Below are 144,179 nucleotides of genomic sequence, written 5' to 3'. Positions count from 1 at the left end.
TCTTTGTCACTTCACTCTGGATCATCGCTTTAAAAATTGCGCTGTGTACTGTCTGTGACAAAATGCCGCACGATGATGCTGGGAAGTATTTCTGTGACATGGCGTCATCCACACAGGCGGGGGACACTTGAACAGCAGCAGCTTATGTGCATGTGATGAAGACCTTACCTTTTAAAGAGCCGTCTTTGCTTCTGGTGAAGACAACAGCTGTCCTATGAAGGAAAGTTGCAAGGAAAGAAAAAACTAACAGGAAGAAAATCAGTTCAGTAGGAAGTCGTGCGAGGTGGTGATGTATTGCTTTAAAAAAAAGCGAGGCACTCAGTAATGTTATTAATATTGTGAGATGTTAAATGTTTTTTACGACATTTCAAAATAGTGTAACCAAATAATAGTAACATTTGACATTTTAAAATAATATTTACATTTAAGGCCCAAACCTTCGTTCAGCATGTGTTAACTGGGCCTCCACTGGCACGGACATGTAAATAACCTCTGGCTCAGGTTCGGGCGAGCTGGCAACCATACATTAGCGAGCTGACTCAAAATGGATATGTCTGTGTACCCAGTTGCTGTCACCTTATCTGCTGACAACAGATCACATTATACACACACTCATACTGTACACACGGACACACACAAACCAGGACGCTTAGCTGCTCCTGCTTGTCTCTGCACCCCAGCAACAGGCTGGCAGCTCCCAGTCCTGAGTTCTGTCCTCGTGTGCGTGTGTTTGACTCTGAGATGAATATTGCAGCCTTGACCCAGTTTGCCCATGCAAGGGATGTCCTGTGTTCAGCAGAGGAGACGTGCTGTCATATATTCCTGGTGGTTAACTGACTCACTTTGTGCACTGTGACATTTCAACCCATTTCCATTTAATTCATAGGCAATCAGGATAACACTGCTAGTCAAATAAAACTGTGCAGGCTTGTCCACAACTAAATCTGCATTATGAGCAAAATGACTTCAATTACACTCATTTAACACACTGATTGTATGATTGAATTGTGGAAAAAAAAACACACCTTCTGCCTCTCCTTGAGTTCTAGGGGGAATTTGTGTGCACACATTCTTTAACTTGTGTGCACACACACACACTCACGAGCAAACAATCAAGGTACAATGAGACGCCTTAAGGTGTATCCTGTTTGTGCAGAGTCTTCCTGGAAAGAAAAAGGTAGCAGTAGCTGGCAGGCTCGCTGCTCAAGATCGATACAGGTCTGCTTTTACTGCTGTTTGTGAACGCCTCCTCTCCACTGTGTTATTTTATCCTTCACTGAGCTCTGTTCATTTGTTGTTCATTTGCTCTGCAGTGTTGGTTCAATAAATCTTATATCATCTTTGTTCACCCCCCCCCCCAACACATACCCGGCTCTCCTCTGCCAGTTTCCTCCACAGTACGTCGGCTCTTGTCCTCTGCTGTTATTGTCTTTCCAGCGCTATCCGGCAGGCCCATCTGTGAGCCGGGGGAGCTGATTTGATGGAGGCATGTAATCTACAAAGAAAATCTAATTAACATACACACTTTAAAGCATGCTTTGAAATGATACAAGTCTGCAGATACATGAATAAACACATCAAAAAAAAAACCTTCCCCCAAACCTGCACACAAACTCACACATGCTATAGCTGACCTGCCATAAGCTCCATTTAGGTCACAGTCTGCTCAGCCACAGGTGGTCTTCCTGTCATGATCGTTGGACCATGAATGTGAAGGATTAGTTGGGAAAGGTACGGAACCACAAAACACAATTTATATTAGACAGGAGGAGACAGAGAGGCTTTAGTTTCAATGAAAACAAGAGAGAACTGTGTAATGATTTGTTGTAAATTGAAAATGGAGGAGAGGAGTCTGGGTTTCTCAGTCCACCAGACTCCTGTAACAGAGGGTGCTGGGCATGCCAGGGAAGCTGTCACTGCTCTCACGGCTGACAAGTGCCACCCGCTTTTATTTGTTTTTTATTCCCCTGCTTCCTCGTCATGGCAACCTGCTATGTTTCCTCTCCATCCTTCTGCTCTCTTAAGTCTCCTTCTCTCCACCTCATCGCCTCTTTTTTTCTCCAAAGTAAAACGATTCTCCAGGTGGAGGTTGGCCATTTTGGAGTTTTGAATGCTGGCACTTGATTGGAGCGCAGTTTCTCCCCTGAACCCCTACTCACCCCAGGGAGGGGAAGGGGGGTGCTCTTGAAGCTCAGAGTGGCCGATGTCCAGCGTCTCCTCATCGAGAGAGACCGCTCAGCCACTCTCAGTGCTTCCAGCTCCGCACAAAGGCTGCCATGTCCTGTAAATACTGTCAGAAGCAGTTAGGCGTTACACTGATGACTGATTAATTTGTGCAGGTCATTTCCCTCCATATTTGGGTCCAAACCAGATTTTGTCATGGAAAGAAAATAACAGGACCTTATTCGCCACTATTCAGCAAAATGTATGCCATTTGTGTGTGCTGTGTGTGAACAAGCAGCACATGACAGTTTGATTTACCACCTATACATCACTGTAATAGTGACACTTAAATCTATATTTATTATGTTGTGATATTCATAGAAATTAGTAAAATCTATGCATGTGTACCTGTGTGTACCTGTGGAGGTGTGCGTTGAACAAAAGATCACCTTGACTGTGGCCAGTCACAGAGAGCCGTGGGCACTGAAACTTAGAAGGCGGGGTTGAACTCGCTCCCAGAAGGCTGTTCTGTTCACCGCTGCCATCTACATCCTCCCTTACTCTCTCTCTCCATTTTACAAACACACACACACACACACACACACACACACACACACACACACACACACACACACACACACACACACACACACACACACACACACACACACACACAACCCTCCAGCTGGGAGGTCCCAGGAGGTAGTGAGGCTCACTGACTGATTAGGTCCCAGGTAAAGCACTGCCCGGGAGCCTGCTATAAAGCCAAAGTCAATGACGACAACTACTCTCGCGCACTCACACACACACACACACACACACACACACACTTACTGTACACTGCTCTCCACTCTTTTTAAAGCACACACACACAGAAGCACAGACTTATTCACGCCCACTGTCTCAATCAGACAGCTGCTCTTGCAGTCTGCTCACCACTGGGATTTCCTGTATTGTATATGATATAATGATATTATTCCTTCTATTTGCTGGGTAGTTAGGCACCATGCCAGGCAGCTCACTTATGAAATTGGGCTAAAAGCATGATGTTATTCCAGGATATGAAACAGCTATAGAGTGTAAGTGATAAAAAAAATGTATTTCTTGTTTCTGTTCCTAATTGCCTCCTCTTCAGCCCTCTTTTAATTTATCTACTTATCACTCTCTCTCTCCCCCCCCCCCCCTCTCTCTCTCTCTCTCTCTCTCTCTCTCTCTCTCTCTCTCTCTCTCTCTCTCTCTCTCTCTTCCTGGTGTTCCTGCCTCTATAAAATCCTTACAATTGTCTTGCCTGTAACAATAGCTTTCATAGCACTGTGCCCACATGTATAAACCATGCACACCAGGAAGCTACTGGACAATGGCGGCGGTGGCAGTCCCTTCAATCCACAGGCACTAAAACGTTCGCAGCCTCTGATTCTATTCTGTGCACTCTGCCATTTTACAGCCTGTCAGCCTGTTAGGAGCTCCGTAGTGCCAAGCTCAGACCGGAACCCTCCAATGCTATTTCAAGCCCTTTTCTGAAAACCCGCTATTGTGCAGGTATAATTACAGGCCTATATGCTGTGCTTAATTCCCAAACAATAGGGTATACTTTTATACAAGGACATGAAATTACTTCCCATTCAGAACAAACCTGACTAGACAACAGAGTTCCTCATGTTCAGAGGAGGTTTATGGAATGACGCTTGAACTATCCATTGATAAATAAATCCATTTGTATGTCCATTCTTCTGTCTCTTTGTCTGTCTGTCTATCCATAATGATTAGACTGTTCAAAAACAGTTTTTCTTTTTAATTAGATGCCATGGATGACTGTTACTTGTGTTCTTTCACTGTTACATTCAGCATTTTCCTCTGTTTCTCCTCTGTTTTTTCCTGCAGCACAGTCCTGTCGTTCCTCAGTGTCCCTGGTCCTGTGTCTGACAGTGATGCTGCTGTTCCTCTGTACTCTGCTGGCGTCCCTCTCCTCCAACAGTCACCCACCTCCTGACTCCTAATTGATGGAAATGCTAGCAGCATCTGGTTCTGCGGAGCGTCTTTCTTGACGATGGTGGTTATCCGGCTGTTTGACAGCTGGTTGCCATAACGTCATCACCTTGGCGACAGACTGGACTTTGGCGCTGTTCTCGAGTACCTGCCACTCAGCATTACCAGCCGGCTTCACAGATGAGACAGAGCATTTCAAGCATAGCTAGGAATGAGGGAGTTTCAGAGGCAAATTTGATAATAAGCTTATTTCAGTCCAAACCACGACACAACACACAGAAAACAGGCCTTCCAGCACGGCATGACTAACCCCAGCCAGTGGGAATGAACTAATATTCTAGTGGATGAATTATATGGTCTGTTAACTTTAAAAGATTCTGTCGACAGCGCATAGTGTCACAATGCCATTTCTTATAATGCCGTCTCTTTCCTCTGTGTTCACTGCAGGATTCCTGCCTTACTAAAGACAGAAAAAGCAGAGACATTGTTGGCTTTGAAGAGAGAACGAAGGAGAATTAAGTGTTTGGGAATTCTCTCTTTTTCCCTCATCTCTCTTTCAAACCCCTACACTGTAGTCCTCTCCTCTTGGCTCTGCACTCTTTTTTCTCCCTTGTGACCAAATTCACGGTATTCCAGGAATACTTCAACTGCATGCTCGTCTGGGCCGGCCTTTAGTTCAAGATACTGCTGCAACTCCTGCAACTTATAAAACCATCTTTAGCAGTCCTCTATGAGTGTATTTCATATTTTTTGAGCAAATTAATATTTCATTGTAGTGCACAGCAGGGCAAAATTCTTAATTGTGATTGGTTAATTTTATCATTTCAAGGTCAGCTATTTCTCTATAGTAAACCTTTGCTTGGTAGCAGAATCTTCAGGAGTAATTTAAACAGCAACAAAATGCAATGCAGGTTTAAAGATGCAAAAGTGCAAGAAAAGACATAAATCATCATTGCAGGCCTGTAGAGTAGTAATAAGTGAGTGCACCCTTTAGGATGAAGGTCCTCTATAGACAGGCAGCATTGGTTCAAATCTGACCTTTTGCTCCTTTACCACATCTTTCCCCACTCCCTACCTAATTTCTATCCAACTCTATCCACTGTCCTTTATCGACAAAAAATATGTCACAAGAATCCCAAGCAAACAGTCTAAAATATATTTTCAGAAAAATGCATCCCATAGCAATGATTTCAGATGTAGATTGCTTTTTAACTTGTTTGATGTGGTTAAAAGTTTACGTGTAAATTTGCACTAAATTCTTGAAAAAACACAAAGACCTTTAAGATTACACGTGTTACCACTTCACTCAAGTTATACATTCAGACAGTTTACATGCTTTTTCAGAAAAGTATAATTTAAAAATCAAGTTAAAGAGCAAAAATCTAACCTTTCATAAATAATTATCCTTAGATACACACCGTCACTCATATTCGCACCAGGATTGTCAGGAGTTGCACAAACAAACACACATAAGCAAAAGAAGCAAACGTCTTGGCTCCTGCAAGGTGGCACTCAGCTCTACACATCACATCATATTTGCTGCTATTTCATATCCATGCATGAGCAAACACAGAGGTGGCCATACAGCACAGGAGCAAATAGCACGAGGGCACCGTGTTCACTCTGTGGTGACCAGTGGCTCCTGCCTGTCCGTGGCCTCGCAGCATTGCCTCAGACCTTGATGGCTCAATGCAGGTATTCACATACTGGATTCCAGCGGCCACTAAAATATCTAACCCAAGCGGACACAGTGACTCTTCTGGGTAAATAGAAGCCCGTGCCAAAGTCTCATTTTCTGCTGCTCCCTGGCTTTGTTTCTCTCCACAGCTTTCAGCAGCCTAAAAATGAAAATGAGCACGTTGTTTTAACAGACCCCACAACTCACATCCTGGAATTAAAAGGCTCCCAGTCAGTAATAAATGTGAATGCTGTGTTGGCACTATTTTCTTCCAAGAAAAATAACTAATGATGATTTGGGGGAAGGTATACTTCAAATATTTGTTTCTAAAAAGATTAATTGAAAGACATTAGATTGTTTAAAAAAAGAATAAACGATAGGGAGTAATATCCCATCCTTTATTGATTAATTATGTAATTGTTGTTCTACATTTAGTGTCTCACATAAGCAGCCCTGGTAGCTGGGGCAGACTTGATGGTTTGGCGTACTCTTGGCACAATCAAACGGCGAACACGGTGTTACAGAAGAGGCAGACGGCTCCCGAGAGAACAAACAAGAGAGAAATAAACCCAAGTACCGATTTCTAAAAGGAGATCGGCCTTTTTATGGGAGTACAATTAGCAACAAAGTTGTTTCTTGTATGCCAACTGGTCTTTGTCTGAACACAAAGTTAGTTTTAATGGTGCCCGAGCAAGTTTTTAACCTCTGGTGCATTTTCAGCAACAGCATGTATTGGTAACTGATTCCTCTAACTTTTAATAATACATCAAATGAGTTATATTTGATTCATAATTTACATAAAACGTAACATAAGTCATAAAACATTCTAATGTCAAACTGTTTGTAATTCAACAAACAACAGTGTTTTATTGAACACCAGGTATTTACAGACAAAAAAAAGTTGCAATAGTGACATTAGTTAAGTGTTTGGCCCCAAGGACATTAGGAAGGTATTAAACACTGCCTATAGAGCAACACCAACCAAAAAAAGTAAACTAATTCTAAATATTGAGCTTGTACTATATGTTATTTGAACTTTTACAGTCTGCAGAACTGTGACCTTATGTAAACTTGAATACCTGCAGTATTTTGTGGGAATTCTCCATATCAAAACAACCATTTCTTATTAACCTCTGTGCATGATTAATTGGCTGTGACATAAGTAGGAACTGGTGCATTTTTGCAGAAACCCTCAGCATCGTCTGGCTATGGCAAGCAGTAGTCCACAGGCTTCCCACATTTATGGAGCATAATTGCCGCTTATAGTCTTAAATTATTTATTATTGTGAGATCTGACAGTGCTGCTCAGAAGCAAATTGGGATCATCTTCCATGACCACCAAGGATTTGCAGATTGGAGGCAGAACTAAGTTTATTTCCTCCGCTCTGCTTTTATCCCTGCAAACGAAGCGTTTAAAAGGATCACCCGCGACAGATAACCACGTTACTGTACAGACGAATAACGCTGCTGCTCTTAAGATCCTGATTTTGTCTGTGGATTTTTTTTCTCTCCCTCTCTTCCCTTCACCCCGGTCTAATTGTGCTGATGCTCTCCCTGTGGGTTTTAATGTTTGACACGGCGAAACGCTCTTAAATCCTCCACACTGCTCCCTCCCTTATGAGGCCTAGTATCTTAAAAGTAAAAAGGATGTATGTCTAATTCATAAATTTATCACTTCGCAAAATGATGCATTAAATGAGAGGGGACACGCTCTGATTTGAAATGCTGACTTTAGAAAAGAAGTTGTGATTTTCAAAATGAGTTTAGATGGGCTCCCCTCACCCCTCACCCATCCTCTTGCCTCCCACGTCCTCTTTGCTTTCTCAGTCGTATCTCTCTCCCTCCTTGAGATGGGAGGCCATGCAGCTCTGTCTTTGTCTGCTTCTCTCTTTTACTCTCACTTTCTGTTTCGCACACACAAACAAAAAAAAAAAAATGTTCATTTTATTTTAGAACTGGTGTTTGCACATGTGTGTAGTTTGTCTGTCTGTTTGTGTGGCTGCCTGCACATTCATGATTGTGAGATGTACAGCACTGTACTTATGTTTCTTTCTTTTTTAAGATTACTCTCACATGGTCTCTCCCAAGCAATTATCTTTGCTTTTGAGGACAAGGCGATGTAGATACTTTTGCAAACCATGACTGATTTTAATTTCTCTAGCTCGGTGAAACTAAGGAAAGTTAATCAGTTCAGTGTTATTGCAACGGTTTCTTCTTGCGGTCTCTGCTCATCAAATGTGCTTTATATCAGACCTATGCCATTTGTCTTGTTCATGAAAAGCATTTAGTTAATTTACCAAAGACACAATTAAATCAAAGATAGAAGAGAAAAGGACATCATCAATAAATAATCACATTCATAAAATCATGTACTCATATATATACTTTGACTCTTTCCTGTTACAATGCCACTTTTTTATTGACACATAAACTTTCCTATTGGAAATTATTAATTTTCCTATATAATATCCTATCCTATAAAATGTGCTCTCTGGAGTATTCACAGCTCCCCAGAGGCTGAAACCAGAGGTATTTATTTAAATAAACTTCTATCAGCCTTTGAACATAGCTCAACTGGCTGCTAGGCACTGTGGGCTTCCTCTCGACAGGTCAACCTGCCAGGAAACAAGTTTAAAGCAGATAAAAAAAATCTGTATAAAAAGAGTAAATGTCTGCCTAAGACGCAGTGATCCCTGGAGATGTGTTGAAACAAGGGCGAGGACTAAACTGATGACAACTCCATCAGCATAGCCTGCACGGTGGAGGGAAAAGCAAAGCAAGCATAGTTTTAAGAGCTGCTCTTTGACAGTGTTAATGACAGTGTTAGGCTACTGGTGAAATCATGAGGGGAAAGAGGCCAAATAACACGATGTGCTTTTAAAGTGGAAGTTGAGTTTAGGCAATAATAGAAAAGAAAATGAGAGACGTCTTTTATTGAACATATTTACATAACTAACCAAATGTCTTTGCGTCAAGAAGTTTTTCTGATTGAGTTTTTATTTTTGGTACCTTGCTTTAATCCTCAATGATGGCCATATTGTATCATTAGACTAACTAAAAATAAGACACATTTTTTCACAAGCACTGACTGAACCAGGAGGCTGAGAAAATGTTTGAGATACAAACACTCAGAGTTATGATACATGCTCATAAATGTCGTCATGTAAGATAAAGATGAACACCTACTGAAAAAGAAAGTTTTAAACCCCCCACCATCCATTGTTAATATAGTTTTGAGTTTCTTAAGGGCCTTTTCCTGTGTTGTGTCCTGCTTTTTTTTTTTGTTTTTTACCACTCTCCCTCCTACAACTTCTGTGATCTAATTAAAGACAAAAACGCTACAGAAAAATACAAGAAACACTAGGACGAAAAAATGCACAAACTTTCTCAAAGTTTTGCAAACTAACACTCACACATTTGACATAACAATGACAAGCTTTTTTTTTTTTTTTACTGCTGTCATCTAAGTCACACATTCACAGAGACTATAGTCTGAAATCTCAGTCCACATACAAGTGTTTGTTGCTCTTGCTTTTTTGTATGGTCTACTAGGTGAGTGGGTCATATAAACACTGTGAAATGTTAAGTTAACGCGTTGCCTGAGTAGTTTGGCTATTCACCGGACATCAAGCTATAAATCAGAGGATTAGCAGATTGCTGAAGTGGTGCTTGTGGTTTCAGGCTGGCTGCAGGTGTTTGTTCTCAAGCACAAGACAGACATATAGACAGACAGACAGAGAAATGAAGGAAAAGCCCGAGCAGAAGTGAGAGTGAATTTGGTCAATATGGTCACTTCCCTCAAATCTCCAGGTGCAGTATGGTATTATTGGTGGGGTGGGGGGGGGGGGGCATAACTATCAGCTCTTCTTGTTTTTTTTCCTTGATAAAAGAATATTTTTACGAGAGAGAAAATATGCATTCAAACATAATCCCAACAAGGACCTCTTCAAATCACGGCTGCTCTTTGGTTTGTGTTGTTTTTGATCAGGATGCAGTGTCTGCATGTGTGTTTTTCTGCATGCAGTATGTGAGTGAATGAGTCCCAGAGGGTACATCATGCTCCATGTTGCACACTGTTTCATCCCTCATTGTTTATGACTCAAACGCTGCTGTTCCCCTTCGTGTTTATGCACCCCTCCCTCTTGATCGAAACAAGCACAGCCTCATTAGACCTCAGCACACTCGCACAGAAACACATTCATACATACAGAGAAAGCCAGAACACAGTCACTTATAGTAAGTTGACCTTTTATCTGACTTTACAAGGTGAACAGCAAACCTTCATTTATAGCTGGAAACAAGGCCAAAGAGTTTGATAAATACTTAAAGGCACTACAAAGGATAGTAGCAATTCCAAGAGTTTCTTTTCCTGCACTGGAGAGTACTTCCAGGCATGTTGAATGATAATTTGAAGCACAAACTCCCACTGATTAAAACAGAAAGCCACACATCCTCGAGTGTTTCACCTGTGCAAGAGATTAACACATCTGCTGTATCTTATAGAATGTGCAAGTATACAGCCAGTTGGTGTTTTCTCAACTTTATCTGAGACAAGGAGAAGTGAAAAATAAATCTACACCACCGGTCTCCACTGGGTATACGGAACGGTTGAGGGAGGGTTTGAAGAGACTGTAAAGGTGAGCAGGTGAAAGAGAAAAGCAGACGAGTGTAGCTTTGCCTGCCACCTCTCTGCCCTTCGTTGCTCCCCCCCCCCATCCCTACATCACCTCGCCTCGGGGGGTTGAACAACTGCTCTTGATGGGGGGGCAAGTGTTCTCTCTGTTCTTTCTCAATGCCTCCGGGTGTACTACCGACTCTCACTACCCTGGCGATCTTCTGCCGCCTCAGACTTTCGGAAAAAACACAAAACACACGTACAAAACACACAAGCACTGTGCAGCATCTGAACCCTCTTCACTCTATGCTCTCTCTCATCTTCCTATGTGGGGCTCTTTGTAGTCGCTGCGCCTGAGCTTGGTGAGAAGAACAGGAAGAACAAAGTGTGGAAGGAAAGAAGGATGGAGAAAAAAGGACTGAGGTGGTGCTAGAGGAAGTGGTGAAGGGAGGTGATGAATGGAAGAGAGAGGAAAGGAGAAAGTGAGCAAATGTTCGTATCGTACCCGGAGAGTGTCGCCTGTTGTTGCTTGCCAACCTATGTTCTGTGAGCGTTTGTGTTCCGCAGCGTGATTTGGTGGTTCTTCCCAGCTGTGCGTGGAGACAGCAACAGTGCAGAGACGTGGCAGAGACTCTAATTAGACGGGCCTAAGTGTGCTGAACTGAGGGAGAACCCTGGAGCGCGAACAAAAGCTGCTCAGCCCCCCTACATACAGAGCGGGAGGAGACCCCCAGCAGTAATTACAACGTTTCACAAACCAAGCAAGACACCTACAGGAAGTTTTCAATCAGAAAAATCCTCTTCCACTCACCGGGGAGCTGGAGAGGAGTTGCATTTCATTAGCCCTCACCATAGGGTCCTTTTAAAGATGGGGGGATTAACTTTGACTGGGGGAGGTCATTCTGTTGCGTCTGCTGTAATGGTATGCCGTCAACTGTGATTCAGCATTAGACACAGCATCTCCAAATAGCATTGTAAGATCACTGTCAGTAAAAGTGTTTCTTCTCTAATAATTGAGATGCATATTAAACCCTGTGTAAACATATTAATACACAGGAATGGAAACAGTAAATATGAATGTACCGTAAATAAGAAAGTTAAGTATATTTATATTATATATTTAAGCACTTTTCACAGATAACGGTCTCAAAAGTGCAACAAAAACAACAACAAAGTATACAAATAAAAACAAGAACAAATGAGTAAAGTCATTGAGTCATTGTAGACATTATACATTAGTTGGCACAGTACAAACATAGATCAATAGTTACATAGGGTGGACCTGATTAAACATATGGCTTGTCTAAACATTAAAAGACTCAACAGAGTCAGAAAGACATAGTGAGATGGGCGGGGAATTCCAGAGGATTTGTGCTGTGGCCTCAAACGCACAATCACCACAAGTCTTCAAAATGTGTCTGCGGGACAGACAACAGGTGTAGGGTGTTTGACCTTAGTCCATGTGGGAATGTATTAATGGTGTAAGCTGCATTAAGTGTTAACCATAACCATGTGATTGCATTTGTGAATCAGTGTTTAAAGTCCACCATCCACCAAGCCTGCATTGTCAATGGGTTTTGCAGGAAATCAAGGTATTTCAAATTCAGTGACAGAGTGACAATAGAATCATGGACTATTTCAACAAACAAACTCTAAGATCCTTTAGATCATTTCCTGAATTTCTATTGCATCAGTTTTTGAATTTCAGTGTTACCCTATCATCATCTTGGCAAAAGCACATTGCTCAAGACGCATATTTAAGGATATGGGTACTTAGGGGAATCAAGTTCCTGTTTTTAGAATGCGCAATGTTAAAAAAAAATTGATTTAGATTTCTAATGCTCTTCTCTAGAAACTTCCCTAATAATGTTGCCAAGCAGCAAAACGCTTCCATTGTGTTTCTTTCCTTATTGGTCTCATGATGACCCCACGTTTTGATCACTTTTACCAAGAAAAACTTCAAGCATGCTAACAGGATATGACTTTTAAAATGACCAGGGTCAAGATACTGTCCAGTTAATAACTTCAAAAGAAGTAAGCACAGATGAGGGAGTAGATTGATTGTTTTTTTTAACTAACTACTATCCACTGAATAAACATCAAACAAAATATGGTTGTCATTTAAAATTACCGAATTTGAGAACTGTATGATGAAAACATTTCTCATTAGGTTTTCTTCTTGTTGTGTACGTGACATATATGTTAAAGTTTGCGTTAAGACCCAAGGTATAAGGAAATGTTTGATCAAACACTCTCTCATTTAAGATGTATAAGTCGTTATAATGATAGCCTTTTATTAACAATTTATAGATCAAATTTAAGATTACCGTAAATTCCGTACTATTGAGCGCACCTGGATATAAGCCGCACCGGCTAAAAATAAGTAAATAAATGTATTTGTACATATATAAGCCGCACTTGATTATAAGCCGCAGGTGTCCACGCTATAACAAGAGCTATTTACACAGACGTAGGCTACCGGTAACATCCGCAAATACTGTAGCGTCCGTACGGACGTTAAAGGACGACGAGAGCGTTCAAATAATAACTTTTAATAACCCGATCACTGTCGGCCGTGACCACGCCGTTTACAGCAGAGAGCAACACATAACTTGCCGTAACAATCCAACTCTCTCCCCCAGCGTTCTCTCATACAGCCACTCAACACGTTCTCGCTGGTGCATTCACTGACTCTCCACATAATCGGAATTATGAACACATTATCAACTACTGACTTTACAACATGAACCGTTACAATACGAAGCCTAGCCGACGGTGTCTGTAACACGGCTGATGAAAAAGATGACCGTAATATATTTCACAAGAAAAAGTCCATCCATTCACTGCCTCAGAATGACTTCATTACTCACTTCCTCAGTCTCTGTTGTCGCTGTCAGTGTCATCTTAACGTGCATCAGCTCTGTTAGCTTCTTTGACAGCCAGGTCGATCGCCTTTAACTTGAAAGCTACATCATCTGTATTTCTCCGTGTGTTTTCCATCATGAGGGTGCGTGCATGAAGCGCAAAATGACTGATATTAAGATCCGATGTGACGAAGTCAAATGTTTTTGCGGCAGAAGCTCATTGTCCCCCATAAAAAATCCATGCATTAGCCGCACCGGAGTAGAAGCCGCAGTGCTCGAAGTGTGAGAAAAAAGTAGCGGCTTATAGTCCGGAATTTACGGTAAATTAAAAAGTTTGTTATTTTATGCGATGCACTCTGTGTTCATAAACACATGGGGGATGGGTGTTGTCTTTTTACTCATTATATGACACTGTGCTCTGTATGGATGAGTGCTTAAGTGTGTCTTTGTGTGTGAGAAATACTTTCACAGCAAAGGTGCAAAGGCACTTTCACCTGTCTCAAGCCAGAAGTAAGCCAAATGCTCACACACATTCATACACACACACACTGCAATATAGAGACACTCATGCTGTGGCAAGTGTCACGGCAAACAGATGTGCAGTGAACAACACTGCATTAATTATCCTCCCGACTTCACTCAGCAAATGAGAAAGGGATAATCATGTCATACTTCGTTTTCTACCATATTTGTCTTTTTGCCTTTTTCATTTTTTTGGCATGGGAAGTGGCAGTTCTCATGGGCTGATTGTAACATCATATGCACAGGTACAAAATGTGTAATCTTTCTTGTCGGGATTAGCTAGGCATGTTGTGGTACGGCTGTTAAAAAGTATTAGAAGGGCAAAAAGAGGAACAGTGCTAATATGGGACACGTACAACTCTGCTGCCAGACCCAATTCAGGACATTTATTTTGAAAAAAAAAACAATAACAAAAAAACTATGACACAACTTCTGATACATGTTGGCATTTCATTGAATAACAGAAAAAACAAGCTCTATCTATGGATGCTGTATAAAATATTGCATAAATTGAAGTAATATTCTTTTGTGATAAATGCACCAGCTAACCTCTTTGCACATATATTTTCTGTATATTATTTGCTAACATCTTAGACGTAAATTTGTATTAGCTTTATCTGCTTTCCCTCACTAAACCCTGATGCTTTTACTTTACCGCAGAGTAATTACAATCACACTAAATACTGCAGGCTTTAAGCGTATCAAAAATTAATTAATATCAAATTTATTTGGGTTATCCATTGCTAAAACACATGGTTTTCGCATGCTAATGCCACATATTTTGAAGCATTCCTGCAATTCAATTACTGGGGAATATCATTAAAGGCAACAAATTTACAGTTTAATTTGTGTGGACAATTTAAGTCGCTCCAGAGCTACAGAATCCCCTTCCTCTGTAAGTGGATTAATTAATTTGAATCAATAAAGTCTCTTTGTCGGGTTGCACCACTCCCCCAAAAAATAACTAAGTCCACACAAAGCCTTATCAGCTGCAGCGGAGGTCCAAGCCCTCGCCTCTCAGCTCAAGAAGGAAGTTTTGCTCAGACAATTAATGGAAGATGTTTCCTCCTAGTCTTTTGCTCGTTCAGCTCTTTAAATTCCTGCAGAATGTTAGTTTGTGTGCTTCTTTTTGCAACATGTCTTGATTTGTGATATTGCTTTTGTCATAAGAAATATCAAATCTGTGCTGGCATAGCTCTTTGTATTAACTCTATGGTAAACATTTCTGCATATTTTGGTATCACTTTTAAAACACACTTTATAACGAGGGAGTCCTTACAGTTTGCTATTCAGAACTTTACTAAGAATTGCATCCCCATTATTACAAAAATATCCAATGTATCAAAAAAAGAAGAAAAACAAACTGAAGGATTTCAGAGGGCCATAGCTTGTGGAGGAGCAGTGTTGCTTTGCTTGAGATTTGATGGTGAATTTTTATTACACAGAGTGCAATACATGAAAATAGCATGCAATACTGTTTGAAAGTGAACTTTAATTAAACTTCCTGTTTTCTAATAAACCCATTATTTCAATGCACAGTATGCACAGACATTACTCATTATTACCTGGTTGAGCAGCCATCATATAGGGAAATTATGTCCACAAAAGCACACCTGGGCTCCTTTGGTGAGTTCTCATCTCTTTTATACGTAGATCAACAAATAGTGGGTACAAATTACGAACAGAATGTCACTCCTTCTTCCCTGTTATTAATTGTATTGGGCCTGTTGTAATGTAACTTTGTCATTCTGAAAAAAGAAAGCTTTCAGGTAGATCATACTATTAATTGAGATGCAAATCTTTCTCTCACAACACCTCTCCTGTCTACCCGTATAAAACTAGTTAAGAAGCTCAATAAAGGGACTTTTTGTGACAGATGGTTGGTTTTGGTTACATCTTTTACTTCAGAGATGACGATGTCCTTCACCAAAGCATTGTATTTGTTTGTGACGCTACTCTGCAAACATTTTTATTAAGCAGTCAACATTTTAAAAATTATTAAATATAGACTATGTTGTGTTCATTTTCAATAGAAGTAAACCGCATGAAAAAAGGTGAATAAATTCAAGGGATAGCTGTTGGTGAATGCTCTTTAAACTTCCCACTTCAGTATGACTGCTACATTTTAGCCACAAAAATAAATATTTCTGAATGCAGAAAAAAACTTGAAGAACCGAAGTTATGGCAGATGAGGCGTAGGGCATTTACTTCGTACTCCAATCACACTTTAGAATTTCCATATCAAGCGGCCTTATCAAGTTTCCAACAGGAAACCATGACTTATCAGGTGTATAAAGGCAAAGTGAACCACAAAAGTCCAAATACTTCATGACATGGGTAACCATTGTAAGAAAACTATATGTTTAAAACAAGTCAAACAGTCCAATGGTCTTTAAGCAACAAAACAGCAACCTCTGTACACAAGATAAACAAGCATGTTGTTTTCCTTTCAGCTTTATGGGCAGCCCCAGTAACCAAAATCTGGAAAGATGTAAACAAATTGTGAATTACTCAAGCTCACAGCTCAACTGCCTGCCACAAGCCAAAATCTATGTTTAACAATCTGGAAACACCTGAAACGTTTAACTTTTTGACTGGCTGGGATATAGGAAATCATTTCAAGTAGCGGTTGAGAGTGCATGAAAAACCTTGACAGGTTGTGTGTTGAGTAGCATGAGACCTAGTTGCTGGATGAGTCACTATGACTACCCTGAAATGTAAAATTCATGTAAAGAACAATATCCAGCCTCCACATGTCAGTGTGCAACATTAGTTTTGCTGTTTTAGTGTCATCTTACATTATTGGAAAAGCATAAAAGTGCCTCGCTATGCCTTAACACATAAAACAGCTCCATCGGATTACTTCACATTTCTGAGTGCTCATGTTCATGCTACCTTTGATTCCTACTTTCAATTAGGGATTTAGAACAGCTGTCTTCAAACATAAAGATTATATTTTGTGATCTGTGTTGACTTTCTCCCTGGTTTCTTGAAGGGAAAAAAAACATTATAGTGTTGATAATGACAGATGAGTGAGGCTTAAAATATGTTGATAGGTGACTCTAAGTTATGACCAGTCTGAGGATGTTTTCGACTGTGTGAGAACAAAATGTTCATCAGTGCAATAATTGCACGTTTTTATTTTTTAATAGACAGATATCATTATCTCATCTGACTTTATACACACCTAGTAGCTCTCTTTCTCTTTCTCTCTCTCTCTCTCTCTCTTTCTCTCTCTCCCTCCTTCAGCCATGGTGAGGAATCTGATGCAGAGGTGTTGCATTTCTGTTTGTGTAAGAAGTCCAGTTTGGAAAATCGGAACAGCAACACTGTCCTGCCCTCAAACAGAAAAGCTGTTCAACACAGAAGGCTTCTCACGAGAAACATTATTTATCAGGTAACCGGAGCAAGCTTGTTTCACTGATCTGGAAGAGGAAAAAATGGGTTTGTTAAAGATGGGGTCAATGAAGTCATTCGTTTTGTGGAAAATGACCCAAGGCAGAATTGGTCTGACTCTTTCTCTCTCTCTCTTATTTGGACAAAAGATGCATTTAATACAACCGCTGAAAACTTGTGTTGTCATGAAAATGCTATTCCTGCTACGTTCACTATGCTTATAATTTTTGCAGGATTTAAGTGTGATGATTTATGTACAACAGGATAATTATTTGTTGCAAAATATCCTCTTTGACTCAAGTGTGCTCATTAAATAACACCAGCACTTTCAGTTTATTATTATATATTATTATTGGATGGTTATGTTGTTTGTTGTCTACTTAATATGCTTCATCTAGTAAATATAATATTATTTATTTTGTTATATGATTATTTTTTATATGGAGTGTGGTATTATTGAAGATTTATTAGGGAAATGCCTCTATTGCTTATGTGTTTAGTAAATAAAGGATAACAAACAATGACCATTTCAATGAGACCATTCATATTTCTTTTTTTTTTTTCGAGCAAAAGAAAAAGATGCAGAGAAGATACAGTTGTTTACCTTACAACCAAGATGCAGACCCGGCATAATTATACCTGCCACTTAGCAATAACAAACGGTAGCGAGAACTAAAGAAAGAACATTGGTTCAAATGCCTCTAAAACAGATGGTTACACAACAATGCCTGTTTTTCTGATGAGAAGACCACGTGTTTGCCTTTCGAAATGATCACATCTGTGTTGCAAAGCTGCAGCCAAACCTGGTCCAGAGGGACAATATAAAAGAAATCATCGAACGTCCTCGACTTTGAAAAGGATAGAAGACCGGGGAAAAACAAAACATGCTTGCAGATACAATATATGTCACGTTTTATATCCTGTTAAGCATCCAATGTATGTATCCCTAATTATTAAGAAAAAATAAAGTAAAGTTGAAATTTCTACATTTCTTTAATTGTATATGTCAGTTTGAGACACCTTTTTTTTTTTTACCAAGGCACTAGTATGTTTTCATTTGTCTAGTTTTATGTCACTTTATTATCACTGTATGTTTGCCAGCTTTCCTTTCCTATTTTGGTGGTTTATGGAAAATAAGTAGATAAGAACCTATCAATAAAACAACAGTTGTATCCAGAAAATGGAATTGTTAATTTGGATACACATGTCTCTGTTTTTCATTTTGGACTTAGCCTATAAAGCGTTTGACCTTTGACCTCCTCTGATAAACTAAAACTAAATGTTATAAGACTGCTTGGGAACATGATATACTATTTGCACTGCATCTTAAAATTAAGTGAGAAAAAAAAATCTTACTTACATTTTCTCATCGCTTTCAAACACATCTTTAATACATATCTCATAGCACACACGTACTGTTCTATATGATGTATATAAAGATGTGGCCCAGATTTACTGTGGAAGCTGATGGATGAAATCAGATAGATGAATCAAAGCCAAGATCTCTGAGATCTTTTTGAGTCTAAAACCATGGGCTTAAACACATGTATCACATTTATTCACAACAAAGCTCTATTTAATATCAGTCTGTATAGTGTGAGTGTTTGATCAACTGATGAAATTCGATCAGTCAGTCTTTATTTGTAGAGTGCCAATTTATAACAAATGTTATCTCAATACACTTTACAAAATGGAAGGTCGAGACCTTACTCTTTGTTAAATGATTTATGAAGACACAACATTCATCCATCATGAGAACAACACTAAGCTACATTTAGCAAAGTTAAAGTGGTAAGGATATACTGCCTTCAGAGACCTCAAGCAGAACCAGACTCATGCTTAGCTCTAAGATTCTCTTCAACATTTCTTTCTATTAATGATAATACACTTATGGCTTATAGAAGTTATAGCTCTTACATTTACTTTAAAATGTATAATGATGATAGGGGGTGCTGGTGGTGCAGTGGCAGTGTGCATCGAGGCCATAGTCCTCACACCGGCGGCCCGGGTTCGCGTCAGGCCTGAGGCTCCTCTCCTGCATGTCTCTCCCAACTCTCTCTCCCTGATTTCGGCCTCTGTCCACTTTCCTCCCTCTATAATAAAGGCATAAAATGCCAAAAATAAATCAGCGATTGATTATTAATTTTAATAGTTGATTAAGAGCAATTACTTTTAAGACATAAATGTTTTTTCCTTTAGTTTCTGTGTCGAATCAATTCTGTCACAAGAAGTAAAAAAAGAGAAGAGAGATAGTTGGGGGTGGTCTGCACTACTAGCTGTCCTTTGGCTTTAGATGATTATTCTTGTCAGGAGAGTGGTGGGCAGTTGGGCACTTTAACCTAAAATACTGTAATGGCTTCACAACTCAGCGTTATACCAGCACTCCACCTCCATCTACTCAAAGCAGAACTGTGAGGATCTAAGTTCAACCAAGAGCTGCTCTTTTAAAATGCTTTTACCCCTGAGTGGCCCTAGCAAAAGTTAGTTTTAGACTTGGAAAATGACATGAAATCAATTCTTTGCAGATTCACGGGTACTGTAAGCACAAGTTGTCACTGTGGAGCGCTTAGGTATAGGAAAACTAGAACCTGTGTAATGCTAAGCTTCTCTTAAGCCTTTCCTTTTTCTATGCTCTGTGCAAATTTGATAAAATACTATTTTTCCTTCATGGCCTTGTTTCCAAGAAAGCATGTACTCACTATTTGATTTTATTGCATAAGGAAATACATGGTTGTCAACAGAAGGAGAACAACCATTAGCGTCTCCAACAATGAAAGCAAAAATCCAGCGGGATGTGATCATAATCCACCAGCAGTGCCAGGGCATATGGAAGATCCAGAGACAGGCCTCTCCTTCTTGGTGGATCCATCTGTCAGTCTCTGGCGCTGCTTTGCCGCTCTCTGGCACATTTGACAGCCCTACGCCTCGGCTCGATAAGAAAATTATACAAATGTAAGGGTGGAAAGGTGTAATTGAAGATGGCAAAAGGGCTGATTGGGAGACGTTTAAATGATTATTCTCCGGTGTTGAACATTGAGGGCGTGTGGCACAGGCCACCTAGACAAACACTTTGAAATGATTACTGCTCCTGACAAGAAAAGTCCTGCTCTCGCTTTCTTTCTGAGAACATATACGCATCCACCGTCGGTGTGTGATGTATGTGCATGCTCACTGTGTATGGCTCTGAATGACGCCTACGTGCGTATTTATCTGCATTCGTTTATCAGGATATTTGGGTGTGAGTGTGTTGTGGCTGCCAGGCATGTGTATAAGCTCTGCAGAGTTCCTTACCAGCAGCAACCACAAAGCACGGAGGATTTGCATCAGACAGATTACAGCACTGCAGCCATGACAGCATCTAATGGAAAAAACAAGACACCTTTTAATGAAGATGCTAATTTGAGAAATACCACACTGTGCTCTGAAATATAAATCAGAAATCTAAATATAAATCATAGGGAGATGCAACAGTGGCCTGACACAGGGAAGTCCCACCTAATTAAAGTTTATTCATGACCAGATTGTATATAATGACTATCTTCATTTTAATATATATATATATATATATATATATATATATATATATATATATATATATATATATATATATATATATATAAAATGAAGAAAAAATGAAGATAGTCATTACATACAATCTGGTCATGAATAAACTTTAATTATATATAGAAAATTTTCTTTTAAATGATGATTTCCTAACCAGTGAGAAGTTACAATTATTTTAAGTGTATCTCAAGCTAAATAAAAGGAAGGGAAGTATTCCAGTTATCAAAAACCATGTGTTAGTTCAATAAAGAATGTTTTTTATAATTCATGTTTCTTTGTGAATTATTGAAAAAGTCTTCAGGGTTTTTTTTTAAAAAGGTTATTTTCACATTGTCTTTTTAGCGGATGCTAAACTTTTAATCAAAACCCTATTCTAGTGAATCCTGGCATATACTGTATTAACATAATTGTAAGCATAACAAGCATTTTTTCCATTTAAAATAATGAATAACAAACAACACAAGATGATAATATTGAAGGAACTAATACTACCTTAAACATAAGACATGGATAGAGATCTACAATCTTTCTGCTGGGTTCTCATAACTTTCTACTCTTTCTTTAGATTTGTGCTGTGTACCTTAAACAAGTTGAATCTTTCATTTGGTTGCATGCGTGGCAGTCATAAAGACTTTGCCACAATGAAACAACTGACATATCACTTTTTCCCCTGACATAGTCAGACGTTGTCTATCTATGTGGTCTGAGTCAGAGTTGTGTTTTGTCATGTTAAATGTAGTTGACAGAGGAGCCAGGCAACACCCTAAACCTCTGGTCTGAAACTTTGTTTTCCCTGGGCTCCAGAGCACTGTACTCTCTTAGGCCCTCTTAGGTCTGTCAGGGCTGATGGCAGTTCACTGTACTTTCTCATGTCACCTATCAACATCAGCTACTGTAACACTTTTTTTGCAAGCATAATGTAAAGGGTGTAGCAGTCATTCAGTTTTATTCAGATATAAATGCACAGAGGTGGGCACAACTCATCAAAAATTGAAGGTCTACTGTACTCTTTTGTTTACCTCGGCTTGTTGTATGTGTCGTTGTTCCTTCCATGCAAGTCACGTCAAAATGCAGGATAAGCTAATTCATTGATTATTTCATTATTATGAATCAGCTGATTTTGGAAGTATTTCTTGTTGCAAAAAAAAGGCAAGTGGAGGATGCCAGTGGCTATGATGAACAGACTGGTAACTCCAGCACTGACATGGTAGAAAAGGGCTAGCATAAAAATTGGCGAACAGCTCAACTCTACTTTAACTGTATGTGTCCCCGAAGGATGATTGGTTGTGCGGCAAGAAAATAAAAATCAGAAGGATCAAGAAGAGGACTGTCTGAATAAGCTATGCTAATAGTGTAAGCTAGCATCATTAGATATGAGAAGGATGCGATAGTGATGTGAAGCTTGCTTCAGGCTAATGTTAGCTACAGCTGACGGTTAGCTGCTAGCTAGCACAAATGAATTGCTGTTAGGCCTACTGTGGTTTTTGTTCTGTGAGGATTTGGTAAATCCACTGATGCCGTTTTTTGGTGACTTTGATTGTCGTTCATTCTGTTGGTTTTCACTTTTTGTATACATTTGATTGTCGCTGAGGGACAATAGGTCATAGTTAAAAGCATAAAAAAAAATGCATCCTGCACAAGGTTGATCCATGTACATCAGCCATACACAAGACTTTCTCTGCTGATGAGAGATAAAGGGAATACAAATGAATAAAAACCATAAAGTATACACACAAACAGACGTAACAAAAATCTGACAGACAAAAGATTAAAAATATATATTTCAGGTAAATGCGAAAACATTTATAATCATGTAACTTCCTATTTTTTTAAATGCAAAAAGATAAAAATAAAAGAATAGATTAAAAAAAGAGAATGAGATCATCCCTGTATTTTAAAGATGTTCACTATATGGGCAAAAAGTAGTACTGGACAGACATAAGAGCAGTATATCTGTAATGGTGCACAGACTGTACAGTATGTACTTCCAGAGTCCATTAAGTAAATAGACTGCTGAGTGAGTTCACAAACAATGCTGATTTTTTTTCTTGCACTCCAATAACCAACAGAGAGATAGGTATTAAAATAAATGAATTGGTATCTTTTTTAAAGATGCTCTGCACTGACATGCAAATATATCTGGCTAGAATATGTAGGGCTTTGATTCAAAAAGCTAAGGATCAACTCTTGATGCATGATGCTAAATATAGCCCGACTAAAAAAATTACAGTAAGGGTGGTTTCTTGCTTGGCGTGCTTTCAAAGGAAGTCAGGATCATATACTGAGTTGATATGGCATCATTCAATATTGTACAGTATGCAAAGTTGAGTTCAGATGGCATCAAAAGTTCATTGGTTTCTCACTTTGTATTGACTTCTTAGACATGACGGTTTATTCAGGGGTGAAAATACTAAAAGAGCAATAAAAAGGAGAAAATGGGAGTTAAAGCATTGAGATTGAATTCAATGATGAAGCTAATGTCAGGGATTAAAACTTAAAGCGTGAATATTAATCAAGTTGTTGAGTTTTGATATTGTGACTTTGGTCCATTTCACTTCTTGAACTGGTTAATTAAGAAGTCATCCTATTTTATTTTAAGTATAATACTGTAGCGTTTCTTTAATATTTGCAGATAGGAGGCTGATGTTTCAATTGCAGCGCTCGTCACTTTAAAGATGGTGCCTGAGGCACAAAGTTTAAGTCATACTGTGGAGAAAGAAAAGGAGAGAAGAGCACTTGGTTTCACTCTTAATCTTTAACACTTAAAGTTTATAAAGAACCATATCATGTTTCTTTATTTTCTTTAATTCCAGAAAATGTGCTCTAAATTGCCTATATATGACTCGTGATAATTTCACAGTCAATCAATTAAAAACTATGGGTGCATGATTTATGTTCTGAAAGCTTGACAGTGGTCACATGACTCACCTTCTCCCAACTGTTCTTTGGGGGGGGGGGGGGGGGGGGGGAATGTAAGAGTGAACTTACAGAGGGAACAGTGTGGGATAAAGAGTTACCCATGGCACCAGTCATAATCCACCCTTCAAAAGAGCCAGATGGGGAGGGTAAGATTTCAGTGAAAATATTGTTTTTGGATTGAGGTGTATGCTCTCTCACTCACTCACTCTCTCTCTCTCTCTCTCTCTCTCTCTCTCTCTCTCTCTCTCTCTCTCTGTGTCCTTGTCTCTCTCGATCTTTCTCTCTTGTACTGTCCTTTCAAACCATCCTCCTGCTGTGTTTTATCAGATCCCGTCACAGGGGGCCTCTTATAAAACCAACAGAGCTCATCATGACAGAGCTCCAGAGGGCTGTTTTGGTCAATCCGTTTTTAATCTACTGCGTTCCACATAGGGTTAAGCGTAGGGTTAAGGCCTTGGCTGGTATTTATCAAACATATCAGATTCTGAGTGCTGATTTTTAAATCAGCGCTGCAAAACCTTTTCATCTGGAGTGATTTGTGATGAAAATGCTGGTTAAGGGGACTCGAGCAGTGGTCCTAAATCAGCAGTCTTACCCTGAGACGCTCGATAAACATACAGCCCCTGGGTTTGTGTCTGGGCCGGTGGGGCTGTGGGGCAGAAAGGTATGTGCTTAGTGGTGATTGTGCGCCGCGGCCTCCCCTCATTCTCCGAGGCTGAACACACACAGAGCGACCTTGTATTAAGCATGAGGGCTGGGCAGACACACTGAAGTCAGCTCACGCAATTCACTGCATTGAAGCCAAAAAAGTATATGTTCCTACTGGACACGTCAAAAATCACCAAAAATCATGACTTATTCTATGGTATTCTGCCTAACTCTTACCAAAATAGAAATCCAACTTCGGTTGAACAATTCTTTATGAGTTTCCCCTAATCATCGGCTCCAAGCCAGGCTGCAGGGTTACCCTGGACTTACTTTAGAGGTTTCAAAAGCCCTCATAAATCCACTCAGAGTTACATAAACCTGTCAGTGTGTTCATTACAATAATTACTTTAATTTTGTGTTGATGATTTCAGCATGAAGCAACAAAAAACTGAAGAAAAAATAAAATGGAGTAAAAGTCATTTTCACAGTAGACGCCATGCGACGTTTCACAATGAAAGTGCGTCACCTCTGAGCTGACAGAACATTTTCTGTTTCCCTACCGGCATGGCCCACAGTGTTGTGAGCCATGGCACGGACACACAACCAAACTCTTGGTAGTGACACACTCTAAAATGCAAAAAACACAGATGTACGCGAATGAGCGAGTTATTAACAATGCACTTCTGTGAACACAGATGAATACATGTACAAAACAAAAATCTCACACAAACTATGTGAACTAGCTCATTTAATTTCAATTTGGACAGGATGTACTCTTAAGTTTACTGACTGAGCCGTGGCCTTGTAGGTTCTTGTGGTCGACAGTGCGCTACAGAATATGTGTTATGCTTAGCTCTGTTTTTCTTCTCCTTGACCCTGCCACTTTCAAAAAAGCAAATCTTAGTTTGTCTCATAAAAGTGTTAGGCATAAACCACCTCTAACTTTATCAAATGCTAAGTGCCATATTGGGTTGCATTTGACAAAGATTCAGTACAGGTTTTCCTGTGGAACAGGGGCTTTACACAGCGTTTTCTAATTTGCTAAACTTAACCTTAACTCGCTGAAATTAGAACCTCAAGACCGACACTTTTGATATAAAAGAGTGATTACAGCAAAGAAAGTCAATTTCGACAATTTATGAAAATATTGTGATTTTCCAGAGACAGAACTGATCAATCTCTGGCAGTCGAATTAAGATAACTTTGCAGATGACACATGAAGTCATGCTGAGTTAAATAATATAGAATTCATTCAAATATAAAAGGAACCTGTTTCTAGTATTCATTTGTTTTTTAAAAGCTGACAGTTTTTTCTTTTTTGATCCTAAATACATCTTAACCACATGATCACAATACATTTCAACTTGTACAAGAGAATGAGGCATAGGCACAGACATGTCTAATGTTGCCACGAGAAATTACTATGCTGAAGACACTGCTTCTCTGCCTTATCTAGGGATGTTATAATCACATTAAGTCCCACAAACATCCATCAACCACTCAGCACCCACACCTAAAAGATCACTGACTTCCTGTCTATGATGTCATCCGCCATCATGGGCCAGACAATATATAGGGGTACAGGTAGTCATGGTGACAGATTCCCCAAAATAAACAGATTAGTTGATTATCTATGCCAAGAAACATGTAAACAATACACTGGGATCAATGCAAAATATATTAGACTTTCAAAACAGTCTAAACATCTATTATCAGGGGAACATCCTAGTTTTATCTGCTATCACGGTGTATTTCCTATTTTGGATGTTTTCTGGGAAAATACCAATCAATATTTTACTCATCTTTCCTTTTACTATCAATCCCAACATTAGCAAATTTGCTGATTTAAAAAGGAAATATGAAACGCTAATTTAGGATTATCATTCAGTATTGCTACCTACGTTAGACTTTGGCAAATAATATAAATAATTGTTAAAAAAAACAATAAAAAAAACATTTACCCTCCGCCAACCCCAAAAGACTCTAAATTAACAGATGGTATTATGATTTAAGCTTGTTGATACTAAAATTCTTTTAAAGGCATCATTTAGAAGGAAAAATGTTCAGGATGCCAGAAGCTTAGGAAAACTGAAAACCTTGATCCTGGAAGTACGTGTATGATTTTATCAGGTATTAATGGTTAAAATGTCATTTCCTGAGCATTATGGCTCCTTGTACAAACAAGACTGTGAGCGGATCTGAGTCATGAAAATATTTCTCCAAATGAGTTTATAATTACAAAATTGTAGGTGTATACCAATGAAGCTGGCATTTGACATCTGTCTAGATGCTATCACTGCTGGCTAATCTCTTTCATTGAATTATTTAGGTATGAATAAAATAGATTACATTAATGCTGGTTATGAAGGTGGTAACAGTACATTTTCACAGCAAAGACTATTTATAATTTTGTGCAGCTGTGAGTGATTGGATCATCAAATTAAAGATCTGGCCTGTTTAATTAAGAATGGTATAAGTATTACAGACAGGTAAAGGGAATAGATACAACGTCTGTACTTATGATATTGAGCTTTATCTGTAACAGCTCGATCTAAAAGGAGAAAAAAAAAGAATAAAAAGAATGCCGTCTCTCTGTTTTCATGTTGAAGTTCTGGATGTGTGAAGTGGGAAAGGGGAGGGGGAGTCTTTTTTAGCCTCAGTGAGGATGGTAGCATTCTTGAAGGGGCAATAATCCAGGGCATATATGCCAGTGCTGACAAAGGTCTGTGTGTGTGTGTGTGTGTGTGTGTGTGTGTGTGTGCGTGTGCGTGTGTTTGAGGGGGGTACTGATCCCATCAAGACTAAATTTACCCAGGAGTGATGGGAACAGGTGGATTCAGTTGGGACAGAGGGGGTGTGGGGGTGGCTGGAAAGAACCCGAGCTGGTTACAGTTCAGACGGCGATTGGGAGGCAAACACACAACCCAAATCAGGGGTTTCTATTCAAAGCCAGCTGGTCTGGCTTTATCACATGCTGGACATTTATTTTAGGCTCTTTATTTGTTTGTTTTTTTTAAAGTTCCCTTTTGTTAACTTTCCTTTATTTTGTTGAATTTTTGAACTTTTTGATAGAGTTGGGCCTTAGCTGGTGCTGAAGGGCGTAAACTTCCTGGGGAAGCAGAGAAACGGCACGGGTGAGTTTTAACAGAACTCCTTTTCCCCTTCTGGATCTCAATCTGTCAGTGGTTTAAAAAAAAAAGAAAAACTTTCTTCACCAGGATTGGGAACCGAGTCAGCACAGTGGGTCATGACATGTTTAACAGATTAAGCCATAATTCTGATATTTGAGCTTTGAGAATTTGATTCCACTCTGAAATTTATTTTGAAGTGCCATTGCCTAATTGTTTCATTAAAGCCTTTCTGGATCTATGAATGATGTCTTTGTCATGCAGTCCTATGCTTGAAAGAACTAGACTAGTGGATGGATGAAACACTTAATAGATATTTATTTCAAGTTTGCTGCTCTTCAAAGTAGAAAGACAGCAGAGAAAGTCTTACAGTCACATGCCAGCTGTTGCCAATCACCTCTGTAGAGCTCTGACAGAGGAGCACACTCAGGCTCCTGGTGTGTGTGTGTGTGTTTAACTTTTAACAGTCTGCATTTATCCTCCTCCGAGGCAAGACGAATGGTTAAGGTCCTAAAGTGGAGTTTTATTTTCTGCTGTTTCTCTGTTTCTAATTCTTCACAGTCAGTTTAGGTTACTGGTACTTTAAAGGGTAATTGCGCAGAACATCTCGTTGCACTATCTGGAATCATCAGTGGGAGAAAGGAGCGTGGCCTTAACAGGCTGTTTGCTCTGGAAATGACTCACTCCCTCGATGTAGCTACCTAAGTGGCAGACACACACTTCACCAGCAATAAGTGTCACACAGTTTGCTGTTTAAGTACGACATATTGGGCAAATTTTTTGAAAGAAAGGAGGAAGTTGTGTCATATTTATTAATCAGAAAGGATTTACTCCTAACCAAAGAAAAGGTTTTGCTTTGGGGCTCTTGTCCCAGAACAACCGTGTGGAATTTATATTAAAGTAAGGCTTTGTTTGATGTTAATGAGTGGTGAATGACTGCTGGAAACTTTCCTTACACTTTTTATCCTACTGTAGCTTTTGGATAAAATAAGAGAAGAATTAATATTATTCCTGAATTTGAAACCCTCACAGTGAGGGTTATTTTTGGTTCCATTTTGCATCCCTTTAACAACCCAAATAAAGGAAATCATACATATACAGACATAAGTCATAGCATAGACATGCAACCTCTGCCCTTTATTTTGAACCTGGGCATCTCTACTGTCCTGTTGGTATGCACCTATAGAGGCAGGACCTGGCAAACTTTGACCCAGTTTACAGGAACTGCACGGTCTTCACTCACTGTATTAGCTTTTCGGCCCCTGAATTCCACAGCTTTGATGGTCAGCGGAGTTGAGGAAACACGTTGTTTTCTTTCTCTGTAGGGCCACGGGCGCTCTTACGCAGTTGCTGCTCTACCTTTGAAACTCTCCCCATCCTGTCATTTTATCTTCATGCTCCTCTGTTTGGGCCATTGTTTCAAACCAAATGAATTGAAGCAGGAAGATTATCTGTCTCAATTATAAAGATGAAATTGAATATTATTTAAAGTTGGCATAGTGACATATTAAAGGTCATACATATTACAAAACTCACACTTTGCTGACATGATGACAGGAGATATAGAGTCGTGATTACTACTTGTTTGAGCTTGTTGTCTTCATAAGTGCAGATATGCTTTTTGAAGTTTTGTGCTGTTTTTGTGTAAATTAAATGTAAGATACAGCACTGAAATAATGGTGTTAGTTTACAGCTGCTGATTGAAAGCATGCCATTAGTTAATGTAGTAATTGTTCTCCATGGTTATTCGGTGACCAACACATGTACTAGAGTTACTGCAGTGCATTTCATTTTCAAAACAATTATCCCTAAACAATGAGACATACGGAAGCATTTTTCCATTGTGATGGTATTGAGAGTACAGATATCTTTGTTAATTTGTAATGGCTTACGGTTACAGTATTCTGCTCCTGTTTTTTTCCTTTTCATTCTCTCTGTCATCTTTATTATTTAATTCTGGAAGATTTCCAGCTTTAGTCTAGCCTCCTGTATAAAAAAAAAAAAACTTTCTTTCTATCTACCCCCCGGAGCAAAGTTGAGGCCAGAAAACAGTATGACGCTCTGCTGCCACTGTACAACGCCGGCGCGCCAGGCTGCCTAAACCTACAAACACGAGTGCTGGCGCGAGGCAGCTCCTTTGATCTGCAGCTAATCTCAGTTGCCTGCCTCCCCTCTGATCATGTCTGAATAAGAATGAGTCGGGGTGATCCTTGAGGCACAAAGAGCTTTCAGACTCTGCTGCTCGTCTGCCGAGCTTCAGCCCTGTGTAACGCAGACCTTGCGCAGACAGTCGCTAGGCCTTGCGTTAACACATCAGAGCTATGTGATCCCTCATTTAGACACACATTATATTCCACTCTGCTTGTTCTTCTTCACAGCAAGATGCTATCAGCTGCTTGTTGAGAGTGTGGGAGAAGTTGCACAGCCATGCTGAGTGATCTTTAATTGTAAGGGGAATCAGCTGAGGTCAACAGCTTGCAGGAGGGACTTCTGCTGTGTAATGATAACTATGGGGATTGGAAATGGTTTTGACTGTAGGCTTTTATACAAAAGCAGAATGTATTTTAGAAAACGGGTAAGGCACTGTCACAACCACATGTTATCAATGAAATAGCAATGAAAAGTACAAGAACAAAACTGCAAATGTAAAAAATTTAACATTGTTATTCAACCTACCTGTACATGCATGGCCCTGAAATTTAAACAAGAGTTCTTAAATGTTCACAAGTTTTAGTCTGTTATAGTCTTGTAAAATGTTTATTTATATGTCCGTACAATCTGTTTATACAATCTGTTTTCTGTTCTGTGATCCTTATAGTTTACTTGGTCAAGATTTAAATAAACCAGTGATCAGATTTAGATAGATAGATAGATAGATAGATAGATAGATAGATAGATAGATAGATAGATAGATAGATAGATAGATAGATAGATAGATAGATAGATAGATAGATAGATAGATAGATAGATAGATAGATAGATAGATAGATAGATAGATAGATAGATAGATAGATAGATAGATACTTTATTGATCCCGAGGGAAATTCAAGGCATCCAGTAGCAGTATACAGACAGGAAGGACACAAGACATTAGTTACAATTTATTTATGGGGAGTATCATGAGTATGGGGAAAGTGTAATATGCTAAACTTATGATGTATTTCCATGGCCAAAATAAGTCTTTGTCAAATCTAAATATTTTTTAGAATTTAAACCACCAATTAATCCTGTAATTTTTCTGGTGAAGATACATTTAAGTGAAACACATTAAAACAAATATTCGCCTTTTTGTGTGTGCCAATTGCTGTAACACCTCTTAATTTGTTTAATTTAAACTCTACTGATCATGGAAAAGACTCAGACTTGGGACCGACTCCTTTTCTAAACACTTACAATGTTTCAATCTCAGCTTTTTTCACCACATCAGGAAACACCGGTGGGCACGCTTTGAATAGAGACACAAAAATGTAACGTTGGCATCTCTCCTTTATAGGCTCAATTAGCGAAAGGTCAGTCAGAACAATGCAATAACTGTGCCCGGGTCGGAGCAGCTCATAGGGAATTACTTTCCAACCATTCAAAGGGGGAAAAATCATTAGCTGAGAGTGAGTTTCATTTTTTTCTTCTCACATGAAGCAATCTAGAGGAGACAAAGAGAACTTTGAGCCTCTGATATACAGGCAGAAAGTCTGGCAATTACACTCCATACAGCATAGAGGAGCTACAGGAGGGGGAGGGTGAAATGCACTGTCAGGGATTAGACGAAAACAGGATGTAAATTAAAGTAAGATCATTAAAATGTATGGATAATGCTTAATGGTTCCTGATATTTAATTTCTCTTAAAATCAAATGATTGAGCTTAAGTGTTTAGATGATTCCTCTAAATGAAAATACTCACATGCTCTCAATTTAGATATAGTTAGGTTAAAAATAAACGTTGAAGGGGCCCACATTTAACCTATGCAATAAACCAGTTTGTTCTGTGGTAAATAGATGCAGAGCTCCCCTACAGGCAACACATTTAATTACAGAGCAGCACCTGAATGCACCTCTGCAGGCAAAATGTGCTCTTTATATGAAGCAGCTGGTGCACTGATGCATCTGTCACGCGTGTAGGGGGATACATGACAATAAAGTACTTTGATTGTAAAACTGGTGAGCAGTGCTGACAGTTTCATAAAGTTAATTAATCTGCAGACATCAGGCCTGAATAATGGAATAATTGAGCTTCCAGGAGTCGAAGACGGGGGTTATTATGGACTTTAAATGAGATTGTACGCACATAGAACACAAAATAAGTTTTGGATGTTACACAGTATCATTTAGATTCCCGATAAACAACCTGATTAGACAAAATTGGATTAGGGGCAGTCACCTCTGGAAGTTTAAATGTGTTATGTCTGTGTCTACATCTGCACACGTAAATAAGTATATAACAAAGTGATAGAGCAACAGGTCCCAACAACGCCTCGCCCAGCGGCTCCGTGTCTCTTGCAGTCAGTGCCGTCACAGGACCGAGGGGCTTTTCCTGTGATGTAACTGGAGCATCAGGCAGAACAAAGGCAGAGCTTGTTGTTCAGCTTGTGCCTCATCCATAATGCATAGAAGGTGTACAGACAGAAAACTGTTGGTTAAACACGACACATGCAAATCACCAGCACTGCCTCTCGTTTGACATTGCTCGGTGAGGGGTTGTTATGTGGCCATTACAAATTCAGAGGCCTTGTGACTTTGTTTTTGTTGCATTTAGGTCTGCGCTGTATCCAACGGTTAGATGAACTGAAACTGAACTCCGAGAGACTTACATTCTGGCCAGACACGGTTAATGGATGAGCCAAGAAAAAAACTGTGTTATTGAAAATAAGGCTCTATATTGTTTCACTGATGAATGAGTCATACCATTATGGAGCTTATCATTAGAACTGCACTTATTTTTCTGTCTGCTTGGATTTTTTTTCCTTTTTGAAAAAAAAACCTAACAGAAAAAACCCATAAATCACAGCTTACCCAAACTTTAACAGATGTGTTTATAAGCCTATTAAAATTTTATGAAAATGTGGGGTCATTTAATATCCAAATGGAAAAGAAAATCTGTTTATTGTATTGTCATTTTGTTACAAGGAGGCAGACAAGGAAATAACTGAACTGTTGTTTACAAGCTGTCATTCAAGAGTTGGTAATTGAAGCAATTGCTATGGTAACAATTTATGTGTGCAACATTATTATTTAAATTAAATAATGTTATATTTACAAAAACTTTACCTTTTATAAAGGGAATTTCAACTTGGGATGTTGAAGATAGATTGCTTTACTGTTTGCTTTCAGTGGTAGAGTCAGCAGAGAAATATTACCTATGATCTTAATATAGTGAGAGGAATATCACCTGTACATTACAAAAGATCATTTGAGTGTACGAATACATACTTACCCAAATCATGGATCTCTCTATTTTTTTTATATTGTATTAAATCAGGACATATGATTACAGTTAATTAAAAATGATATCCTCACCTTTGCTCTCCTAATTACACTTGTTCAGTGGTACAATTCAATGTGACTGTAATTACTGATGATATAGTCCTCTGAGTTTCATTATATACCTTATTAATAAGGAGCACCAAATCATTTGTAATAAAACGCTTTGGATGACTAACACAAAGACCAGGCGCACATCAGCAGGGAAATGTCTCTCTTCTCTCTTAGACAACGTGTGCGAAGAGTTCGTAAGTGTTTTCTCTCTCTCTCTTTCTCTCTCTCTCTCTCTCAGACCTCTAGTCATGTGCAATGTGGATATGATCTGTTAAAATGAATTAAGCATGAATGTAAGACAGTGCAGTTTAAATATGCTCCATTTAAAACAAAACTTACTTGTTGTATAAATGTGCAAAAATCTGGAGTTTTGCATACATACTTATACAACATTACTTTAAAGATTAATCTTGGCCTTTATATTTCGCTTATATTTCTTTTTTATTTCTTTATGCTTTTTTTTAACTTTTCCTCAGTCTACTTTAACTAAATAAGTAGAATTTACAAATATTTTTTGGTTAAAACTACTTCTCCATCATGTCAACTATACAGTTTCAGACTAAATCTTAAATGATCAATTTTCAGTCATCCAATTGAATATCAGCATGATATATTGAAACATCAGTTTAAAAATAAGGGTACTAGGACTGCCCTTTAAACACCTATGTCAGCCTACCCCTAAGTCACCCACACACATGCACTTAAGTATTTGTAAGATTTATGGATCACCAGCTGAGCCCGTAAACTGAGTTGGCCTGCAGGTCTTTGTGTACCGCCTGTGCAGGGTTTGGTCGTCACATCATGTAGCATCAATCTGGTGTCAAAGCTTCAAATGTCTCTGAAATTCATCAGGGACAGAGCACAGGAGGAATGACTGAAAGCAGTAAATACCACACAAAGCTGGGAGCATCCTCAAAACATATCTGACACACAGCAAATGTGTCTCGCAGTAGCTGGCTAATTCTCAGGAGCAGAGAGGCAGAGAGCTTGACAACATCATCGACTGTGACAGGCAGATTGTGTTTTCACGTGAGCATGATCGACAACAGATTGCACCGAGCCCGGGCTGTTCCTGTTTGCCCTGGAAATGTGTTTGTGTTTATCTTCTTTTTTTTTTTTTTTCTTGAGCAAAAGAGAGAGGCATTCCTTTCTTTCTCCCTCGCATTACAAAAAAACACACACATTTTAAGCCGAGCTGTTCTACGTGTGTGTGACACATGCTGTGAAGTGGCTGCCAGGAGAGGCTTAAGAAACAATCCAAGCAAGATCAATATCACCAAACCGCACTTATGTGTTTGACTTAACATGAAGTCGCAGTTTCCCCTCCTCGCTTTTTAAAGGCACGCCTGATGCCAAACCTCACGAAAATTACATTTACCAAAAAGCCTAAAGGGTGTGTGTGTATACACACTGTGACATATTTGAAATTACATAATTGTTTTGGCCAACTGTTGATTTTTCTCCAGCAGGCTTTGATTAGGGTGTCAACCCACACTTACACAAACACACACGTTTCTAAACATGAGTTCAGGATTTTCTACAAGTGTGAGTGAGGAACAATGGCTAAGGATTTGGGTAGCAAAAGTTTCAGCTAGCACAAAACTAATCAATTAATTCCCTTTAATTAAAAGCTAAATACTTTGGCTCAAGATAGCCAACATCCCCACAATATTTAACCCACATCAGGCTCTGCTTTTTGACTACTTTTTTAGTACCTGACTGAACTTATCAGCCCTCACAGATAAACAGTAATATGACATACTCAGGACAACTTAACACAAGGCAACAATTTTATTTATTTTTGGGCTTTATTTTGCCTTTATTGGAGAGATAGGACAGTGAACAGAGATGGAAATCAAAGAGAGAGAGAGTGGGGATTGACATGCTGGAGGGGAGCCTCAGGCTGGATTCAAACCTGGGCCTCCATGCATGGGGACAAACCACTGCGCCACCAGCGCCCCCCTATAATGCCTTTTTAACCATATTCAAATTTATCTGTCGACACCTACTTGGCACCCTCAAGAGCAAAAAAATATGCATTGGCTCTTTCCTGCTTTGCATTAATTGTGCTATGCCTGTTAGTGCGCCTTCACTAAGTTTATCCCAGTGGACAAGTCAGACTGTCATAATGAATATGCATGAGCCTATGTTTGCCTCGTTTAATGATTTTTTCCACCATTCAAATGTATTCCATCCACCTCCCCCCATTTATTTCTTCGTATTTCAAATGTACATTAAACACACAATCACACACGGACACCCACACACACACACGAAGATGTTAACATAGAAAATGCTTACTAGGTGAAGCAAACAATTACCATTCCACTGTCTTTTCTCACTCTTCCTGTGTCACCTTTCCTCACAGGTGCCGAACCAAAGACAACCTCAAGCATTGTGAGCGCTGCAAGGACCTCTCCCATGAATCGCTGACAGACAGTAAAGAAAGCTAAGAGACTGAGTGATCAGAAGACGGCAGGCGAAGGAATATTGAACGTGGTATGTACACATGTGCACCTATGACAACCACTCAGAGGTTTAAAGGTGGAAAATTGTGTCTTTTAACAGAGCACCAATCTGTATCTTTCAAACGCTTGCTGTTGATATCTACCATGTTGCATTTATGAACCCTTTGTGTCTAGCAGACTACATCTTATTGATTATCGTGTAGGTCTTGGGTCGGAGGAAATGGTATTAAAGATTAAAGGGTCAGGTGATGTGAAGGTGGTATCCCGAGTCATCAGACACCAGCGACTTCAGTTACAGGCTGTAATGTCCGCCCGTCAAGAAGATTAACAGGCTTGATTTATTTATTAACTGATTTCATGTCCCGCCATTACCATCGCTGACTAACTTGAAGGGTGAGTGTTGCATGGCTTATGCTTCACAGGTGAACTTCAAAGGGAGGGAAAGATTAGGGTGCTGCTTGGTGTCCACTTACACTTCATGCAGTCTGCAGTGACAAGTGGAACAAAGCTGAGCTAGTTAGGAGAAAGGCGTTGCTGCCTTCCTAATTTCACCAACACAGGTTATCTACTCCAGTTTAAGTGAACATTTGTAAAAACAATAACTTTACTTTAACATTTTTCCTCTCTCCGCTATGTTATGGAGCTGAGGCGGCGCTCATGCATGAGTGTGGGGGGCGTGGCATTTAAATGAGTCCCAAGGTAAGAGGTGGTTTTAGACAGAGCTCTGGGCAGATTTTTCTTTTTAAATCTTGCTAGATTTCCAGAATTACCAACCCTGCCTTTAAACTCTGTTTTCGTTCCTAAAGGCACAAGTTAAGTGATAAACACATTTCTTTTCTTTTTTAGCATAATAAAGACTATTGACTGTATGTTAAACTCTGACCATCAAAAAGTATTCACTGAAGGACTTCAAATGTGTCGTCGATCATGTGACGTGACAATCGCACACATAGTGCTATCAGAGACTGCAGAGAGTGAAGGAAGTGGCATTCTTCCACAAGAAATACTTTTCTGATCACACAACTATGAAACATTGTGTGTATCTTAAGTCTAGGTATTTGCATCGGCATGTTGGAAGAAAAAATTAGGGATCAGAATATCCCTACTTCAAACACCCTTGTTCATCACAATCTAGGATCTTTCTTTTTTGGTTTGATTTATGGAAACTCAAGAGTGGGACCTGATGGTGTGTTGCAGTATAACAGGCGTCATTCAAATCCACTATTAACAATCTTTAAACTGATCCAGCAGCCATATAATGTGAGTATAATAGAAGCCAAGTATTACAAGGCCTATCTGGTAAACATCTCTGTACAGACAGCGTCTGCGTCTTATCTGAAGTGGCAAACTTGCTGTTCTAATTGTTATCTTCACACTAATAGAGTGGATGTTTTGAAATCATTGGCTGGGTGGATAAAGGCTCAGTAATTCCCCCATGCTTACTGTCTGTGTCAGGGCTTATCTGCAGGAGATAGCGGGTCCTGGAGGATGATTGGCGGCGTGTGCGGGGAGGTGGAAAGTTTGTTGTGACTCAGAAAAGAGGGAACACAGACATGAAAGATGGTTTTATTTGGGGCTTACTGAGCAAGATACATGAGTTTATCCTACCATTTATTGTTATTATTTTGCAAAAAAAAAAAAAATTCTGTAAGTCTAGCATTACATTTAATGTCAAACATTTTCTTGGATTCAGGATATTTTGTCTTCACAGGAAACTTTTTCAAAGTTCCTTTTTTATTATCATCTTTAACCATCCAATTGTCCTCAGCGTCTGTTTAATAACACATAAGCCTACATGCTGTTTTTCTTTTAGTTTGTCTTTGGTTATAGAGCACTTTCCAATTGATGTGTAATGTTCGAGACAATAGTGGAAACTAAATCTGCACCAACAAAACACGTGAACTTCTCTGCCTCGGATTCAGCAGTGTAAAGTGGGCTGCAGATGCTTAACGCGCTCTCCGTTGGTTCATTAGTTAAAGCACACATCCCCCATCATCTTCCTCTAGTGGTCCTCTCTGAGCACTTAATTGTGCGTCCACTCTACCGGGGCTGGCGCGATAATAAAGCATTACGAGCCGTGCCTCTTTCATTAAAGTAGAATTGGGAAATATGAGCCCGCCCCCTTTCAGGAGTCAAAAAAGGGAGAGAAAAAAGAATCGATTATTTCTCCTCGCTCAGGGAGAGGAAGGAGAGGGCTTGGGGAAAGACTCGGGCAGGATTGTGTGAAAGGAACAGAAACAGATTGTGAACATCACCGGTCAGGATCCAGACGTCCAGCAGATTACCTACCAGCACCTCCTCAACTATCACCACCACTCTACCGCGTCCCTCCTCTCCGCTACACCGGCACCTCGCAGCCAGAGAGCCCAAGCGAAGCGTCCGCCTCTCCTGCGCAGACACTGTCCGACCAGAAAGAGAGAGAGAGAGTCAGAGAGAGAGAGAGAGAGAGAGAGAGAGAGAGAGAGAGAGAGAGAGAGAGAGTCAGAGGGAGAGAGAGAGAGAGAGAGAGAGAGAGAGTAGTTGCTCTGACATTATAGAGACTCCTACCACGTACTGTAGGTTACTTTTTTTCCTCCCGGCGACGTCCTCTGCTAAATTGCGCTCCTGGATTTTAAGCGCGTCTTGGACGAAGTCCGTCCCCACCAAGCAGCGGCTTCAACCCTCCTGTCACCCAGCCGGACCAAAGCACCGGCGGACCGCTTGTTGTAGCTTTTTACTTACTTCACCCGGACCAGATTTCGTGCGCAATAAAGTAAGTACCGAGCACTTCACTTACAACTTAACATTCGCAACACATGATGCATCATATGATCTTTATTTTTAATCTTCAAAAGGGGAAACTTGAGGGTCTATTTTTATTCGCGCTGCCTCATCAACAAAGTACAGTAACTGCGTGTATTGATTTGTTGTGACCCTAATCGACTCATGCCGGTGACAACCCTTGTAATTACCAGCTGACATCAAGAAACTGTTTATGGTTTATTAAAAGAGTCAAGGTGTGCTGTCTCAAGCTTCAGGTAAAGGATACTATTTGTGTTGACCTTGTGTAGCTTTCTCATGTCCACATGCAGGCGCACAGTCCTGAAGACACAGATTCATAGGTTGCCCTCCAATGTGAACCAGTGTGCCCCACACCAATGCGTCTTTTGATGACATTAAAAGTTGCTTCTATCAGAGTTCTGGTTAAAACAATTTATGTATTGATTACCAGATATACAGTTTAACAAAATTGAGTAAAACTTTGAAAAAAACCTTTGGAGTAAATGCATCACATGTTTTTCAAGCGTCAGGATATCAGCTTCATTACAGCATCATACTTTAGTAAAACTCCCTACACATGGCGTTACTTCTAATTTATGTTTTTCCCCCCGTCTACTAGTGTAAACAAACTAAAAGAAAGTAATGATCAGAATGATCATTTTAAAATGCATTCAAACGGGACAGCATGTACAAAGACAACTTTCATAAATATGCCAATAAAACTCATGTAAACATAAATAATTAACAAAGTTAAATACAGCACAACAATTTGTCACAATTTGTCACAATTTGTCTTTCAACAAAAAGACAGTTTCTTTGTCCATGTCAATTCATCATTCAACTGGGATTACTGATTTGTACTTCAGTGTTTTTGAAAACAATTTGCGTGTTCAGGCTCAGTTATAAATAAATTCTCTTTCATTTTGTAACTGGAATTGTTTAGACCTTTGGAACAAATACATTTATATTGTGAGTTGAGTTTTAAGTTCAGTCTATTGTAGCAAAGGTGAACCTGTTGCAGCCAGAAGATTAATGATGACACCCATATTAACCTGTGGAAACTTTCAAAGCTGCATACTTACATATACAATAAAATAAAACGTTTATTTTTCAGTTAAAGAGAAAGGAGGTCCACTGCTTAAATGGAAAGATAAACTAAGGACAGTTTTTTTTTTTTTTTTTAAATGCAGCACAGATCATTTTAATTTAGACCGATTCTGGAACTGACTTGCTACATGCATTTAACTGATGTTCATCTATAGGCTATAAGGATCATGTAAATCTCTTTATCCTTATTCTTATGGTGTCATTATAACTACATTTTATTCACTCAATGCTGTACGTTTTTAAAGTAAAAAAAAACAAACAATAAATTGTACAGATAACTAAGATATGTTAATTAAAGTAATGTTATAGTCAGCGCACATTTTGAGAATCCTTGCATTTGATAAAAAATATGTTCTCTGGACAACTACAATTTTTAAGAGATAAAGTGTTTCTTTACACAACAGCATGCAATCTATATTTATGATTGTGAAAAGCGTCCTGCATGCACTCAGGCATTTCCTGTTTTTTTGCATTTTGCAGTTTCTTGTATTTGGGAAAAAGGAGATTCACACATCATAAAGTAGATTAAATATTTGATATACATCTTTTAATTTAAGAAATATGTAGTGTCCCATATATTGTCTTTTTTATTTGTTTTTTGTTATCATTTATGCTATTGATGTTGTTTACTGGTGATAAAATAAATTAAATGTCTAAGTCTGTGAAAAGATTTTTTACACATGGCCTTTCCTCTCCTGCCCATCTTCAATGAAGTTGTTCTGTGTGGCCTGTCTGGCCTGTTGCTCTCTTGGGATTTAGCGTTAGGTTAATCCGCTCAGAGAAAGGTGAGCACCCGCATGTGGACCATGCACGATTACACACTGAGGACTCTGTCAGCCAAACTCGGTAATCTCAGGGACTCCGCACACACACACACACACATGCACCTATGTAGTCGCGCACAATCCTCCACACACACACACAAGTGGCTATACAAAAGCATGGTGTCCCTTCTCTGTCTGTATGCCTTTAAGTTTTGCTCACACACACACACACACACAGCGGCACCTACTTTCTGGCCTGTGCTGCTTTTGTTTCTCTTATTCTCTTAAAACCTCTCCCTCTTCACAAATCATTTGGGATTTTGGGGGCTGATTCACAAAACCAACAGTGACAACATACTCTTACCCTTCTCACAGAGAGGGATTAGGAGGTCACGTGTCCCTGTGATTGGCCGGGGCATTGAGCCGATTGTCAGGGCACTTTGCTGTACACCAGGGGCTCAGTGAAGCTTTAGTTAAGTGAAGGGGAGGGACACATGGTGTGCCATGGTCAGGGTTTGAACATGTTTGAAAAGAGGATAGCATAGAACAAAATGTAACTTTTTTCTTTTATCACAAGTTTAAAATAATTGATGGATTAAATAACAAATACTTATCAGATAGATGTCAAATATGTGCTCCGTAGACTGTATTTTTTTGAAAACGTAGTAAAGTACACCACTGTGCTGCCGCAATACAGAAGCTCATTTTAAGATTTCCTCCACCCAAATCTATGAAAACATTATTCCTAATGGGAACATCAGACGCATGTATGTTTAAACAAATAATTTAATAGCTGCTTTTGCATTTGCTGTGCTTTAAGGTTATTTTCCCACTCTCATGGTGTCAAATATTTTGGGAAGGGTTTGCAGAGTTTGCACGGTAAAACAGCCATTTGCAGATTGCAGGTTGGCAAGATCTGCAGAAAGATATTGAAGTGCTGTAATTGGACTTTGTGCCCTTTGGCTCAAACGAGCAGGTTAATATAAGAGTCAATTGTAAGGAATCATATTTACCCCATAAATAAGGTTAATATAATATATTGAACCGAGAAGACATCTCTGTAAATCAGGCAAATGATGCAGTGTTTTTTTAGCTTTGTATTTTAAAATAAATGCAGCAGGAAACACTTCCAGAAAAATCCAGATGTGAAAGTATTAAGATAAGCTCTCTTTTAAGTGCATTTATCTGACACAAAAGTGTGCAAATGTTAAACTCTTTTCTTGCCTATTCATAAGCAGAAGAAACCACTTAACTTAAAACAACAACTCAAGGGCTTGTTGTGTTCTTGTGTATTGCACGAGGCAGGTGTTCCCTCCTTAACTACATGGGAGAACAAGTCTCTTTTCCCCCTTTTTTGTACATTTTTATGGCACCAATGAAAAGTGTAGGGCTCACCCTCACCATGGGTTTATTTACTCATTTGAACAGATCGCCCTTTGATTGTCCTCCTAACTGTTGGAAATGTTTACCCAAATGTTTCTGTGCCTTCAGAGCACTGTCTATAGATCTTAATAGGAGCCACAATTACTGCTAAAACTTAATAAAATAATCATCTTAAGTAAATATCAGTGTCCTTGAATGGTTTAGGCTGGGTTGAATGCATATTTTTGAATATGTCCTGGTTTGTGCATAATAATGCAAAGTCTTCTTCTGTCTCTATCTAGTAATTAGCGGTGACGCTCAGCAACTTTGTGTGTGTGTTCTGTAAGTGGATGGGGGTGTGTGGGGTTTGTTCACTGGGGTGTTAAAGATCACAGAGGAATATCTCTGCCTTTGATGTTTAATTGTATTGTAAAACACACTTTAGAATATTTCTGCATAAAGTAGAGTTCTGGCTGTGCTTTGCTTTGTGTTTGCTGTTTCTTTGTGTGTTTGTCTGTCAGCATGCTCTGTGTGTCTGGGAGGTTTTTGTGTGTGTGTGTGTGTGTGTGCGCGTGTGCGTGAGATCGAGTTTGCGTCTCGTCTTAGTCTGTTTGCGCGTCTGAATGTTTGTGCTTCTCTGTTTTTTTGTTTTTGTTTTGTTTTTTTTTGTCGGGGTTTTGTGAGGTTGTTGCTGGTGTATATTCAAATGAAAAGCCGTGATTTCTTTCTCGTCTTTTTTTCTGGCGCTGAGGAGGGTAGGATTTGATGTCTGGGATGATGGAGCAGTCGGGAAAACAGTGTCAGGGTGAGTGCTGAAAAGGCAAACTGAGAAGACAAGATGCGCAAAAAAAACAGAGCAAGACACTCACAAACAGAAGAACGAAATTTTCTTGAGCTACAACGACCGAAAATCTGGCCTCTGATCAGATATACTTCATGATGCTTTGTGATGTCATGCTTCACACACTCATGCAGAAGAACAGGATGTCCTGCCTTCTTCTTCCTGTTTCCTGCTTCCTGCCCTGCCTGTGGGTCATTATGGCAGCAGCTGCCTGCTGGGTGGTCTGTGCTCAGCACTCCTGACCACACAATCATATCGTCAGCTGCAGCCCACCTAAAGAGACAGCAGAAACACCTCACCATACTTGAGGCCTGCTCCCTGAAATATTTGGACAGGAGGAGAGTACTTGGAGGCACGGAGGCTGGAGGAGTACAAGGAGCAGAGACTGTGACTGATAAGACAAAGAGAAACATTTAGAGTAGAACAGAGGTTGGATTTCTTTGTTCAAACACTTAATAGTTCACATCAGGCTGCACACACTCAGCATTATGACTTAAATATGAAAATGAGGGTTAACATGGTGAGAAATGAGTTCATTAACTTCCTCATCAGACACTTGCATTAGCTGTAAGATTTTCACTTTTAATGTGATTCTGAGACAGTGTGACACACAGGATCTAGTCTGTATCTGTGATACTGGCTCTAAACATGCTGTGCAGTAAATCCTTCTCAGTTAGTTTGAGGGAAAAGTGTACATGTGCATAAATCTGCCGACAGAAGCCGTGTTCCATCATAAAACACAGTGCCTGACCTGTGAACGGTGCAAACTTCATACCCCCTAATATATTTGCAGAGACAGGACCCCCCCCCCCCCCCCCCCCCCGCCACTATCACCCTTTAGTGTGGCACACGTTTGGGTTACACCCAGTGCCAACAAAAAAGCAAAGCCATATAGGAGTAGGCCAGAGGGAGTGAGAAAAAAGTGTAGAAATATTTTCCAGTGGCTGTAATTTATCTTTGTCACAAGTGCAACATAGCCGAGTCATTCTGCAACAGAGTCCGGTGAGACGCACAGTGGTAGCTCTGTACCTCGGCCTCACACAGGCTCACATCCATCTGAAAGCCCGCTCTCTTGGCTGCCACAATCTGCACTGCCGCTCCCCATCCACACAACTGCTGCTATCGCTTATTTTTAGAAGATCTTAGATTCAGAGGAATAAGGTCGCAAATGTCAGGCTCCTGTGTGATGAAACAGCTCACACTAAATATACAATAAAAGGCGGAACGATTGATAAAACTGTCTCTTTTGTCTGCTCTAAGGGAAAGATAACGGTCTTAAACATGATGCTTATTTTCACGTCACAGTCTCAGATATCTGGGCAAAGTCTGAAATGTCAGGAGGTTTGCAAGTGCTATACTCCGAGGGGACCGTGCTGCTGAAAAATGCTGTTAACACCGTCTAAGTCGAGAAACATCTCAGTAAGAATCCTCACTCAGTGCTCTCTCTCCCTCGTCTTCTGCAGAGCACGCGGCTTAAGTAGGCGCTGTCCTGCCAAAGTCCACCAGAGTTCTTTTTCTCCTGTCATCTGTGCCATTCCCACACCAGAGGCCAGCCTGTGACCCAATGTGGACGGCAAAAGATTATTTTGAACACTTATGTTACTTCGATAAAAAAAAAAGAAAGAAAGGAGAAGGCAAAACAAAGAAATGCAGAACAAAAGGGAAAATTGATCAATAAAAAAAAAAATATACGGTATATACAACTTTTTCAGCTAAGGTTTTTCTGATATTAATCTTAGAATGATATACATTACTACAACATGCAGTACACTGAGGGTGGATAAGGTCAAAGTAAGGCACCCCACTTACACCCATTTTCTTTCACTCATCAATTTTTTTTTCTTACATTTTTTCATTCCGGCTCCTTCTGCCCTGTGATGTATGGCTTTTTCCTACAGTGGCTCTTCCAAAGTGCTGCTCGTGATGTCATTAATTTTATTCATACTTTATGGATGCTCTGTCTGGAAAAAAAAAAAAAAAAAAAAAAAACGGGAGAAAGGGGAGAAAGGGGGATAGGAATGGAAGAGAAAGAAGAGAGAGAGAAAGACGAGAGGAGAAGAGATGGTGTTGTAGAAGGAGATTTTCAGTGCAGTTGCATGTATAATGAATGAGGGGGCACTTTGTTTGAAACTCCAGCCTGCCGCTTCACTTCAAGCTTTGCTGGGCAGAGTGGGGGCCTTGTGATCTCACACCAGCCACTCTCTTTATCCTGCCAATAGATGCTTTCACCTGGCACTGTGGTTCGACCCAGTGGAAAAACAAATAACCTTGTGTGTGTGTGTGTGTGTAGAAGAGAAACACACATGGGCAGAGGGAGAGCGAGAGAAAGAGAAGGGGAGACAATGGAACAAGGGGCTGGTTGGAAAGGGTGAGAGAGGAAAGAGGTGAGTTTGTATAACAGCAGCAGCAGTGCAGTGACGCCCAGACGATACTGAGGAGAATACTGGCATCCAGCCCACACTTCCTAAATAGTGCTCTCTACAGAAATAGCTCAGCCTTGATATTGACTTTTGTCTGCTGTTTATGTGTGTGTGTGTGTGTGTGTGTGTGTGTGTGCGTGTGTGTGTGGATGTGTACATTCAAGCAAGCTCAGTTGGAGAGCAGAGATAGAGGAGTTTGAACTATCCCAGTATCCGTTATACATCTTGGGCTGGATATTTTTCCTCTTCTGCTGTGTGTGAACAATGAAGAGTGTGAGCCGCCTTTATAATTTGGTTTAAAATTGGCCTCCGTCTTATTTTTGGCCCTGTGCTGGACTCATGGTTTTATAAATAGCTAAGGGAAGTGCGGGGGATACCTGTCATGGCTCCAGCCTCCCTCCAGCAGAGTCCCAGGGCCTCCACGTCACATCCATCCACCGCCGACCGGCCCACTCCAGGCAGTGGCATAGCAGGCCCCTCGGGGGGAGACGAGCAAACAGGATGGGACTCGGTCTCTGGAGTAAAACACAAGAGGGCGTGCATTAGAGTGTGAGCATCAGCTGAAACTGTCAGATTTGTGAAGTACAGATCAGAGTTAAATTCCTTTACAAACACTGAGCGGAGTGTTAAGAGAAGTGTCAACAATAAAAAGGTCTTCAAAATGAGAAGTTGCTTTTGAGACACTTTGTGAGTGTAAGGTCACAGAGTGGGTTTCTCTCGTCTCCGCCATCTGCATGCCGAAGTGTCTTGTTAATTTCATGTCTGCGTCTCAGTCATATGCCACTAACAGCACGGAGAGTGTGATCTTTCTGTCTTTGCCTCGATGGTGCACACTGTTGTACTCACATTCTGCTCACACTTGCTTATTGAATGACAAACTTCACATGTTGGAGTGGTAGTAGTAGGTTTTGCAATGCTCTTAACAGAGGACTGACTTCATATTGCACATCTATACTTTACCTTCTAAAAGCTACGTTATATGTACTGTAGGGCTTATTCAGGGTAAGACTTGGGGAAACTTGTGATAAGATAGCAGCTTTCATCCCTCCATGAAACCAACTAATTTGTTGGTATTGAATCCACATTGTCACCCTGAGATTCTGTTTAATCTGGTCATCCGATAGAAGTGGTGGAAAAGCAGAAAAAAATATGATAAGCTTGTAAATCTATTAAACATAAATATTTTTTTTTCCAAGAATGAGTGGCACTCTACATCTTTATAATAGGGGTCCATAATCATTTTAGGAGTGGGTCAGAGACAAAGCAAGAAAGCGTTCTTGCCCTTGGTATACCGTCTCTTTCCACGACAAAAGACAAATCATTCCTCTTTTTTTCCAGAATGTGTTTTTTTTCTCCTTTTTTTCCCTTGAAGGGAATTGTGCTGCCTGTTATTAATGTGCTTTTGACAGCTTAATTTGATAAGCGGGCTACTTGTTAAAGAAGCCTTGGATTGTTCTCATGGAAGGAACATGCTTTTTTTTTTCTCTCCCCTCCCCTCCCATGTTCTTCAAAATGCTGCCGCACAGTCTGTCGATGACCCAGTTCTGAGAGATGGTCGAAAAACAAGGAAGAGCAGAGCGAAACTCCACAGGGAGAAGGAAAGGAGAGGAGGCAGGAGGGTTAGCGAGGAAGATCGAGTGAGGAGGAGATACTATAAGCAAGAAAGGCACTTGTGGGAAGTTAACTCAAATGCTTTTTTCTTTCTTCTCGCCTCCTCCTCCTCTTCTTCACTCTTCCTCCTCCTCCGTCTCTGAGCTGCCTACCTTCTCGGGCTCTTCTTCTTCTCCCCCTGTAGCCTAATCGGAAGAGAAACGCTGGGAACGATAACGGGGATTAGCTTCCACTGCTCACCAGCTCCCCTTGGTTAAGTACACGTGTAATGAGTTGTTTATTTGGGATAATGCACAGTAGGCTCAGCAGAAGCCCAGAGCTGCCCTCACCCCCTCCTCCCCCTCTGCTCACACACACACACACAGACACACACACCTACACACACACACTCTCTCACACACACACACACACACACACACACACACACACACACACACACAGCAATATAAAGGTATGTGCAAATACATACGTTCACACACTGGGCCACTCCTCCAAACACACCCACCCGCACAAATTCCCACACACAGCTGTGATGCAGGTCACTAGCTATGCAGAGGGAGTTAGGACATGGTTTGAAATGTGTATCAGTGTGTGAGAGGGAGAGTGTGTGCTTGTGTGTGTGTGTGCAGTGGGGGCTAACGTTCTCAGGCCTTCGCCGGGTCAGAAGGCAGGGGAAATTTTTTTTCTCAGGGTGAAGAGAAGGGGAAGAAATTGCATGATATGAGAAAAAAAAATAAAGGAAGGAACCAAGAGAAGGAAATGGGAGATGTTGTGCCCACCGTGCGTGTGTGTGAATGTGTGCGTTTGTGTGTGCGCGCCATGTTTGTGTGTACGTACATGAAGTGGAAAAAGCTGTTGCCTTGTGGAGGAGACGTGCTCCGCTATCATTAGCTGCGAGGGAGGGGTGGAGGGGGAGTAGGAGGGGGCAGGCGAGGTTATGTGAACGGTGCAGCTGTGCGCTCAGCAGAGGGATTTGGGGGCGTGGGGGGATGGGGGGGGGGGGGGGTCTCCAGGCAGCCAGGTCCTCACTGAAGCACCAGCTCAGAACATACAGCAGAAGCAGAAGAGAATACATACAGCAGAAGATTAAATTCAACCAAACACCACTGCCGCCCCCCATTCATCCCTTCACTTCCCAAATAGGAAAAATATATAAATGAAGATTGATGGGGAGGATAAGAGTGCAAAAGAGAGGAAGAGGAGGCAGTCAGTAATTTCACAATTTATATATCAAGTAGGGTGTGCGTTTTAAGCCATGTGTGGTTTCCGTCCACTTTCATCTCAAATTCCAGTCAAAATAAGTTGAATTTTATTTTAGAGATGTCCAAAACGTACTCCTGATAGATCCAAAAACTGTATAAGCAGTACTGAATTGTGGTTCAAGTTAAGCTCTCTTTGTTTTGGGGGATTTCCCCAACACTTGATGTACATTTTAAAAAAAATCAGTCAAATTTGTTTAAAGCTTTCCACCCCATGCACCTCTCTTTTTTTTCTTCCTCGCTGAAAGAGTCAGAACCCACGTATAGCGAAGGATGGTGCGGCAGACGAAGACCCAAAGTCGCTTGTCAGCCTGTGTGATCAGTCGCTGCAAAAAGACAAGGCAGAGGTGGCGGAGAGACGACAGAACACAGAACGGTGCCGGCGTGCACTGCTAATGCATTCAGCCTGCCACCGTATCCAACAACAAGGCAAAATATCACACAAGTCACTTCACAAGATGTTCCTACAACAACAACATCAACAATAACAGACATATAAATGCACACACACACACACACACACACACACACACGCTCAGGCAGACGCAGAGTCACACATGCATAAATAACCACACACAGCATGTTAAAAACCAACCATGAGGAACACGAATTTGAAAGCAAACAAACAAGTCAGAATGTAAGCAACTTGTCTGAGACTTTGTGACAGGAAAAATAAATGAAATTTGAAAAAAACACCTTTTGTTTCACATGAAAGAGTGCTAAATTGTGGTGTACCAGGAATTCAAATCTCAGAATGAAATTAAAGTAGTTCAAATTGGCAGCATTACTACGTTAGCACTACAGTTAGTGTTAGGCTAAAAATAAACTGGGTCAAACAGCAGTAGTCTTCTGGCATGAGGGGTCATCTCCATGTGATACAGAAGCCTCCACTCCAGCCACATATTGAGAGCAGAGGCACTCTGCCAAAGCTTGTAGCTTCACAGCAGTAATTTAATATTTGTTTGTCTCGATTATTTCATTCTCCCCCTCTCTCTCCCTGCTTCTCCCGCTTGTGGGGGTTAAGTAACAGTGAGCTTTATCAGATTACTGGCTCTGAGGTCTCTTTCAAACCTCTCTTTGCCATCTTGATTCTGTGCAGCTGTGCAGACTCTTTAATCATACGCTATCTTTTTTCACTCACCCCTCCCTCCAGTCTCCTCCTCCTCCCGTCTTCGCCTCGTCCCTCCTCCCCTAACATATGTTAATTGGCTGCTTTCTGTGACAAATTACGAGCGTTCGCTTTGATGAGGTCGGGTTGTGATGGTGCTGGGAGTGGAGTACAGTGCAACTGCCAGACCCTTGCCGGTTCCCCCCTTTAACCACTCCAAAAAGAAAGCGCGGCACCCAGCCGATGACTAATGAGAGGCTTGGACTGGGTCTGGCCCGGCCCTGGCCACCGTGGGGGCCACTCCCCTAAACAGAGGCTGATCTGTAGGTGCCATGTGCCGCAACACGCCCTCCACAATCCATACAACCTTTGCCTCATGCACCCCCCGCCACAAGCTCTCTCCTGGGAACTGTTAAGCACTGGAGTAGTTCGGAAAAGAGTTTTCCAACATGGGCTTTTAAGTTTTGTCATTTTTTCGTGATACAGATTTAGAGCACCTCGGTATATGTTGATTTTTTTATTTGATCTGCTTAATTTCTGAATGAACACAACCAAATTCAGCTTAAAACAAGTCACATAAAGCATACATCCTCTGTGTGTGTGTGTGTGTGTGTGTGTGTGTGTGTGGGATTGTATATCTGTGGTGAAGAGAAAGTGCCTGGAAACATTATGCCAGCCTCGCTTAAACAAACACTAACAGTGGAACAATCTCCGTTTAATGATGCACAGCGTCAACAGGAAAACAATGCTCACCAGTAATCAGCACAATCAGCTTGTGGTAACCAGAAAACAGAGGATTGAACCTGACATCATCCCAATATTGTTTTTCTTCTCTCTTTTAAGTTTTGGTTGGTTGACGTCACATTTTCACTCTTTCTCCATTCAATCTGCCCTACTGCTTCTTTTTCTCTCTGCATCTGTTTCTCCTTCTCTCTGTTACAATCTCTCTCTCTCTCCTTCCTCTACGATCTAGGTTACTCGGTTTCCGAGCAGAGCACAGGGACCAGAGGAAGAGAGAGAGAGAGAGAGAGAGAGAGGGAAAAAAACAGAAGGTCGAATCTATGAAGGACATCCTTGTTGAAGTGTGCAACCTTCTACTTCTGTGCAAATTACCCACACGCTGTGCTTAGACTCAGAGCCGCACTGTGGCTCGCACTTAAGCTCAGCGAGGCTGCGACCATGACACATAATGCTGCTGGAGTGTCACAATGACAGGAAAGGGCAATGTAAACTGTTGACCACATATGAATTTAATTAAAGTTGTATTTTGTCGGTAATTACCAGAATTCCGTATTTATTTTAATCTTTAGAAGTTGTGTTCCACAGCACAGCAGCTTCAGTATTTGCTTGTTATGATCACAACCTCATAAATAACTACTTGACGTAATAGTTTCATTGCTGAATCCAAACTTGCTGATGAGGCGAGACAAGGATAAATAGTAAATTCCACCACTTCCCCATTTAGGCGCCTGTCCCCACATGTTGACTTTGTTTCAACAAACAGCCAAAAAAGGACATAACTTTTCCCATCAGAAACTATGCAAAACAGATAGCTTGTAAGAATGCACACATTTCCATTCACGCCAAGTGAACGTAACACACACTCACAAGTGCGCACTGGAAAGGTTGACAAAACTAAGCATGGTGGAGAAGAAAAAAAGGGAAGTACGCCACTGTCTCGTGGTTGAATGAGGGGCTAGCCACATTAGCATTAGCCTGCAGGCCTTAATTGAGGCCAGGAGGGAGCATTTAATAATTGCTGTCAGAAGATCAAATTTAATTCTCCTCTTCTCTTCACAGCCACCACTGCTGTAGGGTAGAGTGAAACAAATTGTCATCAGAGATTTCTAAATGAACAAAGCTTTTAATTAGGGTGATTAGAATGCTGTGGCAAAGAGAAAGAATAAAGGGTGGGTGGGGGGGGGGTGATGAAATCATCAGCAGATCGTCTGAACTATGACTTCAGGTGTATATACAGCGCAGGCTGGGGGGAGGTGGAGTAAGGGCCAAAAGACTACAGGGACGCGTGTAAGTACGCATGGCCTTTGTAACAACAAGGCCTTATAGCCTCATTTTCAATCCTATGCCACAAACACACACATACATGTACATCCACACTGGAGAACATTACTAACATCCTGAGACATTGCCATACTCAGCAGGGAACATAATTGGGTGAATATGTCAGTGCTTTGTGTTCTTAGTGACATGACTCCCGGCTATTCCTATGGGGGTTGGGAATACTCATTGAAGGGTATTATAGTGCAATTTCTCTACATATTTTACGATAATATGAGAGTAGATTTCTCTTATTTGCCTGGTTTACTGACATAGGAATAGACAGGGGATTCATTACCTGTATAAATGGATTTAAACTTAATCGCCGTGATCATGAATGAACGTGTGTACGTTTTCTGTTCCTGTTGTTACATCTGGGGTCCTTGCAGGGCAACATGTGAACTGAGACAGTGGTTTACACTGACTGGAAAACATGACCTATACCACATAGCTTAACTGGAGAGAAAGAGACAGGCTTAGGGGAAGAAGTGAAAGAAACTGTGGTGTTGCCGATAAAGTGAAACTTATATGAAGTTATTTGTAGTTAAACATGTGCGTATCACCACAATCTGCACCACTTCCATCTTTATTTAAATACCATTTTGTCCCCCTTCTTCTGCTGAACTTCACTACACCTTCAACTCTGTCACCTCTATTAAGGTTTCTTTTTTTCTCGATCATCTTTTCTATCTCTAGTTCATACTTCAATGAGTCCATTGCTCCTCCTTATGCTCATGCCATGGAAAGACTGAACGCACTAAATGGTGATTCACTCCATCCTTTTCCGGGGCCTCTCCAAATTGTGGCTCGCCTTTGGTTCTGCTTTTTCTTCTCTTCTTCTTTTTTTTTCTGATATCATTTTTCCAGTTTGGCACAATCGTCTGTATATGTGCAGCTACTTTTGTCATTGCGGTCCTCTTAGTTATAGTTATCATTCTACACAAATCTGCTGACAATTGACAAGGAATGCCTGTTTAACCACGGTGGTTACTCTTCCCCACTATACCCGTCTGTCTGGCTTCGCCTCGCATTCATGTGTGCCCTCTCACTAGTCTGCCCGTGGCCCAGCAGCTGTGGCTTTACAGCCCTTGGCCTCCTTTCAAAGATGGGGGTTGATGCATTGTGTCAAGTCATTTTGTCCTTGGGGAAGTCAGCAATGGGCTATGGAAAGATGGCTCTCACCTGTCTGTGTTCTGTCTCTGACGAATGGCTACCTGTCTCCACTGTGGCTCTGATAGCTGAAGGCCTCTGTGTGAAGGTGCTGAGAGAGACGTGCAGCTGCCCAAACGAAGGGCAGAGCTCTGTACTCGTCTACATTTTTACTCTCTCATTACTGCCTGATACTCTTAAGACAACAATAGTCAAAACTCTTCAGAGAGAACTAAATATCTCAAAATTTGAATTCAAATTAATTCATTAAGATTTCTCTTTTCAATTAAATTCAGCTGCGTTCAGACAGGACCCTTTGAAGAAAACTAGAATGTTGAACAAACAAAGATAATAGCATGAGCTTTTTTTATGTCAAAATGTCTTTGCTGTATGTACGTGCGAGTACAGTATTACAGATTTTTTTTAATTTTGCATGCCATGTAAAATAAAGATATATCAGATCTTAGACACTTTATGTAATATTTAGACACTTGTATTTAACTCCATACATTTTTGTGTTTTAAATGTTCTCTGATATATCTCTAGGTTCCTGCAGTTTTGTTTAGTTCAGAGATTTAACGTGTTTAAGATGCCAAGCGAATGCAAGACAAAAACTGTTCAAATTTTTTTTTCTTGAAGCTGATTGTTTACCATAAATATAACTTTAAAATCCCACTATAGTTTATCTAAAATGTATTCAAATCAGAAAACTTAAAGATACTCAAAGATTTGCACTTACAAATGTTTGAATTCAGTTTTTTAGTCTGAGAATCAAAATATATAATTTATAACTAATTAGTTTCATTTTTAAAATTTTAATTGGAAGTATAAAAAAAGAAATGAGTTTTACAAAGGCCTCAAGTATGGTATTCATTACGTATGACTTTTATTGTTTGCACTCTTCTTTTACTTGTGATTAGATTTTTATTTCAAATTGACACCATGCGAACGTTGTAATTTAGTGACGGAAGCACCTTTAGCACCTTTGATTGTGAGTGCACGCTGATGTCACATCCTTCTGCTGATCTGACTGTGGATGAGTGTGTTTCCTGTCTTTCTGTCCCCGAAGAGCCCAGGTCCAAGCTGTTGAATTGCAGGATAAGAATGGAAACAGGGCTGGCAGAGTCTCATTAGAACCAAAATCATTTAAGCTTAAAGTTCCAGTCTAAACTTTTAAGTTGAGAAATTAGTTGAACTTGGTTTAGTGAATACACTGAGAGCTCATCTTTTAGCACTTGTTCTGCTACTTATAACAATATACTTTGTTCCATAATGTCAATCACACTTATGAGTTCTCCACAGAGTGTAGGAAACTGTGCCAACCACAGGCTATTGGCTCACTTTCCTGCTCATCAATAGACAGGTGTCTTAGTTCAAAGGCACATAGAGATTGAAAATAGAATACATGTGAACCTGTCTTACTAATGATCCAACTAAATCATGAGCTAATAGAGAGAGACAGGTGAAGACATATCCTCCAACACACCACACACACAAACACACACAAAGACTCACACACAGGCACACTGCAGCCTCTCAAATTCAAGTTTAGCTCGCTGGGAGATAAAAAAGAAGGAATGAACACATTATGAGATGATCCACCACTATCACTCTAATCCCCAGATGTTCATGTTGCTAATCTCTTTAGCCGCTAACATGTTAAATTAGCCCTAATATCTGCCGAGATTCAGAGCCATAGAGGCCCACCTACGCATGGGCTACCGCCCAGGTTTAGGTCACTCTTCTCCTCCAGCTCTGGAAAAGGATACAGACATTAGAGTGGGGGGCGGGGGTGTTGGTGGAGGCTGAGGGAAGTAACAGTGATAGCCATTCGTCACCCTGCCTATCTCGCTCTGACAGATGGGGAGTGTGGTGTGCCACATAGAGGAGTCACTGCCTGTAATGACATTAGAGGCACAATGAGACATGATACAATTTTTTTTTGCTGTTCCCTTCCATCCTGGCCATCATCTCGCTCCTTTGGCTTGATCCTTCCCCTCCTTTCATTCCTACTGGTACATCTCCATCCATCCTGTCAGCAGATAAAGTGGAGTGTTTTTCCAAATGCAGCACAAGCACACAGAAACGCAAACACATTTACACGCGCTACATCAAAAACACTAAGAAGAAATCCCCGACAAATCTGCCAAACTGAAAGAAAAAAGTTTTACATTTGTGAGGGGTAATAAATTCTTCTCCCTGACAGTCTGAGACATGCTTAAGTAAAAACAGTGCACTGTGTGTGTGTATGTATGTGTACTAACGTTCAGATTGTATTTGGAAAACCATATTAAAGCGTGTTTTTGGTTCTCCTCTTCAAGGAAATGGGAGTTTATTTAAAAAGAGAGAGAGTTTATTTAATGTGCCATACACCTCCTAAAAGGTTTACTTACTGCACTGTAATATGTTATTTTAAATCCTCACAGCCACATTTCCTAGGAGGATAAGGGATACTGGCATGATATTTTTTCGGGACACATGCTATTACCAAATGTGTTGCAGATGTACCATGAGGCGAGGTGGGGTTTCTTAGAAAAACATCGCCAATCCTGTCATGATAAATCACCTTCCCCAATTTGCTGTAACGTGTCTAGAATTAGGATTTGATACTGAAGCATCAGCAGATTCCTGCACGGAAGGAAAGTAAAATTTTCACCATTTTCTCTGAATGTAGAAACAATTTGGTGGGTGATTGTGTGTAACTCTGGTTCTTGGAACTTGAATTCTTGTAGGCTACATTTCCTCCTCATACACAAACAAAGCCCTGCAGTTGTCTTTCAAAGTGACGAATAAATCCTGAGCATGAGTCAAGGTAAAGTTCCTCTTTTTGCCGCTCCCTTGATTCAAAGAAGTCGTCTTCCGTGTCCTAAATAACAAAGCCACATTAACAAGCACCCTACAGACCGTCTATTAGAATGTGAAAAAGCGCTGTGTGCTGTATATTAGTTTTTAGTGACTAAACACTTGGGAGAGAGGCGACCTAGAATCAAGCGTTGCGGTGCACTGAGTGTATATGTTCTCATCGTCCTCTCAGCTCCACTTGTGAAACCCAGAGAGAGAGGGAAAACGCTTGTTAGATCTATGTGCTGAATCCCTGCTCCCTCTCCATCTCTACCATTCTCCCCCCAGCTTTCATCCCCCCCTCTCTCTCTCTCTCTCTCTCTCTCTCTCTCTCTCTCTCTCTCTGTCCGTCTGCTTAACAGATGGGAGGGTCGTGGGTACAGCTATTCCCCTCCCCCTGGAGAGGCCTGGTGCCTGTTCAAAAAGAACCCTCTTTATGCTTCACTCCATTTCTCTCTCTTCTCCTCTGCGTTTCTCTGTCTTCATCTCTGCTCTCCTTCTCCTTCATGGTCACCTCTCTATTTCAGAGCACGGAGAGAGAGTTGGGGACAGAGAGGATATAAAACAAGCAAAAGGGGCAACCATTGTCCTTCTGTCTGCTTGGTGCCAGTTTGCCCTTCGACCTTAACAGTCATCTGCCCCAGCCACCTTCCACTTTACCAGGCCGGTGTGAAAGCAAGCATACCATTAGTCAAACTCAAACTGCAGAGACGATAAAGAAACTCTTTTGTGTATGCTTCATCTTCCTCAGCGTGTTCCCTCTTCCTCTGCCCCTTGCTTCAGGATTAGCAAATTGGCTTAACATGTGTAAGCTCGTTAGTTCTTTCTTCTGTGTCACTCTGTCTTCTAAACTCCCTTCTTTTTCTCCTTCAACTTATTTGCCCTATCAAGGTCAGATGTCAGTGTCAGTGCCGTGCGAAAAATTCCTGCCTGTGCTTCTCTACCATGTTTGCCAAACTGCGATGGTTTCTTCTGTTACCCTTCAGTTCTTGGCAGCATGAGGCTAAATTGGATTGCGTGAGTCAGTGGTAATCTGTTAAGTTAACCGATGCTCTTTCCACCGACAGGGGAAGGAGAGGGAAAGAAGCCCGATGAGGAGGTGGGTGCTCGGTTCTTATCCAGAAGCGGCCTGGCACTCATATGGGACGGGGGCGGGTGTGAGGAAATGTGGGGACGGAGGGGAAGGGGACTTGCGTCGCTGTGTGGGAGGAGGTAGAGGAGGCGACCGTGTGAAGGGATAGGGAGAAGGTGAGGAGGGGTTGGTTGAGTCTGGGAGGCACCGACACGGGGCTAAGCGGCAGCAGAACCTCACCTCAGGGAGCATTGGCTGGTGCTGTGAGCCAAAAGCGGGGATTAAATGTTCAGGACATGGGCTTAGTCTTAGTGCTAATGTTACGTAAGGCCTAAGGTGTTGCCCCAGCGGTTGTTGACATTGAAAGGTTCAGCTCTGCTCAGCGGACTGTGGGAGGAACGAGGAGGTGGAGGCCAGGAGGCAGGGATCACAAAGGTAACGCCTCCTTGTTTGGAGCGCTGCCCGGGCAGGGAAGTGTTGAGTACAAAGACTGGGAGGGGATGATGCTGTCAGCCTGTGATTGAGGTACGCCGGCTTGATTGATATCCTTGTCTGGCTGTCTTGTGCCAAAGCGCTTCGGTGTTGGCTTGTAATCCCAGTTTGTCTGACAACATCCTTCTTTGTTTTCTTCCAGAGGGCAGTGCTTTGTTTTTCTGTCTCTGGATGGGTGTGTGTGTGCAGAGCAATGCTCAAATGTTTTGGATAGCCTCTTCAGAGCTGCCACAGAGTTATTTTAGATCTTGTTGTTATTATGATGGCGCAGTCCAGCTGTTGTCTTAACTGCCAAATGATGCATTTGTGTTTGTTACTCATTTCTTCCATAAGTGGGCGTACACCAAACATCAACTTGGGAAGATTTTTGTCACACATTTCATCATTGTTCAACTAATGTCACATTGTGTTTTAAACTGATGTGATGGAAGATTTTTGCGGAAATTCTCAAAATGTACACAGGGATCGATGGGATGTTATTCCTAAAGAGATCAGATATAATATCTAAATTTGCACCGTGCATTCATGTAAAGGCCAAATTATCTTACTATTGTTACTTTAAGAATTTAAAATTACTGTAGCACACTTGTCGTGAAGATCTTCAGTTATGTACTAAAGCTACAGGCCTTGGTCTGTTTTAAGAGCCAGAGTATCCCTGGATGTTCCTATTACGCGCTTTCATTATCAATGTCCTACTCTAGCACAAAGAGGTCAAGTGCATAGCAATGTGCTGCGCTTACCTCAGGGGTTTACTGCTTTCTTGTGCTTTCTCATGCATGTTACTCAATAAAAAAGGGGACGAAAAAAGGGAAAAGAAAGGGGGCAAGGAAGTGCTTTACAATGTGCATGTATGCGGGATGGTGCAAAGGAGAGAAGAAGAGAGATTGAAGAAGAGAGCAATAGTGAGGAGACAGAGAGGGAGTGATAGAGAGAGAGACCGACGTGTCTTTTGGTGAAGCGGTGTCGTCTTCCACATCAATGTCTGATGCTTGTGCTGCCAGGTGCCGGAAATCTGGTTCAGAAAGGAGACAAGAGAGAAGAAGGGGAAAGTAGAAGAAAAAAAAAAGGCAGGGTAGATGGAGGATTTTTTTTATGTGATGGCGCTGACAGCTCCCCTGCATTGCACTGTGCTTAAATAATGGGATGCTCATTTGCATAACGAGGGACGTTATCACCTCTACTGTCAAAAGAAAACACAACAACAGTTCTTCTGCTCCTCCCTGAGATAGATTGGGTTGGCCTACTTTAGCACTCTGGAGAGATGCACTGGAGCTCAGGCTCAGCCAAACTCACACAAGAACACACACACATACGGACACACAGTCGTTAACTCGTGCAAACTTTTTGGAGCGCAGGTTTCTTCGCACATACAAGCGGGGTCATCAGCTGCTGGCATCCACCCCTTTAAGCAAAGGCAAAAGTGCGAATCTTCAGTTGGACACATATGCAAAGTCTAAATCTGGATGACGTTCATGTTGGAATTCAGTTAGATTTCTGCCTCAAAGAAATATCTATTTAACATGATTCAAAAGATCACTCTTGGCACCTTTTGTCTTTTTTTTGTGGCTTTGTTTTACTAGAACATGGAAAGACTGAGCTTAGTTTTACATCTGTATTCCATCCTGTGATTCACGTCTATCATTTTGGAGATGAGCTCTAGATAGACTTGCAAAAAAGCCATGTCTGGCTGTAACAGCACTGTCAATACAGTGCAGTTCATGGGAAGAAAGAAAATGTATTTCTCAGTCTGGAGGTAATGTTACAGTGTCGGTGATTAGAGCGTTTAAGTTAGCGGCACTTCCAAAACACTGTCAAACTCTCTGTGAACGAAGCGAGATCCTGACAGCGCTGTCTTCTCTCATAGTCGGTGCCTGGGAAAAAAAAAATGCAAAAACTGATTTGCATGATATCGACAGTGAAAAACACAGCGGCTCTCACAACATTGTTGACAGATTCTTTGTCTTTCTTCACCCTCCCTTGTGGCTGCCATGATGCCACTTTTATTTTTTTCTCCCAGTATTTTGCCATATTTCATTTCATTTAATGCTCTTCCTCTTCTCTCCCCTCCCCATCCCCTCCCCTTTCTTCTTTCTTTCTTACAGGTACGGATGCTGGAATCTTTGAGTTGATTGGAACAAATAGAAAGCAGAAAAAAGACAGATAAAGAAAGAGCAGAAGAGTGACAAGAAAGAAGAAGAAGAAGAAAGGGGAGAGTGAAGAAAGCATAGAGTTCTTTAGAAAGAGGAGAGAAAGAAAAAAGACGGGGACGATGGGGAGAAAAAAGATTCAGATCACGCGGATTATGGATGAACGCAACAGACAGGTAAGTCCCTGGGGGATGGGAGGATGGATGAGTGTGAGGGTGGGGAGGAGGAGGGGTGGAGGAGGGAGGAGGGAAAATCACCCTGCACCCCTCATAGCCCTGAACAATGAAGGTCTTCTGGGAGTCTGGGCAATAATGTGAAGTGGACAACAGAGAAGTGTATGAGGGGATATTGCTTTGGGTGTAGATGTTCCATTGGTTCATAATGGTGGGTTTGTTTGTGTGGGTGCACCAGGACTACTTTTTCAAAACAGATTTGCATGAGAACATTTGTAATTCTTAAACAAATGAACATCTACTGCATATAACTGCCCACTTTAAGGACTGCAGCCTACGCACATAACTGTAGCACCCTTCACACACCCAACCTCTTGCCACCAAGTTTAGCTCACCAGCAGTGGAATATTACCGAGTAGCACCGGAGTGGCAGGGTGGGAGAAAACATAAACAAACAACCAAACAGTGATGGGATGGTCCAAAGTGACACACTGGATCGAGCCAACAGGGCGGAGATGAGGTGGAGACAAACACTGAATCAGTATTTTTCTTGAGCTAAATCAGTAACAGTAGAGCCGCTGTAGCTTTCCTGTGCTTTTACTGTGCATACGTAGCAATTAGAAAAAAGAAAAAAAATAACATTTTTTTAAAATAACTATCTTTGCAACAATAGGTTTTTTGCAGCACACATTTTTAAGAACAGCTGGCATTACTTGAAAGAGACATAATAAATTGTGGATGTCATGGCCCAAGCAGACACTGCCGTCGGTGGCAGGAAATAGATAGAGACATAGCTCTCTCACTGCCCCCGAGGCCCGCAATTGATCACTTCCTGTGGCACGACTGACCACTGACACTTTGTCAGCTTCCTGGCAGCCCAATTGGATCCATACGCTGCTAACATGGCCCCTGGATCACAGGTCAAATGTGCACGTAGTCACACACACCTTGTCTTAACACAGGCTTACTTCATTGCTTTTGCAGTGTCTCCGCTGGCGACATCCACAATGAGAGCCACACAGAGTAAAGCCACACAAAGAGGCTTGAGGAATTGATCGGTCGATACTGAAGGAGTAATTGAAGCAGATTGTGACCTCTGTCAGGCATCAACTCAATGAGTGAGATCGAAGTACAAGAGGAGAGTGAACATTTGAGTGTGGGGAAAGAACTTCAAGTAATTATGATTGACTGTCTATGATGCACAGTTTTCACCAGGAAGCTCTAATACTGTTCTAATGTTGTAATACTGTGTTCCAGGCTGTAAGAGGTGGACATTTAGGGTGTCAGACAATCGTTGAACAGTGATAATCCAGGGGGACATATTTCATAACCCATTTGCAGCTAATATAACAGTTTGGGAAAGCAGATAAATTCCTAGCTTATGAATTGTTAGCTTGGAATTAATAATAATATAAAAGGTGATTCAACATCAAAATAAGTAGTTGTCAAACAGTACAATTAGTAAAGAAAAAGAGAACCATGGGCGCTGTGTTAATGTGATCAATGATTAAGTCCTGCACAAAAACAAAAGTGCAAAAGAAACATAGAAGTCAGATTGAAAAACGGGTTGGGAACTTGTCTCACTAAATATACCTTTGTGCTCTGAATTATAACCCATGTATTTGTTTTTGAAAAAGACACAAGCAGACAGAGGAAGAGCAAGGAGTAGGTCACACAGTTTTACATGAAGACTACAGCTATCATGTTGCAGCAGCACCCACACTTCCTCCTTAGCGTTATCTCAGCCCTTCTCTCTCATCCAGCCTTAGCCTGGGCCCGCCAGTAACACCAGGCACTCCGGCTCCTGCGGATAAGGAGGGAAAGAGGGAGACAGGAAGGACACCTGAGGGGAATCGATGCCTGAGATATCCGGGCTTTACTTACAGGGAGAGGAGGAGGAGGATGAGGGAGGCGAAGAGAGGCGAGGGAGAGGAAAAAGGGTTCAGAGAAGGAAAAATCAATACATGGCTGAATTTTGTTGTTCTGATCTCTTAAATGATAGCTTGGTTTGTCGTGTTTGTTTAAGTCCAACAGCAATTCCTACTGACATGATGTCATTGATCTTGTGAACACCACACACATGAGGAGCGTATGGCACGAAGTGTCATTCAACCTACGACCTGAATAAATGACATCACTAAATATGTAGAGGCGGGCATCACAAGACAGACACAGAAACTTCAATTTACTTCTTAAAAGAAAAAAAAAACAGTCAGAAAAAGGAAGCTTTTCATTTGCATGTTTTCACTTCCTATTTAAGGAAATGTTCCTGAGTCTGAGCCAAATAAACAGCAGAGGAATTTGTATAGAGCTGATTTACACCTCGAATTCTTTACATACTTTTTTATTTGTATAAGGTTTGAGCAACTTCTTAAAACAGACCCATTTTTCCATCATTTCTACAAATGGTAAGGTATAGCAAAAGAGATAGATATTTGACATAATCTGAATAAATAAGCTTTAAAAATATATAACTCAACATGGCACAATACTTCTTTCAGTCCCAAATAACTGCAAAAGCCTCATATAACATTTCCCTTGATGGTTACATGCCTACATAAACTTCATATTGCAGACGTCTTTCGAGGGGCACCACTCTGTGTAGCTGTCATCAGTACCTTGCCACCTACAGGGCTACATTGCCCACCATGCAGTGGCGGCAGCATCACAGTGGGCACAGGGCCTGGCTCTCTCTGGGCGGCCACTTTGGGCTGCCACCCCCAGGCCCTGAAACACTTCCCGAGAGCAGGGGCAGAAGGACCAGGCCTCCCTGGCGTTGACTGGCTGCCCGGAGCTCTGGACAGTGGGCAGCAGTGTATGAGCCCTGGCTCCAAGCCCCACGACCACTCAGACCCTCTCCCAGCCTCGGGCACATGAAAGGGCCCCCTGTGCCATAAACTCATGGGCTGCTCACACAGAGTACTCTCTCTTGCTCTTGCTACCACACACACCTTCAGTCTGGGATGCACGCACAGGTGTGTGAAGACATACCCTGGCAGAAGTTTGAGAAACATCAGATTACACTTTGTCACATGCTTAAATGATGATTTGGTGTCTTGTTTTTCGCAACATAGCCAAATGCACACTTGTAAACACGTGTACACATTTGAAACACATCTAATCTCTCAGGAGTCGGTCCTGGGGATTGATTAATTTACTGCAATTGGCTCTAATTAGTGTAACCTCTCCAGCCAGTGCACTCGGTGGACTTAATTTAGGATGACTTGTTTGTACAAATCAGTGTGTATGTGTATGCGCATGTGTGAGACATGTGGCTTCCAAGGGGGGAAGGGACCCTGAGCCAAAGGTTAATCATGGACCAGGTCATCAGTGGCAGGAAGTAAAAACACAATCTCCAAACTCCCCCAAACAAATGTCATACAATCACAGACTTAGCTGGAAGAAGATTACAAATCATAGTTTTTATGTCTTCCTGCACATGCCGCCTCTCTTCCCTCACATTGCAAACAGCAGCGCTGCCGCTGAAATAAGGGGTCTTTTTGTTTCAGCGACAAAGCATTCTTCTCTCCAATCAACAGCACTGGGGTGAGAAAATGTGCAAGTGAAATTAACAGCAGGAAAATAATGAGGCCCACAGGGTCTCTGCTCACCCCTTCACCCCTCCTCTAATTCCCTGTTTCCCACCTTTTACTATCTCCTCCTCTAACAGAGCAAGTGGCACTCCTCTTCGTCATATGTTCAGCTGCGAGACCTCACCTGGAAAAGGGCTCACCTTCAATCTGCTGTGTTTGAATTCTTTTATTTTTCTTATTCTCCATTTCGTTTCTCCTTAGCGTGTTTTGGCTCTCTCATGTCACTATTTTCACTCAATAGAAAGTCTTCCTCATTTGCTTCTTCTCTTTTTTTCTTTGATCTGCTATAATGGTCACCATGTTCAGCTTTTAAATTAAAGATTTGTATTTTATTTTACACCCTAAAATGATTTACTATAAAGTCTTAAACTGGGTTTGAGGCCCACAATGTATTTTTTTGTTGCTTTTTTAACTTTGAATAATTGACACACAACCAGAAGCTCATTTAAATCTTTCTTTTTATTCCATTTTTACAAGACTTTTTTAAAAATAAAATACTCAGTTTCATAAAATCTAGAGGGAACAGTTTTCTTACGTAAAAAAAAAAAATCCCTGAAACATTGAGCTTTGTTGTGTCAAAAAGTGGAGTGTAGAAAAGTTTATATCAAGTGCCCCTAACCTCCTTTTTATTAAAATAGAGAAAACGCTGGGCTCTTTCTTAGTGTCACGACAAATATGTAAGTCTACCACTTTTTTCTCAGTGGGTACAAGCTGTTGATTTTTCAGAATAGACTGGACCTTTCAGTTAAAAGCGGCTTGCATTGTAAGGCCCCTAACGCTTAAACTGTCATAATTAAGACATCAATCCGTCAGTTGTACAGGTTAGAGTTAAACATAAAGTTGATTCCACTCAATGAAGAAATGTTTGGAGTGTGTGGCCTCCTGTTTCCTACTGTATAATGAAGGCACACTGAAAAAAGGATGATAAGAGGGGTTTTTGAGGAGAGAGAAGAGCATAGCATATATTAGAGGTGGGACAAAGCCTCTTTTGTGGTAATGCCCCTCTTAACAGCTTCTTTGGCTGTGAGGCAGAGTTCAGGACCAGGTCTTTGGCTCCTCTTAGTCCTTTTGCGTAAGCCTGTGTCTTCCTGCTCGGCCCTTGACAATGGGAGAAGTGTTTGTCCCAAGTCCAATCGTCCTGCTCAAAAGCTGACTGACATCTAAGAATGTGTGTGTGTTTCCCTTCATGGCCATGTTTGGTTTGCTAACCAGCAGTTTTTTTGGTGCCTGTTTCTCCTCTCCTCCTCCTCCTCCTCCCCAAGGGAAGCAGGCAGGAGGTGGGAAGCAGAAGCGAAGCCATTGTGAAGGGGAAGCCACTGGCCTCTTCCTGTTATGAGAGGAAATGCATACAAATGTGCTTCCTGTACATCCACCCCCTCTATGCTCCCTCCCCCTCCTTCATCTCTCTCCCCTCTCACCCATGTGTCACAGAAGCTGTCTCCTCTGTCGGTCCCTCTGTTGTGCTTTTTTACTATAGGGAATTGTAAGTAATAATTTAGTTAATTGAAATAAAACAAGCAAAATAAAGAAATGCAAAAATCAATTCAATCAGAATTACAAAAGAAAAAGTTTAACTTTCCAAAAGGGAAAAATGTGTGTGTGTGTGTGTATGTCTAAACCTCTCAAGGGATTGGTTTATGTGGTTTGTGCAGTGTACAGTGTTTGTTTATGATCTTTTTTGCTTGTGGGTAAGTGCGCATTATGGGCCAGCATATTTCAGAATAAAGCCTAATATCGATATGTGTGTATAAAATGAAATAATTATTAGTGTATATAATGAGAGGCAAGTGAAATGTTTGTCAAATTTTGTCTCTTTTTCATAGTTAAGCAATCTCAGCAGGTTATGCTTTGATTAAAAATGTGGTTATTGATGTAAATGAGTAAATATTTTTCCAAGAAAAATATTGAAGGAGGAACAAAATTCTAAATGATGTTTTTATTGTGGATGCAGAGACAGAATTTATAGAGCTCACTTGCTTTAAACAGTTCGTATTTCTCTTATTTTCACTGTAAGAATATATGTAGGACTCAAAATGTTAGCCTCAAACTAATAACAAGGATGCATGCATATACTGTCCTCAAAGCACAGAAATATAACTTTTTTAAATTAAATTAAATTTAGTCTTTACCTCCACAACCACAGTGGTTAACAAATGTCTGAATGTGTGTGTGTTTGTGTGTGTATTTGTGCATATGAAGTTAGGCTTCACACTCTGGTTACCCATTTACTGTGAAAAAACACAGTTGGCTTCACACTCACACCCTTACACTGTACGGTCCCTTTTTACCAGTACACATGGTCGCAAATGTGCTGTAATGTCGCGCTCCTCTTTATTAACATAGTGGTGTGTCTAACAGCACCCACTGACCAAGGAAACAAGATGACACCCACACTGACATACGGGTGGTTTACAGTTGGGGATTTTTGTCAGTGTAACAACTAAGAGCTAAGGGCTCATTAATTCAAAGGACAAGCTGTTCAACTCAATACAAAGGCTGTACACCGACATCAGAAATATAGTTGTTAATAAACAAAAAATATGTAAGAGAAATAAGATATTAATACTCAGATTTCTGCAAAGAAATCATTAGTTCCTTTAATGAGGACTGTTTTGGACTTAGAGAGGGCACTGGTGACCTCACCAGTCACATGGCAGCGTCATGAGGCCATGCGGTAACAACAGAGTTACTTCAATTGGGGAACTTTAACACTGTACATAAAAATTGCATTGCTAAGATACGGTGAAAATGAACACATCCCACTTGATGTTTGCACCAGTAATTGCTATTAAAACGGCCAACTGTGTGTTTGCTCGAGCAAGAACTCAATGTATGCATGCCTGTGTATTTATGGATGCATGAGTATGGCGTTAGTAATATATGTGATTTGGAGGTAGCAGGTTGTACGTGTCAGATTGAGATGTGGGGGTGCACTGGTGTGATTTTTATGTAGGTGTTATTGTTTGGTCAGTAAATGCTTTTTCATAATCACACACTTATTCTCTTCCTGTGGTGTTGTTAAAGTCAGTGTATGTGTGAATTATAATATGTGAAAAATGCATGCTAGGTTTCTCATTTGAAGTGTGAGGCTCAGGAAAACTTTGATTGGATTTATTTTGCATGTTGAAGTTGGATGCAGTGAATGTCAGAATCCAAAGCTACTTGTTAGTTACACAGATTCTTTCATATTCTCTTGATGCTCATGTCTGATATGTTAGCTTGGATCACTAACATGTCAGTGGACCTCCCTCTATTTGAGATCAGCAGCTCCAGATCTCAGGTACTCTCACACTTGCAGGCCCTGTGTGAGCCTCCTTTTGAAACATTAATGGCCCTAGCAGAGTGTGTGTCTGAGTGACTGGGTGATAACGGAGACGGGCCAGCAGCGAGCTTTGTCCTGCGTTTGCCCCTGATGCCCTCATGCATTCAAACCCCAGAGGGAGGAGAACACCTCTCATGTCCTGAACCTGAATATCTGCTGTGACCTTAAGTCCCACAGTCCTATCATCTTATAGTCTTGCTCCTAGACTATTTTGTAAATGTTCTTGTGTCTGTTTTGGTTGTGGATGCTAAAGCTCCAATATGACAATTAATCTTGTTGTCAAGTGTTTAGACTGAGACTTGTTTTTGTTTTTTTTTACATCTCAGCATGACTGTATAAATGTCAGTATGGTATTTAGAGCCCATGGGAGCTTTTTCTTCTTACACAGTTGATGAATCAGATGGGTTTGTGCCGCAGTACACAACCTGACATTGCACACGTAATGTAATAACTCTGGTTTCAGCCTCTGTTGTCTGACACATGGCTCGACGTGATGCGGTGACATCACTGGAAAACTTTTAGATGTGGAAGTGGGTCCAGGATTCTGCAGTTCATGTGGGGAGAAAAAGAAAAAGAGAGTGTGGAGGAGAGGGATAGATAGATATTTAGTTTCCCTGGTGCATCCTGGGAGATATGATTTCAGGAAATCCAAAACTATTTATCAATATCCATTCAATCCCGTCTCCTCTTTCAGATGTGGGAGTTGTGAAGAGAAAATGTGAAGGGCAATGCATGATAGAAATCTATTCATACATTACCTTAATTGACCACACAGAGAGATCTCTTTGAAACAGGTTTTATAGCCCGCAGTTAGAGTCTTCATGATTGTATTCCGAGCATGTTTAACTGAGTGTTGGGCGGTTTTCATTCTCTGTTTTTTGGCCCACTTAAGTGTCAGAAGAGAATAGACAAACATGCAGTTAATCAACAAACTGTGATCATTAGCTACCAGCTGGGCGCAGATCTGGCACTATTTCCTCTTTGTAAAAAAAGCTTTGTCAATACAGATCTCTCATGTAAATAATACACACAGTCACAGCAAAAAATCAAAGAAAGTTCAATACAAAAAAAAAAAAGCAACGTGTCTCAGAGAAAGAAGCTGGCAGAAGCATCTTTTTTTTCTTTTTCCTATACAGCTACAGAGCTTACACACATGGCTGTGAAAAGAAAGCAGGTGCAGCTCACTGGAATTAACTCACTTTCACTGCTCTAGTTTTGATCCAAACAATAGAGGAATAGAGGCTGTTCTATTTTAATAATGTGGCCGCTTGCATTCATCAGTTTTAAAAGGTGGTGGTCTTGGGCCTCACACACACACAGACACAAACACACGTACCTGCATATAGCTTCAATAAATAAAACAATATGTGTGGTTTGAGTCGAGTGAATTGTCACGTTATAAGCGCTCACAAACAGCATCAAGAACAGTCTGAGAGCAAATCTGTTATTTACATCAAAGGCCTCTTACTCACTTGGAGAGGCGGTTAATTGGGCAACACAACAGCTGAACAATGTGTGTTAGTGTTAGTGTCACTGTGAGAAAATAATGTTACATGTGTGCACGTTTGTTATGTTTAAAGCTGGACTAAAACAGCACTCACATTCAGGCCATATGAAATGGACTCTTTAATGCTACATCTGTTTCATGATGAACCTCAGGGCGCTTTGATGTACAGGCAATAACTGATCTTCTTTACCGTTATCTGTCTGAGACACACTGTTTTCAGTTCCTTAAATACAAGGCCAGCTTCTTTTTTCTTTTGTTCCTGGCATGGTGCATGGACTGTTACAGTCAGGGGGTTTTGAACCAGCTGCAGACTTCACTTTCATTTAGTTATGTTTCCCTGAGAACAGCTCATTTTAATATGGAAAATATGTGACACTAGAATTCTATTTATTCCTCTACTGTATTGAGGTTGGGTGCATCTTTTGTTTTTCTAAAACTATCTTCAGCTCATAAGAAATGGTTGATCTGATTTGAACTTAGATCATTCATTTCATTCACTTTAGCTAATCGTTGTCCTGTTATTCCTTTGTCTTCCTCTTCTTTTACCCAGGTGACATTTACAAAGCGAAAGTTTGGCCTGATGAAGAAGGCGTACGAGCTGAGTGTGCTGTGTGACTGTGAGATTGCCCTGATCATCTTCAACAGCACCAACAAGCTGTTCCAGTATGCCAGCACAGACATGGACAAGGTCCTGCTTAAATACACCGAATACAACGAGCCCCATGAGAGCAGGACCAACTCTGATATTGTGGAGGTGAGATACAAGGAAACGCAGACGGTGCACATATGCATAAAAAAAACACACGCACAGATTAACACACGCTCATGCAAACACACTGAAACGCAAACGCAGACAGATGGTTACAGCGTTTGTGACTCATTCAGCAACCCTTACTTCTCTCTTTCAGTCTTCACACCAAACAGTGTAAGAAATGATTGCTCTGTCTGTCTTCCCCAGGGTTTCAGTCCCAACATGAATCCCTTAAAAAGCTGTTTTAAGACACATAGTTTATCAAAAGTCAGACATTTATATTCCAAATTCTACATTAAAGTTGATTTTTTTTGTGTTTTCTTTACTTTTTTTGCGCTAATGTTGTAGCTTAGCATTGATCTGGACCTTTCAGACTCTCCTTCTGTGGCGTAGAATCAGCAGTACCTTCCTCTAGTGCCTTTTTTTTTTTTACCACGGATGCATCGTAGATGAGGATGTTGCTCTGACTTGTTTTAGACACGTGGCTCAAGGAGACATTAAACAGTGCCGTCAGGGCAGCTGGTAGGTAGGTAGATAAAGCAGGAAATGATGCTGGCACCCTCCAGGATCCTTAAGCTCTCAACGTGAACCTGTTATGCAACATTCACACTGCGGCTCTGACAAACCTGGTGGGCCAAACACATACACACACACACACACACACACACACACACACACACACACACACACACACACACACACACACACACACACAGGTAATGCATTCATGCAGAGTTTATCCCTTTCTTTCGCGCATACACATTTACGCTCACAGCAAGCCTGATTAAACTGCACCTGTCCCACAAAGTAACGTTGAATAAATCATATTATTTAACTGTCTGAAAATGTCACATACAGTCTACATATTCAAGGTTCCTTCTTGTTTATTTTATTTGTTAAACTATTTGATACATTACATGTTAAAACAAATACAGAGAAAATTTCTTATTTTGAGTGCAAATGTTTGCCTGTTATTTTGGATTGGCAGATTGTCTTTGTGCCATAATTCAGAATACAAACACTCCAACCCATGACTCTTCTCTCAATAGTACATGAATGGTACAGTTGTAAGAGCACTTATTTAGAGCATATATACTGTGATATCTACCACATGAATAATGATTCACAGCCAACTAAAACGTAACTGGCAGCATAATGTTATAAGATAATATTGTTTGTGAACATTTCAATGCACAACACTGTTTCTCTTTCATGGTCAGCCCCGTATTTAAAAGATGGAAAGGAAAAATAAGGACACGCTAAATAAAATGTCTTTCCTTAAATCACATGCATCTTGCAGGCTGGCCAGTCTGAACACAGCATGGGACGTGTTGTTATCTTTTCATACGGGTGTTGCTGGGCTTGTTGCCCGTCTGTGGATGGGCAGGCCCACAGGGAACACTCCTGCTTTTCCAGATGGCGCTCTGCACCTGACTGCAACCCTTTTAAATTTTCGTTTACACATATCAATTTTCCCAGTCTTTGGAAGAAATGTTTAACCTTAAATTATCCCCATCCTCGATATACTCGTCCCTCGTATCCTGATCTAGGTTTTAAAAAAAACAACATAAATAAACATATGGCAGCATATTGCAAGCCTGAGAGTGCTTTGCTGATGTCATTATTGCTTTTGTTCCATCACCATTTCCATTTGTATTTTTATATATTGTGTGTTAATGGAACTCATACATCAAGTGAAACCAGCACTCAACATACAACTGACCCTAATGATGAAAACAAAGACAATGGACTGGGTGCATTATCATAGACTGTATGTTGAAGCACTAATAAATCCAACACACACATTATAAATGCCTACTGGTATTATCTTTTTGCAATATAGTTTGTACTCTTAGTCACTTCCTTTAATTCATAATATTGAACCTTTTCTTTTAATTATTAATATGGCTGAAATCTAACTTTTTTTAACTTTTAGCATGGTAGTTCTTCCATACCTTCCCTGGTAATTGAATGTCACAAACAGCACATCTGTAAACACTGTTACTGTTTCATTAAGCTTAGTTTTGAGTCTTGCTATGAATCAATCTTATTGCCACAGTTTGTGCAAAATTAATCATGTTCACTTATTTCAAAAGGGATAACAACTAATCCTCTCTGCATTATATAAATTACATTAAGCCATTTTGCATCAACGTATACCCCTACTCTTTATATAAGCACTGAGATGTGTAATGCTGCAAGCTCTTCAGCCTCTGTAGTCGGTGTGTTAGCCTGCCCCAGCTCAACCCATGAAGAGAGCTGTCACATGTTCAAGCAAGTGCCTGCGACGAGAGCTCCCGCTTTGAAGCTCTCTCTTTAACTGTGTCTCCATTAGCCAGCAGAGGATGGCTAACGTGTAAACAGCCATGTCAGGGGAGGACGCTAAAGAGCCTAGTGGGGGGGGCTGTAGAGCTCTACCTACACTGTGATCCCTGGAGTCCCCCGAGCGACTCACAGCGGGAGAAATCGATCTGAAGAGGCCTTCAGCCTGAGCCGTGGCGTGCTAACGGGATTGGCCACGGGGCCGATACTGGCACGTTTTACATTGGGGATGGGAGGAGGGTGTGTGGACAGGGAGGGCGAGGAACCAGTGCTGGTTGGAACACTCCTGCTGAGTGTTGTGTGCCGCTGCTAGGCTACGTCACAGGTGCAGGAACGTGGGTGAGTTGTTGAGTTAAGGGGGGGGAGTCAGGAGAGAAGCAGACTTCCTGTCGAGATGGCAGGATGAGGAGGAGGTCCAGGATTTAGGAGTGTACATTTGATCAAAGTTCACTATTAGAAGAATAATAAGCTCTTAAACATGACATTTACTATGTGACATACTTAATTTGAAATTGGTAGAAAGCTCTCGTCTTTAGAAGTATACAAACTGCCTTCATCTCTCTCCGTCTGTTGCTGCGGTGCCTGAAGGTGTAGTGGGAGGAGAGGCAGAGGTAGGGGAGCGGAGCTCACAGTGTGGGCGGCTGGCATAGAGGCCTGCTACATTAGCAATAAAGCTCTATGTAATTAGCATGTCTTTGGTTGATAATTAGCGTTGTTGAGAGAGTGGCACTGAGAGTGTTGCACTGCCTCTCTAGCTACAGCATGTTTACAAGAGGCTGTAGGGCTTTTTTTTTTTCTCTCGCTCTCTTTTTTCTTCTCTCTTCCTTTATCAGGTTTTTCATTGAGCATACATAATCTCAAAGATTTTTTTTCCATGCATTATGTTGCATCTAGGCATGGGTCAATGGCTATATATAGATATGTATGTGAGGGACAGAAGTGGGGAGAAAGAAAGAGACACAGATAAAGAGAGAGAGAAGCAGTAAAGAAGGTTCTGATGACTCACTTGTAAACAGTCTCAGCTGGGAATGACACTTCCACAAATATCTGTTCAAGCAAAAAGTCCAAGAAAGCAAAGCTAACCCTTATCGGAGCATGAGTTGTAGAACAACAGAAGCTTTGTTAGACAAGGATATTATTGTCACAATCACAATGCACGACACAAAGAAACCCATAATAACTGCATAAATACAGTGACAAATTCAATAAATAGATTATGAATCAAACTGAGGACATGTGTTACCACTCACAGAGACTCTCCTAAGAGACTAAAATAAAAACATGTACACTGTATCATCAGCTGTTGAACCAGTGGAGCGGCCCACATAATTAATGCTAATTGTTTAAAGAGACATCTAAGCCTATCTAGGCAGAAGCGGACCATCTATCACTGGATGTCAGAGCGGTGTCATCCTGGCAAGTCTACACTCCACTCTGACTCTGGCTCCAGATAAAACAGTCTACCATGCAGATAGATTTCCTATACTCGCAGTTTGCCAGGTTAGTTTCCTGGACATGTGAACTGCATTAGACGTTGTGTTGGGAAATGACAAGAGACAAGATCCATCTCTCCCTTTTCCCCCACTCTTTTTAGTCCTGCATAAGAACAATAACTCTGAGCTCTTATTGGCGTTTCATTATGCCAGTGTGGGGGTTGTTAATTGCAATAGCACATGAAAGAGTCTTTTCTTTACCCCTCCCGATGATTGCAGAACAAGCCCAAAACCTAAGCAGCGTTGGCTGGTTCTGGCTATGATTGAATGGCCCCAAATCCAACAACACTCTTGGGCAGTGCCAAATCCCTGTTCCACAATATATTTGTTTTCCACTCACTGAGACAAAGAACACAGGTTTGGAAAACAACTAAAGGGGTAGTAAGGGAGCTGTGATAGGGAGCTATATCCCGTAAATTCCTACAAATACCTCAGTGGAAGGAGGGAAGGATGCTTTAACACTAGTGCATACTGTTTATGCATTTACAAAAAGACCTATTTTGCATATACACACACATAAGTGTTTTTGGCCTGTGGAAGTGTGTCTGCACTGCATGGGTCTATGCGCGTGTACAAACTGGTGACAATTGGCTTGAACCCCGCAGAGCTGACGGCATTGTGATGACCTCAGCCAACACAGCACACTCTGATGCCATTGGCTCAAGTATCACATGGAACGGCACATGGCTCCTGGTACTGACCTGCCTGCCTGCTCGCCTACCTGCCAGAGGAAAGGTCGTTAGCCAATCCCATTTCCAACAGATTAACCTAATCTGAAAGTTCAGCTCACCCTGTAATCTTACACAGCAGCAGCAGGGCTCTGCCTCCCCACCTTTTCCTCGACTTATTCCTTTTCTCCTTTCTCTCTATCTGTCCTCACCTAGAAGTAACTATGGGGGGGGGGGGGGGGGGGGGGGGGGGGGGGGGGGGGGGGGATGGATGAGTGCGAGAAGAGACGGAGGGAGGGGAAGAGGAATGGAAGGGAAGAAGGCTGGTAATTATTTCCAAAGGTCATTCTGTTAATGACTACCCACTTCGCTAATGAGATTCAGCAAAGCTCCCTCACCATGTTTCACCCTGCGTATGTTTCACCCGTGTGCCGAGATGTGTGAGAAGCACAGGTGTGATTTCAGCCCAGTGACTGTCCACTGGATGGGGGGAGGGGGAGGAAGTGAGGGAGGTGGAGATGGGTGGAAATGAAGAAACACAAGGCTTGTATGCCTGCGAGATTGCGATAAAGTGAGTGTTCCATTGCGTTGCTTTGAACAATGTTTCAATTACCCATAAAACAGGATTTTCCTCTTATTATAAAAACTACAGAGTGTAACTTGTCTGATTTCAGACCATTCACAAAAAAACTCCCTTATTTATAAATCAAACACATTTTTCTTAGATTTCTCATAGTCAACAGGACATGTGATCTCCCTCTCTGAAGTGCCAGTGTGCTCATGTTCTGCCTCGCTCTTGTGAAAATATTTTCCAGTATGTGAGCTATTCTGTGTGCTTATTTGGTTTCTAAACAGCATGGAGAACATTAGCCTTAAGGAGTTTTCTGTGCTGATCAGCTCACTGAATGACTTCTTCTCATGGCTTCTCGAACACTATATAATCACTACAGCTTGAATGCTTTTGCTAATTTCTTGGACATGGACATGTGTCAGCTTCCAAGAGAAATAATAAAAAAAAAAAAAGTGGTATCGCTTCTCCTGTATTACAGATGTACACAGTGATTTTGAGAGGTTTTAAGGTACATGTGGTGCAGCATGGGACTGAGGTTAAGGGGTGGGGTTTGTCATGGCGATCACAGTGCTTCAGTGTTTACTAGTGGCCAGGAGATTGGCTTGTTTTTCCTGGTGAGATGAGGATTTAAAGGGCGAAGCTGCTTTAACTCGCTAAGTAAATTAACCCTGTGACATTGGCTAGGAAAGAGATGCAACAGTTTGTTAAAACAAAAGACTGATGACAGTCAGGAAAGCACATCTTAACAATAAACACAATAAAAAAAAACAAGATGTCAGCTAGTACGGGGTTAAAAAATCGGATACATGTTGAATAGTTGGTACATTGGTTTGTACTGTATGTTGACAAGTAAAAACAACTGTAAAGTTGGCTCTTCAAGTCAGAGCTAAAGAAAAACTATACTACATTTTATATTAATATGGATAGTCTCTGTTTTCGGTTTCATGAATTACACCAAAAAGAGGCTTTCCTTTGTCTGTCCCTCTCTTTTTCCTGGCTGTCAGATCTGGATCTTACTTGAACCGTCCTTTTTTTTTCCCTGTATGCATAGAAAAGGTTGGTAAGGAAAAAGAGCACACCACAAAACATAGTTATCTTTGTTTTCATATATGTCTTCACTTTTCCCCCACAGTACCATGTTATTCAACTCACCACATAAAAACTAGTTTGTAAGACGGGCAAAATACGATTCCTGCCCCAAAACACCCACCAGCATCACATGCTTGTATTTGATGTACTTTTTTTTTTTTTTTTAATAAATGCATCCAAAAGTGGTCTAAAAATAGCATGTGGTGAGGCTAAAAATAGTTGCCTTGCTGGCGGTCGGTCCTTGCTGGGAGAGAGAAGAAGAATAGGTCTGGAATCTCTCTCTCTCTCCCTCTCTCTCTCTCTTCGCCCCCTCCCCTCGTTTTGTTTGAAACAGGGTGGGTGGTTGTTGTTTTTGTAAAAGAGCAGTGAGTAAGCGAAGTGTCAGGCTATTCATTCAGCCTCCCTCTCTCCCTCCCTCTCTCTGTTTCTGTGGATCGCCCCGAGGAGTTGCCCTCGGCGGCCACATACACAAGACCATCGGTTTAAAACCTTGCATTGACCATTTGATCTCTCGAATAAGGGATTCGATTATTAAATCTGCTTTTTTCCCTCGGCCTATAAACTTCACCGAACAGAGGCTTCCTCACTGCTTGATCTTTACAACCTTTTCGTTAAAGACAAATACATTTCAGAGAAGTTAAATAATTTGTCTCAATTGAATAGAAGTCAATACAAGTGACGCACAAGCAATTTATTCTCCCAGTTGAGCTTAACATTGTCTACTTTAAGCTTTAGACTGGCACACATCTGTCTCAGGCGCCAGCCTCAGAGATAAAGGGAACAAGTTTACTGAGTTCCTATTTTATGGACTATACGCCGCTTCCACTTTTTAAGAGAGACGAGAAGCAAGATGACAGATAATGTACATGATCTAAAGGCTGAGCATTTTATTCCACATCAGACGCCCGCTGCCCAGAAAAGCAGAACCTCAGACGAGAAACTAAGTAGCACTTGGATCTCAGTCAGAGGTGTTTTTTAAGGTCAATATGCCGAAGCGGAAGTCTGAGGTACTCCCACAACAACAAAAAGAAGGTTTTAAAAATAGACTTGTTTGAAATGTGCCAATATGTGGTCCCTGTGGTGTGGAGCGGTGAAAAAGGCAGGCAACTTCTGAGGCCAAAAAGGCGAGACTTTTCCACTACACAGCCCAGAACAATTCACGCCAGCCATTAAGATGAAATGATGCCTTGTTCTTTGAAACTATTTGTGGAAAATACAGAATAATGAAGAGCTATTTTTATAGATGGCATTCCCTGCCCTGCCTGAAGCTCCCCCCCCCCCCCCCCCCCCCCCTCGGCCTCCAGCCCCTCCCCTCCTTCCCTGCCATGGTGGCTGCTGCTTTGGACAGGGTGTGGAAACTCAAGGTCACAGTATAGAGGTCAACCGGCTGGTCATTGTTACCCGAGGCCTCCCTCGGGGTCCCTTTTCCTGCTGTGGCACCACGCGATAAGAGACAAAAGATGATAAGTGACGGTTTGTCTGGGTATGGAGAAGGAATAGAGGATTGTTGGAGAAGAACCTGAAGTTTTGCAATCCTAAGAGAAGTGGAGATATTTTGTTACACTGATTGTAACTTGAAAAATCCAAAGGGCTTTAATGATAATGTCAAAGTTCAGATGTGTGACATTAAATGTACTGCTCTCATGGCATAGCTGTGTCAGAAGAGCTTTTTCCACACAATATTTGTCTCTGTCAAATTGTTTCATATGTTAAATCAGATACACACATAGACACATTTTATTACTTATTGAATAGAGCCATATTATGCAACCAGAGTGTAGACAGGATTAAAGATGGTAAGGTTGAGGGTGTAGACAGAAGTGCCCTCTTTATTCAATTTCACTGAGCTAGCATTGTGTCTCATAATGTCTATCTGGGTAATTATACAGTGTAGTGACTAGTCTGAATGACCACTTTGTTCCCGGGGCCGGGATACTGCTGTAGCAAACAGTGTTGGATTCTGACATGTGCTTAGTGTTTGTCTATTCCATATGGGAAACACTGCACCATCTGGTATTGTGCTGCGTCCTGGCTAGCTAACACTGTCGGTCTGTGGGCTCTCGTCCGCCGCCCGCTCTTCTTAATGGTGATTTTAGCACATGCATTATCACAATGTTTGCAGAAATCTTGGGGAACCTTGTCGCACATGACACCCTTTGTGTCTTGCTTTTGTCCCTCTGCTTTCTCTCAACACTTTTCCATATTTTTTTCCCCAACTTTTCCCCCCGCTTTTTAATCTTAAATAAATCTAGTAATCCTTAGACAGCTAGTAATTACAAATTTAGCCGGCGTTATTACTGAACACACGACCACTTTGCCCAGGGATGATGGATCCCAGATGCAAGCCTTTGATTCCTGATTATAGTGCAGCGGGGCACCAGGAGTGAGGGGCTTCAAAGCCAACCAAATCATTGAAAAGTCATTGATGCAATCGTTTTCAACCAGTGCACAGGGATACACAGATGATGAGTGATTTGGGGTCCCATTTCTTTGGATTGGTAGCCTACAAACACACACACACACACACTAACACACACACACACACACACACACACACACACACACACACTCAAACGCACCATACAGCCCTCTTCCATGGGCATGCCCCTCGACATGGTCCTGGCATGTTCAAACCACGCTTCATGAAACTGTGGCCTTCTTGCCTTTGGTCTGCCATCTGCTTCCAATAAGCTAAGCCAGCCTGATCCCTCTGATGTTCCCTCCACTCGGAAAAGCAGAGAGAAAGAAAGAGTGAGCGAGAGAGACGGAGAGAGTGAGGGGGTAGAGACAAAAACGAGAGCAACTGTGAGTGAGCCAGACAGGCATGAAGAGAGTAGATAGGAGGAGAACAAGAGCACATCTCAAACACACTATCGCACTCATGTTGCCAGCACGGCCACATGCAGTCTTCTTATTGAGCAAAGTAGCTAATTCACTTTGCGTCCTTCATCAGTTCCTGAAAGTCTACCTAATTTTCCACACAATCTAATTCACATTTGTTTCTTGATATGTCTCAAACAGCATGTCTGACAGATTAAATTAGTCTTTCTATCATATTAACATTGTGTCTAAGAAGACCAAGAGCCTGCTTGTGGATGAAGGTAAATTAATTTTAATCTGCTTGTACTTCTTGTTAAGGCGATAAAGGACTTTGAACCTTACGAGAAAAAGCTGTTAAATCCAGCGATTTGAATAGCACAGCAAACACGGTGACACGTAAAGTGTCACAGCTACAAATGCTTTTTTTTTTATTGTGTTCTTCAGTCAGCAAATTGTTTTCCATCAACTGTTGCAAATTGCTAGAAACCATAAACGGCTGAATTTATTGGGTAGAACTTGTGTTCTGTGTTACTGTACTATCTTCTTTCATAAGTCTTGGTTTTGCTTACAATAGTTTGTGTATTCTGAAGACCGTGCAGTGTTGGCAAAGATATAAAAGGCCCTTTATGAACGGGCTGTTTTTGTAGAAGAGGTTTTGCTCTGTCGCTGTTAGCCATTGGGTTGAAGGCAATGAGAAACATTTACTGGCCTGGCTGCAGCCAATGGCCATAAACACAATATTGAATGTGTCATAGCCTTCAGCCAGTGCCAAAATAGCTGCAGAAGGGAATGGTTGGACATGAAGACTGGTCAGTCTATCAAAAATAAAGACACAGCCATCACAGCAACAATGTTTGGACTGGGAGTCCGTTGAGACATGGGATTATTGCAGAAAATGCGGGGAAGAGGTATGGAGACGGAGACAGACCTAGCAGCAGACTGAGATGGAGGGATGGGGGCATAAAGACAGATAGAGGGGTAGAGAGGGTGAGCAGGGTGGCAGAATGCCGAGCAGACGGCTCCTGGTATGGCAGGAGCTCTGGGCAGGCGTCAGCTGTCTCTCATAGACCCCCTGGGGCCTCTCAGAATTCACACCCAAATACCCTCCACTGTTTTTTCACAACAGCTACATAAAGTTAACACCGATACCCCAACTTTGAACAGAGGAAAGCTTTGACTTTTTTTGTGTGTTTTTTTTTTTGTTTCAACAACACAAACATCAGAAAACATCGTTGACAGACGCACTAACATAACGCCAAAGTTAATCTGTTTCTAGCTCAGGTCGCCTCACTCAACCTTCCTTTAACTGTCATCCTACCCAGGTTATTTCGTCCTAGTCTAGGACAGCCTATCTGAGGGTGAAGAGCTGAAGGGTACCGATGAGACGGGTGTCTAAGTATGTAGGACGCCGTGTCTATGCTGCGCCTGCCTCATACAGGCCCTGTGACAAGTCAAGTCATGAGGGAGCATCATGAAGAAGGAGTTTAATTAGGAGCAAGCCTCCAAAGGGGCCACAGAGAAAGACACAGAGCCAAGCTAGCATACACAGCTTTTACTGGAGCCTTTCCTCTCTGTATTTGATACTTTTTCTCCTTCGTCCCTCTCACATTTCCTGCAGCTTGTAAAATCAACTGTTCCCATTGTCGTAGTTTGTAGCTTTAAAGCTTTTTTTGCCCTCCACCCCATTTCTCCATTAATTGTTACCTAATGAGAGCTGCTTTTCTCCCCTCACAGTATGTCCACCGTTAGGTTTTTTCACTTGTGTTAAACTGCGCTCTTCCTTTGGTTCATCTTTAGTATTAGTTCAAAATCGCTACAAAAATCAAGAAAAATTGATAATAAAAATGACACATTTTTAAGTACAATTAAATGGCTATAAAGTCATGTAATGCTCCATGCCAGCAGCCATTGTGTGAGAGTAAAATAATGAGTATTTTTTATAATATCTGAAGACTCGAACTTGATAAATTGAATTGAATTTTAATGTGAGAATAATCATTTGGGCAGATATTATGTGCATAAAATTCAAGTGAGCCGCGCCAAAGTTTTTGTTTAAAGCTCAGAACATTATTATATTCCCCAAAGACTCTTATCTCCATGGCAGCGACCCACACTGCTCTTTCCTTCAAAATATAAAGCAGCTCTAACTTCATGATTACTATTCTTTCAGTCAAATTGGAAATGTATACCTCTTTTATATGTCTTGGATAGTGGTGATGTCGTTAAGTAACAGGAGCAGCAGGTGGGAAGTCTGTGGAACAGGAATACAAATTCAGATCACAGATGAAGCAACGGTGCTATGAGAGAAGGGGGAAATTTAAAGGATGACAAAAGCACGGGGGGGGGGGGGGAAGAGACATGTGTCCTTCTATGGCTGCATGAGTGCTCCAAGGGCTCTGATTGGTTGTTGGGTTGTGTGTCAGCCTTTTGGCAACAGGTGTGAAGTCTGTAAACAGGTGGGCATATCTGGGATGAGCAGCATACCGCCCTTGCACAACGCCCTAGATGTGCTGAGCCCTGTTGGGAAGCTAAGCCTGGGCCACATGCTTCAAAGTCATGTAACACCAAGGCTCCCTGAACCTCATCAACACCCAATGCAACCACAGCCCAATCCCCTGCAGGACCACCAGCTTAGTTACCCCATATGGGTGTCTCCTTTGCCCAAGCCCTTGCACTCCTCTTCCGAGAATGGAAGTGAATCTCTCCTACTCTCTGAGCTGCTTGCGGTAGGTGGAAGAAATCCGTGCAAGTAGGAAGAAAACATGTTTTCTTTTTTTTTTTTTCTTGTATGCATTCTCCTGTGAACAGAAAAAGGCCAGCAGTTCAGCGCTTGTCAGCTCGATATGATGCATCGCCAAGGCCGGAATCAAACTCCACAAAAGAAACAGCAAAAAAAAAAAAAAAAAAAAAGTTTTTACATCTCACGCCTTAGCCAAAAAAAGACAGCATGCTAAACCTCTGCAACCCCTTTGTTCTCTTGACTCATCCACCTCAGATCGAGCAAGAGTGCCTGATTCACTGCAGGTCTGTTAGAAGTCAGATCTCCTGCATCGCTGCTGTTGATTTGTTTGGTGTGATTTCCTGAAGACTGTCAAAGATGTGAGAGAAGCTTTCAAATTCAGAATTCCAGATTTCCACTCTGGGGGCCAAGTGAGGATTCAGCGAGAAAGAGGAGGAGAGCCAGTGAATGTTGACACGCTTACAGTAGCTGCCTCGCCACGAGACGCCTCAGGAATCAAACAGTTATCACGCACACAAAAGGAGCCCTCTAAGTTCACTAAAACCACACTGAAAACAGCCCTTTGTTGTGCTGACGTGAGAGATGACTGGATTGTTATTTGTTTTCTAAGCAGGCAGATCGCTCCCTGTCACTCCTGCTGCTGGCTGTGATGGAGTAGCTAGCTTCCGTGAGCGAGTACTGACAGAGAAAAAAAAAATAAAAAATTAGAGGAAGAAGTTCACTAAGATTAACTTATCTGAGCATCTATCTTCCTCCTTTTCTCCTGCTCGGTCTCTCTCTTTTTTTTTTTTTTTGTCTTGACGCTAACACCCACTCATACACACCCACACATGCACACACAAACACAGACTCATTCCCCTCTTTCCCCTCCCACACACTGACACTCACACCAGAAGATACACACAAATGAACACACACACACACACACACACACACACACTACAACATATTCGGAGATGGAGAAAGAGAGAAGCAGAGGAAAGAGAGACACACACTTGATCAGCATCAAATACAGGCTGTGCTAAAGTAAATTTAATTACGTCTGTCTGATATGGAGCTTCAGATGAAAGTAGGAGAGCGCAGTGTGAAGCGACGACTGCACAGACAGGAGCAGGCCCGTGATATTCCTCCTGTAGACTAATCTCCCTTTATTAAAGCCAGGAGGAGAGAAAGGGAAGGAGAGGGGGGGTAAAGGGGGGGGGGGGGGTATTGTGGGGAGGGCTTTGATGAGATCTCTAACTGTCAGCTACTGTACTTTTCTTCTCTCCGGCTGTCTTTGTCTCTCACTTCCCGAGGCAAACGAACACAGCACCTCGCGCTACGTGCCTGCTTGCTCAAGCAAACATACCCGCTGCTATCACACACAGTAATGTGCTCTGAAACTTATCCCTGTTGTTATGGTTGTCAACAATATGTAAGGAAGGACACGGGCAGCTCTCGTGGTGTGTCTTTGTGGAGAGCGAGTGGAGAGTCTGCTGTTTTCTGGCCACTCTTACTGGGGCAGGTGGCCATCAGGTGGCCAAAACAGAAACTGCCACATTTAAATACCAGATACGCCACAGTCATGACCTCCTAGACTGTGTTAAAGCTCGATCTTATGACCAACAAGTGATTATAGTAATGGAATATGTTTTACTTTTATGACTTTTTTCCCCTTCCTGCCTAATTATGAGGTTTCACGGTCCCTGTATTTGTCATCTGGTCAAGAGTTTGATCATTTGTTATGTCTCATTATTGGATGTGATCAGATCCTCTGTGCCATCTTGAATGTTTATATGTGTACTTGTTCAGGAAGACGTCACTGTATCCTTGTTTCACCCCGTGTTGAACGAGGTCAGAATGGAGTCTGCCAAAATGATTCACTGGAACAATTCAAGAACTTTTGCAGAAACAAATAAAATGGCGATAGACTTTTGTGGCGTTATCCCGAAATGGTTTTCCAAACACTGTCTAATTGGACTTATCTTTGCAGGATTTATTCTGAAAAAAAAGTGTCCCCTCACAGTCATCAATATCTGTCCTTTCATCTGGTTAACATCCCAAAAGCCCTTCAATTGTTTTGTGTAACTGCTCTGTTTGCAGACGTTGAGAAAGAAGGGCCTAAACGGCTGTGACAGCCCAGACCCCGACGCAGATGACTCGGTAGGCCACAGCCCCGAGTCCGAGGACAAGTACAGGAAAATAAACGAGGACATTGATCTGATGATCAGCAGACAGAGACTGTGTGTAAGTACCTCTCATTATTCCCCGAGCCTTCCTCTTACCTTTCTTTCCTCTCTTTCTCCCTGTCACTTCGTCCTTGTCTCCTTGTTTTCGTCATCTGTTCCTACCACCCGCCCGTCTCTCCGTCCCTTCGCCTGTGTCTCCCTTCGTCCATCTCTGTGGTTGTGGGGGCCTGGCAGGCGTTGAACAAGAAGGAGAACAAAGGTGGCGAGAGCCCGGAGCTCGAGTCTGCTCTCATCCTTACCCCACGCACTGAGGAGAAATACAAACAGATTAATGAGGAGTTTGATCACATGATTAAAACCCATAAGATACCTGTAAGTACTGGGTTGACACTGTGCTACAGGATAACAAAACGCTGACTGGCCTGTAACTGTTGAGCTAACCCAGCTAACCACTAGTGTTTGCCTGTAGACTAAATACACAAAGTGAGAGTGAGAGTAAAACAAGAGCAGAATTATATTGTTGCTTTAAAGTCCTTTGATTTCACCTGATTACAGATGAGGAATGGTCCTATAATTTAACATAACTGTATATCTACAGTAATTGCAGACTTTCTCTTTTGACACATTTTTGACCTTACCAGGTTCTCTCCTTGAACCTGTTACCCATAATGCCTTTCTCTGGCTCTCGAGGGAGGTGCGGTCTGCATGTGCTTTTCCTTTTTCCTGCAGAAAAACACACAGCGCTCATGTGCCCGCAACAAGAAGCACAGATGATGTGATGATGAAACAGTAAAAATCTAAATATTATCCGAAAGTTACTTACTTGCTTATGCATCATTAAAGCAGCATCTTTGTTAATGGAAATAGACGTTTTAAAATATGCAAAATGATCGATTTTTACATTTCAGTGTTAATTTCACAGAAGTATCCAGAAACCACAAAAGCGAGGCAGCTTTCTTTGTAATCTAAGCCTGCGCTTCATTCAGCAAGCACCATATTGGACTGGTTAGTGCTCTTTAGAAAAAGATAATTCCATGGTAGATAATTCAGTGAAGACTAGTGGTGTCTAAGCTGTGTGGAGCAGAGAGGGGAGATGTGGTTAGAAGCAAGGCAAGGGTTTGTGAACTTGGGTGGAGTGGGTTTGGGATTGGAGCTGGGGGGGGGTAAGGGGGTCTGCACACAACAAGTGGCAGTTCAGTGTGTGGTCAGGGTGGCTGCCAGCACTGGGCCTCTGGATTGCAGGGGACTGTTGAGAGGACTGTGTGTGGGGAGAGGCAGAGGAGGAAGATGAGTGAAAACAGGAAGGATGGCACCAGTTAAAGGACAGCTCACAGACGGGGCCCTCACACCCAGTAATTGGGCGAACACACAAAAAAAAATGTACACAGACACCTCCCCCAGTATTAGTAAAAAGTGCACATAGAGGTTGTGAGGTACAAAAACTCCAACAAGGAATCTGAGATGAAGAAATTGAAGAAAAAAGGAAAACCCTAGAAAGCCCCCCACTGTTTAAAAAAAGAAAGCATCCATCGTTTTTGGCTCGCCCACTCCTGTGTAAAATTGCAGTCAAAGCAAAATGTGCAAAAACCCTGCAATAAAATATGGTAAAGTAACCGTCATTGTACTTTAAAATAATATTTGGCCTGCAATAAGGACATTAACAAAGGGGAGAAGATGGAAAAAAAGACGTAAAACTGTTAAGGAACATATACCACATCCACGTACATCAGGGCTGATGAGCTCCCTCAAGCAGTCCCTGGGACACATGGCAGTAATTTAGGGCCCTATTTTCAACTTCCTTAAGCTAACATGCAGGATCAACCACTTCCAGGGCACTCCCAAGGTTAAGCCCATCAGCCAAGTGACACAATAAACATGACAGAACTAGACGCCTGGGGCCTGCAGGCTAACCTCTTCTCGTGTTCTTGGTGAGATGCTGACTAATGGGAGTCTACCGCTTAAAAACACTTTAGGCTAGCTCCAATAAATGATTCCTAATCGCCTTTAGCTCTCCAGTCTTGAAGCAACTCTTGAAAAAGAGACTTTTTATAGCAAGTGAAGACAGACTGAATTATCTATAGCTCGTTAAGAACAGCGGGATGCTGTTGGCTTTCTTACCAGTAAACCATAGGCGGCTTATTTCATAAATGTAGTCAACTAGGAATGCAGTGACCACATCAGGTCAACCATCTGCTGCACAATAACAAAAGTCCTGACATTTCAGTGGTCAAAATGGAGTCGTTACAGAATCAACTTAAGCAACAAACCTATTGACCATCCTGAGATGAGTTTTTTAGGTGCTGTCCCTTTCATCATCCATACTGTCTTGTTTATAGTCTTAATCTCTTCCTATTCTTCTCAAGACTTGTTTGTTACCAATTTATCTCTGTTGTCTGTCTCTTTCTTTTATTCTTCTCTGTTTTGACTTAATCTGGAGTAACACTGGAGATTGTCAAGATGTTTTAATTGTTTTTCTGACAGATTTCATTCTTTTTTTGGCGTCCGTTTCTATACTCAACTTTCTTGCCGCTGTTTTTTTTTTTTTTTTTTTTTTTTTTCCCTCCTCTTACAATCGTTGACTTTCTTTGTCTCATCAAACTTATGTTTGTGTCTCCCCCCTTTATTTCTCTGCAGGCTGTGCCCCAATCCAACTATGACATGCCTGTGTCCATTCCTGTCAGCAACCAGAACAATCTCATCTACAGCCATCCCGGCGGTTCCCTAGGCAACCACAACCTATTGCCACTGGCACACCACGGCCTACAGAGAAACAGCATGTCTCCTGGAGTGACACACAGACCCCCCAGTGCAGGTAACACAGGTGGAGCCTCACATGCCCAATGCACATGCACATGCTTTTATCCCATCTGTCCATCTTTTCTATCTCTCAGAGTGTCTACTTCTAAGTTCAGCTAATGACTCAACTAAATAGGGCAACAATAGATAACATTATTCAAGTTTTAAAAATGATGGAAGTCAGAAATGTCAGTATAAAATTATCAAAAAGTAAAACTAGAGAAAACAGTGATGAAACAAATGTAAAAATGAATCAGAGAGACTCCTGTTATAGCATTGGCAAAAATAATAATAGACACACAGACGAAATTCACAATTAATTTTATGACAGCTAACCACAGTATTCCTTCTAAAGTCAGTAAATTAATCTAAAACCATCTCTCTGAAGTGCACAAAGCAATTGGATGATTTAATATCTTATTAAGGCTGTATCCCAAATTCTGGACGATTTAATGCTTGGTAATACACATGGGACGTCTGGCCTCTATGTATAGGCATTGAGGTGCTGGTGACATAAGCAAATCAGGCCTGTTGGTTTGTTATTGTTGTCCAAAATCCTTTTTCTGTCCCTCTGGTCTGAAGGCTGCTACCCACACGCTCACCCTGTCATTACAACTGAATGCTGTGAGCGCCAGCACAAACTAAATATGAGCTTTGGCGCTCGCAGCATCCACACCGAACAGCATAGACCCTTCCACTCCTCCAACTCGCATGGCTTAAAAATAATAACGTGTCATTTTTCTTGGACTGGATGCTTATGTGTCCAGTTTTTTAAAGTGTAAAGGTTTGAGTGGGAAGCAGTATTACTTCTAGTATCAGCACACAACACATACACAGTGGATTGTGATTAAATTGAGTTAGCCTCTAAAAGGCCAGCGAGGTAAGAGACAGGAGGCAGAGTGGATGTAACGTGGGTGTCTATCCTCTAATGGTTTTCACTCTTGTGCTCTCCTCTCTCTTTCATCTTTCAGGTGGCCTCATGGGTGCTGACCTCACCACTGGCGCAGGCACCAGTGCTGGTAAGAAATGCTCTCCTCTCGCACAGTGTCAACTCAGTACTTACACGCAGTTGTCTGCTAACACACATACAACACTCCCCCCCAAACACACACACACAGACATAAATGACACCCACTCACCCACTCGGGCTGTAAAATGCATGACTAATAGTAACCCAAACCCAAGTGGAGATTTTGTCCATGATGTGTTGATGTTAGTGGTCGTGGAGTTCATCTGGGAATGTTTGCGCAGCACTGAGGCTGTGACACATCCTGCCTGCGTTCAGCTATAAAACGCCAGAACAAGTGGGGGGGGGAAACGGAACATAATCACACTTTATACTGAAGCTGCAGACTGACTGACAGGCTGTCAGTGGAAATTTAAGGTTACATGTTCTCTTTGTAATGAGCCAAATCTTTATTTCTGAATACTCCTTGGGTTTAAATTCAAATTGACATCACCCATAGCTTCAATTTGGATCAGCTTGTTTTGCTATACAAACTCTCTACACACTTAACTGCTGTCATATGTCTTCAATCAAATTAATCCAGTGTTTGGAGTGGCTCACCATGCCGTGGAGAGCGGAGTAACCCTTGTCTGAACTGCATGTGTAAGGAATCTTATGTGTTAGCTTCTGTGTTTCTGTGGAATTGTCCCTGAGGATGTGTCAGGCCCAAGTTTATGGCATGGAATCTTATTTAAAGGGTTAAATTTTACAGCCACAGCATACAGAGCATAATGGAAAAAAAAAGAGTAGGGGGCCAACGGGGGCACAGCTGGGCAGCCTCGTCTGGCCTCAAGGGCTCTATCACATGGGGTCAATGCCTGGTTTCTCTGTCTGGTCACTCATCACACACACAACAGAACCGTTTGTTGTGGCGTGTGTTCTGTCGACGGCGTGCTGCAGTGCGTGCTTCAAATGTAGCCTTTGTGTCACCACACTTGAGGAACAGAGGCGCTCTGTGCGAGCTGTGTGTCGCTCAGCAGCGGCGAAAAACACGATGTAGAGAGAGAGTCATGTGAGAGAAAAAAGATTCCATTCAAAGCGCTCTTAAATCTCATCTGGGGGGGGAGAAGTGTGTTTCGGGGAGTGTGTGTGTGTGTGTGTGTGTGTGTGTGTGTGTGTGGCACAGTGATGAATATCCACTGATGGTGGAAGCATGTGTGCAAAGGAGAAGAAGTAGGGGAACACAGATGGAAGTGTTCTCTGAACTTGGTCAGCCATTTTAATGATGTTCCTTTAAGTGAGTCAGGGTGAAGTGGCACCACATAGACCGGTTTATTGTTCCTCTTCTCTTTACCGTGAAGTTTGATAAGATGATTGTACGAGTAACTGTCTGGCCTAAGTATGAGTGTTTGTTTCTTGGTCTGGCCTGAGTGATGGTAGGCACACTGCATGTGTGTATGGAAAAAACATGCACAAAAACACATCATCTTTTTTGCCGTCAGATGTCACAGTTCCACTGTAAAAATAACTCTACCTGCGGTTCTCCAGTAGTTTGGATGGATTGTAGAAATTAATAAATGTAACATATTTTTTCAACCTGTAAAACATGTAATGAAGTGCTGATTATTTACTGCATTAAGTATCTCCTTATGATAATAATTCACTGTTAATCAACATCTCAGCCAAGTTAAAGTTAAACACCCTGCGAGATTTGAGGGTTGTTGTTTGTTGCCTAGCAACTGGTCTTTTGTGACTTTAAATACTTGAACTCCAAGTGTATCTCAATCTCAAATGTCCATGTCAAAAAAACAAAAACAAAACAGTGTATTTTTTTATTAAAGATTTCGAATAGATTGTCCTTGTTTTAATGATATCTCATTCTTAAGATTTGGCCCGCTAATTTAAAGAGGGATTTGTTTTTAGTTAATCCTGTGCAAATACATCACACGAAGCAAAGACATGGGTCAAAATTTATTTCAAACACAGTCTGAAAGTAATTTTAGTCCAGTGCAAAAAGGGAATGCCACTAATGGCTGAATCCTCAATTCTCCTCTATAGATATACTGTATGTTTTTTTTCTCATTCATATGCAATATAGTGTATAATCTGTTAAGTCCTCTGCTGGCTAGGAGAGAGTGAAAGGTGAGGAGGGATACAGACAGTGTGAAAGAGAGTTGATGAAGGGAGCTTCAGACAAAGGCTGCAGCGTGTAAAAAACCTCCCACCACCATTTTTGCAATTATGTAGCTGTCACGTATACACTCCGATCAACACTCAGCGAGGAACTAACGAGAATCCCACCTCACACTTTGAAGATACACCAATTAATCCATGAAAGACGAAACATACACTCAACAACTTAAAGACATCATCGGCCTAAATCACACAGAAATGAGAGCTTAAAAGCAACTGACAGCAGCAGATCATACAATGTGTGTCTCAATCTTTGGAAGCACCTCACACCAACTGTACAAGCCGTTAGCATAGGGGGACATCTTAGTTCAGTTGGAGAATTCAGGGTTGAATGCACATTTGGCCAAACCGCAACGGAAGAGTGTGTGTGTATGGGGAATAGAACGAAGTGCGCCTGTTAGACCACAACAGGACATCAGAAATTTGTTCAGTAACAGTAAAATGTACATGAGTGTAACCACACCTCTCCTTTGTGTGTGTGTGTGTGTGTGTGTGTGTGTGTGTGAGTGAGGGAAAGAGACAAACACTTAAGGGGGGCCTTTTCAAACACAGCCATCACGAAGAGCAAAGAAGTTGTAACCATGGCACCTACAGAGGCAGATTGTGATCCTTCAGCGTTGGCCTCATCTGTCCCCATACACCTCCGAAATAGCAAAGAGCTTTTTTATCTGAATCTCAGATCAGATGTCGTTCTCTATCTGTGACTTTTGTACTGTAGCAAAGCAAACTCCAGGCTAGGGCTGTGTTTAAATTTGGTACTTCCTCTAAACGGTTGACGCTAGCTCGACCATGCAGCAGAAACGCATTAGAGGAGGAGGAGGAGGAGGAGGAGGAGGAGAGTGGAAATAACTTCTCTTGGTATCATTTCTTCAGATGATAAAAAGGATGTCGATATTGAATGCCACTGCCCTGAAAATCAGGCTGCAGAATAGAAAGATTTGAGTCCCAGCTCCTGCTTCATTAGCTTAATTAGCTAATGATTTTTCTTTTGAAGTGCTTAAGGACTGGCCTCTGCCACTCATGATCATACTCATCGCGCAGATAATTGACTGGATGGCAGCCATCTCCACAGGGCGGCAATACACAGATGTCTGATTAACTGTCCCTGAGATGAAGTCTGTGTCATCTTGACCAAAGTGTATATTAAAGCCTCTGTAGAGCTCCATCTCTTTTTTTATTCATCTGTACAGAAACACTGGTGTACTTCCTGCTGTGTTATTTACTAAACTGTGTGTGCATGCAGTTTGTGTGTGTTTTATGAGTGTGTGAAGTCTCATTCATCCATCTCCACATGCACCCACTCAATCTCACAAAGGGCCGAGCACGAGAATGAGAAAGCGGGAAAACTGAAGAGGCAGCTGCCTCTTTTTGCTAATGTGAGATTGACACTGGAACTAAGAGGGTCCAATACAAAACACACACGTGCATCCATATGCATAAGCAGTCATACATTTTGTCTTATGAAGTCATACTATGCTTATGTACACTCAGTGTGACAGAAAAAAAAAAAGGCTGCTTATTTATAAATATGCATTAAATTGCATGCAGCACATGTAGGAGCGCACAAAGTCTGTCTTGTTAACATCAACTACTACAAGCTCACACATCACACACGCCATCAGGGGCTCACACAAACACACACACACCAGCAGTCAGACACACTGTTTTTCTCGTTTTCTGTCAGACGGCCTCATTTTCTCTCACCGCTAGCGGTCGTTTACTCTTCAGATTGTTCAAATTGAGCTTTTGAGACTTTTCATTTCCAAACAACAAAAACCTCGCTCTCAAATTAAACAAAGATCAGCAAGGGAAATTGCCCAGGAAGACATCTGCAACTCATTTTCCCCCGGAGTATATGATTAGGAAATTCATTTATGTCTAACGTATAATTCCTGCCCGTCTTTCAAGTGGGAACGTCCACACAGTGCCCTGTGTTCTACCCTTTGGAAGAAGGAAGGAGAAGTAAAAGGAAAAAAACAGCCTGCGGGATTGGGTTAGAAACAAAGACTATGTTGCTTGCAAGAATGCTCCACTCTCTATTTTTTTTTTTTTAATGATGTTGCTGCTGGGATATGGCCCCACTGGTTTTCAAGGAGGAAATGGGTGCTGCAGTCAGCCCTCCATACTTAGAGGGGATGCAGATCTGGTGGCAACCCCAAGGCAGGGTCTTTGTCTGGAGGATCCGCACATGTGTTTAGCTCTGATGGACAAATGATGGGTCCCATCCCTCTCTGTGGTTCTGCTACCCATAATTAGATGTTTTTATACGTATTCACTGGCTGTTGCCGGGCACATGTACTGTAGCCTTAACTGACAGTGACAGAAGCGGAGGGCGAGTGTACGACTGCCTTCAGGAAACAGTTGTGATTCTAAAGGCGCAGGATCTGTTTGTGTGTTTGACTATCTGCTCTTTGTGTGTGTTACATTGTCATGAAACACTTTTTAAATGTCAACTTGACCCATTGAAAAAAGAAATCCTGAAATAACTTCCTGTCATCTACAAAATCCTGATTTACAAGATTCAGCAGTTTTAATAAGACGTAGCTGTGCTTTGATTGATCCACCGATTCAAAACCTGTTTAATGTCTTTCTCTTTCTTCTTCCTCACCTGTCTCAGGAAATGGATATGGGAACCACCGTAACTCCCCAGGACTGCTGGTTTCTCCAGGTGGCATGAACAAGAACATGCAGACTAAATCCCCCCCACCCATGAACTTAGGCATGAACAACCGCAAACCTGACTTACGTGTGCTCATCCCCCCTGGTGCCAAGAACAACATGCCCTCCATTGTGAGTAATCTTCTGAACTTTCCCTCTTCCATTCACCGACCTCACTGTAGACCCCCGTCTATGTGGGGGCCTTATGGGTTTCTTTGGCATTTTTTTTATTTCCTTGCAGAACTCCGCTTCTTCATCTCTTTATATTAGACATGGGTTGATTTTTAATACGCTTACACTATGCATCATATTTAAGGGTTTTTTTGGGAAGCTTTTTAAATGAATTTTAATCCAAGTCTATGTCGACCAAGATTCAACCCAAGTCTGATATACTTTCAGATGTTTCCTCTGCTGTGTGTGTTGGCCACCATATTTCCCTTTAATACCTTTAATAAGCCGCGTTCAGTTAGTGTACATAGAGTACAATAGTTGTCCTTTGACGTTAGCTGTTTTTCCGTCGACCCACTCCGACAGCAGCTCCATCCCTATAGACCCACTAGTAAACACTATTTTACACTCACTAATTTGAATTTATCACCCTCCCCTTTTTAATGCCATCAGTCCGAGGATGTTGATCTGCTTCTGGTAAGTCAGATTGCCAATCAGATTTATAGATTAAAACTGCCCATTGAGGCCTTTAGAATCAGGAACTAAAAAGTCATTGGGACAATTCAAAAGTCTCACCTCTTTATTTGCGTTCTTTTTTTCTTTTCTTTTTTTTACTTTCGAGATCTTAAAAAAGTAAGCTTGACTCGAGAGTACCTTTATTGTTGCTGACTCTGCTCAAGCCATCATTATCGGCTCACTACATTTTGTGAGGGTAAATAGTGCCATCCAGCGGCACATTGAAGGAACAGCAGCCTGGCCTCTTTACTTCCCCAGCTTCCTCTCTTTTCTTGCTTCTTTCTACTCTCAAATGAAAAACGTGCGTTGCTCTGAGCACATACACCTCACTGTTTTTATTTGTCTTATTGTAACTATGAAAGTCCAAGAAAAAGGCACATTTTCATATAGCATCAAACCTCCGGTATTTTCTGCAGAACCCTCCCCTCTGCTACAGTAAAGTGCCTCTCCCTCGCCACCGCCACACTCTGTGTTGCTGTGGAGACCAATGCTGTTACTATAGCGACAGCAGGCCCTCTGTGGAAAAAAAGGGGTGGTAAATGATAGGGTTGGCAGAGTTCAGCAGTGCCGTGTGTCAAGTGATTAATTTCCCCCTGAAGTTGGCATCACATTCATTCTCCCAGCATCTGTTGAGCGAAACAAAGAGATGAAAGAAAGTTTTCTTGGTTTTTATTGCAGTTTTTTTTGTTTGTTCTGTCTGGAAGTTGATTTCATATTCTCAAGCTTTTCCTCTCTCTCTTCTTCCTCTGACACAGAACCAGAGAATAAACAACTCTCAGTCTGCTCAGTCATTGGCCACCCCTGTGGTATCAGTAGCAACTCCCACTCTGCCAGGACAAGGCATGGGCGGATACCCATCAGCCATCTCTACTTCATATGGTACAGGTGTGTATAGAAGAGTGTAATATTTCAACATTAAATGTAATTTTATACTAATATTCCATCTTTATGGTTCTATATTTATTCACATTGTTTTTAGTTATATACATATATGCAAGTATACTTTACAATACCCACAATAACAAAAAATAAATAAATAAATAAATAAAACATAAAACTTTTTATTTTGGATCACCATTAAAAAAACAATAAATAAATAAACATTTTGGCTAATGTCAGGTGTATGTTTCGCTTTTGAATCCCCCTTTTTTCTATTTCTAAGTGTAGTCTGAGAATCGCACAGCAGAGGGAGCTATTGTAAAGGAACTGACACAGCAGCATTTTATCAGCCCTTCTCTCTGCAACTTTGTGTGAGCGTCTGTGAACAAGCCTGTGATGTGCTGTCTTTCCTCATGTGTTTGTACTCAGAGTACTCCCTCAACAGTGCAGACCTGTCCTCCCTGTCCGGCTTCAACAGCGGCAGCTCCCTTCACCTCGGCTCAATGAGCGGGTGGCAACAGCAACACATTCAGAACATGCAGCATTCAGCCCTCGGCCAGCTAGGGTGAGTGTGCTCAGCTTAACCTCAGGTGTTGTTGTGAGATGCATGATGACATGATCATTTATCAAGGTGCCAGAAGTCCTTCTCTGTTTTCAACCTTCACTTGCAAGGTCCAGCACAAATATGACACCTCCCTGTTTTGAAGTAATGAGTGTGTGCATGCCTTGTTGTGCGACTGACTATAAGATCACTTTGTTTCTTGCTCTGTAACTCTTTAACCCCTTTGCCTTTCCTTTCCTTCCAACAGAAATTGCTCTAGCTCTCACTTATGTCAGGGTTCAAATCTGTCCCTGCCCTCTGCTCAAAGCCTGCACATCAAGTCCGAACCTGTTTCTCCTCCTAGAGATCGCACCAGCAGCACACCAGGGGGCTACGGTGGGGTACCGCCTCCCCAGAACACCTCGTCCCGCCAAGACTCGGGACGCTCCCCCGTTGACAGCCTGAGCAGTTGTAGCAGCTCCCACGAGGGCAGCGACCGCGACGAGCACAGGAACGAGTTCCACTCACCTCTGGGACTGGCCAGGCCCACCATGGACGAGCGCGAGAGCCCCTCCATCAAACGGGTGCGCCTGTCAGAAGGATGGGCCACATGATAACTCCGTCCTCTTCCCATCAAGTGCCCCAAGTTGCCCTGAGCGACCCCCCTCCCCCTGCCCCCTCCCGACAACAACACAGCGTTACAATGCCCCCAAGTCAACTCCCTCCTCTTCCTTGTTTCACTCGATAACATGAGTCACTCACCGCTGACCCCGCCGCCTCTCCTTTATCTCTCTAACGCTGAAGGAAAGAAAAGGGACAGCCCTTTTCGAAAATATGTTTATTTCTTTTTTTTAATTTCTGTTTGCTGAGTGTGTGTGTGCTATACATATTGACATTATATAAACCAGTGGGGTGTTGTAATGGGGGTTTGGGAGGGCGGGTGTTGGTTGGGACGGGATCTGGGGGTATTTTTGTCGGGGAACTATGCATCAATTGTATTGTGTGTGGCTAAAAAGAATCACATATGCATATATCTTTACACGTGTGTGTATGTGTGCATATATGCATATCAACAAATAAACAAAAAAAATAGTCAGGTACTCCGTTTCATAAAACGTACTTACACTTTGCCTCAGCGATATATCAGTGACTAGCGACAAAAAAGACAAAAAAACCCCAAAAAAAACATAAACATGAGAGTGAGTGTGTCCCATGGGAAACACGTTAGCACTTGAGTTGGACAGACAATACATGTGTACAGTGTCAGTTTCATTGCTATAAACATTCTCTGCAGTTCTCCCTTGCAAAAATGTGTGTTAACATTAGATGATGTCATGTTGCAGGTTCAACGTATTTATGTAAATAGAGGGTTGGGGGGGTGGGGGAGGAGGGGGGGGGGGGGGTTCAAAAAGTTGCCAGACATTACAAGATTTATTTACTCACTAAATGAAAAAGCTATTATGCAACATTTGAAGGATTGTACAGGTAAACAGACGGCCCCCGATGCTAGACATGTGGAACCTTTGATGAAGTTAGCGCTCCCCTGAAAGAACAGAGCCGAGCGAGGACCACCCTTTGATCCGAGAGCTATGTTAGCGTAATCAAGACAACTCGGGATCTAGTATTAATATTCAGTGTTAATAAACAAACAAAAATGAAGAAAAAAAAACAATTGTACGATACACTTGCTTATATTTTCATATGAAAGGAATACAATGCAAAGCATTTTTGTGGCTTTTTGTAGTTTCTATAAGCCAGAATGTGTTTTTGATAGCTTTGCTAATAAGAGATGGATAGTTCGCCCAGAGGGGAATCGACAGGGCTTTGAAGTCCTAAGCCATGAAAACAGACTGAGATCCAATGCTTTGCTGAACTGTTTTATCTTTGTAGAGGTTTGTTTTTAAACGTGTATTTCTAATTAAATATAATAATGGTAATATTAAGAATCTTTAAAAAAAAAAAATCTGTGAAATTAACATGCTTGTGTATAGCTTTCTAATATATAAATATATATACTAATGATTTCTGTTGGTTTCTTAGTGGAGTTTCTATGTGCAGTTGCACATGTTGTCTGGTTTGTTTCATTTGAGCCCTGAACTGTGGCGTTCAGGGTTGTATTTAGTCTAACCTTAAAAAAACCAGCTGGGTAACATCGCCAGGGTTTGTAGCAGAGGAAAGACGGTCCTGAATGCTGAAAAAAACAACAACAAGCTGTCAGTGGAAGATCTCCGGAGACTGGAACAGGGGACGACACATGATGGACAAGTCTCTCATACTGATGAGGAAATATGACTGACCCTAAATCCAGATGCATTTGGATGCACTGGATTCTTCATCCAGTATCTTAATCAAAACTCAATAATCTAAAGAGAAAGTCCTTGACTTGATCAATGTTCTGCTGCATCTTCAAACTTGTGTTCAGCATTTTCCCAGCAGCACAGACCACATCTAGACAATTTTCTCTTAAACTGCAATCATTGGAATCAATTGCATTGTGGGTAGTTATTATATAATTTTAACCTAATTTGGTCCTGCGTCTCCTCAAGTTCCAGTCTTCAGAACAGGATCCACGTCCTTCACCACATGTTCAGCATCAGATACACAGGGACAGAATTGATCATGCTGGTAGGAAAGAAGCACAATTTGTTTATTTGAAATGAATAAATAGCTGTTTTGATTATCTATTTTTTAAAAACAATGAAACTAGCCACATATCTCTCTGCCTCCCAATCCCGTATCTGCTGTCACTTAAGTGTAATGATATTTCTATGTGCATATTTCATGCAGGTTCACTATGTTGTTACTGTAAACAGTCTGTGTAGTCAAACAGGGGCAGAGCCTCTATAATGGTGTTCTTCTTCTCTTTTTTTAAAACTCAGTACAAAACGGTTGAGAAAAAAATAAATAAACATGATGTTTCAGGCAGCAAACGTGTGGAGAAACCAAAGCCAGTGGCATTTCTGTGTTGTAAACTCAACTTTTATTTTCACATTCATTTATGGTTTTTGCAAGCATTGAAACAAGACAATAAAAGAATTTGCTCAAATGTACAATTGGTTTCACATTTCAATTTCAGCCAAACCACAACAATTCACTTCCCCCCCTTCCCCTGTGCAACGCATCACAAACGTAGGACAGACAGAAATGATATCAACCTGTCCTGATGATTTACAAAAGTGCTGCAGTTCTGACGATCATTTCAACCAAAGACATGCAGAGTCTTTATATTTTTGTTTCATTTTCTTTTTGTGTAATCTCAAACCTTATTTTCACCACCTGTTGATCAGATTTTCTTTATTGTTTATTATTATATCATAGATTTCTTGTTGGTACCTCAAAATTGACACACTCAGAACCTCAGCTGATGTTTTGCAGTCAAAAGGGGAAGACCATAAAAGTGTACAGCCATGTGTAATAACCATGTTCTACCATTGCTTCAGGTCCCTACATTCACATGGGATTATTTGTTGTTCCACCGTGTTTGTGGTTTATTTAAATTGTATTCAAAAGCTGAAAAAATAGTTTCTAAAAAAAAAAATCAAGCCTAATATGTTACAATGCCTAAAAAAAGTCAGTCTGTAGTATGACATGTAGCTTGTATAAACCTGAAACTGGGGGAGGTTTGGAAATCATGTTTTTTGGAGTTCTAGAGCGGCTTTTAGCGGCATAAGCTGGCCTTTGTCGCCACTTGAGAGACTTAGATGGTTTTAAATTAAATCCACATCTCTGTAACTCAAGAGACTTGATTCAGCTGTATGTAGTGAAAACGTCATGGGATAAAGTCAAAGTGTCCTCTGTTGGAAGTGAAAAAGGCTATTTGTATTTTGCAGAGATTTCAGTAAAGTTACTGGCTTTCTTAGTTATTCTGACGTGACTCGGTGTGAATTCATTGTGTTTGACTGTTTTTTGCATGCTTAGCTGTTTCTGTTGCTTCAATACTAAAAGTCTATAACGGCTGAAAGTCAGTGTATACACATAGCTCCTTAAGAAGACAATATGAACTACATAATGAATTAATAGTAAAAATGCATCTTTTTATATATGGTCTTGCAATGCACATTTCTTTTTATGGGACATTTTAATACAAGTATTCATACTTAAGACACTAATGTGACATTTAAAGCCATGTGATTTTATTGTCAGATGTTACAGTGGCCTCATCTTACACAGTGATAGAGTATACAATACACACAGTTCTTAAGTAAAAGGAAAAAACAGCTTCATAATAAATGCTAACACAGTGACCTGCTCCTACACATTTTGAAATCACTCCCTCTCTCGCACACACACGTAAGCAAGAACACACGTAAGCACGCGCACGCAAGGGCTTGGCCTTCTCCAAACCTTATTCTTGCCTCAATAAGAAGTAGAAAATAAAAAAGGAAGGGTGTAATTCATCAGTTAAATTGATGTTTATTTCCCCTTCCTTCTTCCTTACTTTTAACAATCAGGTGGGGCTGTGACGCAGTAGAATTACATCGAACACGAGAACTGCGTATTTAACCAAAATCGTGGCGCGTGAGGCATTTCTGCGGACTGAAAATACGACAATCAGCAACAGAAATTGCACATTTGTTTAGAGCCTATAGTTTCCCTCCGCGGTCAACACGCTGACACACGTTTGAATGGTTGGACACTTTTTTCGTCAGACATATTTTTGCTGGTGTTGACGCGTCTTCTTTAGGCCTGCTTTCACTGTCAAAAGCATTTCTCTTCTGCTCGCTGTTTTCCTATTTCACCTCAAGCTCATTTGTTTTTAATTCATGAACTAGCCGAGATTGGAACAATAAAAACAAGCATGGAATTCGAAAAATATCGCCTACATAGCCTATTTATATTAAACGCTGGCTGGTTCTATTGAAGGTTGGGTTTTTTATCTCGGGGAAAAAATAAGAAACTCGATTGTTTTTATTTATTTCTGTCTCTCGTATGATGCAAACAGATTAGATCAAATGTGCTATATTCGAACGTTCTTATTTAATTACAGTTTTTTTTTCTTTTTAGGAAAAAAACTCCCTGTGCTCTAAGGTTTCCTTAACACTTGTTTTTTTTTTATAGAACTCTCCTGTTTTATCCGTATAATTAGATCGCATGGCTTTACATTACATGAACACATTATGCCTACTAACCTGAGTCTACCTGGATGGCGTAGCCACGTATTTAATGCTGATTCATTACAATTTCTTTTCATAAACCATGTGCATGTTTAATGTCAAAAACAGTGCGATTCCTCCTAGTTACCGAATGGTTTCAGATGAGTCCAATTCAACTCCACTTTTCGCAGTGTTCCCATAATAATCTTAACTTTAGGGTTACATTTTGTGATCCATATTTGTGCATAAATTGATGACTAATTATGATTGATTTTCTTCTGGAATCATGCCAGAAATAAGGGGGGGGGGGGGGGAACAGCATCACTGGTTGGCGAAGCTTTAACGAGTGGGTTATGATGATTTGGTCTCACAAATTATAATGTATTGTGCAAAAAAAATCGTATGAAACGAAATCATTAATCATCTAAAACTCTTCATCGTCTATATCTTGGTTGCAAAATAACATTCACGATCACTCTTTTGAAAACTCTCTACAACATGATTTACGGTATACGGAGAGTTGGTTGTAATGTTATAACTGTAACGACTTGTTTTAGAATCCAGAGGACTGTCTAGAAAGCAGATAGCGTTGTGTGCACAATCAAATTAATTACATCTCAGAACTAATCTATAGTGACAACTCTTTCTCAAAAAGGTCAGACTGATGCAAGGAGACGCGTCACCGTTTGAACAGACAAAACATCTGATCAGTGTCTGAATGAACCTGCAGACACCAGGAAAATAAGAACAAAAAGAGTGAGGTTAGGAAAATGTGAAAATGATAAAGGTGAAATTAAAGGAAAAGGCCTTAGACTTAATTCAATATTATGCAATAAATAAGCTACATATAGATGGCGGCCTTCATGGTAGCTTTATTATGAAGGAGCTTTGAAATCAGTCATGCGTTAACTGGGCTGCAAAACAAACAGAAAGGCTGCAAATGGTCAAACTGGTCATGTGCATGCGACGTGTGAGAGAAATTCCAATATGCAAGTGAAGTGACAGAGAAAGACGGTAGTCATCGACATTCTCCAAAATCACCACTAGATGTCACCATTTAGTCGTCTATCAGAACCATGACTGTCTTTCATCTTCCTCCTCCTCCTCTTCCTCCTCATCCTCAGTCTCTAAAGCTATTCATGCAGATCGGAAAGAACCGATTTTACAGTGAGTGTCATTGTGAGAGATTCGATTCCTAGTTTATCAATAAACCCTCCTCAAACGCAGGAAAATGTTCTTCATATTTTAAGTAAAACAAACGACACAATACTAATACTCATTATAATAATTATTGTAATAATAATAATAATAACAATAATAATAATAAATAGATACGTGTATGAAAGAATGACTTATCGTGTTCTTTAAAAACAAGAATTGATCTAATGATCAGTGCACATGTGTGTAAGACTCCTGAGAGCTTTAGAACCATAAACCTTTTAGGGGAAACGATAACCCGGCTGCGTCATTATATTGGAGGTGTTTCATTCAAAAAAAAAGAAAAAAAGAAAAAAGAAAGAAAGAAATCAGAATATTGTTTGCAGTGCCAGACAAGTCTCCCATTTAAGACTTAACCTTAACGCTGACGCCTCGTCTCAAATTGGAAGAAAAACAAATGTGTGAATGTTTGTTTTTTCCACTCATATTAATTCTGGAAAAGTTTACGACGACGCTTTTGCTCGCTTCGTTTTAGAACAGATTTTTTTTTAAAAGCCAACCTTGTAGCCGAATTATTGGCTCATATCTTGACTCTGTGTGAAAGCGCATCAATATTGAAAAGGTTAGACAAATAAAAAAAGATCAGTTGTGTTTTGGTTGTCCTCCTTTTCAACCACATCATTTTCTGTTAAGGATTAGTTTTGTTTTTCTCTTGTTTTGTTTTTATTGCGCACGCGGCCTAATAGATCTATTCACACAAGGCGTGTTTATGCTCCCAAGACGTTTCTAACACGGAGCAAACCCGTAGTCCATAAATCACACGATCTAAGGAAGCGTCAATAAACAGTGGACCTCTCCTTTTTTCCAACCTCTTTGAAGAACTTGACTTTTTCTTTTTCAAACAAGCCTTTTTTACGGGTATGGCCCATGAAATGAGGGTCTGGTCAAAAAGAAGTGATGTTAACGAATTAGCCACAATCATTTGTTTAAGGGCGAAAGGTCTCTCACTACGTCAGAAATACAAGGTCTGCTTAATTATCTACAGACACACACACCCTCCTTTCACTATACGACTCCCCATAAATCTGCACTTACATCAGCCTGTCATTAAAACAAAATAAATAACGTCTTATTGTAAGAGTCCTGCTTTGTTTGTGTCTAAAGCAAAAGCGTGAGACACATACTGGTTTATTTTCGTCGACTTTGAAGATAATCCAAGGTGTGTGCGTGTGTGTGTGTCCTTCAGAATTTGGGTGGTTTGGGTGGTTAAACGAGGGTAAAACAAAACAAGAGGGCGATGAAATATTTGAAATGACAGTCTGGAAACAGTAAAAGTACCTTTATACATTTAAAAGAAAAACGTTAGTTTTTTGTTTTTTTTCCAGAGTTAATATCCCAGCATAGGTGTGGTAACGGACTCCTGTGGCTTTGAATGTGTTTACGTGTGCCAGCCTGACCACTAGTGTTGAGCCACGAGCAGATTGAGAGCAGGGTTCAATAACGAGGGGAGTAGCCTATAGGGACTGCATCAGCTCAGACTGGTAGCACAAAGTTTGTTCTGCTGGAAAACGTCCTATAACAACTTTGCAGAAACGTCGCGCTTAAAGCACAGAGTTGCAGCAGCAGCAGCAGCAGCATGAACTCCTTTGGATGGTGTTAATTGGAGGTAAGTTCAAACGTTTAATTCAAGGCTCCCAGTGCAGATAAGAGGTTGGACATGCACCAAGTGAAATTTCGTAAAAGAGAAATAAGATAATAAAGATACCTAAATGGAAATCCTTTGTATTTTAATTACGATATCGCTGTTTAAATCTTTCTCTAAGCGCACTGCACTTGCATGCGCGTCCCTGGCACCGCTAAGCGCGTGCATGGACACCGAGGAGACAGCCTGCAATTGTAGCCTAAATGTCAACGCTGCGTCACTGGCTTTCTTACAAACTGGGCAGGAGACATTTGGATTGATATGTTCTGCACTACCTGGCTGTGTCTTTCTCTTATTCTGAGCTCGATCTGAAGTATCACCTCAGATTTACCTCTGCAATTCCTCTATTGTTTGCCCTGCACAACACAGAGCTCTTTGTTCATGCATGCTAGATTTGAGTATTCAAAGATTTTCCGTAGATTTACATTATTTAGATAAAAGAGAAATATGAACTCAGAAGAGCAAATGCCAAAGATTTCATGTCTTTGCATTTAATATCACGTTAGCATACAATTTTAATAGGAAATCAGTAATTGTACATGACAAATGACATCGGTAAAACATGCATTAAGGTATTTACATCTACACGCAACATGATGTCAAAACAACACACATCTTAAAGTATGCAAAGCAAATCTATCCACTGAATATGCATCAATATTGAAATAATACGCACACCAGAGCCAACGGCGTCCGAGCATTGAGAATTGCGGAGCGGGTCTTCTTATTACGCATGGGCGACTTTCCACGCAGGAGCCTCGGCTCCCCATCTCTTCATGTCTCGGCTCCATCCCGGTCACATTAACGTAGTCTCTTGGAAAAACAAACAAGGCTAAGTCGGCTCTCAAAACGACAATCAAACACCCAAGAACCGGCTGGGGGGAATTACTCCGACTGCAGCGGGGCGGACTATGTAGTAAGCGGGATTTGCATATTTGGATGCGCTAATTGCCTTGATGTATTTAAATATGGCTGCACGTAGCTGATATACTTGTCTACGTCATTGAACGTGCCCTCGCTGTTAAACTAAAACGTGAATCCGGTTGAATCTAATGGATACGCCTGCAATTACACACAGAAGGGGGGAGTAATGTAAGAAAGGATGCATTTCGTTCTCATGTTTGCCGTCCTTATTTAGTCAACGGAAGCTTTTTCTGACATTCAGAGAAATCATATGGCCAACAGAGAAAATAAGTTTGCTTTTCTTATGGTGAAAATCATAACAGTGCAGGTCTGACCTGACGCCCTTCTGTCAATGACGGGGGATAAGTGGTTCCCTTGTAGGGTATAGCGCTGTAACTTGCATGGCAGAAAAAAAGTGGAGTAATATAATTTATTCACTGAAACAAAAAAAGTGTGTCATCACCAAGAAAATTAACTGAAGACACGGGATTGCTGTTATAGGCTACAGACAAGTAGGTCAGTTTATTCTAACTTTTTTTTTTTTTTTTTTGTCTGATAGACTTCTCTTATCTCTCTTTTGGCTCTGTGTGTCCATGATGGGAAAGTGGCACGCGCGCTTGAGTCTTATCAGATAACCTCTCATTAGGCTTCTGGGAGCAAGGTGAAGTTCAGTATAGGCCCATAGTGAAAACCCAGATCCAATAAAAGGCTTGAGTGAACTTTAAAGTCCTGTAGTTTTTTCTTTCTTTTTTTATTATAGGATTAAAGGCCTCATCTAGACTGAGTTTGGGAATTGCGTGTGTAGCAAACCAGCCCACCCCCTGTCTGAAAATGCGGTGAATGCGTTCCGTTTGTCAAAGCGTGTTAGCGTGTACGCCTGCAGCAAATTCATTACCAGCCAACTACGAGGCTCACTTCGTAACCTGGTCAGGGAAACCGGAGGGATGAGGTCCACGCCAAAAGCGCGAACAATGCTGCCTCAGTTCGTGCGTGCAACAAAAGAACCGAGGGAACTTGTTTGAATTTCAGAGCACGTCCTCTCCTCACACAGAAGGATGGACTTCACATCCCCTCCTAGCCCCCACCACCACTCCTCCACCTCCCCCTACCCCCCCCCCATCATCATCATCATCATCATCACCACCACCCTCTCCCTCCTCATCCCACCCCACCACCAACAGGGAGAGAAAAAAAAACTTGCACACTCTGAGAGCTCAACTGTGCATGCACTTTTGTATTTGGTGCTTGAAGACGTTCTGGGAAAGTTGTGTCTCTCCTTCTCCCCAGCCCTCCCTGCTTCTTCTTCTTCTTGTTCTTCTCGTCGCCAATCATGTGCTTGGGATTTGCTCATGCTTTGCACAGAGCAGCCGAAGCACGCCTAAAGCCGGCTGATGATTGTTAGCGGCAGTTTTAAACTGATGCACCACCGTCAAATAACACGGCTGGGATCTTTGTGGAGAACATATACCACATCGCGGTTCGCACGGACGCAACCGCGCTTCTCCTGCTTGGGACGCTTTCTGATCGGCTGCTGTGGTTTGACTCTCCGTTCGGAAGTAAGTTCAACTTTTGTTGCAGTTTTAAAAACAACCGTGTGCGTAAAGGCTTCCAATCTGCAGAAGTTGCACACCATGGCTGAGGTTCAGAAATAAAAATCGACTTGCTTATAACTAATAGTGTTTGAAGGGAGACAAGTATATTTGAAATTAGGGCCGGGAATGTTTTCTCCACACTTTGGCAGTAATACGCACTGATTTGACTTTTTTTGGGCAGTTTTTAAGGAGATATCATACGCTCAAACTGACCGGCGAGTGAACAAGCGTGTGTATTATATTTTATCAACGGTATTTTTAATATTTGACACGTTGTAGCAGGGTTATACTGGCAAAATTCTGCTTTCTTCGGATGATCTCCCTTAAGAGTTATATGGACAGTAACCTATTCATACAGAAGTAGATGCTTCTTTTTGACTTGGTTATTTTTTCTAAGTAAAAAGACTGTTTTTTTTTTTGCTTGTTACATCCATATCATCGTTGTTATCAGGCCTATTTATGGCAAACGTATGTAGTTGTAGTTGGCGTGGATTCAAACAGTGAGAGAAATGTGGATTTTGGGATCGATGCAGATGACTTAACGTGGAATGGAGATGCCTATGTGAGCACAAAAACACAATTCAATGAAACCGCCACATATTTCGCAAATACGACTTAAAGGTTTGCTCTACATTGACTGGAAAAATGTCACACACTAAGCATTTATTGCATCATTTAACTGTTTTTACGCACGAAAGCTTCGTTTGCTCAAATAGATAAATACGAATATAATCGCGACCTCTGGTACATTTCTTTGACTGTGTAGCACTGAAACATTAACATTCATGAGAAAAACAACGTAATGTGATTTAAAGAGGAGCTGCAGGTTGTGGTGTGCGGTGATTAGTGCATGGCCTCTGTGTGGGAGGCCTATTCTGAAGCCTCCTTTACCCTAATGAGCTGTACTTTATAATGCTGATCCAAATGATGACAAGTTGACCTTACAGTCTACTCTCCAGAAAATCCTCATCAGGGTGATTGTGGATGAGCAAATATTGCGATGCATCAATATAAATGTAATGACTTAATATTCATGTGTTAATTTACATTTTTTAAAGCTACATCTTTTAACATTATGACACACTCAGGAGGCTGGCTTTTACGCAGAACATGGACGACGTGATTTTAAAACTGTATGACTCGAACATAGTGCTATGGCTGCACAATTAAAGTACACAGTGGTGTAGATAGGAAGCGGTCCCTTATTGACAGGCACAGGCCTTGTGACTCATATTCGCTCATTAAAACACCTCTGCTTGGCCCCTCCCACACACAAGACCAGAGTAAACTTGAGAGCCATATTTAAAACTACAGCGAGTGAATTGGACACCTGAAGTACAAAAGCGATACTGGGGCCATAGGGAAAATAGTATTCATTTATTTTACAACATGATAGCTCATTTATCCTGTCACACACACACACACACACACACACACACACACACACACACACACACGCATACATACACAGACACAGACACACACACACGCATACATACACACACACACACACACACACACACACACACACACACAATCGCACTTAAACTCAGAATCAAACTTTATTCCTCCTAATTGTGAGTGCTAAATGGTCCACACAAAATCAAAGTTGTGCACTCGGGATGTCATGAAGTCACTTGGTAACCTGCAGCTTCATGCTCGTGCGCATGATCCATCACATGTTCCGCTGCCTGTTATTGTTGACTCAGTTCACAAGATCCTATACTTTGACCCATTTGTGCTGAGCCAGTATCTATACTTTCATATTTGTGGGGGGAAAAACAGGATGAAGCGCTCTGGCTTTATTCCGCTGTGAGGGGACTTCTTCTTTGCAGCCGAATACCATTGTAGTCTATCTACCCTTCGGATGCGACGATGACAAAAAAAAAAAAAAAAACACACGAGGCTAGCAAGGATATCAACGCAAACATCGAGAACGTGAGAGCATTTTAAATCCGAGAATGGTAGGTCATGTATGAGAAAAGGAGCAATACTAAAGAGTCCTAGCGAGCTATTTCGAACCGAATATATCGCCTTCTATGGACAGACGGAAAACGCAGGCGCTCGTGCTGCCCCAGGATGCTCTCTTCATTGGGCTGTTTGATGACTAGGATCTAAATCTTTACGCATATCCCAAAAGCAGTTGAATCGCTCTCTTTCTTCAAAAAAGCATTTGGTTTCCTTGTCATTCATTTTCATCCCTGAGTGAGAGAGGAGGCAGACAGTTCGATGCGAGGCGGACTTATTCCAGCGCGCGCTGTGTAATGGATGGATGGAGATTGTGCATGGAAAGGAGGGCGCATTTGCGTTTTTTCATGACATCACCGCTGTAACATTGTCGTGGTCCGAGGCCTTTGACCTCACCGGGGTTGGTCCATATTTTGGCCACCCCCAGCCCCCCTATCGTTTGGGGATGGCCCTTATTCCCGCAAACCCCCCCCCCCATTCCCCGTTTAGACCGAGCGACCATGCAACCTGCAGAACGGAGCCCTTGGTTCAGAGTCTCCGGCTTCTGGATGTGAACGGACAACCTGACACTCTTTGGGCTAAAAACCAAGGTCTTGTTCTTTATAATCCGACACGTTTGCGTCTTAATTCCCTGTGCCGTTATTGCACTTTTCACAGGAAACCGGATTTCCCCCCTCTCCGCCGTGTTTCTTCTCCGCCGGCCTCACAGGATATCTATTGCTGCTGCCACAACGACTTAATAGAGGCGAAAGAGCCTTTTGTGGGATTGGAGTTATTTGCATTGCAAATTAGGGCCCCTGTGCAAGGATGACTGCACCTTACCCGCGATTTTCAAGGCCTGCTTCAACTCAGTAATATTGGTTAATGTCAAGTGACTGTGACATTAACATTGGGATAATATATCATTTTTCCCACAAGATTTGCCGCCTTTTACACCAGGTGTATGACAGTCCGGCCTGTGCTATAGTGGAAACATAAGGAATATAATACACTATGTGACTTGAATAAGGATGCTGAGGACTTTTTTCAATTATATATGAGTTCTGAGAGGTGGAAACTTGGAGCCCAGAAGAGGAAATTTACATGTGGATTATTGCTGAAGACAGGGAAGTGGGTTGTTATCTTTGGTTATCTAGCTGTATGAGTGTTCTGCTCGTCATAAAGCTAGATAACCGAAAGTAAAAACTACTTCCAGACTCGTCGAGGACTCATGACATATTGCTCGATTTCCCGTGGACCAGCTCTGAAGATACTATCGATATCTACTTTATTAAGAAATACTTTTGTTTGACTTTGTCGTTAAAGTTTTCTTTTTTCATCATATATGCATGCTACAGAAAACAACTCGGATTATTTAAATAACTTTTTTCAAATATCATTTTTCACATTGTTGTTACAGTCAACCATCTACATCATTTAAATTGTAATGATCACACACACACACACACACACACACACACACACACACACACACACACACACACTATGAACATCCCTGCTGGGCAAGTATTGCATGTTAATATTTATAGCATATAGAGCAATTTGATCCTTTAACATAAGATCTTATTTTAAATTTTAGTTAATTTCTCAATTTTAACTCACATGTTTTTTTGTCGTTTATGTGATATATTGACACTTGTCTAAAAACGCACGTGTGTCACTTTTTTTCCCAGCATGATAGAGTCGAGATATATAGGAAACGGCTCTAGCACCCTAAACAGCAATAATTAGGATGTATAGTGAACTGACAAAACTGGAGAGAGAGAGAGAGAGAGAGAGAGAGAGAGAGAGAGAGAGAGAGAGAGAGAGAGAGAAAAAGAGGGGTGGGGAGTGTGGGGTCACGAGCAGGAGGGAGGTGACAGAAGAGGGAGGAGAGGAGGGAAGGGGGGTGAGTAAGGGGATTGGGGAAATGTGTGTGTGTGTGGGGGGGGCCGGGCTTGCTTAATTGATTCCGTTAACCGCAGTGCAGGAGATGTGAACGACTGGACGATCCCATTCCCACGCTCGGTGGGGCAAGTGGCAATGCCATACCCCGGCCCAATATGACAGACAGCGCCGTGAGGGCCTGAAGGGGCTGGGAGGGGGTGTGTGTGTGTGTGTGTGTGTGTGTGTGTGTGTGTGTGGGGGGGGGGGGGGGGGGGGGGGGGGGGGGGGGGGGGGGGGGGAGGCGACAGGGGTCATGAAAAGACGTCAAGTGCACCAGACTCATCTGCATCCCCAAAGAAAGAGGCGACGTTTCCCAGCCCCAGCCGACGCGGCGCTCCTAAAGTTGGAGTAGTAACGGTCCTCCTGAATGCGTAATGTCTCGCCAATTGTACTGATAATGAGGACTTTGGGTCATTATCTTAAAACTATGCGGGTTTATGAATCTGAAAGGGATGTGCTGCAACTCTGTAATCCTGCATATGGCCCTCTAGAGCGCGCGGATCCAGCCGTTTTACAACTCGTGAGAATTAGTGATAATATTGCACAAAGAAGTCTGGGGAATTTGAATAAGTGACGGGGCGCTTTGTTTGTGTTTGAACTTGACCATGGACAAGAGCAATGTGAAATTCAAGTTGCTGCACGTCAATTCATGAGGACTGTTTTTAGAATATAAGTGACATTACATTTGTGAAAAAATATATAAAAGTGGTCTAAATTTAAAACCTCTATTTTCATGAAGGTTAAAAAAAAAACAACTTTTAAAATAACATTTTATTATTTCGGATATTTTTCAAAGGGCCCCATGAGACCCTTTTGCACTTAAAGCAGTGGTGCTTTAGGTTAGACATAAAAAAAGCATTATTCCAAACCTTAGCTTGAGGAGGCTGTTATGAATTTGCTGACTGCTCTCTCAGATGACAGACTGTTTCTGGCTCAGACCACGTGTTTAAAAATGGCCTGCTTACTTTCACAACACACTCTGATATTGTATGTTTTTATTATTTATATTCATTGCATCACATCACATGAAAGTGTGTATGTCTGTGAAACTCCAGGTTACAAAATTTCGGATTAAGTCATAGTTCAAGTCGAGCATATGCTCAGAAATCTGTGAAGCTGGCTCTTTGCAACAGAGGATTATTGGACTGCAGTGTTAAGCAGAGCCACAGTGGCTGAATTCCACCCTGCCTCTGTTGAAAAGGTCCCTTGCCGACTTTCTCACACCATCAGACAAAACTAGTGTCTCTTGTTCCCGACCTCTGTCAAAGACAGCACACAATACCAGGTCGTTTACCCGAAAGAAAATTTGAGAACACAATTTGGTGTGGAGCAGCGCTGAATAAAACAAGTCTTATTGTCCTCAGTTAAGTCGATTGAAATCGTCCTCTGGCTTTATGAAAGGGGACTCTGTTTTCAAGTCTGGGGGCCACACTTAATGTCAAAGTGGGAAAAAACCCAGAATATTTATCCAAGCCCCTGTATCTTTGCATTTTTTTCAACATCACATCCAGTCTTAACAATACAGTTCACAGTACCGGGGGTTTTGTTTGTTTTTCACAGAATAGTGCATCATTTAAAGTTTATGCACACGTAGAACAATTTGTGACAAAACGTCCTCTAAATTCAAGCCTATGTTAATGTTTCATTTTAAGAGCTTTGGGAGATTATAGTGAACCACATCATGGCTAAAATTTTACCTCCCCAATATCAGCCTGAAAGTCAAACATTCAGAGCACAAAAAGCACCTTACAGTCCACACAGTCAACAGGAAATGCAAGGCAATTCTGAGTTGCACTCATACAACAAGAAAGCATCACCACACGTCTCAAACAGCTCTCGTCCTCCTGGGCTGCATGTGGGAGAGATGCAGTGTGTGTTGGCAGCGGTTTTCATGCAGGTCTTTACTACGTGTCTCAAGAGATGGAGTTAATCTCACCAATTTGCTTCACATTAGTGCTTTTTATGAACACTGGCAACCCCTGCTGGTTTGAGTCCCTAAAAATAATGAACTGTATTCCCGTCCTGTGATGAGTAAGATTGCCTCCATCTCTACATTTCAAATATACCTGATAGTTTAAAATATGCATTCATTTTCCTGTTTCTTGGGAAAAAAACAATGCTTCTGATAATAATGTAGTGTCCTCAGAGTAGAAGTATGTTGCAAAAAAAAGACCATCCCTTCATTTTACTGGCACCAGGAACATATATTCACAAATACAGGCGTGAAATGTGACTATGCATGTAGAAATGAGTGGTGACTGGGGTTTTTTTCCTCAGTGCATGAGGGAGCTACGCACTTGGCTTTACCCTTCTTCTAGCTCACACATATTATAGCGTGCTGCAGCCATTGTTGTCACGTGATTTGTTGAGTAACAAAAACCATGGCGACCATGGTTGGTGTTTTTTTGAAATATATATTTATTGGACGGTCAATCAGCATGTTTTATGTGAGTGGGCCCGGGGTTTTTATGTACCTCCTCTGTGCCTGTGTGCTGTGTTTGGCAGGTGAAGACGGTTTATAACATGTATGTGCCCAGGAAATTATCAGTGCTGAACAAAAGACGTGATCATAGCCCTCTTACCGGTGCCATTTGTTAATATATGTATTACATGGCTATATTTTTTTTGTCGAGTTGTGGACTTCTCCCAGATTAGTTCTTCATAACACAGTGGGTGGATGTATGGCTTTTATTTTCAGTTGAAAAGTTATTATATTCAGAGCTGCCGTGAAGCAGAATGCAGAATTAGCCAAGCTACAGTCAGAATGATTTTCTCGGGTTAGCTTAGCTTAAAATTGGGAGAAATTTTAACATCCGTACAATGCAGCTGCATGTGAATCTCTATATGTACGTCTGTGTCTGCATCCGTGCATGTTTGTGTCTCTGCGATTAACTGACCGAGGCTTCTTGGCTAGCCGGTGATGCCACTACATCATGTTAATGAAAGGGGAACAATGGCTGTGTCTCAGTCAACAACGTCTGTCTGTCTGGCTTGGGCCATGTTGTCTCTCTCTTTTCTGTGTGTGTGTGTGTCTCCTGGACATGAACTTGAACTTGAGACAGGCAGCCAGACACCATCTGTGCACCAGGGGTAATGAATTCAGTGCATTCATGGCTGTGGAGCAAGCCTGGCCACCGCCACCCATTGATGAGCAGATGACCCCTATAGTCTGAGTTAGCTCTTCATCACTAATAGAATTCAACAATACCAGCTGGTAGTGGTAGGGGAGTTTATTTTTGGAGGAGAAATATGAATAGTGTTGTATGCATCTAACATGCATGTGTGTAAAATGCCTGCTTGTATGCAGGCATTTTATATAGCCATAGTGTATAAATATGCTGTATATATATATATATATATATATATATATATACAATATGTCTGTGCCAAGCCTATATGCATGTATCTCTGCATGTTTTCCCTCCTGTTTCTCATAATCTGAAAATATAGTTTATGCAAATGACTTGACAAACACCCTTTCTCATCCCTGCCACTGTCCCATTGCCTATTAAACCTCTGGCCTGTTCTTTTAACGACATAGCCAATGCTGAATTTACTGCCTTGATAATTGAAAGGGCTGGCTCAGTATCCCCCCCTGATAAAAGGTAGTAAGTGAATGAGGCATAAACCTTAAACAAGCCAGGCACAATGTGAATTCCTGCAGGCCCTCCTTCTTCTCCTCCTCCTCCTCCTCTGCTTCCTCCAGCCCAAGCTTCTGTCACAATCACACACGCACACACACGCATGCGCACACAATATGAGGCTTTTCCCTCTGGTTGGTGTCGCCACGGCAACGGTAGGTGAGATCACCGTGCGCATGGCAGCATCAGCCCTTGCCATTGCAGGACAGATTCCTGATGTGTGTGTGTATGTGTGTGTGTGTGTTTGTGCATGTGTGTTCAGGTCTCTATGCAAGATGTGAGAGTGCCACCCACTCCCCGTCTCCATGGCTCTATGTAGACCCATAGTATCCTGTTTAAATGTTTCCTTTTATGGTTGCCACACATGCTATGGTTAATTGAAACTTTTTTCTCTTTTTTTTGCGTAGGTTAAAGTCGTCACGTTAGTCGTGAGAGTCACCACTTTAAATTCAAGGCTGAAAACGAAGTCTAAAATTGTACGTGGGTCTTTGGAACACACATCAACACACTAACACCCACTAAGGCGTCATTGTCTTCCTTAATGGTGTCGTTGGCGATTAACAGGGATCTGATTGACCTCCCTCCATAACAGACCAGCCAGCCATAACTTTCCAATAATCCACCGAGGAATGTCATGGTTGAGCCTTTTTTAATGACATCATGCATGGCCACTTGAGCGTCTTGTGGGGAGCAGCGGGCATGCTGTGCTCTACCACGCTGTACAGCCCTCCCCTTTTGCTAACTGCAGACATGTCAGACAGGCACCTTTATCAAAGACCTACATTCCATATGTAACAATGTGATGGTGTTTCAAACAGCGGCAGCTCCCTGTGTTGGGTAGGTCAGTCATTGTCTGGCATGGTGAGACACTTGTGACTCCTGTGGTATTAAAATGTCTTTGATAGTTATGACTTCAGAGTAATGTGTAACTAACAGCTACGTACAGTGGTCAGACTTTTCAGTTGAACTACAAAGTGAATCTTTGGCCCCTTACGAAACAGATGCCCCACTAATGTGCTAATCTGTAAATATAGTTAGCCTATTTAAAAATGTAAACTTGTGTCGTTTTTTTTTTTACTTTACTGTTCATCAAGCTGACAATTGCGACATGTAAGAGCAGGTGCAACCAAAATGTGGTTGTCCCAAATGTGCCTGCCTTATCAGTCTTTAATCTCCATCGGTGTTCTTGCTTGTCTGGAGCAGTTTCTCTCATTTTTTTGTTCTCATATTTAAGGACCAAATGTTAAACATGATCAGTTGCAGCAACAAAAATAATCATACTTAGAAGGTACTAATAGAGGAACATTAAAGAGCTTTTGAGCTAGGTCGTATAATCCTACTGAAAATACTTTACTTAAGGCTTCATCCCATTTCATATCTGATAAAGCACAATTAGAAATAACTTTGTTGATTTTGGCTCAACATGAATGTTAAAAATAGTTTGTTGAATCAGGTATATAAATATATCAGTGCTGGCCATGGTGGTTGTAGAACCCCTGAGTTTCAGATACTGGGATAATATCATTTGATTGTATTCTTATCTTAATAAAAATGGTACTCAATCAATAACCTCATTAAATCGCCACATACATTTTTTTTTTACACTATCTGCTCCTTTAATGTCATTGATAATCATGTTTCCAACCAGTACAATATACTTAGAGCTGTGTTGCTGCATGATAAGGTATTAACACACTGTCAGCAGCCGTGCACAATATAGCTGTGTGCTAAAATGCTATTTTCATACGACATGTAAAACGCCACTGCAGTGTGTCCTCTAGGATATCTGTGCTCCACTGGCTTTTGATTATGCAAATACTATGCACCATAAATAAATTAGTATAATTGCATCTGAAATATTCTTTGAATCTTCCTCGAAGATGAAAGGGTGTAAATAATAGATCTGGTGTCACTGCATTATTCATCCTCTATTAGTTACAAACATTGAGCGGCTTGTACCATATGTTATGCTTATATGTTATACATTTAAGTGGTCTGAAAGTTTTTTTTTTTTTCACCCATTATAACTGGACGTACTTCCATGATCTGTCAATATGAAGGTACCCGTTTCTAAATTGTAATAATGGCTTCTTAATGTTTTTTTTTTCTCCGAATGTTCTCGGAGTATTATTCACTAATACTATCAGATTAATGCACTTCTGTAAGATTTCAATGCCTTTTTTGTTTTCTATTCGAATGATTATTACACAAAGCTTTGATTTATGTGAAGCAGAACATACCCTTCCGTTTTCATGGTCATCACATTCAGATTACTTATCTTTTATATTATGCATAAACGCGCTTGTAGAAGGTAATTTTGCATAAAAAGGGGAGGCGCTTCAGACGGCATTAAGTAATCATAAATACTGTGGTGTGGCGGCCACTACAATTAAAATTTGCCCGACTTTGCACACTTTGTAAAGCATATGGTTCTGAGGCCTCAGTGCAATTTGAATACGGGGAACCATTTCAAAAATATATGCTGGTCGGCAATTAAATTATATGGGCTCTCGGACTGGAGAGCCGGTACCAGCGCATATAGAATAGTGAGCAGTAGTTGCTACGCTCGCATTAGCATCTGGCCCTTTTATGTAAATTTGATGAGAAAGGACTCATGCATATACGCCAAGGCTGGGGTGTACTCGCCTAATATCCTTATTAGAGAGGGGTGAATTAAATATTTATTAGGGGGGCTAAGGGTTAGGAAGGGGGGCCTGTCCTGTGTTGTCGTGAGGACCCGAGGTGGAAGAAGAAGGAAGGAAAGGGAGGAGGAGGTTGACTTTCTCTACGAGTGTCTCTCTCTGCCTCAAGGTGCCACCATCTTAAGGCGTTTGGCAGTAGTGCGAGTGTGAGGAGGGTAGACCTAAAATGTCCGCTGGCATAGACACGCACACGCATAGATATTAACGCATACACATTTCTTCGTGCTGTGAGGACAGGAACACAGAGCTCTGAAAGTCAATTATTCAATTACTGTCATCGGCTGCTATGCATGCTGAGCATTTCATTTCCATGTATTAATTCCCTCGATTACTGTCGCCTACGAGTTCGGCCTGTGTTTAGCTTTGTATTGCACGCCGTTTGTTGGGTACAGGTGCAAATGCAAAAGTAGAAATCCGGTATTTTCTAAAAATGTAAGAACCCCAATTAAAAACATTTCCATTTTCAGCCCTAGAGACAGAAGCCTAAATTTTATTCAGTTTGATGTAGCAAAGTACTTTAATGGGACATTGTAGATTTTAATTTAAAATATTTTCAAATGATATATATTTCATATTTTATATGACCCGTTTAATTGAAGAGTTTGTCGTTTGTATGTAATTGAAATGCTTCGAGCACATTGTGCACTACACAAATGTGCATGTGTAATTACCTGTATCTTAAAGACCAACATGCAGCATTTTAGTCTTTGTTTGCTATCTCTTTAACTTTTGTGTAAGATGATACCTTTCTTAAAACTGACAATGACAATGGTAATACAACACAAATGCCAAAGAGCAGAGAAAGGGAGTCGGCAACACTATGTCCAATTTATGTAAATCAGCGCTTTACTGTTTCCTCCTCATTTTCAGTTCTCTCTTACTCTTTCTTACTGTCACACACACACACACACACACACACACACACACACACACACACACGCACACACACCGTAGCTGACCTCCCCTATCTGTTAATTATCATAAATGTGCTTAGTGAGGCGACACACACACACACACACGCACACAAACACACGCACACACTGTTCAGTGAGATACAGAAACAGAATTAGCATTCCTTTCATCCTGAAGTGCTCCTGAGGCGGAGCATGAAGAAGAATGTGCAGGAAATTATTCAAGATGAATTATAGCACACATCATCCACAAATTTTGTGTGTGTGTGTCAGTTTAAAAAGATACGTTGAGTTATTAGAGTTTTGGTTTCAGTGCGTTGTTGTTTTGTTCATGTGTTACTGTAGTTCAGGTTTACTGCTTGTTTTTATAGGTGGATATTTGTCCGTGTGAGATGGCTGTCCTTACATAGACAGCACGTTATGCATTTCAGAATGCGTATGTATACGACTCCAGTTGTTTCCCTGGCATTACACCCGTCTCCTCTGATGAGTGGTACGCCTCGTGTGCTGCCAAAGAAGTGCAAATAATTAAGCGTGTGCATGTTTGAGCCTGGCGTTGGCTAATGGATTGTTACCGGGAGGAAATGAGACAGGCAGCATGGGGGAGCTAGATGGCAAAGCAGACCTCGACTTTGGATAATGAAACACTGGAAGCTACCGGGGTGCAGAGTAGACACACCTCTCATGTAGGAAATGCTTTTGTTCTATGACTACTTCTTTTTTTTGTCACATAAGCAGGTGCAATTGTTGAGGAGTCACACAACACAGCTCTGCTGCGCTACAAGATAAATGTAGAGTTTGAACAATTTTACATGTCTGTAACTGTTTCAAATCAGTGCAAGGCACTAAGGCATATTTCCACTCGATAAAAGATCCTTGTTTATGTTCCATCAACCCTGTATCACACCTGTGTATGTGTGTGAGATTATTTGTGATTCATATACATTTGTACTATATTTATAATCACCTGCGTTGCCACTGGGGTTGTGTCCCCCCCCCCCCCCCCCCCACACACACACACACACACACACACACACACACACACACACAGGCTAGGAGCAGAATAGTGGTGAGGAAAGGGGAGTGGAGGGAGATGGAGGAGCAGGAGGGAGATGGGATGAGACAAGCCACACAAGCCGCAAAGGGAATGAGCTGAAGGTGAAGGGGAGGGGGATGTATAGTTACCCTAAAACCGTGCCGTAGGGCTAGAAACACACAGACGTGTGCACACACACACACACACACACACACATTCACACTATGGTTTGCCACACAACCGCAAACCCTCTCAGACCAGTGTAAAACACTGCATAGGGAAGTAAGACTATACACCCAGTGTTGATGTACAAATTGTTTTTATTGCTGGTTCTTCGTAGTCCCATTTTGCATTGCTTTTACAAGTTAAGATTTCTTACATTAATGATTTTTTCTTTGGATATTTGATTTTAATGTATTTGTTTGTATTAGGGGAATTAAAACCGATCAATAAAATTGAGAACTAAAAAAAAAAAAGGAGTGTTTTGTGTTTTGCTATGCAACCTGTCAGTGTGGGTTTCAGTGCAATATAAATGTTGGGTTAGTGTGTGTGTGTGGGTGTGTGTGTGTGTGTGTGTGTGTGTGTGTGTGTGTGTGTGTGTGTGTGTGTGTGTGTACACTTTGACGTGCAGCTCTAATAAAATGTGGCATCTGTCAGTTTGATATTGACGTGCCAGGAGAGGATCACGATCACTCGGCAACACAGCATGAGATCCAGAAGAAAGACATAACAGTGAACTCTTTATATTCCTGTATACTGTATGTTCTTCTTCTGAGTCAAACAGGAGACATATTTTATTTTTTTAAATGACGCTTTATGAATTAACACTTTCAGACTTCAGAAAAAAAGGGGGAAAAAACAGCCTTCCAAACCTCTCAAAAAAGAGAAAGGAAGTTCCTTGAATTGGAGGAGCATTTTTTGCTGATCTCATCTACAGCATTTTTGACATCTGATTTTTTTTTTGTTACTGTGTTTTGGATATGTCTTGGGAAAACGCGACAAACTTATAGGTTAAAGAAGAAGCCAAACAAAAAAAAAAAAAAAAACTGTAAGAATCCATTCAAGTCCATCGGCCTGTTGCTATGCAAGGTCAAACATGCTACACAACTAACCATTGACTGCAACAATTTATAATGGTTACCTTTGACCTCTAATAGACTTGTCCTTTAGCCTTGACATTTGACCTCCTCACTCCAGTGAGAGGAGGCGTGGGTCAGGGGTTGTCAGGTTCAACAGCACAGCTGCTTACTCAGCATTACCATACACCAGAATAAGCCTTGAAGACAGTTGTGCTTAAACTAGAATTAACACTTTAAGGTGCGGTATTGAAATATCGAGATATGAAAAATGCAACTCTAAACCTTTAGCTTCTCTTGTTAACAACATATTCATTTGAAGTGTGAAACAGCATTCCTCCTGTGACCTTCACATGATCTATAGAGCAGCTACTCATGTGCCATAAAGGTCCCACGTTTTCACTTTTGTGTGCTAAAGTGAAGAGGTTGAGACGACATTTGCACAAAGTTATTGCAAATATAAACCCCTGCCAGTAAACTTCAGCTATGGTAAATGTTTCCTTCTTTTAGTTCGTATTTACCCTCCCCTTCCGTCTTTTGCGAGTGTAAATATGTAAATTGTGCTTTGCTCGAGGAGAGTTATTCAACATGTACAGGTTACCCCTTGGTAAATGTCTCCACTCCCTACTCATGTGTGTACGTGTGTTTTCCTTTGCTGCAGTGATGGAGAAGAGGAGCTGTGGAGAACTGCTGGCAGCAGGAAGCAGAGGTCAACACCAGATCTCTGGGATGTTTGCTCTCCAGTGGACCCACATGAGGTAAACCTGAGTTCAAAAACAAAATACAGCATGTGTGTCTTTATATGTGAATACAGTTATAGCCTTTATAGACTTAAAGTGGCATGTAAACTACAATGGCAAATTCATATTTGAGGTATTTTATTTTAGCTCTTTAAATTATTTCTTTTTTCTTTTTTTGAAATCACGTTGCTCTTATTTGCGTGACACGTTTTTCATAGTTAATACTCATTTGAGAAAAAAACCCATAATGATCATTTGTCTTCGTAGGAAGGTTTGATTGAGTGTTTTTCTCCTGTGTCTATCTCTGCTGATGTGTGAGTGTGTGTGTGTGTGTGTGTGTGTGTGTGTGTGTGTGTGTGTCTGTTTGCCTGCAGCAAAGTTGGCCTGTGTGTGTGTGTGTGCGTGTGTGTGTTGGATAAAGGCATAGATGTTAGTAGTGGTCCAGAGGACACAGTAAACAGAATAACAGCAGTTTGAAGGCAGCTCAGGCGATGTGATCGTGGGCAATATCAAATCCCATGACCCGTTCTTTGCCCTGTGGTCCAAACCAAAGACAAGAAGCACAGGGGAAACAGAGGTTACTGTTCACTGTTCATCATCACAACAACACAAAACACACACAACTACAGTAGCTACAACAGTGAAGTGATTTAAAAAAAAAAAAAAAAAGTCCACAAGCCATTGAAACCCATACAGTCGTACTAATTGGCCCGAGCCCTGCCTTTGTTTGCATTGCGTGCAGATCCTCTTGCTCCGTTAATTAGACCTTCAGCCATTATTAAATGTGACATTTTATGTTACTGAAGACGGACAAACATTTTAATGAGCAGAGTTTTCTCTCATGACAAGGAATTATGTATTATATCAGCAGGCTGCCGCATCTGATCACAATCTGTTCCCTCTGTATTTCAACTTTGACCCCAATTTTCCTGAGAGAGGAGACGACAGCTCACGGGGCTGAAGTAGTGTGAAGATTTAGCATTTTAGACTGCCAAACTTATATATCCTAAATCGAACTCGCTGACATTATTGACTTCAGTCGCGCTCAGCAGAGTATATAGAACAGCGCGTGGTATGCCATGTCTGCCAGTCATGATGGTTTAAAATGATATGGAAACTTTGGTAGGAAAGAATGACTCAAAGTGGAAACATCTGAGTGACACTAAATCTTCAGTGTTGAGAGTTCTCAGAGTCAAAAGTTTATCTCACGTAGATGCTAAGACAGAAAAAATAAGTGGCTGAAGGGAAGAGGTGGTATGTCAGCGCCCATGGGCCTCAATGTGCGGTGGTGTTACTCGTCCTAATTACTCCCAGTACTCACACTTGTGGTGTGCTGCTCGAAAGGGCCAATTAAAAGGGCAGGGCAAGTCACTGGGTAGGAAAAGTCAGCGCTCAAGTCTGTATCTATATAGACTTTACCCCCCCAAGAGATAATGACCAGCAAACTCTACTTTAAATTTACACAAAGTACCTTTTTGTATGTAGTTAAAGCTTTTGGCAGCACAGCACAGCTACAAATGGAACATCTTCCCATTTGAACCTTGGTGCTATGTACTTGTGGGTATTGTTATTGAAAGAAAACCTCAGCTCAGCATTTAGTCAGGCTGGGTTTTTTTTGTTTTGAATAGTCAGGTTCACTGTTTTTATTAAATCAGACCTAAGATATTTAAGGGTTCATTTGAAGTCCGCCGTTTGTTAAAGAGGAAGTTGTAGAGGTGGGTCAACCGCTTTGAACACCAACCTCTCATATGAAAACCAACAGAAAGCTGCCTTTTGACGAATAATAATAAACATTTTTCACCTTGAGATCCAAAGAAAGTAAATGCAACATCCTCTTTCTACACGTATTGAACTTTCGCCTCAGACAGACCTCGCTCTCTCTGCTAAAAGCCCGGCCCTTAAAGTGTACTAGGGTCAGCAGACCCCTATATGTGACTTTGCATTATTCAGTTAGAAAGGTATATGCCCATTTTTTTTTTTTTAAAGAACCAGCTAACATCCCCCCCCCATCAGCCTTTGCGTGCGTGCAGAATATGTCAGGGTTGAGGTTTTAAAGTTGAAACAGGAAACCGGGACAGCTTTTTATCTTTGCAGATTTAGATGTACTTTGACAATTTCAGGAAATGTTCCCACTTGAAATGAGGACAAGGACTCTATTTTGGAGGTTTATAAACCCCCCCCCCCCCCACCCCCAACACAACCTATCTGTTCCAAAATGTAGAATTCTATTCTCGTGATCCACAATAAAATTTTGCATCATGTAGGTTGACATTCATTAATTAATGCATCTTTGAAAAAAACAGAATGCCTCAAATACAGTACATTTTTCCTGTGCCGCATCCCTAATAATCTGTCAGACGTGCATACTTAAGAGTACCACTGATTATTATTAGTGAGCCGACAGGGTTGAGTCTTTATAATGTGGCTCCCACGTTTGTGAATTTAAAACCTTCACTGTTGCAGGCCAGCTTCTGGAGCATCAATGCTATAGCCCACAGCGATTAATGAAGTCGTCCGCATTAGCTGCATGATTGTATTGAATCTCAGCAGTGAGTGTGTGTGTGTGTGTGTGTGTGTGTGTGTGTGTGTGTATGTTTATAACATGTTGCATTTAAAAGGTATAGGCACATTTGAGAGAAAAAAGGAAGTCCAAAGGTTGAATTCTTTATGATCTTGTTATACGCAAACAACATTGATGATGACTGAGGAGAAAGAGGCACATTATTTATGAAAATATTGTAATATATGTGAAAGGTCTTCTTTCTTTTCTATGATTTAGTTTCCATCTATAATTTTCCTATTTCCTATTTGTCATGTTATTCCATATTTCATGCTTGGATGCCATCTTTTCCCTGTGCTATATATTGCAGATGCTCATGCCTCTTAGCGATAGCACAATATGTCCTTTCCACGGTTGCTCAAAAATTTCCACAAATCTACAACACAACATATTCGTCTCTCCTCGCCCCCCTCATTCTGATGCACTGCTTTATCGTCGGTGAGCCATTATCAGTCTAGTATCTGGCGAAATCTTGTCTTATCAATTTATAATTGAACAGATAAAACTACACGTTTTTTTTCCGTTTTTTTTTTTTTACATTTAATATCCAAGTAGCTTTCAGCAGGCTGTTTAATAGCGCTGTGTTGGGAGGGGTCTTCTGCATCATCATACAGTCAGAACAAAGGATATGCACATCGTAAAAAAAAAATCATGCAAATGAATGCAAATCGCCGGCAGCAAGGAACAGCAAGGTGGCAGGAGGGCTGTTTGTATAAGCAGAGGGATGCCAAGGATTTTGTACACAACACTCGCTGGACAATCTTCCTTTAAGTTGTGGCAGATAACAGAAATATTGGTTTAGAAACAGATTCTGAACCTCTTCTACAGAGTGTTAGGCTTAAAAGAAAATCATTTGCAGACTTTGCTCTGATACATCGTGGATAGATCTAGTTACCCACAATGCCACAACAATATGTAGTGTGTGTGTGTGTGTGTGTATTTGTTTTCTATTGTTTTTTTGGCTGCAGCCTGCTTTTTTTTAATTCTTACCATACCACAAATGCAGTTTTAATTCAAGAGGCACCGCATAGTGAATGCAAAAGGATTCTTTGGCTGCAGCAATGCAGCGGATGTTTGCGTTTGCATGATGCAATATTTTGACTGCATCGCATCAAGAGGAATGCAGAGCGATTTAGCAACCCTAACGCTAATGAACGTGTCCTCTCTTCCTCACTTCCTCGCCCTCCTCAGCTACAAATGCAACTTCATCAAGCGTGTGACATTTTCATGAGCGTGCTCAGTAAGTTTCTGGATTAGGTAATGACGGACTGTGTCAGGAGAACAATATGCTCATATTGTTTTATTTTACTCGAAAAATCAAAATCAGTTCTATCCATTTAGAAAAGAAAAAAAAAGACTAGCACCTTATAACAGCATCAGGGCTTCACTAAAGGTGCATTATTACAGCAAGTGCAAAATGATCCCTTTTTTTAAACCAACTGCCAGTCTACCTCATCTGATGTCCCATTTTCCCTATTTGAAAATACAAGTGTCACATTTGTAGAGTGTGTTCAATTTAAGGTTAATTCAAAGCTCTGATTCAATACTTATTTGTAGGTACGTCTCTCTGGAAGGGAGCTATACGACCGTAAAGGGGGGGGAAAAAATTACACATTTTTCACACAGCATGCATTTCTGTAATGAAATTAATTTCTGCAGAATCACTTCAACAGAAAAAAAACCAAAAAACCAAAAAACGTCCGACGTTAACGTAGACCAACCGCATCCCATTGAAAGGGTACCTTAGACATACACATCATTTGTTTTAATGTCCTTATAAAATGATTATATTTAGATAATGCCGCCATCTTTCAGACATGACACACACACACACACACACACACACACACACACACACAGACTCACTTGCAGACACAATATGGCAGGGAGAAAAGAAGGGGGAGGGCACAGACAGACATTCACAATTGTGCATAATGATGTTAACATTCCTGCATGTCTAATGCCGCAGATACTGAGACAGACACTAGCTGGTCGGTGGTCGTGCTGTGTGCTGTGTGTTCTCAGCTATAAACTGTAGCAGTGCATAATGATGTATTAATTGCGGCCTGATCTCGCTCGTGGTGTTTGGGCATCACACCGAGGTTACCGTGGGCCTTTGATGCGACTGTTAATCTTATCAAGCATATGCAGGATCACGCCGCACGTTATTTTCTACATTGCTCGCATGAAATTGGAGGCACACGGTTATCTGACTAAATGAAAAGAACGTTGTAGTTTGTTTTTTTTGCGTTACACAAAATAGCAATTGGGATCTGTGTTTATTGTTTATTTTGGAGTGATTAACCCAGATTTACAAAAGCTGTTGAATACAAATACACATCCCAGGGATATAAGCGTGCATTAGTGGTCAGGATTTTAGAATATTAATGCTAAATTGAAAAAAGCCATGACAACGATTCAACACATTCCCCTTTTTTTTTCTTCTTATTTTTGTATTCACAAGGAGCAGCCAGAAGCCTGTGCCTTAATTTTCAAACGCATGCACCATCAAGTGATCCTCCAACACTGTTTTACATTTTTTTTTTTTCAACTTCCTTAAAAATAGAGAGACAGGCTGAAATGGGAGGGGGAAGTGGATATGAAAATGGAGCGCCGGCATCATAAAAGATGGAAACAAAGAGGGACAGACAGCATACACCGAAAAAGGACAGGCAAAAGATGAAGCTCATTTTTCCATGGGCACCCAGTGGCGTCTGCATTGCAGATTGCTGAAATCCCCCTCGAATGCGTCCCTGGACTTAAGGGGGGTTGGGTGGGGAAGGGTGAACAAGGGATGGGTTTATGCTATCTCTGCTTTAGTACACTTTGTTGTTTTTTTTTCCTCCCCCCACTGAAATATATTTTTTCTGTCTGCATCAAATGTCAAGTTAATTTCCTGGGTGCTATGAGGGATGTGTCCTCCCCTTCCGTATGTGTGGCAGGGCGGTGGATTGTGGCAGGGTGGTGTGTGTGTGTGTGTGTTTGTGTGTGTGTGTGTGTGTGTGTGTGTGTGTGTGTGTGTGGGTGAATGGGGAGGGAAAGGTGCATGGCAAGGCAAAGAGAGAGGCAAGAGGTGGTGCTGGGGGTTCAGAACAGTATCTATAAATTGGCTCTCTCTGTAGAGAGCAAGAGATGTGTTGAAAGTGTGCACGCATGAACATGAGTGTGTTAGTGTGTGTCGGTTATACAGGAATATGATCCAATTATTAAAAGATGCTTTTGTCAGTGTACCTATATGTCCATGTCCTTATTTCTGCCTCCACATGGTTCGGCTCTTCTGAAGGTTCATCTGAATCGAGCACTAATGCAACAAAGGAAAATGCATAAAACATGCCCTGGATTACAGAAGATGCTGAGATTTCAACAACACTGTTATGAATGGAAAAAGGAATTTCCATTGACTGTCATTTGGTGGCACCGTTAAACCTAAAGTCCATGTCCTTCTGCTTTATATGGCTGTGACTATTTCTTCCATTATAACTGAGTAATTATGTGACTCCAAATGTTTTTGAAAACAAGCTTTTCTTTCTCCTTTTCCTGTCGTAACAATTCCTCTCCCTTTCTTATTGTGTTATTAACGGCTTTTGAAAATTCTGGACTGTGATCTAGGGTTCGTGTAAATGCACAGATTGATTGCACAGTGCTTTTCTGTAGCGTCTTTATATATCCAACTGTGCATCCCGATGCATGCATGGCTGTGAGTGGATGATTACCAGAATGATTTTCTACGTTTCTTTTTTTACATACAGCTGTTGAGCGTATGAAGCTAAACTACATTTTGCATCACGACGAGTGAAACGCCTTATTGCAGAGAAAGGGATTACACATTTGTCAGTCGTGCTTTCACTGATGTATGTTCCTGTTCCACAAATGTCACATCCCATAACCCAGAAAAATTACCCCAGTCCCACCTAATTACGCATATTCATGATACTGCTTTGCATAGTGCTGCTAGCATGCTTCTGTTACAAGCCACAGAGCTGAGGTTGAGTGAAAAGGCTTTCAATCCACTGATTCAGTGAGTCTCTGCCACAAGCTTCATAATGCCACCTCCATGCAGATTTCCTTTTTATGATCTCTAACCATTATACAGAGGGAGTTTTTCGCTTATTTCTTACAGACGAACACATTTGCACCGCCTGCAGCATGTTCAAACCTTTTGGGGTTTTTTAATAAAAGAAAGTAAGCCTCGTCCTAGATAATGAAGGACATTTGGAAATGGAGCAGATTTCAACGTCGGTTTCCTGAAATAATTTGTCATTTGTACACCCTTTCTGCTTACTTTCCTCTTGGTTAATATTTGTCGCTGGTAAATAAAGATGTAGATCAGAGGGCGGCAATGATGCAGTGAAAAACAGGATAGCTGGATGAAGAGTGGGGGAAAAAAAAATGCAACAACAGTTTTAACTGTAGGAAACACGAGAGGAGGGAAGCTGGGAGTGAGATGAAAGAGCAGAAAGATGGGAGAGGATGTTTGTGGCTGGCTCAGAGACTCATTGTAGCACTTGTGGCATAGACTTAATCAGACTTGGCCCAGCTGTAATGAAGGAGAGGGTCCAGGCTGTGCCACTGCTTGGGTAAACAGCGATTGTTTCAGTCCGGTGTTCCCAAACACGGCCAACAATGGAACTATTGTCCCGCCAGCTCCTATTAAGAGGCGATCCAGAGACTGGATGAGGAGCTGTCGTGGGGAAAAGGGAGTTGGGTGAAAAGAGGGCAAAGAGGGAAAGGGGGGTAAAAAGAAGAGAGCAGGAGTGAGTGGGAACCTGACAGAAGCTGAGGATGGAACAGGAGGGGGGCAGTGAAGAGAGAGATGGAGGGATGGTGGGAGAATCTCTGAACTTGATCTTTTCCTTCCACACTTGCATCGTGTCGTCTTTTCCAACCTTCTTCCTTTTGTCTCCGCATTTTTTCTACCTTCTCGTCCTTGTCTTTTCCTCTCATCCACTCTTCGTTCCAGCAGCATCCAGCATCCAGCTCCTCGATTCCTCCCATCTGCTCTTTGTTCATCTTTCTGTTTTTTTTTTTTTTTTGTTTGTTTTTTGCATTCGGGATGGTGAGGGATGCTTTGCCTGTCATACCACCTTTGCATCACCTTTCTTATCCCGCGATGGAGAGAGAAAGAGAAAAAGGGAGGGAGGGGGGGGGGGCAAAGAGAAGAGGAACGAGGGGGAAAAAGAGGATTGGGAGGAGGGGGTGGTGGGGAGGCGAGGGGCAGGAGGAAGACAAAAAAAAAAAAGATCAGCCTGCTTCCTGGCTTAATGAACGTGGGCAAAGGATGATCACAATAGAATACATTATACTCTTGTTAGTAGAGGCAATCAATTAGCAGAGAGCGTACCACTGGCACACCATCTTTCCCCGCTTGGGCACTGGCTCATTCATGGCCCAAATGAGTGGCCTGTGGAACCCCTTCGCTTCAAGGTTTTTCCCACCCTCAATGCCCAGCAGCCACAAAAGATTGCTATGTGAAAGGGGACAGCGTTGAATTTGCATTTCCGCCACATTCAGTCCACATTAGATGAAATATTGGAGAGGATACACCACAATCAAAGGTTCTAGCTCAAAGCAATTTTTCTTTTCCTTCGGACATTCATGTCTATATTAACCAAACCCTATTTAGTTCCCATCAGTTACACCAATAAAAGCTTGATGCTGATTTGACGATCCCTATTGAAAACTGTCCTCCTACAAATGTACCAACTAAAGCGTGGTTCCACACAGCATGGGCTTCAGACATGACAACGTCTATGTGACTGACATTGACAATTTCATACCAAATTGTCACTCAGGTCCCATCAGCAATTCATACAGCAGTTGGCTTAAATTCCTTCAGCCTTCCCCCCTTCAATGTTTTCTCCTCCTTTTTTGTGTCAGATAGAGGAATGGCTCCAGATAATGGCAGCAATCTATACTGTGAAAGAGGCAACGAGTAGTTCCGCTTTAACACAGGCACAAATCATCACTGTCTGGCGGAGGATTCTATAAAAGTGTCGGTGATGACTAGAAGAACACAGTGCTTTCAATAAGGAACTCTGTTTCGGATTGGAGGCCTAGGGTAGAAATGGGGGAAATGAAGGAAAGGGGAGGAAGGAAAATTGTATTAAGAGAAGGGATGGAGGATTTGTTTTTCTCTGAAGACATGTTGTTCTGACGGGAAGATGTTCTCAGGTTTGGGCTCAGGGAATCTTTCGTTACTGTGTCCATTTACACTATGACCATCTGGAAATTAAAGGTGGTGTGCGTTGCAGGTTTACATGTATTTCGATTGCATTGGAGTGTGAAATTGAACAATGTGGAAATAATTAGTCGGTGCTTTTTTTCTTCAAAAAGATGGGACCAATTTGTCATGATTATCTGAACGTTTTATCAGCGAAGGTGGTGATTTAGAAAAATTGATTCTCTACTTCGAGTTCAAGGAAACGTGGAAATTCATCACATGTTACGACACGGAAGTAAATGTATTCAAATGACATCTTTTAAAAATGTTTTCATTTGTACAATAAAATGCTCAAATTAAAGTGTTTTGTGCTCTAATCTCGGCCATTTTAAGATTCAGAAAGTGCCATTATGTCTGCAAGGCTACTGGTAACCGTGTGACTGTGAATGAGTGTGAGTGCCTCTGTGTTCGTCTGTGTGTGTGTGTGTGTGTGTGTGTGTGCGCGCGTGTGTGTGTATGTTTGAATTTCTAACTTGCAAGTTAAATCCCACAACAGTCTTGCTATTTGAACCCATGCAACAAAAAGCACAAACTGATTGGTCTGAACATGGAATACAAGGTCCCTACTTACAGTCAACGTGCTCAGTCTATAAGAGCTCCCTCACTAATGGTGAACGGATGAATGGAAAATGCATCACAATGTACATACATTGTGATGCTAATCTAGGAGCTGTAAAGTGAATTTTATCTCTGTTAACTTTGAGTGCATTTGGGGAAGTGTTTTGTTGGTGTTCAAAGTGCCTCACGATGGTGCAGGGTTATGTTTTGACCTTTAAAAGAGAGAAGAGGAAAAAAAACAGAGCATTTTCCTCAGATTCTCAGTGTTATACTGAGTGTGTGTGTGTTTGTTTGTATCTGTTGGAATATTAAAGTGCAAAATACTTGTAATGTATTCAGTGTTGTTTTAGGTTGCAGAGGGCATTGTGTTCTCTCTCCACTTTGAAAGTTGAAATGTGCAACATGTAATGGATGGGGAGCAGGGGAGGAGAGGGGGACTGCAGAAAGGATTGCATCTCTTTGGGGAATACATCTAATTGACTTATTGGGAGATAACAATCCTTACATGTTGAGGGGGCAAAGAGTTTTGGTTTAATAAGGAAAGAAAGATTTATTTATCGCCCGATAGTGTTAAAAATAGTTTCATATATGTTTAATGGAAATATGTGGCTGTTAGTGCCCTATAATTCTTCTTTTTACACTGACAGTTAGTCTGTTCCTCCTTATCTGTTTCTTCTTGGTCATCTTGTGCACTCACTGCTGGGTGTCCATGTACAGGTAGTCATGCTGCTGACATTTGTGTCCAAGCAGGGCATGGTGACATGGCCTTTACCACCCCTTGCTGGGTCTCTCTTTCGTCCCTACCCCCTACCACCGTCCTTAACCCACCAAGTCCTCTTCATCAGCGTGCACTCCTACGTGTGTCTGTCTGCATGTGTATTTGTGTTGGGGTTTTTTTGACAAGCCTTTGTGTGTGTTTAAGCCATGTCAAGATCAGCCATGTTCGTGCTTGCCTGTAGCCAGTGTGCGCAGTAGGGGACGTGGTATGGAGCAAGACTCTTTCTCTGCTGGATGCAGGGCGATCAAACACAGTCACTGAAAGGTTGTGGGACACATACACAGCTTATTTTTACAAGAATATTTTGACAAAAATAGTCTCAATTTCACAAGCTGGACAATACTTTCATTAATCACATGGCTGAAAATCTCACCTGTATTAAAATGGTCTAGGTTATTTGGAAATATTTTGCCATGGTTTGTCTTGAACTAAGAATTTTGGAAGTGCTATTATGTGCACAGACCAAGTGCAAAGCATCATTGTTCTTCTCCTCAAACACACATGCACAAAAGTACAGACATGCTCACCGTCCCTGCAGCCATGGGAATGGAGAATGCTGAGGTTCAAGGTCATTTCAAGTATTCTGCAGCCCGGGGCTCTCCATTGTCAGAGGACTGCATCCTCTTTGCTCACACATGCACTCAAATTGCACTCACCAACACATTGTTGGTAGACACAGGCTCAGCACACAGCATCTCACTAACACATCCGAGACAGGGAAGTGTCTGTCAGGTTAGAACATGACACTCTGTGGGTCAAGTCACATACACAAACAGGTACAGGTGTGAATCTTCTATGGAGACACAATTATCTGTTTTTGTTTCTGTAGCATTCAACATCCAGGCACAAAAGAATGAAAGGTGCGACTGCGGGACAATTGCCGTTTTCCGTCAGCATCAAGGTCTTTTTTTTTGTGCTGTGATTGTTTATAAGTTGTCTTCCACAGCCTGTTGACTGTTGTTTTTTTTCTCGTCAAAATGCTGGTTAACAATTGTTTGGCAAGGACTGATTACTTATATTTGGTCTCTATTTAAAAAACGTGTGAGAAATTAGAGATTTTTTTTTTTGTTGGAGACGGAGCTAAGACGAGGGGGAGAGAGAGAGAGAGCAGCAGTGGGTGTGATTAGCTCCTTTGTTGGAGGTCTGTTGAGCTTCATTGGCTGCAGAGAATAGCTTCCTAATGAACCCAGCCAAGCTTGGACCAAACTTTGTGTTGAAGACAAACTAAGTTATGGTGGTCCGGCAGAGTGCTGAGGGCGAGCCGACTGATATACAACGCCTGGACATATGGTCCCCCCCCTCCCCTCCCATCAGGGCCTCTCCCAGCCACTTTCTCATGTCCTGGCTTCTGTGTTTTTGTGTGTGTAGGTCAGGATGGTTACGCACCAGTAGGAATGATTTTTTTTTCTCATATTCATTTGACTACAACACAGAAAAATAGAACTGGACAATAAAAACAGAAAAAAACAGAAAAAAGTGATGGGGGGGTGTCTGAGGGGAGAGAGAGAAAGATGCTGGTTGATGCTTACTGAAAGCGACAGAGGAGAGAGGGCTGCAGGCTTTGTCTTTCCAGCTGACCCCAATACAGAATCCTTTCTGACACGTCCTACAAGACATGGAGTAACGGAGTAAATCAGGCTGACCTGGCTGTGGAGTAGCAGAGACGGCAGCATCACAGAAGCAATACAGACAAGAACCACATGCTAACTGGACGACTGGAGAATGAAGGTCTTGGACACTTTCAACCTCATGTTGCAAAATGTAGAAGTTTTTTTTCTTTTTCCCCCTCAGATTGGTGTGTTAGATGGTTAACGTCCCTCTTTTATTGCGTATTGTCATACTGCGTTGTAAAGCCGAGATGTAAAGAGGAGGCGCAGGTGAGCCCCCAGTGCGTTCTGAGGCTAATTGTATGGGTCAGGAAGAGCGTGGGGAAGGATGGCTTCCGTGTCCCACCAACAAGGCCCTCGGTAACTGAGCTGGCGAGGGGGAGAATGGGCCCAATACAGGGCCACACAGCAGGCTCAAACAACATTTATTCTACCAGCCAAACTGTCAGCCAGAACAACTTCATTGTGCCCAAAATTGGAGTTGAAAGCAAAGCAGAGAGTTGGAAAAAGGGGGGGGGGGGGGGGGGGGGGGGGGGGGGCGTGCAGGAGGGGAAGGTAGGGAGAAAGAAGGGGAAGATGTAAAAAGAGAACGAGAGAGAGGTCTGTGGGAAACCAGGACTGGAAAAGGGGGAGTCCCAGAGAAAGTGCAGTCCTGGGGATGAATAGGGTCAGACAGTGTGAGTTCATTTCAGTGAGAAGAATTCCCATAGAAGCCGCACGAGGGACAGACGGCTAGGAGCAAGTCCAGTGGCTTGGATAAAATGTTTTTTTTTCTGGGGAGGTAAATTGCAGAACTTTATATTGTATTGTTTTTTGTTGTTGTTTTTTCTCCACATTTGCTCACATTATTCAGCCCTAAAAAAACAAATTTCTTAGACAATGACCACAAAACCACCCGATTTTGAATCTTATGAGTACTTTTTTTTAAGACTGTACAGCCCCTCCCACATTATCTTATGCTATTAAAACATCATATCATTGAACATATTTCATGTATGCAGTTAAACTGTGCAAACACATAGGCTATCGCTACGAGCACAAGATGTTCCCCTGCAGGCTTGCCCTGCGTTGGACACCGTGAGGAGTCCCAGCCACATTGGCTTTGAACTGGGGTTTGTTTAAAGTACAACAGTGAGCCCGCTTCAGACTGACACTAAACCAGTTTAAATCAGTCCAACAATGATTTACGTCACCACTCTCCTCTTTGTCTCTTCTCCCGCTGGCTATTTCAAATTCATCCTCCTGCCCTCAGTAACCACTGCTAAAGGGTGAAGAAGTTTACTTAGTCACACCGAGTTTACAGAGACGAGGAAAGTCTGTGATTCTGTGTGTGTGTGTGGGCGAAGGTGTGTGTGTGTTCACTCTTGCATGTCAGTGTGGTTTGCCCGTGAATGTGTGTGTGCAAAATTCAGAAATGTACACACACCCCCTGTTTGATCCAGAGCTAGCCCCGCAGCTCCCAGAGACTCAACAAAAGGCCTCCTCTATCCATTGTATGAGCTGTGTGTTTCCCAGGAGAGCTCGGGCTCAGCGAGAGAAGGGCCCCCAGATCGCTTTCTCCTGACATGGATGTTTATTCGCTCTATGGTCCAGCAGAACACCCTCAAAAAGGACTGGCCTTAGCATTTTGATGTGATATGACACATGGTTTTCAGAAAAAGAGGAGAGGCTGGCGGGTGTGAGGAAGAAAAAGTGAGATGGAGAGTCTTGACAGATGAGCAGACATGCAAGACAGACAGACAGACAGACAGATAGAGAAAAGGGCCTGTCTGTGAAGGTGCACTCATATGAAAAAGAATATTCATGCTCTTCTCCTCCATTTTTATTTGCTCCTTGTCTTTACACTATTCAGCTTTCTTGTCAACATTGTTCATGAATGTAGATCCACTCGGTGGGCGGGTAGAGATCCCCCCCCCCGATCTTGACAAGCTCTCCCATCCCTGACTGCATACTAATTTCCTCCAGAACTACTGAACCAATGCAAAACAAATACAAATTGCCTAGGCTGCTTTTCAATGCTTTAGAAGCAGGAGGTTAGCAGATAGTAGCTGTCGATTGTGGGTCGGCGATTAATCAGATTGTCTGCTGTGGACATAGACGCTTAGAGGGGTGGCATCTTCAGGAATGCGTTAGTGTGTTGAAGTTTAAAACCCAAAGCTAACGAGGACAAGCGTTAAAGAGCGACTCATTCATTCACCAGTCAATTCAAAGTCCATCAAATGGTCAATGCGATCAGGTAGAAACAGTTGTGCCGACACAGACAGATCTGACACTGATGTTGTCAAACTGGGCGACCCAATCCCATTATCGATGATCTGGTTTCTGATAAATGATTGTATGAACACGACAAAAGTAAAGAGTTCAGTGGTGGTCAAATGCCAGCGATCAGCATTTTTCCAACTGGATTTTTTTTGTGTTTGTTTTACCTCAGGAAAACTAAAGTGGTTGTCAGAATAAGAGAATTCCAAAGTCTATTTAAGGGAACTGGTACCACGAAGACAAATGTGGTATCATAACATCTCCTTCGACCAATCACGGAGTTTGACAACAGCAGGTTTCTGGCAGAAACCTCAGCTCACTTTGTAGTCAGCGATTTGTCGTCGGCTAGTCACTCTTCCCTGGCTGTCGTTATTTAAGATATGTGACTGCTATCTGTCACAGTGCTTCTTGCATGTGCCAGTATCTAAAAGTTTTTTCTTGAGGTTGAGGGAGCCTGCGGCGTTGGCCATGGATCTCAGTAGAGCTCGAGAAGCCGACAGCTGAAAACAAACATGGTAGGCTGATACCATCTAATCTGTTCAACACCATTATCGTCTAAGATATCGTCTATATTCCCCTCGTACGCACCCACCCTCCGAAAGCAGACTTACTCTTCCCTCTCCTCTACTCTACACCCTTTCAGGGAAAAGCTGGTGTGCTAAGGCTGAGAGTGAATGTAAGCCATTGTTATGGTGTAACCAGACTCCACAGCAGGTTGTTTGATCCTGTTTTGAGGCTGAAAAGCCTCTTTTTTTTTTTTTTTTTTACTTGAACCACCACATCAGCTGAGAGGGTCAGACAACAGAGTCTATATGTAGAGTCCTCAGTCTGTCTGCTTCTTTTTTCTTTTCATCCATACTTTGTCTCTCTTTGTCAGTCTAAATCTCTCATCCACATTCAGGCTGGAGTCCGTAGCCTTAATTAGCATAAAGAGGAGCGTGTGCTGGTTCACACACTGTCCTTAAGACGCGAACATATGCTTTTTAGGCACACTCAAATGTCTCGCCTATTCTCTCTCCCTTTTTCTTTAAACAGGATCTCCTTGTAACTCCTTCCTGGGATTATATTTCTCTTTTGCACCTCTGCCATGGCAGTAGCACACATACAAAAAACAACAACAAAAAAACATTCAATAGGAAAGTGTGTCAATGACAAAACCTTTAGTAAATTGTTCTGTTTGCCCACAATACTTTACCGCGATACAGCCAAGCACTTGGTGTGTTCCTGTTTACCCAACATCATTTCATTATTTACATTACAACATAGAACCATGCAGGCGTATTGTCGATATTGTGTTTTGGGCGCTGACTTGCACTTCTGCCGCCTTTCTTACTGTTTAGGTATTGTGTTCTCGATTTATGATCTGTTTGCCGTACAGCATGGACAATGTACATGCAAATATCCTCGTCCCATTATGCTGGCTGTCTTTGTCTGTCAGCTTTCCTAAGAGGTATAGGGCTTGAGGAGGGTGTGTGTGTGTGTGTGTGGGGGGGTGGGGGGCTGTATGTTTTTGGATTTGTCCAAGCACGCACACACACATGAAGGCACACCCATCTGTGCCTCCAAACCCATTTTAGATGTGAGAAACTGTACCCCCATTTGCATAAGAATAATTGACACTTCAAATTAGCCTTCCAATCAAAGAGGATTCCTCTTCTTTTTTTTCTCCAGCATATGTGCAGCCATGGAGCACTGCCATGCTGTAGAATATGAAAGGGAGGGCAAAAGAGAGCACGCATGGGGAGGGGACACATCATAAAAGATTAACCCTTTTCATTTTCTCACCCTCAAAGTGGAGAATTTGATGTGCCCCTTTATAGGACAGATAAGTTGAAATACAGCAAAAAAAAATAAAAAAAATAGACGTTTGTAGGGGAATCAAAAATGAATTCCACTTTAAACTGCCTGGTGGTGCAAAATGGGTTTTCCATTGAAAGGGATTTTACTTTGAATGCTTTAGGTGCTCTGACTGGGTTATGTGCACGTTTACACACATCTATATAATCACCTCAGTGGCATTGGGCTTAGGCCAAGAGAGTGAGTGCTATTAAGTTGAGTGTGTGTGAGCCGGTGTGGATGTGTGTGGATTGACGCTTTGCCCGCATTAAACCATTAAAGCAAGTGCAATGTTGAATTATTGATAATGGCTAATGAAAAGGATCAGTTCAGGATAAACGACAAGCTTAACCAGAGCCCTGAGGGCATACACACACATGCACACACACATAAAAGCTGATGTCATTATTTTAATTATTTTTCTTCAGGTTTTTCAGGCTCAAACTGGTACTGGCGTGGTCGTAGAAGTCCGTATCTGATACTTACAATATACTGTACCATCCAGGTTGCAGCATACCAGACAATTCCAGTCACGAGCTGAGATGTTACACCGGGACAGGATAGCTGTTGTGTGCTTGCAGGCCTCTCCTGTTGACGAGCAGGGACCCTTTTAAAAGCTGAGCCAGTTTTCTGGAAGAATAAGGGACAGGGATTCAGTTTTGGGGGAAGGGGAGAGAGAGAGAGAAAGAGAGAGAGAGAGAGAGAGAGAGAGAGAGAGAGAGAAAAGGGTTGAGGGTTTGAGGGAGGAGGGGGCGAGTTTGGCGCCAGCCCCTCTGAAGCGCTCAGCATCCCCCCTCATAAGGGATGGCGGATGTGTCTGGGGGTATCCATGACAACAGTGCTGCATGCCAGGGACATACCACGGCAACATGGCCGAGTAGGTGTGTGTGTGTGTGTGTGTGTGTGTGCATGCAGATCTATTAAGGCCCACATATCTCGGTGACATTAATATTCACACAGCAGGACATGGGAGCGTCTGCAGCCTCAGTCAGTTTGATGGGCTTGCTTCTCAGACACCTTTATTTCCAGTCTCTCACCCAAAGGATCAACTACAATATTCACAATGTATACTTGTGATGCCCCAGTAAAACTTTTTCATTTCCAATAACAATCTGATACCGGGCCTTTAGGTTGTTTGACGCATAATCACCTATAGTCCTCACGGTGACTGGGAATCATGTACATGTAAGGCAGCATCAGGCTGTCTCAACTTTGAAAAACAAAATGGAATAAATGAAAACTGTGTATTGTCTGTTGCTTTTCCATGTTGCTTGTTGAACTGTGTGTCAAAGTGTCATGCACATCAGTCAACTGACTCAAGTCTCTTGTGTATGATCGGGGGGAGTTTAAGCTTGTAGCACTGTGCTGTATCGTGTCCAACTGGTCTACTATTAAATATGACAATGGGAAAACATCATAGATCCAGGTATCTGCAGTGACGCTTCAATCTATGGACTTTGCTGACAAGTGTTCTCCTTCATTCTAGAGACCAGGCATGGATGCTTGAACCGTGTCGTGGTTTCAACTGTTTCATGGCTCTCACACACCATCAGTTTGGACGTTTCTCACATCTTTGCAACGCGGCCAACAAGTTGACTTTGCTTCGGTTTCATTTCATTCGCCTCCTTCCACCAACACCCTCGAAACATTAGCTTTGTAGAAAATCTAAAAGAAGCTGTAGGAAGTGCTTCGTTTTTGTAGTTAGCTCCCTCCTCGCTATGTTTGCTTGCCATATTACCTACAAAAAATATGGAACTGTATTATATATCGATTAGCCCAATGGATCGATCGGCCTCGTGTCACGATACCTTAAGTCAATATAAGACCATATCTGTGCCAGGATAGGATCGGTGCATCCTTTTATAACTCTGTTGTAAATCACAGCCAGTTTCTGTCGTTCTGGACTCTCAAGTCATGACATGTGGCACCGTTTTATGCTCCTTCTATATACTTCAAATTTCATAGAAAAAAGGGAGCTGCACCTGAACATTCTCTCGGGTCATGAAGCACATGGTCAGGACTCACTTACAGACATTGACTGACACGCTCACACACACAATCTCACAGAATCACAGCCATAGCTTTTGCCCAGATCAAACCCTGTTACAATAATCCCATCTGGGAAAGTCTGGATTCTCACAAAAAGTGTCCACATAATGATGCACTGATGACACACACTGACTGTGTGTGTGTGTGTGTGTAGGTGTGTGTGTGTGTATGTGTGTGTGTGTGTGTGTGTGTGTGTGTGTGTGTGTGTGTGTGTGTGTGTAAAAGAGAGAGAAGAAAAGGTGCTTAATGTGTCTCAGGTGATATACTTTTTTTGTGTGTTTCCAACCTACATACCTGCCCAGACACGCGCACACACACACACACACACACACACACACACACACACACACACAGATTCATATAGCATGAACTCAGATCCTGTGGGAGTGTATTTTTAACCCCGGCTGCCTGTGCATTTGCTCAGAGGTTAAAGGCCCGAATGGAGAATCAAGTAAATAATTCACAATAGCTGAAACTCTTTCGATGTAACCCCCAGACTGAAGGGGGGAGGGAGACCAAAGAGACTTAGTTAGATATAGGCACACAATAGTCCTATCCAATCGCACTTAGCTGTACAGAGCAAAGGGAAGCAAGTAGGTCAAAAAGGATTGTCAAAAAAAAAAGAAAAAAAAAAAAAGCCTCCGCACATGACTGATTCAATGCAGGTTTTATAGAACGTCTACAAATACCTTTACTCTCTGCATGTGTAACGCCTGTATATATGATTTTAGAGTGTGTATACAGTATGGACAACTACAGCTCTAACATTTTGACAATCCTCTGTTTTTTTTTTAGGTAAGACGGGGACTTTGAAGATCATGACCCAGAAACAAATAACGGCATAACGACTGGACTCCCCGGGCTAAAGACGAGAAGGCTATTGAGCTGATCTCAGAGGTGACTACAGCTCTCTCCGTTCAAACATTAACTGTCCTGCCCTCTTGTTAGATGGGCCATATTTCACGAGGTTCCCTGCTATGGATCAGCAGTCTGTGCATCCTATTTCTCAGAGAATTCCATATAAAAGCGTCTGTAAGACATTTTGAGTGACATTGCTGCTGTCAAGCGGCTGATTGAAGGAGACACAGAGAGAAATGCTGTGCTAATGAAATCGTCTGACCCACATCCTTTAGTGCTATCCATTTCTCCAAAGACAGAGAAAGGGCATTTATACAGGTAAACCATGACTGGTCCCTCAAGTGAAGGAAAGGCTTTTTTTTTTTTCCAGAAAGAAGAGGAGCATCCATTATTCACTATACTGGGGTTGCTAGACACTTAGGAGATAATGCAGTGCTTCAAGCATACAAAACATAGCGCCTCCTTGGTGCTGGGGAGGCCATTGTTGTGTTTTGAACATGTCTGTTTCCATCCATACTGACAGATGAAAAAGAATATGTCTCCCTCAGGTTCAGAAGCATGGACATAGATGGAGAAGATGGGATGGTGGAGAGCTGTGTTTGTGTGTGTCAGTCATATTCCTGTACATATCTAGTATCTCTATATGTGGCTGTACATCTCGCCCTAAGCCTGTTTTTTTTTGGCATCTGTATGTAGAGCAGAATGTGTCCAAACCTCCTCAGTATTAGATTATAGAATGCAAATGAGGTTTTCTTACTTATAGTGTTTGCACATGTTTGCACCTGTGTGCATTAATGCATTAAGTTCCCACTACACTGAGTCTGTATATGCAGCCTCTTCCAGCTCAGACAGGCTTCAGTTGAGTCTTCTTCTGTGCAGATCAGCAGCATCAGTTGCGTCCTCATGGTGAGAGGAAGCATCTGGCTGCAGTCTACTGGGAGTAGTTAGCAGAAGGATAGTGATGCATACAGCTCCTCCACCATGTTGTCAGACTTGGGGCAACACCAGACTCTACATTCTGCCTTTGTCAAACAACCCAAGGGAGATTTTGATATGAAATATATATATATATTTTTTTTTTGGGTGGGGGGACCACTCCCACAAACGTCTGTATTTTTCTGCATAAATGAGCATTGTGATGGAGAGCATGTGAACTACCGGGATGCATGTCTACAGATCTGCTCTGAAAAAAAACAATCATAGCAGATAGGCATTAAAGTATAACCCAAAAATTAGATCAGCAACATTTTTGAAATATTTGTTAAAATTACAGTTGAATGTGTTGAAAACAATTGCCTGAACACCCTGCCTTTGTTTAAGTTAACAAGGTTAATGATAAGGGTGAAGGCAGAAACTGTAAAAGTTTGAACAGGTTTTTAATACTTTATACCCACGGCTCTAGAACATAATTAAATACTGTATAATAGTGTTTGACCTGTGATGAAGAACTAGAGCTTAGAAAATAGCAATTCTACATCCTATTCAATCGAGGAAAATGAAGCCAAATTTTTAAGTACTTTATTTTATTTTCTATTACACACATTTTTTACAATACAACTCATTCTGATTTGAATTGAAGTTACATATTGACTCATCTGCTGTGACATTGGTGACACACACTCTTTATATGCTTTAAAGCAGAGCAACAACTCCTTCATTACCAAGATCTGGACTTTATGTGTCGCTAACGTTTGTCACATGCATTTTTTAAATCTAACTTAATCATCAAATACTGAGAGCAAGGAGCAAAGCTCTGGACTCATGTACGTTCAAACACAGACACGTACACACTGTGAACATCATCTTTATGTACTGGCCTGAATCTGCAGTGTCAGCAGAGCAGATGAGGAGGATGCGGAGAGGGCCACATGTAGCTTCGTCTAAGATCAGCGTTGCACACGCACAGACAGACCAGGCAGGGCAGCGTGTGCCCTTGAGGTGCTGCGAGCAGGCAGAGGTTCGTGCTTGACTTGTCTGAATCCACCTCCCTTCATCTCTTCGAGTTTGGCTGCTGATGGCCCAGGGACCTCCTGCCAACCTCCAACTGCTCTGTACTGTCAACCAAACATCAGAGGAAAAATTTGTGGAAGGAGTCCACCTAACCAAAACATTACTTTTTCGACATTTTGAATTCCTGAAAAGAAAAAATGATTTGCTGATTTTTAACAAACTTTCTATGGATGCATTCATTTCAAGCGTTTGACAATATAAATCGATCAATCCATTTTTGTTTATGTAGTGCAAATTCACGAAACATGTTACGTAAAGACACAGAGCAGTTCTACACCATACTCTTCGTAATATTACTTACAAAGTCCCAAAATGGATCAAGCAGGAGTACAGCACAACGTTTAGGAAAGTAACAGTGGCAAGAAAACAAAACTGCCCCTGAACAGGCAGAAACCTCAAACAATAATACACATTTCAAGAAACCCTTGAGGAAACAGCTCTGGTAAAGACATGGACAAAGATGTTCTGACGTGGACCTGACGTGACGTATCAATCTTCTGGCTTCTACTGTGTGAACTACTGTACAACAGTAAATTTACAGATAATCTGAGAGCTCATTTCTAGTCATGTAAACAGCAAACAGCGACGTACTGCTACTGTAGCATCGCGTGAAACATTCTTCAGAGATTCGCCCTCTTAAGCAGACGTCAGAATTTCTCCAGCTGGTGAACCCAGCTGTCTCTAACATTGGCGGTGTTTGTGCTATTGTGCTATTTTTTAAAAAGCACACTAACCCTTTTCCATAAAGAAATCACGCAAAAAATAAATAAATCAAGTTCACACCAACACTCTGAAGCAGACACAAGTGAAAGAGATGTGTTCAAACGTCACCTTTAATGGAATTATTTACTCCAGATGATATGTTTCTGCTCTCTGTCAGTTGTTTTTCGGTCATTCACTCTCTGAGGCAGACAGTACCAAAGGGAGAGCAATCATATCATTTACACGATTCATACTCATGTGTGAATTCCTGTACAGGAATCAGAGATGGAATGGCAAAAAGTAATAACGTGAACACCCCGAGTCCAGGGCTCCTGACATGACGTGTTGCTCTGCCCTTGTTGTCTGACGCAGACAATGACACCACAGATTGAAGATTGAAGCGAGCCAGTTAGTGAGACACTCAGTTACTGTCTCCAATGACCCCAGCTGTTCTATACAAGCTATACATACATTCAGAGCAGACCTCAGAATGCCTCCCATGCTTGTCAGCAGGCTTTATAGTTTCGGGGGAAATGTAACACCGTAATGTCTTTCAGCAGGAAGGGAGTGTCGAGTATGGCAGGAGTAATGGAGGAAGGGCTGGAGGTGCAGGTAACCCAGGTTAGGCGGGGTGTAAAGGGGATCCGATAAGGCGTTCCCTAGACCCTACAGTCTCTCCCAGTCTCCTCTATGAGAGAATAATAAGCAGCTGTAACCCTGAGACACTCCCAGGCCTGTGTCCTCAGCGACAAAAACCTTCAGCAGGCGTCTTATCAGGTTCTAAGGATATCACGTAAGACAATACATGTGAGAAGTGCAGGGTTGAACAATGGGAGGAAAGTGCAGCGTGATATGAGGGGGACCAATGTCAGCGGCTATTGTCCGGGCCTTTGTCACTGTCAAGTACACAGGGAACTCACAGCTCACAGAACTCCTTTCATTCAGGCGACTAGCTTTGGGATGTGATGAAAGTCGGCAACTAGTGCTGTCCCTCATGCTTTGGCAATGGTTAAGTGTACACACAGAGGTAGCATGTTTCAAAGTTTAGCTAGCAGCTTGATGTCTAGGCCTTCTTTTACTGGGAACAGTTTTTAGTCAAGTTTTTTCCACTGTCAGTGTTTTTGGTTTTATTTGTCTCAGGTTGATTTTGGGGCTTTTATGCCTTTAGAGCAGGGGTCTCCAACAGGGGGCTCGCGAGCTACCGGTAGCTCGCAGGCCCTCAAAAAGTAGCTCGCCAAGCAAATCCAAATAAATAAAAAAAATTAAAGAAAGAAAATAAAAATATTTACCCTATGCATAAACAAAACCTCACTCATAGCAAACTATCTGCTTACTACAACTCTAGATTAATCTAACCAGATTACAATGCACTAGTCGACAGCATACAGTGTCAGAAATCTCATTAAACGCAAGTATATAACAATATATGAATATAACAAAAATAAGGGGAGTAGAAGTAGCTCCCAACTTGTTTTATTATTTGAAAGTAGCTCTCATCCAAAAAAAGGTTGGAGACCCCTGCTTTAGAGACTCCAGGACACTGGAGTCAGAAACTGGTGGGGCGAGAGAGAGAGAGAGAGAGAGAGCATGCACACTAACCACTAGGCCACTTTCTTTCTGTTGTTCTTAATTGTTTTATGAGCAATAACAGGTTAAAAAAAATGTCAAGACTGGTCTCTGACAGGTTTATTAACAAGATTTTTTTTGTTTTGTTTTTAGGCACTTGTGTCCAAACAAGAGAAGAGCCAGAAAATCATCAAGACGGGCGCTTCAAGATGTCTGATCGACACCTCTCTCTACGACACTCGGACCTGCACTGTGCATTTGTATTTCTGTTTCTGACTTTGCACAAATAAAACTTATGTATTTATTTTCCTTGAAGGATTTCTTTCTTTCTTTCATTGCATCCTCATACGGGATACAACTGTGGAGTGATAATATTCTGCACACTTTTTGTATGTATTTCCTGTAATTGATGGAGTCTAACAGAAATATTTCTTGACAGCTAAATAAAAGAATATTTTTGCCCTCAGGTGATGTTTTAGTTGAGTTATTTCCTCCTTAGTGAGTGGTGCTTTTGGCACTTCGGGTAAAGAACAATGTGCTTGACATAATTGGGTCCTATTTGGTTATGAACAGAGCATGCATGCTGATAAAAGCAGGCAAAGTGATCAAAGCATGTGTGCGTCCTGATCAAAATCCTACACCTGACACTGTTGTAGTTATTCTAGACCGGCTTAGGAAATGTGGGGAAAACAGATTTTCTGACAGTACCCAGAAGCTTCCCTGTTCAAAATCAGCTCCAGTTCACAGTCGGGGCTGTTTTCAGTGCAATACCGTCTGTCAAATCAAAACAACATCCATTTAAAACTGGAGTAGTTCTTACTAGGTTTATTCTTTTGAAAGAAAAAACAATTTTCTAATTTTTGTCTGCCTGTCAAAGTTTTACCAAAATTCCCCTCAGACTCCAACAAAGTGGCTGGATAAAGTAGGATCCATAACGTCCTGGACGATATATTTTTTATGGAAAGAAGCTTCATTTGTCTCCCTGTTCCGTCTTTCATTACTCTCCATTCTTCTTCATGTGCCTCTCCATTTTCCTTCTCCTTCCTAATCATATTAATTCTCCCTGTCTGTCCTCTGCTTAGCATTCATACGGACTATTTTTCTCATGCTTACCCCATCTTCATTTCCGTTACCAGCATCACTCTTCCCCTCTTTTCTAACAGCCCTCCTTCAGTCCTGCCTGTCCCCTCCCTTGTCTTCCTCTGCCCTTACCCATTCAGTCTACCTCTCTCTCTCTCTCTCTCTCTCTCTCTCTCTCTCTCTCCCTTGTAGCTCTCCCCCTCTCAGATGTCAGATCACAGTCTAGTCTTCCGCTTGCCCTGTCATCACATTTTTCACACAACCCCATCCCTTAATTGGGCCTGTATCATCATATCATATCATGTAGAATATCTGATCACAGCAAGAGATGAAAGATGGCCTCCACCTATCCCCTCACAGACAGACACACACACACACACACACACACACACACACACAGGCTGACACACACACTGTAGTCTAACACAAACACACAACGTAGTACAAGAATCTGGAGCTACAAACACACACACACACACACACACACGTGTGGCTGTAATAGCCAGGAAGCAGAGCTGATGGCTGCGTCTGTTTACATTTTTACACCTCATGTTTGCGCCCAGTTGTCAATGTGATTGTTGCAGTGTGACAGGTGAGATGGTGTGTATTCCATGATTGTCCAATGATGTTTGTATCAACTGCTAGTGGCTTTTGTGATGAGACAAAGGATGCCCCGGAGCCAGCAGTGTCACATCTACAGGTGACTAGCAAAGTAAAGGAAACATCCAAAAAAAAAAAAAAGTGTCTCATGAGGGTTAAAAAAGCTCCAACATGTCTTTGGATCAACTGGAAGGATGCAACATGAAGTCTTGTGCAGGTTATCCAGTCACTTCTGCCGCAGGCATCAATCCTAACAATAAATCACCACAGTGCCCAAATATGAGCGTTTGTAACAAACATCATCATCAAAGTCAGAACGGATCAAAATATATGAGAAAATATATCTAATGCAAACAACAAGCACTGCTTTCTCACTCAGCATGTGTACATGTTCACACTCTCACACAGTTTTTTTCATGCAGTCAAATGAAACCCAAGCTCGCTTTCAGTGTAATGCTGGTCAATTTAGTTGTTAAAAAAAATTGGCTTCATTTTTTTTTTTTTTTTGAGCCAGAAACAGAAACTAAAACTACCTGCTACCAACGATAGCAGGACACCGACACCCCTCTATGTTTAATTATTAATCTGACAGTTCAATAAAGTGCACGACTAATCTCAGACATGACATCTTAAAAATGTGTTTTAATGACACAGGAACAGTTTTCATCAACATTGCAGGCTGGGTAATGTAAAAGCATTTCAAGGGTTTTAAATTGAACTAAAGCATAACATGACTTTGGATGGTAGCAGATGCTTCCTCAATAACATGGTTTTATCCTTGAAAGAAACGGCGCGTTACAGATGTAGGCTCCAGCTGCTGGGTGAATTTTGAGTGTAATCCAACAGAGGTGAATTGAAAGGTGCGGCTACGAGTAAGAGTTTAAACAGGTCTTCCTGGAATCATGATCAACATCCGTCAGTGCAAGTGAATTCAGCCAAACACATTTGGGATCCACAAAGATCTCAGACGGCACTTACAGAAGACAGATCTCCTGAAGGCAGTGCAAATCTGTGCAGGAATTTTACAACTAACACAGAGCTTTTTCACAAAAAAAAAAAAAAAAAAGCTTTTTATATGAAGGTGTTTTTTTGGTACTGGAAACATGACCTTGGTGCCTGCTGGCGAGGAGAAGTAATAGAATAAAACTTCTGAACTCCATTATGTGTTAGAACTTTTTTTGCTCCTTTCTTTGACTCCCTTTTCTTTTCTTTTTTTCCCCCAATACTAGACAACACAGTATTTCACTTTTATCTTCAGATAGCAGGACTTTGTGTTATCTTATTTTGTTTGGAAAAAGATTCTCAAGCACTTTCCGCCCCGTGATCCCAAAAGACGACAAGATACAGAAGTTAACAGAACTCCAAGTCTGGAAACTTCACTGTGAGAAAAATGAGGTCTTACTGCAGCTGTCTTTGGTGTGTGTTTAACTGTGTGTTATTTCCTTCAAAGGTCGTTAAGAAAAAAAGGGGGCTGCTAGCTTGTATAGTATTACAACACTGTCAAATGGTATTCAAGGATGAGTAAACACATAGATTTAGTGATGTCATCCTGATTGACACAATACAAGCTTCTTTTTTTTTATCCAGTTTTTAGTATCATAATATCATATGGACATAAGTTTTCCCCTCAGAGCACTGAGGTTTGGTTGTATTGTTGATGTATACTGTATAGACTGGTATAGTAATGACGTATTTTTGTAGGCCAACCCGAAAAAATGCCGCCGGTGGTTCCTACGAAAATTCGCCTATGGGATTTTTGCATTGGATTTTGGATCATTGCAGAAAATAAACTCTGTGTCAAACACATGTTTCTGACGCGTTGTTGTTTTTTTTTAGCAGGATAATCTTTACAGATGAACATCATTTATATGAAGTTTGAAGAGTTAATGCAGCCGAGATAAGTAAAAAGCTAACGTTATGCGCTAGCGACATACATAACTACATTTATAATGACGTCACGACCGTTATGCTTCATCGATCTAATCAGTGGATTTGACAAGATAGCTAAATGTTAGCTTAATAAGTTGTTTATTAACCTAATATTTGCAAGAGCACTGAACAACATGACTAGAGGCTGTAAGGAGGATTAGGGAGAGAGTTCCCGGCGTGATGACGTTTAATGTCTGTGACAACCACTGTAGTTTCAGTTAGCTACTCGTTAGCAACCGCCGTTTAAAGTTCGCGTAAAAACTTTAAAAGTCACAAGTGGGGTCTTAGGTAACGTAGTTTTTCTCGTCTAACAAAACATCAACATCTCTTCAGCTTGTGTTAACCACAGATCTTATTTCAGGCGTCTAAACACAAACTCATTCAAAATCCCCATTGACTTTTAGAGTTAGGAACCCATGGCGCTAAAATGCTAACTCACTTCCTGGTTTTAGGACTCAAAACTATACCAGTCTATAGGCTGTGTCAAGTTGCACATAGACATCTGACTGGGGCAATGAGTAACCTCGTGAAGCACAGACATGTGGATGTTGAACTTGCCAGGAAGGGCAAAGGCTGCTGGTGCCAAACTCAGCAAAGACGTCGAACCCCACACGCTGAGAAGACAACAGACATTCAACTGTAATAAGTTGTTGTTGTTGTTTTTTCATGAATGCATATCTATCTTTAAGCTGAGAAATGAGTCCACATGATAGATAGATAGATAGATAGATAG

At 41.5% G+C, this 144,179-nt stretch overlaps 1 protein-coding gene and 1 long non-coding RNA gene across 6 annotated transcripts; both read left to right on the top strand.

Moving 5' to 3' along the window:
* Window positions 1-27,259: 27,259 nt before the first annotated feature.
* On the top strand, window positions 27,260-96,249 carry mef2cb (myocyte enhancer factor 2cb). 4 transcript variants are annotated; one of them, XM_079349619.1, is made up of 11 exons: window positions 27,260-27,489; window positions 35,382-35,512; window positions 58,428-58,648; window positions 67,618-67,821; window positions 81,924-82,061; window positions 84,324-84,501; window positions 85,457-85,504; window positions 90,242-90,414; window positions 91,722-91,851; window positions 92,275-92,410; window positions 92,655-96,249. In XM_079349619.1, the coding sequence occupies exons 3-11, from the start codon at window positions 58,595-58,597 to the stop codon at window positions 92,998-93,000; spliced, it is 1,407 nt and encodes a 468-aa protein (XP_079205745.1). In that variant the 5' UTR covers window positions 27,260-27,489; window positions 35,382-35,512; window positions 58,428-58,594; the 3' UTR covers window positions 93,001-96,249. The 4 variants fall into 4 exon arrangements, with proteins under 4 accessions (XP_079205745.1, XP_079205743.1, XP_079205744.1 ...); XM_079349617.1 differs by lacking the exon at window positions 81,924-82,061 and adding an exon at window positions 81,604-81,747; XM_079349618.1 differs by lacking the exons at window positions 27,260-27,489; window positions 35,382-35,512; window positions 81,924-82,061 and adding exons at window positions 37,648-38,233; window positions 81,604-81,747.
* A 3,774-nt stretch (window positions 96,250-100,023) lies between these two features.
* Window positions 100,024-141,305, top strand: LOC306826327. Of its 2 annotated transcripts, none has more exons than XR_013779394.1 (4): window positions 100,024-100,303; window positions 116,756-116,852; window positions 135,497-135,598; window positions 139,991-141,305. It is a non-coding gene; the product is annotated as an uncharacterized lncRNA (long non-coding RNA). The 2 variants fall into 2 exon arrangements; XR_013779395.1 differs by lacking the exon at window positions 100,024-100,303 and adding an exon at window positions 101,842-102,798.
* Window positions 141,306-144,179: the final 2,874 nt, after the last annotated feature.

Source organism: Symphodus melops, assembly GCF_947650265.1.
Source record: "Symphodus melops genome assembly, chromosome: 1".
Lineage (NCBI taxonomy): Eukaryota > Metazoa > Chordata > Actinopteri > Labriformes > Labridae > Symphodus > Symphodus melops.
This window is presented reverse-complemented; position numbering and strand designations above follow the sequence as displayed.

What these genes read in the sequence shown, in the direction of transcription:
- mef2cb (XM_079349620.1), top strand. Translation starts at nt 58,595, where the DNA reads ATGGGGAGAAAAAAGATTCAGATCACGCGGATTATGGATGAACGCAAC. An exon ending in TCAGCAGACAGAGACTGTGT is followed by an intron (nt 81,748 to 81,923) that starts GTAAGTACCTCT and finishes GGGGCCTGGCAG; the next exon opens with GCGTTGAACAAGAAGGAGAA. An exon ending in TCAGCCCTCGGCCAGCTAGG is followed by an intron (nt 92,411 to 92,654) that starts GTGAGTGTGCTC and finishes TCCTTCCAACAG; the next exon opens with AAATTGCTCTAGCTCTCACT.